Genomic DNA, 144,179 nt, shown 5'->3' on the forward strand with positions numbered 1-144,179 from the left:
ATATAAACCGGAAAATTTTCGACCACAAGGTAATTACCAAAATTCAAATCATTATCAAAGAATGATGGAAGTCACTAAACAAAAAACCGAATATGGCTACCACTAACAGCAACACCCACCACACAATAAAAATAACATTCTGTCAACAAAACCTCCAGAGATGTCAAAATTCCACAGACCATCTACCCAGAAACGCATCAGAATATGACATATTACTACTACAAGAACCATATGTTGGTGCAGCAGGCGTTCTCACAGCTCCAAAAAAATTCAAAATATATCAAACTACAGGTAGCAGTGACAACCCATGCAAAGCCGTTATCGCCACTACCAACTCCAAACTAAAAGTTATATGCCGAAACGACATCTCTGATACACACCACGCCTTCGTCATATTGGCTACTGAAAAATCTACTCATTATCTGATCCATCTACATTTCTCCATCAGCCACACTTTCTCAAACAACAGACAAAATAGTCCAACTTGCCAGCATTGGAACTGAGGTCATCATTAGAGGTGATGTGAATGTAAAAAGTCACTGGTGGGGCAGCTCTATGAAAGAGGAGAAGAGCTACCAACCTGTCTAGCCAGCTGCGGTTGGGATATAATAAATGAGGGACACACACCTACGTACAACACCAGACGGGGGCAAACCCACATCACTTCATTCATCGACATTACAGTTTCAACACCTAAAACAACCGATAAAATCATCAACTGGACAGTGCAACCACAACACAATCCTATATCTGACCACGAACCCATAACCTTCACTTACACGGAAATGTCCCAGCCATACATACACACATTCAGATTCAACGTACAAGTACATCATCAACGAAAACACAAACTGGACTGAAGTGGAAGAGGCATTTAGGTTCCACATGACAGAACTAAACATTAATTTACATTTAATTCACTCCTCTAATCACCCACACAAACTAGACATCACAGACAACATGACAGCTGCCATTAAAAACGCATGCAACTAAACACTTCCTCAAAGAACACAACACTCAAAATAACAAAACCTGCAAAAGACACTAAAGGCACAAACAGCTACAGACCAATAAGACTACTACCAGTATTTGGAATAGTTTTAGAAAAATTACTCATACAACGAACTTTTTGGCACCTTACACAAAACAAAGAAATCAGCGAACATCAATACGGCTTCACAGTACAGATATCGACAGAACACGCGCCACACACGGCCATCAACACAATTAAAGGTCACCTAAATTCAAAAAACTAATCGTGACCACCTCCTTGGACATCCAAGGAGCATTTGACAACGCTTGGTGGCTCCACATCAAACACTCTCTCGCACAAAAATCCACACCACTCAACATTTACAAACTCTTACAAAGCTGCTTACAAGACAGACAAGTTACGCTCAAATATGCATAAGAGGAGGTGGTTAGGAAACAGACTGCAGGCTACATACAAGGCTCAACTTGTGAACCTACCCTCTGGAATATTGCCATAAACGATCTTCTCACAATAAACATTCCAAACAACGCACACATACAAGCATTCGCAGACGACGTACTAATCACGATCGCTGCTGAAGACATACAAACACTTGAAACACCAAGCAACAGCTTACTAAAAAAGACACTAGAATGGGGTAATAACACTAAACTCATATTTTCTGACACAAAAACACACATTATATTCATGTCCAAACGCACCATACAACCACCGAACATTACATGGAAAGGACAAAAGAAAGATCTTGTTGACTCATTCAAAATACTGGGAGTAGTTCTAGATAGACACCTTAACTGGTCAAACACACACCGAATACACATGTAAAAAGGCGACACAAATTGGCAAGCGATTCATGAGGGCTGCAAGAGCAACGTGGGGAGCCTCCCCAGAGGTCCTTAGGATCATATACTTGGGAGCAATCGAGCCTACTATCACTTACGCAGCAACGCCACACACAACAAATCCATACAAAAAAACTAAACACAACTCAACGTCCCTTTGCAATTTCGATCTGCAAAGGGTACAGGACCATATCACTCACATCCGCCCAAGTACTGACAAACACCACCTTTCTAGACCTAAAAATACAGCAACTCGCCGAACTATACCGCATAAAAACGCAACATACTTTACCCAAACACCTTACAACTGACAGAACATATGAAAACAAAATACACTACACAGAATTACTCTACCAGGCACCAGACACCTTGAAAACATAGAACACACACAAACACCGACCACATCGCACTCACTGAACACAACGCAACGGGTTTGGAGATCTACACAGACGGCAGCCGCATCGATGAAAAAGTAAGGGAAGCCTTTGTCGTTTACAAAGGTGGAGCATTTATTACAAAACGAAAGTTAAGGCTTGAAAGCTACTGCTCTGTTTTTTAGGCAGAAATGCTAGCCATCAGAGAATCCCTCGATTGGACACTGGTTTATTCCAGCAAACACCACCCTACCGAGTTGATCATATACTCTGACAGCCAATCCAGTCTTGTAGCTCTCCAAAACCCTTCATCCACACACCCACTCGTAAGAGCCAGCCTGACACTATGCTCACACCTGAAAAACATAAAAATCACCCCCAGGTTCATCTGGATAAGGAGTCACATTGGCATAGCCGGAAATGAAGAGGCAGACAAATACGCAAAACAAGCCGCCACAGACAAAATACCCACCACTTACACAAAATTCCCTCTCACGTTCGCAAAGAGGAAATTAGAAGACTACACCACATACCTATGGAACAAAATATACACTGAATCCACCACCGGATCGACAACAAAAATATTAATACCAGACATAAACTCAGGAAAACACTTCACACCAACATCATACTCAATAGTGAACTAATACAAATGCTGACGAGCCACGGGGCAATGAGAGCCTATCTGAAAAGGTTCAAACTGAGAGCCGACGATCACTTTCCATACGATAGAGTCGTATCTAAGACAGTCAAACACATATTGGCCGATTGTCCTATACTTGAAAAAGAAAGGTGGACCCTCGGGGTACAGTGCCACCAGCAAAACATCACAATAGACTTATCAAAACCAGACAAAATACTCAACAACAAAATAACACGAAAACTATTCACTAAATACCTAACAAAAGATAAGATAGACACCCTCACAGTCTCATATCAATATAATGTATACTAATATTTTCTATGTTATATTAACTAAAATTATTTCTGTAATTTTTATATCATTAATTAACACATTTTTATTATTATTTTTATATTTTGTATATCTCTGTATTTTTCTCTTTACTTTAACACATATTTTTATATATTCTTTTCTTTTATATTTTATATAATATCTCTGTAAGTACTTTTTTTTATCTCTACTCTAACACATATTTTAATATTCTTTATATTTTATATTTTTTTTGTTTACATTATTGTGCTTAACTGTAAATTATGTAAATGAAATATGAACAATGTAATACTTAAGTAGTAACCCTTGTACGAAAAATCAAGGAATTCAATAAACAAATTTTAAAAAAAAAACCTAACCTAACCTAACCAGAACGGATCACGCGTGGTATTGCGGCGTCGTAGAAGTCGGAGTGATGCAACCTTGTACCGAAGTGCAAAGGTAAATGGATTTAATTTACTTATCGGCAACAATCAAAGTGTCTTTAGTTTGACGAGTCGCAAGGGGAGTCGGGGTTTTCCCGCTCTCCGTACGGCCAAACTCCTGTAATTTGGCCGCAAAGTTTCCGTGGCCAGTCTAAAATTGACTGGTCCAGTGGGTCGGCAACAATCTCCTCTTCATATGTCTCGCCGAGACATCCGGAAAGTATAGAAATGTCTGGCGGTCCTTGGCAGAGGCCACCCATCTCGCCTGCCATGACGCGTATCCGTTCTTTTAAACCAGCTCAGTTACAGTATTTCTGTATAAAACGCCCTCAACTCTTAGTGGCGGTGTCAAAGGGACACCGTCCATTGTTGTACTTGAGGAGGACAGCTTCTGTTTTTCCAGGTGCAAAAGTGAGTTTGTTACGTTTACCCCAGTCAAGAAGTCTCGACAGCGCGTCCGAGGACACGCGCTCGAAGGCCGCACGACTCGACTTACCGATTAGCAGAAGAAGGTCGTCGGCGTTCGCCACAAGCACGCATCTCGGAGGCAGTGGCAACGTCAGGACGTCGTCAAACAGTATATCCCAAAACATTGGTTGTTATGTTCAAAATGAACATAACTAACTTTCATACCTCTGGCAACCCCAACGATGATCTATGGTCACGTCGATGGAGCGTACGCGATTTAACAGATGTCGCTGATGGAATTTCCGGCCGCAACGGAGGTTGGTACCAAACTGGAATGATCAGAGGCTTCAAGCACTGCGGCTGCAATCGTGCTCCGTTAAGTGACGTCCATTATAAATTTAGGGTAAAACTAAAGCGGAGCACGACTGTACTAGACGACAATCAGAATCAAAAAGCGCTATTGCTGCATTCGCACCTTGCGACCTCCGTTGCGGCCGGAAATTCCATCAGCGACATCTGTTAAATCGCGTACGCTCCATCGACGTGACAATAGATCATCGTCGGGGTTTCCAGAGGTAAGAAAGTTAGTTATGTTCATTTTGAACATAACATGGTCCAAGCACGGAGCCCTGTGGACACCCCATGGTGGTTACCCCGTTAATCAGTTCTGTTATAGAGTCGTACACAACTTTTCTATTGCTGAAATAGCTTTGCACTAGGACAAAAAGGTCCCTCGGTATTTGTCTCAGCCGGAGCTTGGGCAAAATCAGGGGCCACCATGCGGTGTCAATGGCACCGGCTATGTCCAAGAAGAAACCGGCCATAATGACTCCTTCTGAGTCCTCAACAAATTTCTGAGCCCAGCCGATGGCGTACTCAGTAGACTTACCTGGTCTAAATCCAAACTGCCTTTCTGATATAGGGTATGCACTAGCACTGGTAGGAGAGTGATTGGTCGGTATGCCTTCGGATCACATGGAGGTTGTGCGCAAGATTTAGGTATGATCCTTAGGAGACCCTTCTTCCAACAGTCCGGGAAAATGCAAAACATCGATCCAGTATTTTGGCTACGAAAACTTATCTGCGTTTCCAATGAAAGAAGAGAAGAAGGTGGTAATATTCCGGCATTATTTATCTCGTCAAGAGACCCCCCAAAACCTGCGACTCGAGCAGTCATCGGAAATTGGGTGAATTTAGTACTCTCTGATGCAGGGGTACAGCAATCACCAGGCAGTACTCGATCAGCAGTCGTCTGCCTAAAATGGTTAGAGAATTACCCCATAGATGACATCCTGCAGAGGTAATAATTGGCACCAGGAAACTACTTTTAAAACATTTTACCAGAGACTGATAGACACACAGACTTCTACAGCGGGGGAACAAAATATATTGACCTCTCTGTTCAGCCCGGTGCACTGAGCCTAAAGGCAAGGAATATATTATACCTAATTCTCATGTTAGGTTGCATCCATCCTATCTTGCAGGATCTATCTTGCTTTACCAGGTGATAACAAACAAATATCTCAAGCGACTTCAGAGTCAATAGCGAATAATGAAAGGAGGTTTACCTACCATTAAAACTCTTATTATTCTTGTTGACTCTGAAGTCCAGAGAACATCTACCTGGTTTCCTTGAGACATATCAAAATGAATAAGCAGAGACAAAGGCCGCCACCAACAGAAGCGTCAGTCCTGCCAGCCTGCTAAACAAGATGAGCAACCAGAGAGATACATAGTCGAGAAGAAAAGGGGGTGAAAAGGGGCCAGCACAGAAGAACACAAGGCAAGAAATACGATCAACATTTCAAGGGACTTCAGAGTCAATAGCGAATACCTAATTAGAAATAATATTATCAAGTGTTAGAAATTAAACATTTGAACTAGCATATTTTCCATATGATGGACTTAAGAGTGTTAGAGTTATTCTTATTTATGTTAAATATAATATCATAATTGAGGGGTGTGCAGTTTCAAAAACAACTTATTCCACTTTTACAAGTTGTTGGCAAACACCAAAAAACTGTTTACGGTGTTGATTTTACATATTTTTGTTATTTCTGTTGAAAATTGTAGTTTACACTTTGAAATGGATATCTCAATGCTAAAAACTATGCCAATGTTTTTAAAAGAATGTTTTTTTTAATATTATATTTGGAATAAGTTACTTTTGATTCTGACACTTGGAATAAGTTATATTTGAAACCAACACATTTGGAATAAATTGCGTTTGTAAAAACCACTAAAAAACAGTCATGTTAAATGTTGCAGGAAAAGTCGTGAATATTCGTACCCATCCAAAATAATTATTTTGGGTTACTAATTTTAAAATAATTGAAATTAGGTAAATAAAATTGGTCATTCAAATTATTTCACTGTTTTGTTAAATTTAGGTATAGGTACATCCTATTAAAATGGTTTTGATACAAAATAATATTTTTGAAGTTATACTTCTTTTGGCGCGTTTAGTAGAGCGTACAATAATTGAGAGCTGCGCGCGCACACCGTTACGAAAGTGCGACATGATCACGTGATCGGGGTACCATCACCATACGGAATGAAGCGACAAGATAATTTTAAACCAGCGGTACTCCAATAAGCGGCCCCTTTTCTTGAGTGTCTAATTTAACAAGATAATTAAAAAATTAATAGTAAATGATATTAATAAATACGGAATGAAGAAACAATATAATTTTAAACCAGCGGCACTCCAATAAGTGGCCCGTTTTTTCGAGTGTTTAATTTAACAAGATAATTAAAACCTTCCTAATAAATATATAGACAATAATATGAATAAAAAATTTAATGTCCAAGAGATAATAATTGTACTCTAAAATTAGGGGATTAAAATTAAGGTTTAATTTATAAAGTATACCATGTGTAATTAATGAAGAATATAAACTACTCCAAACTTTCGAAGTGTTTCATTTCAACTTCCTACCAATAAGACAAACAAACAATTTGGATAGTTCGATGAACCAAAGAAAAACTTTTATTTATTTTATGAACCTGATTCTAAGTCACCACACCAGTGCTAGTCGAAGAATTTAGGTAATCACACGTTTTGTTTTGTTACGCCAAAGAAGTATAACTTCTAACGCGCACGCGCGTATATAAGTACACGCACCGATTTTTTATTATTATAACAAAAAATAACAAACGTTAGTTAGAAAATAGTAATCAAACAATAAAATACCTGATAATTTTATTAAGTATACTAATATAAGGAAAGTATAATTTTACAATGAAAATTAGGTAAGTAAATAATAATTGATAATAATGTGGGTGCTTCACGGATCTTCAGACAGAGTGTACTTTTAAGTTAGCATCTTAGGTTTGTTTTAATACCCTAAAGCTATGTTACGTTATAAAACTAATATCTATATATATATATATATAAAAGAAAATCGGGTTAGTTACACCATTTATAACTCAAAAACGGCTGGACCGATTTTTACGATCTTTGATTTGTTGGATTTTTCTCAACCCTGTATAGCATAATAACTATTAAAACATCGGAAAATTTCACGGAAAAAAAATTATGAAGAAAATTAATTTTCTCATACATTTTGTATGGAACGGCTTTTGAATGATTTCGATGAATTTGAACGATGAACTCGCGCATTCGAAAAGTAAGAAAATCACAAGAAAATTAATTCCGTATATAACGCCATCTCTGATACATGACAGAAATAATAAACAAGAAACAAACAAACAAAAGAAAGGCGTTGTGTGCATTATCCTTTGACGGTTGATTTAGTTCAGCCTCAGATAATCCCGAAAGACTTTCGTAGTATATAGTAGTAATTGTAGATCCCGGCGAATTTTGGAGGAAGTAGTCCTGCCTGAATCTCCTTTGCTTCTCCGACTGCGTCTATCAAATAAATCAAACGAATGTAAACATCCCAAAATTTTCTTTCGATTAAATTTAACGCCAGGGATAAAATTACATGATCTCATCGCTGGTATTGCTCATTATTTACCTACCAATTTCAAAACCCATCCTTCGGACTTGATTCGACAATCAATATCCGTGAATAATCATTACCAGCTAGGTGCACAAATAGCTATTTCGATCGTGATTTTCAAACTGTAAGTTGCCTTCGAAGATGTTCACTTTGTGAGGTTTTCAAATGTATGATTGTGCGCGCATCGATAATTGCTTCATTATGTAATTTTGAATTGTGTGATTAATTTTCCAGTGTTATTTACAATGCCGCGAGCCAGAAGATCTAATCTTTCACAACGGAGCTGTAATGCAATTAGACTTTAGAATATTGCTTATCAATCTACTGTAGATGAGCAAGAAATCGCACGAAAAGAGCGCCGCGTTAGTATGGCCCGACTTCGTGATTCACAAACACAAGAACAAAGAGAGGTAGTACGTCAAATGGCTCAGTTGGCAATGAGAAATCGTCGAGATTATTGCACAGATCAACAACGTGATAATCTTCGACGCGCAAGAAGAAATGCTTCAGGTGTTAATTTGAATCGAGTAGCGTTTAAATACGATTGCACAATTGATTATATCTGGCATGCTTTCGTTAGAATTGGCCCAATAGAGGTTGTGTGTGACCACTGCGGTGCATTGAAGTTCGGTGGAGAAACGCCTGGATTGTGCTGTCTCAGTGGCAAGGTGAAATTGCCATTATTGCCTCCGCTACCTGAGCCATTCCATCCATTGCTTCGTGGCGAAACATCAGAATCACGACATTTTCTATCGAACACTCAAAGATACAACGGATTTTTCCAAATGACTTCATTTGGAGCAGACATTATCGAAGAACGCGGATTCAATCTAACATTCATGGTAATTTCTGCTCGAGAGAATAAACTTTCATTTTGCTTTGGTTATCATAAATCAGTAATTCTGACTTCGCCTTCTACTTACAGATCCAAGGCCAAATTCACCATCGAATTGGATCATTGCAACCGCTTGAAGGCGCACATCATAAATTCATCCAAATTTACTTCATGGGAAATATGGAGGAACAACTTGATCGGCGTCAAACGATCAATACGGGAATGAAAACAGCAATTCTTCAAGATCTGCAGCAACTACTTCATGAACATCATGCATTGGTTCGGTTGTTCAAAACTGCGTTGGATCGCATACCAAGACGTGATAACTACAAAGTTGTGATCAGAGCGGATAAACAACCCGCTGGAACACACGAACGCCAAGTCAACGCTCCAACAATAGATGAAGTCGCAATAATTGCGATTGTCGGTGAAAACTTTACTTGGAAACGCACGATATTGTGCTTACACGTCGCGACACTGGACAACTGCAAAGAACATACGAAACACACCATTCATACGATGCATTGCAATACCCGCTGATGTTTTGGCAAGGAGGAGATGGATATCACTTCAATATCAAGATGATAAATCCATTGAGCGGTGAGTATCGATATCATAATTTTCATTTCAACATGACAATAATTTCACTAATTTCACTGATTTCATTTCAGGTGTGGAAACCAAGAAGGTGAGCTCGATGAATTATTACGCATATCGTTTGATGATTCGTCAAAATGCTGACAACTATTTGCTGCGATTTAGTCGATTGCTTCAGCAATATTGCGTCAACATGTACGTCAAAATCGAGCGGAGCGCCTCACTTTCATTCGGTTGAACCAAGCCAAACTGCGTTCGGAGGAGTATATTCATTTACGCGATGCAATCAGCACTGAAAGAGATGCAGCTAATGTTGGTCGATTGTCTATACAGCCACATCTCGAAAGCTTTAAGTCTCCGTGACATCTCTTGGTTTAGCATCCATACTTCCATACAATAGAAAAGAACTGAGAGAACATAACACCGTACCATATGCAGTCTCAGACCTAGGTTAAGATCTCGATTGCTAAGGAGGCGTCTCATTTTGAGAAAGGCGCTCCTTGCGATCTCAATTCTAGTTTTTATTTCCTGAGACTGGTCCCATTTCTCATTGACCCATGTACCTAAATACACACACACGTTCGATTGGTTCGCTGTTAATGACAAAGTTTGTGTTGGTGTCTGGTGTCGCTATTTTTGATTTCTTCAGGTTCATTTTCAAACCATAAGAATTACTGACCTCATTAACCTTTTCTACCAGTTGATGTAAACTCTTTAAACTATCAGCAATCAGCACAGTATCATCGGCATATCGTATATTGTTAATATGTTTTCCATTAACCATAATACACACCGATTCACCTTGTAAGGCTTCCTTGAAAATAGCTTCTGAGTACATGTTAAATAGCAGAGGTGACAATATACACCCCTGTCTTACACCGCGACGAATTTTTACCTCTCCACTGATTTCGTTTTCGATCTTAATATTCGCTGTTTGATTCCAATATAAGTTAGCTATCAGTTGAATGTCTCTTGCATCGATGCCTTTCTCCTGTAAGAGTTCGAGAAGTTTAGGATACCTAACAATATCGAATGCTTTCTCGTAATCGATGAAACACATATAAACATCAACACTAACATCTTCATCACATCAAAGTGCTTCGCAAGTGCTCAAACCACTTCTGAAGCCAAATTGTGTGTTATCCATGTCTTCTTCGCATTTTCGAAAAATCATATTATGGATGATTTTTAATAAAACTTTTAACATGTGGCTCATCAAAGTTATTGTTCTAAACTCGCTGCACTCCTTTGCATTCGCCTTTTTTGGTAGAGTGATGAATGTCGATTTCAACCAATCATCGGGAATTATGCCCGTTTCGTAAATTTTATTAAACAAATCATCGAGAATTTCTAATTGATCTTCTTCTAATAATTTTATCATTTCGTTGTAAATATTATCAGGGCCGATAGCTTTACCATTTTTATAATTTCGTATTGCGTTTATTATTTCTGCCCTATTTATGCGTGGAGCTTGTTTAAGTTCTTTAAAAGTGAACTGGTCATTTCGAAAACCCCATAACTGACACAAAATGGCAAAATGCGTTTATTACGAATTATTGTTTATTATCATTCTCTTCGAAAACAAGTCAATTGTGAATATATGCAACACGATTTTATTTCAAGTCAAAGTTTCAAGTCAGTTCGAAAACAACATAAATGCAGTACCTAGTTATGTTGTTTTCGCACGGATTATACTTAGCTACAGTACATCGACTATATGCAAAATCTTTTACTTCCGAATATTCCTGTGCATAAATTTTTTGATTATCGCCAGCTATGGGTAAACTCTTTTTTTATTCACAATCTTAAGTCAAATAAGGCAGGATTGTATTGCTACCACGAAAGACCAGCAAAAAAGGGCCAAATGAAGTGTGCACATTTTTGATGGACTACATAGATCGAATTGTACTCTCGCATATTACAGATTTTTTTTTCAGACTGTGGTTTTGACTGACACAAAAGATTTCAAAGTATTTTTCATTCTGTATCAATGCGGGGCCACTCACTCTTCCCTGTGATAGGGATGTCGGTACTGCAAAACGCTGAATCCGGCGTCAAGATAGGATCAATACTACGAGTACATAGGTATAGGTATTATGAGTATTCTTCTCTCATAGAAAGATTCAATACAACAAAAATTTAATGACTTAAAAAAACTTCGGCAGCAAATTCCTGAAAAATATATCCCTTTTCATGAAACATTTTTCTAGTGGCAAATCATAGAAACTGACGATTGATTGATTTTTTTGATAAACTTATTATCTGAAATACAAAATTTGCATAATCTATATCAAATATTTTTTTTTAAATTTAAATTAATTATTAATTAACAATTATAATGGTATTCCACATGTTCATTTCGAAAACAACACAATTACAAGAAATGAAAACAGATTTTGCCATTAAATTAGATAAAATTTCCTATTTATTTTGGAACTCAAAAACTCCATTATATTATTATTCTACAGCTTTCGAGGATTTTTTTTTAACGTATGTCACTAAACAAAAAAAAATACACGGTTTTTTATCTCTCCTGAAAAATTTGATTTCTGTCAGTTATGGGGTTTTCGAAATGACCAGTTCAAGTATAGCCAATGGGTCCCCTATCATCATCAAACAGATTTTCAATATTATGTCTTCCAACGAATCAACTTTTTTTCTATATCTAATATAATACGCCCATCTAAAAAATTCAATACTACCTAAGTTAAGTGAGTGAGTAAAATGGTATTCACTTTCCTCCACATTTTTTTTCAATTCTCGGTGATTTCCTTTTCCTTGTCACTACCATCCGAATGCAATTCGTCGCTGCAGGATTGGTTTGTTGAATAGACCAAATGTCAAATGTTCAGGAGACGAAAAACAAATATCATTATCCTATATTTAAATACAAAGAGGTATTTAAATTGTTGGTTTTACAGCATATGAATGCTGTTTTCATTACAAAGCAATTTAAAGAAAAGAATGGTTCTGGTCCATTTAGATTTAGATAGGTACAAATAATCATTTTGCACTGAAAGGTCGATTTCAACAAAAACGGATATTCGACAAACCAATCCTATAGTGACGAATTATCAAGATGTAGGTACATCTGTGACTCTGTTTTTATATTTACTTTAAACCACCTTCATAGTGGAAAACGATGTTTCACGTAAGTAGGATGAACAAAACAATGCCTTCATCTTGAGCGCAATTCGAACTAAAATTCTACAGTTGAGGTAATACTCTTAACTTCAGCGACAAATCACATTGAAATTCTATAAATTCCATTTCTGATGAAGGGCCATATTCTTGAAAATTTTTGACGATACAGCACAGATCGTTATGCCTATTACAACAGCAACTTTCATTGAAACTTAGTTCGAGAAATATTTAATTTCCGAGTCCAATAATGAAATTTGAGAAGCAAATTTATAAATATGATAAAATATCCTACGCGAGCTACCGGTAGCGCGCGAGCGACCGTTTGGCGATCACTGCCCTAGACATACTCTTGTATACTGGGTTCCGATATATAGCTTCAATCTAATAGTTTTTATCATGCCTTTTCGTTTACGTTTGTTTCTTGATGCGATCTCTATAATTTAGTAATAATAAATATTAAATTAATTTTAAATAGATCAGGAAGAGACTGCGTCCCTACTCTCTCCCGCTTAAAAGCCTTACAGTAGATTAAATTCCCCGATTATTTATAAGTTTTCTTGTACATTATAGTGTTTAAATATGGGCAGATATAGGTCTCTGCTTGTCCTAGGCCGGATTTACCGATACACCGATACACCCATACAGCCATACACACACAGTCTTCATCCGATTCAAAACGATTTTCCAACTACGACTATCATTTTGAATTAATAAAAAAAACTTGACTGTAACCAACATCGCCATTTGTAGTTTACTTGGACAAGGTAACCTTCTCTATAGAAATTACTCCCCCAGAACACGAGAAGGTTTCACCCTCTCTTGTAGAAGGCGTACTTGAGGGTTGAAAAGTGGTTTTGGATAGCCGAGACCCTAAAGCTTCAACCAGTGGTTGTCATACTGGCCACCTTTGGCACAGTTCCTTCGAGCAGAGCCCTATATTAATGGTACGAATATAGATAAATCGTGTTATGATTTTGTTACGCTAAGAGAGTAGCCAATGTACATTATAACCTGTATTATTCATTTATAAAAATTTATTCCTGTATTTCTGTCGCCTTGTTGCAATAATAAACAGCCATCGTGGCACTCTCAAACAGAGCGTTTGATTTCCCTTTACCTCAGTATGGATTATATTTTTATGTTACCAGTGATTGTTATAGCGGATAGCTGAAAGTGTATTGGACGGAGATGATGATGAAAATAAAGTACATTATGTAAAACCGAGAGATATTTTTTTATATTACCGATGTTACCTATATCTAATCTTAGACATTTTTGGAAAACTATCGAGCGTTCCTGTTTGTAAAGTTTTCTATTTCAAGCACAGCCAAAGAAAAGTCTCCATGTAGCATTTCCAACAGCGTGCTGTGAAAATACAACAAAATTCATCTGATATCCATCATAAAGTAAACAAGTACCAACTTTACATTACAATAATAACTACTTTATGTCACAACTTTTTCACCGCTGACGGCACAGCTGTTGTACCCTCATTAGTTGGTCGTTCGATATAATTAGCATGTTATTTAAATGTGGTAATTAAATAGTAATTAAATGCTCCACAGTGAAAGGGTTAAGAAGAATCACGATAAGTCCACAATTCTATATTTGTGGTAAATGCATTTATGTGCAACAGGCATGAATGGTTGGTTTGTTTTTTCCATATATATTTTTATTTGCTCCTTTATCGTATTAAGGGCCCACGTGCCCTAATTATTGACCTAAGAACAGGGTAGTATTTTTTTTAAATACGCCATTTCTATTTGCATTTCCCAGTGGTTAAGCTACAACATACGGCCATAGCCATACATTGACAAACGATAAATAAAGTAGTGAGTAAGATCATGTTAACGAGCGTATTTGAACATGTACCTAACCGAAAAAAAAATCTTTTTTTTTAAACGGTACATGTTCATCAAAATCTATATATATAAAACAAAGTCGGGTTAGTTACACCATTTATAACTCAAGAACGGCTGGACCGATTTTTATAATCTTTGATTTGTTGGATTTGTCTTCATCCCGAATAGCAGAATAACTATTAAGGGGGGACATGCTCGTCGAAGGTCAAAATTGAGTTTTTATTGTATATTCAAACCATGATCCTGGACACTCCTTAAACGTTGTAGATGATCTATTTATATAATTTTGAAGCCTTATTATCCTTTATAGTTATTTTAAACATTTCATGACTACATGAAGTATTTTTGTTACATAAAATAGTAGTCTTTTAAACCTCTCGCTCTAATGTTTTAGAATATAGTCATATTTCGGTACATAACTGTGCAGTGGTGTTAAGATTTTTTACATTTATTAATTTTTAAACGCATTTATAAAACCATTAGCATAATTTATTACGAGATAATTTTTGTAAAATATTCACGATAAAAAATTATATTGATAATCTCTGTGATCCCAAATTTGACAAGAATTAGGCATTTTATTATTCAAAAAATCGGCAAGATTAACACATTTCAAGATGATTCTAAAGATATTTTTTATAAGCTATGTCTTTGACCATTCAAGTGTGATAAACATCTTATGAATAATGATTGCTTTATAATAATTATTGACCTAAGAATAAGGTAGTGTTTTTTTGAAATATGCCATTTCTTTTGTCATTCCCTAGTGATTAAGCTACAACATACGGCCGTAGCCATAAATTGACAAACTATAATTGAAGTAGGGAGTAAAATGATATTGACGCGCGTGTTTGAACATGTACCGTTTAAAAAAAAATAAAAAAAAATTCGGTTAGATACATGTTCAAACACGCGCGTTAACATAATTTTACTACCTACTTTAATTATAGTTTGTCATTTTATGGCTACGGCCGTATGTTGTAGCTTAACCACTAGGGAATGACAAAAGAAATGGAGTATTTCAAAAAAACACTACCTTCTTCTTAGGTCAATAATTATTATAAAGCAATCATTATTCATAAGATTTTTATCACACTTGAATGGTCAAAGACATAGCTTATAATAAATATCTTTAGAATCATCTTCAAATGTGTTAATCTTGCCGATTTTTTGAATAATAAAATGCCTAATTCTTGTCAAATTTGGGATCACAGAGATTATCAAAATAATTTTTTATCGTGAATATTTTACAAAAATTATCTCGTAATAAATTATACTAATGGTTTTATAAATGCGTTTAAAAATTAATAAATGTAAAAAATCTTAACACCACTGCACAGTTCTGTACCGAAATATGACTATATTCTAAAACATTAGAGCGAGAGGTTTAAAAGAATACTATTTTATGTAACAAAAATACTTCATGCAGTCATCAAATGTTTAAAATAACTATAAAGGATAATAAGGCTTCAAAATTATATAAATAGATTATCTACAACGTTTAAGCAGTGTCCAGGATCATGGTTTGAAAATACAATAAAAACTCAATTTTGACCTTCGACGAGCATGTCCCCCCTTAAAACATTGGATAAATCACGGAAAAAATAAATTATGAAGAAAATTCATTTTCTCATACATTTTGAACAATGAACCTCGCCATTCGAAAATAAAAGAAAATCACAAAAAAATTAAATCCGTATACAACGCCATCTCTAATACATGACAGAAACAATAAACAAGAAACAAACAAACAAAAGAATGTATGAACATGGCGTTTTTGACAGTTGATTCAGTTCAGCCTCAGATAATACCGAAAGACTTTGTTGTAGACAAATAGCGATTTTGATGGTGATTTTCAAACTATAAGTTGCCTTCTAAAATGTTCACTTTGTGAGGTTATCAAATTTGTGAATGTGCGCGTATCAATAATTGCTTTATTATGTAATTTTGAATTGTGTGATTAATTTTCCAGTGTTATTTACAATGCCGCGAGCCAGAAGATCTAATCTATCTATCTATATAAAACAAAGTTGGGTTAATTACACCATTTATTTTATAACTCAAAAACGGCTGGACCGATTTTTATGATCTTTAATTTGTTGGATTTGTCTCCGCCCTGAATAGCAAAATAACTATTAAAACATCAGAAAAATTCACGGAAAAAGAAATTATGAAGAACATTCATTTTCTTATAAATTTTTGTATGGAACGGCTTTTTTGATGATGTCTATTGATGATATAGAACTGATTGACTGGTTTCGATGAATTTTTTTTATTCGTCTCGGCCTCGAGAAGCTTCCTCGCGCATTGGAAAAGTAAGGAAATCACAAAAAAATCCGTATACACCGCCATCTCTGAGATATGAGTATTGCAATTCAGTAAAGTACATCAAATACATCTGCAAATATGTCACACAAAGGCAGCGATATTGTGGTTTTTGGCGTTCAAACTCAAGTTTGTCGATATGTGAGCTGCAATGAAGCAATTTGGTGTATTTTCTCATTCCCCATTCATGAACGTCATCCCACTGCTGTACATTTGGCGGTGCATCTGGAGAATGGTCAACGAGTTTATTTTAATGCATCGAATGTTGCTCAACGTGCTGTAACACCTCCAGCGACAACATTGACCAGTTTCTTTTCAATTTGTCAAAGCGATCCGTTTGCACAAACGTTGTTGTACTCTGAGATGCCACGTTATTACACTTGGAACGCTTCATCCAAGAAATTTCAACGTCGGAAGCAAGGCGATGCGGTTCCTGATCATCCGGATGTGCATTCTAATGATGCTCTTGGTCGCATTTACACAGTCCGAAGAATGACGAATGCTTCTACTTGCGGTTGTTGATGGTAAATGTTCGTGACATGAAAATCGCTGTAGCAATTGTTTCTGCATCTCCAAGTCAGATACGCACATTATTTGCTATCATTATTTCGACATGCTTCCCATCAAATCCACCTGAACCGTGGAACAAGTACAAGGATGAAATGTCAGATGACATTTTACATCGAATTCGTGTCAGTTCAGAGAATCCCGATCTCGAAGTGAATGAGGAGATACATAACCAGGCTTTGCTTTTGATCGAAGACATGTGTTATCTCATGTGCAGTTTGTTATTTTTCCTCGATGCGCCTGGTGGAACTGGGAAGACATTTCTCATGTCATTGATTTTGGCCACTGTTCGTGCGAGATCCAAAATTTCTGTAGCAGTTGCTTCTTCTGGGATAGCGGCCACGTTGTTATAAGGATGCCGAACGGCTCATTCAGCGTTGAAATTGCCGTTAAACCTTCAAACGACTGAAACACCGGCAAGCAGTATTGCGAAACACTCAGCAATGGCCAAAGTTTTGGTAGCAAGTAAAATCATCACCTGGGATGAATGCACAATAGCGCACAAATGCGTATTGGCAGCACTCAATCGAACTATGAAAGATCTGCGCAATTACTCAAGATGTTTTGGTGGCGCAATGATTCTATCTGGCAATTTCCGCCAAACACTACCAGTCATTCCAAGATCGACCGCTGCCAATGAAATGAACGCTTGCCTCAAATCATAGACTCTGTGGCGCTATGTGAAGAAACTTCAGCTTACGACAAACATGCGAGTTGCATTGCTAAACGATCCATCTGCCGAAAATTTCTCCACGCAATTGCTGACTATCGGTAACGGCCATGTTCCTGTCGACGAATCGAATGGATTGATTTCGTTTCCGCTGAATTTTTGAAATTTCGTCTCAGCGAAGGACGACCTCATCAACAAAGTGTTCCCGAACGTCATTGCTAACCACAAAAATCACAATTGGTTGAGTGAACGAGCAATTTTTGCGGCAAAGAACAAAGATGTGGATCACTTAAACTTCACAATTCAAAATCAAATCGTTGGTCCAATGCATTCCTTCAAATCTATCGACTGTGTAATAAATGAAGACGAAGCAACCAACTATCCAACTGAATTTTTAAACTTATTGGATCTGCCTGGCTTGCCACCGCACAATTTACAAATGAAGATTGACTTGGTAGTTATCATGCTTCGAAATCTGAACCAACCAAAACTATGTAATCTATTTCATTTTGATTTGATTTGTGCACATTTATTGAACTTAATTCATTTTGAGTATTTTAATTTAGCTAATAAGTTAACACAAGATTATTGATTCTGAGGCGGTACGAAGTTCGCCGGCTCGGCTAGTGTTTAAAATAAATATAAAGGATAATAAGGCTTCAAAATTATATAAATAGATTATCTACAAAGTTAAAGGAATGTCCAGGGTTATGTTTTGAAAATACCATAAAAACTCCATTTTGACCTACATTGCGCATGTGGGCCGTTAACTATAAACAAAATATAATTGAATATATCGGCATTCAGCAGTTAGCCACCTGCTGTGAAATGATGTCCAAAAAAAGTATTACATCGGCTAATAAATTTAAGAGATAAACATAGCGAGACAAAAATTATACCATTATAATATTATGGATCCTCACTCTGTGGACCATTTTATGATTGTCTTAGGATGCAATGTAATGTGTGCAGACAAAGGAACTCGCTGATGATAAATATTAGGTATAAAAATCTGTCAGGTGGGGGAAACAAGCCTCAATAACCATGTTCTGGCAGTCATTTTATGTGCATAACTATGTGGGAGTTCAACCGGGCCAATCTTTTACGTTGAACTTTGTAAACCATTCATAATTGAAAAACAGATTAAAAAATTATGTCTTTCACTAATTTTACCCAGCCCGATGTCTGTTCCATTTAGGGATTTTGGACATTGACACCTCACTTACAATATTAATATAAACTGCCTCATGGCCCCCACATCCTGAAGCGGGCACCCAGGCTAGGATTTTTGGCGGCCCCCATACCTATTGCTAAGGATAAAGGCAATGTGACGCTCTACGGTAGCGTTTTCCAAATGGTGTATGCGGTAAAATTAATATATTTAGTGTTTTTTTTTGTATATTTTAATACATCCATTTGAATTATGGAGTTGTCGGGTATCAATACAAAATTAAAAATTGCATTGTCCAACCACATAATTTTAAATAATAATATTATTGAAGGAAAATAGCGCCGCAGGCGACCTTTTTTTATTATTAGAGCACATTTGTGATGTGTGTTTATCTCACTTATTTGGTCGACTTGCCACACCGGGCCCCTCCTGAGCCCGGGCCCCCAGGCTAGAACCCTGTCAGCCCCCCCCCCCCCTTGTGGGGGCCATGAACTGCATACTGAAAAATAAAATGGGAGGCTAGTAAAAAAAAATTATAGATTTTTGAAATTGTTTATTCTACAAAACATTCTTCATAAATAATTTATAATAATACATAAGGCTTTTGCAATGAGAATGCAAAGTAATACTTTTTTTGTTGTTGTATATATTTAGTTTTACCATATTAAATTGAATCTTAGGAGAGTGATAAGAATGATTGCAGAAAAGATTATCACTAAAATATTAATTGGAGATAGCGCTTTACAATTATTTTTGTTTAATATATACATAACATATTATAATCTCAAAGGAATATAGGGTATATTTTTTTTTTTTAATTGATAAAATTTCCTTAGTAATCGACGAGCATATCGTAAAATACAATTAAACGTTGAGACAATTTTTATATACAGACATTCCTCGACTTGTGACAGATTCCGTAGACCTTTTTATAATATATATATAATACAGTCATAAGCCAGACAAAACTGTGTCGAGGAGAGAGCGAGAGCTTTTATCAAAAAGATATATGGCGATAAAGGAAGTCGGATCGCCTCAGTGCCAGTCATTCACGAGTGACATTTTAAATTTAACAAAGATTTGATTTGATTTGATGATACGAGAAACTCCACTCCGCAACGAAAGACTGGATAAATCATAAGTCAAGGTAATAGTAATAGTATAGTATATCCGAATAACCCGAAATATACTGCATATATATACATACACCCTTACAAGGATGTATGACAGAGTATATTGTATTGTATTGCAAATATATACTTATTGCTTGATTTTTGAAAGAAATTTGTCTTAGCGTTTAATAATAACGTTGAAAAAATACCCTGTGAATACAGTGTTTCAAAATGGAGGGCTTTGAAACTGGTTAGAGAATATGTAAATTGTTTTACATTAACACACAAAAATGTGTGAATGAAATCATGTACATAATATTAACTGGATATTTTCAATGAATGACATTAATTTAATCGACTGGTCTACAATCAAAACTCACCAAATAGTAAATATTATATGAGGTGAAATCAACATTTTAAATAGGTAAGTTAAAAAAATGATTTGATCGGCCGCACTGTAGGAATTGACCACAAAAATTTATAATATAAACAATCACATTATATAAGATATAACTTCCAATTAAAAAATAAATTAGTCAAAAATCTTCAGCGCGGTCGATCACTGTATCGTTTATGTTACGCTATTTTTTATTAAGTTATAGTCCTTTTAAAAAATCTTATATACAGGGTGACCGATGCACGACATGTCACACTCAGAAACACAATCGAGTTCCGGATAGTCTGTATATAGATTTTTTTTATGTTTTAATTTAAATTCGGTGAGAATCTCATCGTAACTGGGTATTTTAGAAATAATATGGGACGAAATACAGCGCAGACAAAAATGACTAAAATTCATTTTTACAATACTTTTCAATCAGACAAAGCATGTAAAAGAACGACGTAGCGCTGTTCATTTTCAATAAATAGATGATTACATTACGTGAAACGAAAAAGACGATGGAATAAATAAAACAAAAAAAAATTCATTCTATTTACGATAATATGTTCGGTGTGGACTTTCAAACATAGTATAAAAACAATTTCACTAATTTAATAGAGTATCTATCTAGAAATCGGCACGACTGAAACCGGAAGCAAGATCATGTAACTGTAAGATGAAATTACGCCGAATTGTAACGACGTATTTCATAAAATTACGCAGTACATTAGCATCATGCAGAGAGTAGCTTTGGTAAATGACAGATTGGAAGCCAGCGACATTGTCCCCCCCCCTTCCGGCGTCAGTCACGGCGATCGCATAACACTTAACGAGCGCGACCAACTTAAAAAAATAAATAATGTGCCGAACGATTCAACATGTCTATTGATATTTGGGTATTTCGAATTTGACATCGAGGTGCGCCTTCTTGGCCAACGTGATGATGTCTGAGAGCTGAACGGCGAGGGTGGCTGCCTCGTCGAGGTCGTCTCTGGGCAGGATGCGGAGACCGGAGTCGGCGATAAGTTTCTTGGCTTCGTTGACCATTGTGCCCTGGAAGAGGATGTAAAGAAATCAGATTAGATTAAAAAAAATACCTATTTTAAATATCATACATTTTTGTCAATATTGTTTTCTCAATTTGCATGTTTTTATTGGGTCAACGGTCATTCCATCACACATCACGAATTTATAAAAGCATGAAGAGGAGCGGTCCTTTTAGAGAGGATTATTATTGGACATGGGAGTTAGATGGCCGGCCTTTCACGAATAAATTGATCCTGTATTGTTGCTAACATAGATAGAAATGTAAAATTTTAGGTCTACGAGTCAAAGAAAGACAGAGATGTCGCTGTTAAATTAATCAACTAAATTATGTGGTACCACCACCAAATAATAGCAGGATCGAAAATGGATTTGGTTCCGTTAAAAGACGTGCATATTGCACCATATATAGTATATAGAATTGTATTTTGTTTATTTAAAAATCGAAAAGACCCGTTTGAGCTCAACACTCTATCCCCATATATCATCGCCGACATCCGGTAACAGATATGACACAGAAAGAAGAGAAGTCTCACCTGTAGTCTGCAGATGATGGGGATCTTGAGATTGAGTTCCTTGGTGGCCTGGATGATTCCCTCGGCGATGACATCGCAGCGCATAATACCTCCAAAGATATTCACGAGGATAGCTTGCACCTTCGGGTCGGAGCTGATGATCTTGAAAGCTTCCTGCCATTGAAAAAAAATGTATCAAATTCCGTTTAAAGTATTTTTGCTGAAATTTCCCAATGAATAATGAATTGAACGAGAAGAGAGCAAACAAGGGACTCACATAGACGGCCTTGGTCGACGCGCCGCCGCCGACGTCCAAGAAGTTGGCAGGCTTTCCTCCGTGGAGGGAGATGATATCCATGGTGGCCATCGCCAGACCGGCGCCGTTCACCATGCATCCGATGCTTCCTGAAATTAACAGGCCAATAATAAAAACAATGTGTTTTTGACATAAATTTCTGCATTTACCTTTACTAGAAGAAAGAAAATTGCTCTTTGAAATCTCCTGTTTAGTTGAGATCGTTATTGCTGACGAGCTATTACATTGCTTATACAATTATTATTAACAAATACATGTACGTTTTCATAATTACGGCTAAAAATGCTAACAATGATCGTTGTTGACGTCATAATGCTTGACATGGTAAATTATATAAGAGTACAGTTGTTACATTATGAATTATATTGTTATAAAATATACAACAAAAATGGCGGTGGCAGTACCGCATAAATCGAAACTCGATGTGGTCTCGCAAAATATTTCTGTCGCCGATAGAAGATTTTTGCTGGACGTGTAAATACATGAGTATCTTGGTATCAAAGTGGGACATAAGCCATTTACAAAATTTTACAGGAGACTGACAAACAAGTGTGAAAAGTGACCGTTTTTCATATAACATACCAACTTTAAACTCAAAAATCTCTGTGAAAACTACCGTTTTTGATACTTTTAGTGGATTTTTTGAAAAGAGCATCACTTTCACTACCATAATCAATTAAAACATGAATTTAGTGGGAGGTGGCTATGTCCCACTTTGATACCAGGGTACTCACATCCCCTTGTGCTTTTTGCACATGTGCGAGAAACGCAGCTCCAACGGGCAGGGATGCAAAAAAAAGGTGAGGACGCATGAAAATTACCAATAGGAATTTATATAAGTAAATTATTTGAAGACTGAAGAATTTCTACATTTTTGGCTTGATAATAATTATGACTATGTAAGGATATTAATACTGGCTGTTAATTAAAAATGATAAGTATTAATTATTTTATCTAAGGCTAAGCTTTAGGCTTATGCTGATGAACCATTTTTTTACGCATATAATATACATACAAATTTATGTATATTATGTGAAAATGGTTAACAAAAATCCCTCACCGTCCAATGCAATGTAATTGAGGTCAAACTTGGCGGCGTCCACCTCCTTGGGATCCTCCTGCGAGACATCGCGGAGGGCGAACAACTCCTTCTGTCTGAACTCTGCGTTGTCGTCGAAACGGAATTTGGCATCCAAACTGAAGACTGGAAAATTAAATAAAGAGATTATTCAATTTTAATTAAGAGAAAATTATAGCCCGCTTATACGTGCATGGATTTACTGCTGGCAGTAACATGCACCAATAACAAGAAAATGTAGTTGTAAACACGTATTATCGTGCAAGTTATAAGATTGCATGCATGGATCAGAAAAGTTCAGCAGTTTCTAAATTTTCACGCAATAGTTGGAACTTGTGCAATATCTGCGCCGGCGCAATATAACGATGTTGGGAAACCTGCCGGAAAAAATATGAACCACACCGCACCAGAGCATTTTTAAGTTTACCAATTTTCACAACATACAATGACAACAACACGTCTTCCCTACACTTGAAGTATTAGATTGGCGAGACAGTCAGCACTTTTGTGTGCAAACAGTTATGATCGTGATTGTTTAATTTACACACTATCGGTGCCAGTAAATCCATGCACGTGTACGGGTGCTATTAGGCTAATTCTCAGTGCACAACCAACCAAAGGTGAAACAAAATAACATACACTCTCCGGTCTTGGCATCCTCGGCGTACGGGTTGATTTCGACCAGCAGAGCATCTTTCTTGACGAAGAGGTCGTACATCTTGATCAGCATCTCGGCTGTCTGCTCCTTCCGTTCTCCGAGACCGACCTGAAAACGAGGACACGTGACAATAGTAAGTCACAATATTTATTGATACATAAGTTGGAACAACCTCTCCTAACAACTCGCGAGTGGAGAACTACAAGGTTCTAAGTGTTTGTCCTTGGCGAAACAAAAGTAACAATGAGGCAGCTTAGAATAGTACTTCACTGTTGGGTCTGTTTTCTCAAGGACGAACACTTAGAACCTTGTAGTATTAGCCTCGCGAACTGAGAAACTCTAGCCTCTAGCTTTTATTCAAGTTTCTTTTTACTACCGTATTTTATTTTCAAATTAGAACAATATGCCTGTTTCTATTAGCTATTAGCCATTAACCATTAGCCAGCACATCTTCCAATAAATAGTTACACGTAAATTGTACGTATTATATTTTGCCATATCACAGTTCACCGTGAGCTGTCATACCGGAAAGAGATTACGCATTGTTTGTGGAGCATAGCAAACAGTAATGTTACAATTTTAATAGATTCAATAATAACATTAATTTGATATTGATTAGTATCAAATATCACTGATAATAACGCTGTCGTTTGGATCAGATATGTATATAGGTACGACTAGTTACTTATGAACAACCACTTGTTAATCTACTTTTGAATCATTCAGAATTTTATATACATAAACCAGTGGACATGAATTTGATCTATATGCTATACGGCCATCGGTTTCCAATACAACAGCTCACGGTGAGTTGTGATACGACCAACTGCATGTGTAGAATTTTTCAGATGCGGCAATAAATAATATATAAAAATAAAATAAGGCATTAAACATTTATTTATACCCACTTTAAATAATCGGTTTCCATAAGCTGCCAGTTTTTGATAGTTTTTGTAATTAGATGACTCATGTAAAGAAAAATCAAAAAAATATTTTGTCTCAAACTCAATTTTCCGAAACACATGATTTTGAAAGTGCATAATTTTTTGCAAAATAATATTATTAATAGCGTATGTAACGGAGATATCTGGGTCAATTGCAGGCCACCAAGGGTAAGGACTCGTGTGTAAGCTCGACTGAGTGCGAGACTTTCTTCTGTTGCCAAGTAATGTCAGCGGGAATGCGTGTCATGGCCAACTCAATACCGATCGAGATCAGAACTTTAGATCAGAAGTTCAAATACAGATATAAATAATTACACCATTGTCACTTTGACAATAGCTCAATAAATTTTAATAACGACAAATCAATTACATTTAAATATCTATTTAGAAATTACAAATTTATAAAAGTAGGAAATATCATGGAGATTTGAAGCCTTCGAGATGATGGTATTGTGGTGACATCTGCCCTGAGATGAGTAATTGAAGACGATGTTCAACACAGTAATGGTAAATTTAAATCCATTCAAAAGACCCAAGGTGTCCCATCCCCGCTCCACTCTTTTCCGACTCCAAATGCCAAATGCCTGTCATTGACATTAAATATGTCAGATAGGGTAAGAAAATAACATATTGGCAGAAAAAAAAACTAAATCTTCTTACAATTAAAAACAATATCTAGAAAGTAATACTTCAAAATAATAAGTCATAATTTTGAACATTGTTTTGCGAGAACCGATTAGGTGTTTTTTGAAGTTATACTTCTATAGGTGTGTTTGGAAAATCAGATCAGATTTGGCGTGTGACATGTAACACATAATTTATTTTTTCAAACAAATATAAACGCACTCGATTGCATTCGAACCACCGATTGTTCGGTTATCAACCGAACGCACTACCATTGCGCCACAGTATGATACTTCAATCGTGACAATTATACAGTATAATTTAGAATTTTTCCGTTGCCTAGGCAGCGAATTTATTATTGTCAGCCATTTGCAATTCCTTACGTAAACAAACTATTAAACGCCATAGTGGCAGTTGTTACTTTAACCACTCTATCGCCGAGCGCCCGCCGGTGGGCACTTTGTGATGTCATTCACACGCCACGCGCCCACCCATGGGCGCTTTGTTTTAAAATCGTAATGAACGTGTCTAATTATTTTTTTTAAATGAAAGATACCTCCGAATATCCCAATGAACCATACACCACACAGAAATATTCATAAATCAAAGTAGTTATCAAGACAATACGATCTTTGTATCTAGGGCTGACACATATGCCGGCGTAAATTGACATGACATCACTGTTGGACAATTTTTATTATTTGTTTATGTAAGTCTTTTCTAAGTGTCTAGAAACGAAAACGGCAATAATTGATGAAGAAACGCCTATTCCACTTGTGAACAATGTTGTTTTTGTTTCTATAATTTTTAATAGCCATAATAATTTTACGACAGGCGCCTCATTATTCATATCCATAAGTTGAGTGAATAGCTTTATTTTTACAACTTCCATAATATAAAATTAAAAATAATTTACCCGATAAAAGTGACAAGTGACATGGGTAGCTTTGTAATGCGCTGTCCAAATGAAGCAATACTTTGCCACATTTTCGAGCGAGGCGAGACGCGCCAGACGGAAATCACCACGAGTGCAGCTTGTGTGCACATCGCGAGACTCAAATCGTATCATGTGGGCAAAACTTTATATCTATGTATTGCAGTAGTGTTTTATTATGATTTCCGATAGAATAATATTAGATGCATGGTTATATTTGCCACTTATTTATCAAGTAATATTATATTTTTAGTTTCATGTTGAGCGCGTTTCAGTGTATATTTCATAATTTTTCTCCTAAGTTTGTAATATTATTTCGTAAATTTTCGGTGAATTTTATTATTCCTAAAATAGAGTACCTAGGTACCTATAAACATTGATAGTGTGTAATAGATATATTTGTGTGTTTGTGTTTTGTCACCCTTCAAAATGGAAGATGATCATAATAATCCTGAGCAAGAAGCCGATGATATTTTATTTTCGACACAAGAATCCGAAGATGAGAAAATTATTGAAATAAAATAAAAAATCTGAAAAACACTATTATAGAATTTATGATGAGATGACCCTGAAAATGATGACCGTGAATAGTGATGACCCTGAATAGTGAAGACTGAATTCTAAGTGAAAAAATACATCAATAATAATAAAAGTGAAAAAAATACTTATATATAATATAATAATATAAAAAATAATATAAAAAATAAATAAATATTGTTGGGTGACAGCCCTGAGTGAAAAATATATCGTAGTTTTCCATGAAAAATTAATACAATCTATGTTACCATACATAATATGTGAGTATTATATTACTATACATTATATATTTATTTCAACTTTTTCTATTTTTTTTATTTTTTTAAAAATGTGTGGCATATAGGTGTTAATTTGATTTTAACTCTTGGCGATCAACTGGTTAAATAAAAACAACGATAAATAATTATATAATTTAGTAATATAAGTTAAAGTGTATAGTAATAAACCAACGGCGTTCCAAAAAGCGGTCCTTTTTCTTGAGTGTGTAATTTAACAAGATAATTGAAAGCTAGTCGAAGAATCTAGGTAATCACAAGTTTTGTTTTTGTTTTTTTACGCCTAACTTCTAACGCGCGTACATAAGTACACACACCGATTTTTTTATTTTTTTTTACCACGTCCGATCCTAATAAGATCATATATGGGCCTCCACAGCGTGGAGGTTTGTATTAACAGATTTTATTTTTACAAGAAATGAATGTCAGTCACTTGCTCAACCTATTAGGTCCATACTCTGACTCATAAACAAATTGAAAAACAATATGTGTACTTGCCAGACCCAGGATTTGAACCTGGGACCCACAACGCTAAAATCCGACGGTTAAGCCGCGTGGCCGAAGGTAAAAATGAAAATAAATTGATTTTATTACTTACTTTTACTAACAAATCCCTAAGTCGTACAACCAAAAAATAATTAAGTATGAAATTTGGTCACCATTGAAATATCATAAATGTTAGGTATACATTTAATTTATTAGTAAAATATTATAAGGTACAAGAGGCCAGCATAGCAAATTGGTGTAAAAATAATCTATCCTTTTTGTGAGAAACTTTATGCTGCTTCCGGTGAAGAGATGCGTATTTTGCTAGCCATATGCAAGCTCAGTTTACATCTTTCAGATGAACCGCATTCTACCACACTTTACGTTGAGATTAATTAAAACCATAATGGAAAACAATACAGTGTATGACGTCAAATAGAAATAGACATCGCCGTTGACGGTTACAATTTGTGTAGCACTGAATAAATTGCTGTCAATTTACGTATCGCCGGTAATTTAATTAGAACCCACTCTTTAATTTAATCTAGGACACTGTGAACAAACGTTGCATATAAAAAAATTCTCATGCAGTTTCATATAGTACCGTGTACCACTCGATACCGCTGGGTTGCAAAATATTAATTTAAAAATGCACAGCAAACGCAATATAGCTAATGATTTTCAGCATACCGAGACGCTATCCATAGATTGAAACCGCATTCGGTTTTGAACCGTGCGTCATACTAAACATGATTTCTGTTCATGGAAATACAATTTCACCGAGTATACGAGTGTACATGTACCTACAGTAGGTATACGGTATATATGTTACGCCGAATGTGCGAAATTGAATATTACATGAAATGGGCAAAATTTTGCCTAAATCATGAAAAATGCAAGCCCGTTGCCTTATTCATGAATTAGACAAAATATCTGGAGAGTGCGTGAAATCGGCAGTAATTTTTCTGCCTACTTCATGTCTTGGACAAATTAGATAGTAGCGCTACGGTGGTATTTTTTGCAACTAAACTAAATGTATCAAATGCTCATGGATTGGTCAAAATGTACATTTATATTATCTATGGTCAAAATAGATGATCGCGCTCCGTGGTGTTTTTTGCAACTAAACAAATGTGTCAAATGTCATTGATTTGAATGACGTTCATATCCATTTACTATGCGCAAAAAAATTCTAGAACTATAATATGATAACGGAAGAATTTTATTGAAAAGTATTTTCGCGATTTGATTCGTGCTTGGGTATCAATTGTGCAATGGTCGATTGAATGTTTGTGATAGTTTGTTGACACTTGACAGCTAACCTCAAAATGGACATTCAGTTGAATAATTTAATTCTGAATTACAAAACCTAACCTAACCTAACCTAATAATAATAATATTATATTATGTCCAATTATAACTAATAAAACCATCTGTATTAAATTTACTTTTTCTTCTGTCATGTTGACAGTTCTAGAATTCCATACCGTGGCGAATTCATGTACTCAGCAGAAAAATTACCTAATTCATGAATAAGGCAACAGGCTTGACTATTACATGAATTAGCCAAAATTTTGCCCATTTCATGTAATAGTCAATTTCGCACATTTGGTGTAACATATATACGGATACAGTCAGACGCTTATTTATTTAATGAGTTTTAGTGTGGCATACAAAATATGTACAGTGCCACGTACGGTATCCGTCTACATATGGCCTCTGAGAGAGGAAAACTATCCAAATGAAAGCAGCTAGAGCAACTTTCAATAAGCCTAAATATTGTTTAACCCATCGGTGACTGACTTTATTTTTGTATATAGAAGAATGAGATTGGCTTTCAACAATCAAATATTGATAACTCAAAAAGTATGCGCTTAAATCACTTGATTATTTGATTTTTTGAACAAAAATACGCATGGCACACCTATTTTCATGTGAGACATGCCCACTCGACTACAATTTCTACGGTATCTTGCAAGCTGAGGAAAATAGCATTGCCTTTGACAACTTCTCGCATCTGACTCAAAATGGCATTTGTTGCGGCCCAAAATAACAAGTACTTTATCACCAAAATGTATTTTATTATTATAAATTTATCAGCTACTCCGATCACTCTCCGCTCTGCATTACGTACATAATATGTATTTGCACGATAGAACTTAGAATATAGAAAATTATGAAATTAATTAGATAATTTTGTCATATTCAATGAAAAATTTGGTGATGAAGTAGGTACTTGATATTTTGGGCATCACTACTCTAGAGCGACACCCTGATTGAAGAACCGATGTGATAAAAAAAAGTGTAATTTCATTATTTTTGTGTTAGGTATTTTAGAGATGTTTTTGTAATTTTAATTACAATCAAATGCATAAAAAAGTGTGACTGTCGTAATACTGATGATTTCTATTTGATTACGTTGCAGGAAAGAAATTATTTCAACGGTTTACCTTCTCGGCTACGGTCAAGGCTTGCGCCTTTGTTATTCCCTGGACGACATCGATCGGCTCGTAGAGGATGGCATCGGGATTGTCCCGGGCCACATCTTCAATGTTGACTCCGCCCTGCGACGAAGCGATGATGACAGGACCCTACGAAACACGGAACATATCAATCAGCAGTTAAAAATATAAAACATACATCTGCCCCCGGCGGTTCGGAACACGGTAACAACAGTATATTGGAAAACTGTTATGTTCATATCGCAACAGTTTTCAATCGAAAATTTGTGATCTTTTATATTATAATTTTATAAATTTTGTTCTACCCGTTTCCACACCATAATAACGCCTGTGCATTGATTTACTAGCACCACTAGTGTGTAGTTTAAACTATCATGATAATAATTATTTACGCGTAAAAGTACCGACTGTCTCGCCAATCTCATTCTTCAAGAGTGCTGTCATTGTATAGTGCTATTTGACAGTTTGTGAAAATCAGTAAACGTCAAAATGAGTCTGCACGGTGTAGTTTGTTTTTTTTCAAGTAAGTTTGCCACTATTGTTATACTGCGCAGGCACAGATATCGCAATCCAATTGTCGCGTGAAAATTCAGAAGCTTCCGAACATTTTTGAAACATGCATGCAATTTTGCAATTTGCACAATAATACGTGTTTACAGGTACGTACGTTACGTACTGTCAGCAGTAAATCCATGCACGTGTACAGGCAGGCGCTATAAGGTTAAGTGCGCATGAACGATTAATCAATCGGCCAATATGCCAAAGGAAGCATGATGTCCAACTTCAAGTACTATCCTATCCTATCATATCCCATGCAGTATAAGTAGGAGTAGGTAATCTACCACATCTTCTATCAAACACAATTGTCATTCTTCAACAAATAAACGTATTATATTCGGCTGAAGACAACAGTACTAATTTATTGTCTTTCACCATGACATGAGGAAAACTCCATTTCCCATTCACCGTTTCTTTTGGGCACGCACTAGGCGCATCGTCAAACTATTCTTCTACTTTGTAAAGAGTCTAACACGCGACGGTAAAAGGAAACTTTGTCTCAGTTTAAAGCACAGGATTCGCATCTTCTCTTTCTCTTACTCCTGCGGCAGACCAAGAGTGATGCAATGCAGATCAAGTGACCCGATAAGGTAATGCAAGAGTGATGCAATGCAGATCAAGTGACCCGACAAGGTAATGCGTGCTTCCTCATGGTAAATTTGAAAACGACTTCTACGTAAGCCGGTCAAGGAAATAAAAATAGGAACAGCTTCCCTCTCAAAATCACAATGATATCATAATCGGTCTCAATTCTTATGGACCCGGTGCAGTCGACGCGTCGGGCACGCCTTCCATATAAGAATTGTAGAGTTGAACGGTACTCACGGCGAACGCTCTCTCCATCATGATGGCAAAGTAGAATTCCCTGCGGGGGAACTTCCTCTCGGTTACCATGACCTTGTTGCAGATGCGGCCCGCCTCTCCGGTCTGCTTCGTGATTAACAGCTCGCCAATCATCTGCTGCGCCAATTCACCGGCTTCCTGAGGACTGAAGACAACATGCCGCCATTAACCAAATGAAAAATGCCCAAAGTGAGAAAAGTAATGGTACAACGGCTCGGCTGACGCAAAACTTTGCTCGAGCAGGTTAATAAGTACGTCTATCTCAGGCAACAATAATTAATCTCTGTTGATAGACATGTATAATCAAAATATTTGCAAAATCAAACTAGCATGGAGCATGAACCACATTCAGACACCTGATTAGCATCATCAAATACTCCATTCTATTGTTCTGAATTTAAATATTTTAAATTAATCCTTTGCGCGAAAGGAGAGCCGCCTCCGGGGATCCAGATCACGGATCTACGGGCCGACTCGGGGATCAACTCGAAGAGTTGTCATACGTGCTCTGGCTTATGACACCGCGTCGAGTGTACAGCAAGAGGGGGGACTTCATATTCCGAGGGCAGACATGGATAACCAGATTGACTCCAGACTAGGGAATCCAATCCCGGGATCCCGAGCTATTTTCGATACCTATGAATCCCGGGATTGATAAACATAATCCCGGGATTTCGGGATTGATTTTTTTATCAATTTTTATGGAAAATATAACAGAAAAAATACTTTTAATACAAAATAACTACATTAGAAATAAACTGAGTTTGAATGAAGTTTGATGTGTAGGTTGCCGATTCATTTTATTTTTTCACATAGATTATTAAAAATGAGAAAGATTGGTAAAAAAACAATGCTTCGCACTTTTAACAAAGTAATTCCACCATGATATCATACGTTTTACGGCAGTTTCATATTTGGCTGACATGGCTTCATATTTATGAAGCGGAAAGGCCATAAGTACGCCATGATTATTTGCTTTACTATTTTAAATCTCGCTGATCTATTCATTATGTCTTTACTATCAGAAATAGCAATCTCATATTAAATTCACATTATTATTTATATTACAATATTATTTACTCCATTAAACTTGTGTATTTCCAAGATTTAACGTATACAATATTAACAATAAATGTCTTAAATAGTATAAATTATACTAGATTTATTTTTGACCGATTTTATCAATGTTATTTGTAAATATAAAAATTTTATATTAACAATGGAAAAAAATCCCAATCCCGGGACCAGTCCCGGGATCCCGGGATTGTCAAATTGTAATCCCGAAATCCCGGGATCAGAATTTTGGCTCGGGATTGGATTCCCTACTCCAGACCATTCGACTTCTCAGTTTTAACTTGGTTTTAAGGTTTAAGGTGGGCTCGCCTACGGCTCGGTTATGTGGCGAATTACAGGATGCCGATCACGGGAGTGTCTCTATATGTCAGTTGAAAGGGAAGAAAATCTCAAGACTGTGGGTCGGATTGGTCGGCCATTGTGACTTGGTATCTACGATGGAAAAATTTTCTTTCAAGAAGTTCTCGGCATAATAAGGCGAGCGAGAAGGTCTTTTCTCATCAAGTATTGACCACCATATATTATATCAGAAATCACAAACACTAGTGGACGTCAACTGAGGTCTTGGGAAGTTGCTCCCGGAACACTCAGCACAACTTTGAACAGTGCCGAACATTTGTTACACCATCGTATACACCCACGTAACGGGTCTGGAGACGTGGCAGGTGATGTGCGCAGGTGGCAATGTGCGAAAGGAAAAGAGAGATAAGTGTACAAAATCACTATTTTTTATTACAGCCAAAAGATCATTCGAGGTTTGGATAACTTTTTATTGGAACTTTGATCTTTCCGTGTGAAACTTACTAATCCGATGGCATCAATTTGACTCATTCCTTTTCTTCTTTACACCATACTTTCATGTAGTATGATTAATTTGCCATGTAAACTAATCAGAAATATCTCAATTTTCCTTACGCACACAAAATTAACCCTAATCTACTCCACACTTGGAACGACTCATTCAAAGAAGGATAATGACTTGAGCTGCACACCTAATGATGAATCGAACAATGAAACATTTCCTGTACTACCAAGTAAACAATGATAAAAATGATTATAGAGCACAAGAAACAAGTTTATTGTTTGACATGTAAATAAAATACCTGTATTTCGTGTTTGATATAAAAATAATATCACTTTGACCGTGTTATGCATCTACATAAAATTATATATATCGGTTGATAAAGACGTTCGCGGTCCGATGCATAAGGCATTAGGCTCTTACCCAGGGGCTCCAGGTTCGATTAACGGTGAGGTCACAATATATTAACACGGTTTTATTTTCATGTGATTGTTTAACTTCTACTACTGCACTACTGTTTCACTTACCTACGCTATTGTCATCGGGCATCATTGCCTGTTGTAGTGTTAAAAAGAATATATATGAATACAAATTCTGATTGATTTAAGTTTTGCACTATTCTATTTGATTCTGGAATCATTCGATCGAATCGGAAATGGAATAGTACAAAACATAAATCAATTTAAATTCAGATTCCATCAAGCACCCTTTAATACATACGTGTATTAATTTTCTTAATATATTATACATATTAAATATATATATATATATATTACAATGCTTGAGACTTTCAGGGTCGTTTTTATCACAATAGATTTTTGAGTTGTTATCGGCTTAGAGTGTTCTTCCTTATTCTTTCCTGGACATTTCGGGCTCATTGCAGAAGCCAATCTCAAGAGATAATGTGTTGATGAATTGTACTGTAGGTGTATGAATGCGAACGCCAATCAGCCACCGTCGTGGGCGTAAAAGGTTAGACATTTAAAAAAACAACGCATATTTTTGACCAGCCATGGAATCGAACCTTCGGTAGAGGAAAAGACAGATTCTTCCGGCATCACTTAGAAACGGACTCATTGTCATTAGAAAATAACGATACCGACACCTAAATGAGTCGCCTGCACTGCCGCAAGAATCTGACATCAATCATTCTGCATTCATTTCTATGCTCATAAAGCAGTTTTTTTCTCTCCTCTTTTTTTCATATCGGAAGCTTTAACCAGAGCTGAAAATGAAGCCGGAATCCACTATAACTAGGTAGGTGGGTATAAGTATGTAAGTATACTGGTTTTTTAAAGAACAGGAACCGAACCTCGGAATCGGGGTTCTGATTTTTCATATGACAAAACTGAACCCCGTTTGATTTTTCCGCCGGACCCGAACCTTCAACCTTGAAAATGACTCGAGGGTTAAACAGCTCCGGATTTAATATTTCAATTACAATAAATTAAGAAGTTATTTGTGTTTGATTTGTCTTTTTACTTATCAAGTCATTACGAGGGGTCAATGTTTACTACGCAACATGACAACTTCGATAGATGACAATCATTTATTACAAACAGCGGAGATTAAAAAAAGGTCATCGAAATGAAATGAATTACATTGAAATGATAAATAATAAACATTGCGAACGAATAACTCACTCGTAGACCATCCGTACACCGCCCTTCAGCCCGTTTTTGAAGTGACCCTTGCCTCGTCCGCCGGCGAGCACCTGAAGAAGTAGAGAAGATATTATATCAAGACTGGAAGCACCGAAATCGGACATCGGTGTTAACTCAGCGTGGATTATGATTATTATGATTACACTAAAGGGAAGTGGCAAAGAATTAACTCATAAAACAAAATAAATACGACTTACAAGACAATCGTCACGAATAGGGTGAATTGATTTATTATTCCATCCATAACTGATGAAATTTCAACGTGAAAAACTAGCGACACCTTTAAATGTTGTGAAATTATTGGGTTTGTATTCGTAACTGACATTTGAAGGAACATAAAATTATTTGAAATAAACTGAAGACGATTGCCGTGCATTATATGGTGTTACCATATTCTGCAGGTATATTATAACACATTATCACTGTCTAAGTCTGTATTGTTATTCTTTTTATTTGTTATATTCATTTACCTAATGAGCAGCCTTTGATAATGCTAGAGATTTTACTATTACAGCACTCGAGAACATCTCTGGAACATTCTACATGTGGTAGGGCTGGCAACCATAAAATATAGGTTGACGAGCTGTGAAAAATGGCAGTTTATATTTTCCATCGTATTAACATACACAAAGCGATAAAATATTTCACAACGCAAAATGGTCACTGGCAATTTGCGACAATATCACGTCACTAAACGAGACATCAAAATATTTGAAATCTGTCAAATAAAGTAGGTATGACATTACGTAGAAATTGTCCCCGTATCAATAAAATCGAATATAACATTATTACTGCATCTTATTTTACCATTTGACATTATTCATATAATAAGTTAAGTATGACTGACAAAGTTTAGTGTGCATTACTATAATGCTGATGTTAAATTAATTCAACTGCAAAGAAAAGCAAAATGTATTTTCCGTCAATGCATCTATTCATTATTGAATATTACAATAATCTATTGATACGACTATTTCTCTCCTGTAATAAAGGGAAAATCTACCATTCGACAGTGAAGTTGTCGGCACTAAATCTGTTCTATTGTGTGAATATAATGTATTCCCCATTTTTTTCATATACTTTGGGCCGGTTTTGAAAATTATAGATCATTCATTATACATAATTTTTGTTAGATTTTCGGCATTTTTTGCCGACGGCAACAGTTTTTGGAAATAGACGCCTCAATTTTCTTGTTATTCCTTTTAGCAAACGTTACCTTCCGCTTCCGCAAAATAAATAACAGTAAGGAAAATTAACAAAACAATTACATACCTGAGCTTTGAGAACGATATCCTTGCTGTTGAGGTCTTTGGCAAACTGCACGGCGTCGCTCTTGGTTCCGGCAACGTTGAACTTGGGCACGGGGATGCCCGCATCATTGAGGAGTGTATAGCTGACGTGCTCGTGGACATTCAGGTTTCTCGCCTGTTGCTTATTCGACCAGTTAGCGCCGCAGAGGACCTGACAATTAATACAATCTTAATATTAAAAATAATTCATAACTGATGATCGATTGTAGTGTATGTTGTAAACGACTGTAAGTCGGGATCGGGGGTGTATACATGTACGTGAGTGACCAAGTGATTTTCAGAGATATCCGCACCCATTATCATGGTTTTCATCGAACCAAGAATAAAATTTGCAGATGGTGTCGATTAGTTTTTAAAATTCAATTAAACCTCGCCTAGACAAAACCATAATAGTTTAGGTATACTATGGACAATCCGACAAAAAAAGTGCAATCTTTTTCCGTCGTACTTATTTGATTTCGTTGAATTAAGAATACGAACGGTGTTGGTTAGTTCTTTCTTAATTCATTAAACCCTGTTTAACCGAACCATAATCAATAAAAAATATTCTGCAATCTATAAAATATCTAAAATTATCTGTTTTAATGGCAAAAAATATTTACTGACTATTATCTTCTATGGCTTCGATTAGGCAGGGTTTAATTGAATTTAAAATCTAACAAATACTATACGCATTATAGTCTTATTTCAATGAAAACAAATACGTTTGATTGACAAAATTTAGTGTGCACTATTTATGTCAGATCTTAACAGCCCATCTCCACTCTTCGCCATTGGTAACAACGCACTACAAATTTCGGGCTCCATGCTACCTTAGGATACTATGGTATTAAAAGATGATTATAATTCCTAAATTTGAAGCAGGTTTGAGAATGGAATGATTGTTTGGGTCGCACATCAGTTAAGCCTTACGGTGAAAAGAGTGCAAAAACAATCTTTGGCTGAATTGATACTATCCGTGGCTCCAACCGACTGATTTGCTGTTAGGTTTGCTTACATACTGCAGTTTAAAGCTTAGAAGAGATCTATGTTTAGCTACATATTTTATCCGACTTATACGGAGTGTAAATAAGAACTCTCCTATTCTCGGTAATATTGACTTGTGTCCCCCTGATAATTATGTTAGAAATCAGTACCATCAGTTGTTTGTTTTTCCACGGTGTAGAACTAATTTACGATTGGCAATGCCGATTACCAGTGGCGAAGGCTCCATACTAAGCGATTATTTAAAGCCTACCTTCTAAGAAAACTATATCTTCAAGTATTTATTTCAAATTTAAATACATATGGAATATTTTAAAATATTAAGAGTCATCTATGATGTGAATTTGAATGTAGATTGGCCCGACTGTTTAAATTAGTCAAGTTTAGAATCAAACAATAAATTACAAGCCAGTAGCGACATCTGTTTTTGTTCTTTGAATGACGATTATTGACAACATAATCGAAAAATGTTTTCTATACTTATGATGACTCATCTCTTTAAGCAAGTCTACAAATTTTGTCGCGTTTCGGAAGCGCTCGAGAGACCCGCTTCTAACTCTTTTTGCAAAGTTTATTGTCTATGCCTGCCGCTTTAAGCAAATAATAAATAAATAAGATGATTTTAAGAAATAATGTCTATTGGGTTCAATCAGATATAATTATTAATTGTTTTTAAAAATAACAAATAATTGTATCTCGTGATAATTATTTAGATTAGTTCAGTCATAGACAAACATAATTTATATCGTTTTAATTCAGTCAGATTGTTGTTCAATACATGGTGGTATAGTTTTATTTTGTGAGACAATTCAGTGATTTATTGTGTTCTGAATGTGGATAGATTATATTGTTTTGTACCCTAAGTCATTCGTCAGTGCTTTAATTACAAATTATTTGTAAAAATGTCTACTTTTCCAATTGAAATTGGTCATTGATTGTTGTAGTACGGATCAAATTTTAAAAATATCGTTTTCGAGTTTGACGTTTATGTGTCCACACATATTGTCAAAATACTCAAAATCAAACTAGATTATCGAATCTTTCAATTATAGCTATTGAAAAAGAATTATTAATTAAATTAAAACGTGGGCAAACATTTTATGATGTTTTAAAAAAAATTCTGCAGAAAAACAGACGAATCGACTTAGAGTACAAATGATCATAATTATAGTAAGCCTTTATATTAATTACCAACTGAAATATCTTGAAGTGTTTTGAATGGCAAAATGACAACAACGGCTTTTTTCAAAGCCACCAATGATATATTTTTGGGCATATGTTACGTGTATGAATGTTTATGAAAATACATAATTTAAACTCATCGCTCAACTTTATACCGTCAGTGAGCTATTGAAATTTCAACAATTCAGTATGTCGTTGCCATTAGTGTGCACATATTATTATTCATCAGTACTAATATCGTAAGTATTATCTTCTTATTTCCTGTAAGTATACCTTACAAGTGTGCTATTTTTCTCTGATCTCTACAGCCTACCTCTTCCCAAAAGTCACCCTTCGCCACTGCCGATTACTATGTTCAATCGAATCGCTCCGGATATTGATATATTCCACGTGCGTGAGAATAAATTTAAGTGAATGTTTTTTTATAAATACTTAAAATAGGGTCTACTTAGCTCGTACGGCGTACTTTCATTTACCTACATTATAATTTGTAATCCATAACAGATTGAAGTTATCTCAGAAATACAATGAAACGGTGTAAAACTGTTACTTAGTTGAAAAAGATCTGCCAATATATATATACCTATATTAATTTATAAGCGCAGGATAAGTGAGACAGTAATTCTCCAGTCTGGGAGGAGTCAATGAAGTAAAGATCGCCCCGAAGACGGTGGTCGACATCCAATAGGGGATGACTGAAGAAGACGATAATATATTTACAGCAGAATAGATATACGAGTAGGAAAGAAAAATATGGCAACGCCTACTGAAGGCCAAAACCGATCACATTAATCTAATAGCAATTTTATTCAGAAGGGTCATTTTTGACAAATTATAAATCCATCAGTATATTTTATGAATTGTCAACAGATAGTCGACAGATTGTCATTAGAATGTCAATCCATCATTATTTTGTCACTATATAGTCCATGGAACAGCTGTTAAGTGCGTTTTCATTAAAGATTCACATCGAAGAAATTATTAATGAAAAATAACATTGGCCGAATCATAACATGGGGGCAGTTTCAAGCTCTTTTCAGGTGCAATATTTTTTTCACAATAAACGTCAAACTGACAATAAAACTGAATATCTAATAATTAAAACACCTTCATTTGTTTATATACTGTTACATTATGTTATCATTTCATTTTCCCCTTATGAATGAGTCCCGCATAACATAACGCAATTACGTCATTTAGCTAATGTGGTAAAATTTTGGCAATCGGAGCGCCGTGAAATATTTGAAGGTTATTCGCAATGTTATTTGACAGATGTGGAGCAATCGATCGCTGAATGAAACGCGTCCATTTAAAACATAACAATACGCCAAAAAATATTATTATATAATAACTGCTTGACACAATTTCGAAAACCCTCAACTGGGGCAATAGAATCTGTCAATAAACAGCTGACCCTGGAAATTATTTCGGTATTGCACAAAAAAGTAAATCAACTGTCAGACATCTGCGGGTTTGGCGATGGGCGTTTTAATATTTTTTTACATTTCTAGCGTTCTGTTTTATGTCATAATCGGGTGGTTCACTTACTTTTGGGCCATTTTTTAGCACTAATGCCTCAGCTAATCCAATTCCGCGGTGCAGGATGGTCGCCATTTTTTCTTTTTTCTAAATCTGACGGAACTCGGTCAGTAGTCGCGCCCGTCAACCGAAGATCTAAATAAAACTATCGCACAGATAATAATGTAAGCTTAAAACGCGTACTATATTGTTCAAGATTATATTACGAAATCAATTACTGAACTTACGTCCACGTTTGATTTGTGGACTTTGTATCTCTGCGTTATCTTTATTTTGATTCACGTATGACTTGAAGTTCGGTCTGGATTTTTGGCGGGAAAATAGCAGCTGTTTCAAACACTCTAAAAATGAGGATACAATAAATTATTATTTTATTATCATTAACGGGGATACATATATATATTGACTCGTATGAATACAGTTAAGTTAACCGTATGTTTATCACAAGGAAGTATCCCTTTATTAATAATAATAATAATAATAATAATATGTAGTATAATCACTTATATAACTTATATTAGGTACTTACAGTTATATGGTCGTATGCATGAGATTCCCAAATACTTTATAGGTTAAATACTACTCGTTTGCATGCATGAGTACAAACGTAATCCGTTGTTTAGTGACGTCACGAATGTGATGTCATTATGTGTCATGGCGTCCATATAATGGCAAACTTATAAAATTTCATTCCCCGATCAATAATTCAAAATTTTGAAATTGTAGATGTGTCTGAAAGTGTGCGAACGGTACCATATAAATTTTATAATTATAAATGAATAAATATTATGAACTTTAAATAATTTATCACATTTATTTTATAATTCTACTGTACGAAAGGATAGAGTATTCCAAGTAAACATTTCCATATGGCAATACATTCAGTTTTTGCCGGTAACGCTTCTTGACATTTCGAATTGATCCGATTGATCGCTTAACGTTATCTCATAATATTAATGAATCCATCAATGGTATCTCGACAACGCGCAGTTAACTATACCGGTGACGAGAGGGATTTGTTGACCAACTGCGAGTTCACGTGTGACAAATGGATTTTCAAATGGTCGCAAGCGAGCCGCCTGCACCGCGATTTCCTAACTATCGACTCGTGTGGCACCAGACGACATGACGTAATTGTGACGTCAGCCAATACACGCTCGAAGCATGCCGCCCGCCCGCAGTGCCCACCGTAGATATTAAAAGTATATTAGTCTATGGTAGATATTATTACGATGAAACACCTATATGTGTATGGTGACAATGAATAGCGCCGCTGTCGGAGTAGCGTTATATTCTCTTAACTTGCACTCGCAAGTTCTAACATCGGGTCCCTGGATACGAATCATTGCAGAATTTAACAGCCGAAGCCAAGGAACTACGGTAGGTACCTAAGTAATTATATTATATACTCTAGATTGGGCTTTATATCAATAGAAGGTCATGTCACGGTAGTTTTGTTCTGGTGTTGTGGTTGCCGGAGTGTCATAATTGAATCTCCATGAATTGGTTATAAACTGCTTTGTTCATTAGATTGTCTGTTTTTAGAACCATATAATAAATCAATGAACACATATTTATTCTAGCGAACTACCACGATGCTCAAATCATGCTGGAATAGCATGAGAGCCCTCCAGAGGAAGGCTGATACGGCAGAAGGAGCCAGCATATTGAGAACTAGCGGTGGTCCACCCTTGGCTTCCAGATCAGCCAATAACCCCGCTGTGTTTTCATCAGTAGCGGATCATTTGCGAGTAGAGCGGTCTAATAACGCAGATTATGATGGGGCGCATTTGCAAACAATACATTCTACACCACTCCACTCGACAGCCATACACCATCACAAGTTCACATACTTCAAACAGACACATATAGAGAATCACCACTCCAAATACATTCACTGCGCGCATTGAGCGAGCTTCCACATGGCTCCCAAATGTAAATAATTTTAAAACCACTTGACACCTCTGACACATCTAGACCAGCATCTCCGCACGCATATTCCTCCATACAATACAATACAACACAGCACACACCGAGGGAGATACAACATTATAGTAACCATTTATAGTAACAATCATAATATCATAACCAATGAGACCCAACTCCCATAAAAATATTGTTTTATTTTTTATAAAAATAAAGAAAATACAATAACATTAAAATAATATTGATTAATTCATATTTCATTAGGTCATCGAATTCAACATCAGGTTTATATAATTAAAAACATACGTTTGATATCGGGGCTTCGAGCCGTTATTTTTTTCGTTTCGGTTTTCGTTTCGGTTCGAGTAAAAAAATATAATATCGGTTCGATTCCGGTTTTTGCAGACAAAAATAACGGTTTTCGGTTCAGACCCGAGTGATTAATTTTTAAATGTTGTATTTGTATTAAAAATTTTATCAAAACATTTTATGATACTCGTATAATAGCCCGGTGCTACGCTCCGAAACCGATGGTCACGCTGAAGCGCAGGGCTGTAGTCATATTTTTTGTTTTAAATAATTGTTAGTAATTATAAATTATGAGAATTGTGTCGAGATTTCTTTGCGTCTTGAACTTGATACACATATTATATCAAAATGAAAAATAGCAGCATATTTTTTATTTTGTACACCTACGTAATAATATGTATTCTGCTCGTCGAATTGGTATTTCCGTCAATGACTAACTGTGGGCATAACTAGGGAGTAAAATCATGACACGCGTGTTTGAATATGTGCCGAACCGAAAAGAACTGTCATTTTTTTCAATTCGGTTCCGGTTTTCAGTTCCGGCTCGAAGCCCTGTTCGATACTTACATAGAAAGTTTATAATACGCATAAAAATAGAAATTACTTACATCAATGTTTGAAATTTACATTTTTCGTTCCAACATTGATGTGTGTGATCAAAAAACATTTTATCAGGAACTGCCTCATTTGAAAGCAACGTAGTTTTAGCTGATTGAAAAGCGATCGACATGCAAGTTTGCTCGTTCATTCCTTGAAGCATTCCTGCTATAAATCCAGCAGCTAAGCAATCTCCAGCGCCGGACACGTTTACAACATTGTCGACTTCTTGAATTCTATAAAGTCTCGCTTGCAACTTTTTAGAATGTTTCTCATAAACAAACTTACCGTTTCGCATTGAATAAAATAATTGATCAGGGTCAGCTTTTCTTATGACAATAACTCCCACTTTACCTATTGTTAATATTAATGTATCTACATAATCAGCGACGTAACTAGCAATACTTAGAATACCATTAATATCATTTTGATTAGGCTTATCGATATTTTTAAATCCTAAAAACACAGCTATAGAAAAAAGCTCGTTCAAATTAGGCGACGCGAAATTCACGAATTTTCCATTATTTATCTTGAATGGCTTCGTTGCTTTCCGCAAATCTGTAGGTTCGAAGAAAACTGAAAATAAAAGAAAAGGGTATTTTTAATAAATTACAAAATGATAGGTATTGTTACAAAGAGATTGGACTCCTCCCACAGAGGGAGCACACAATGTCAGTGCGTACTCGTTTTGTGAACCAAAGTTATATCTCTCTGAAATTAGGTATACTTTGCTGCAAATGGGTCGTGCTCGGAGATAAAAACGCCCCACTGAGTATTTTTGTTTATCTATACTTCAGCTTACAACCAATTTGATACACGTATTTTCATTATAAAAAGTTCCCGCAATAAAAACTTTATTGGGATTCAGGGTAAGAAAGAATAATGCGAATGGAAGTAAGTATTTTATTTTTAATAACAATACAAAAAACAAAATTGCAACACAGTCATATTGTAATATTAATGTTGTCCAAGTAAACTGAAAATATTATTCTAGTTGTTTATGGTAAGTAAATTAATTTATTTACTATTATTGTCTATTGAGCGACGACTTGCAACATTGAATGTGTCATCAGGGCGAGCGTACACAAGAATTTGACGAAACATCACCTCAAAAATGGGAAAATCAAAAACAGGGCTATTCGCTCTAGGCTTTTTTGTGATAGCTTTTCTGTTCGTGTTCATCTCGTTCGTGTCTCCGTGCTGGCTGGAGACCGACGGGAAGCTCGTTAACCCAAAATTCATAAGACTAGGTATGTAAACATGCCTTATTAGTGTATCAAAACAAGTAGGTGTGGCACCATTTGTTATCCTAAATAACCGTTTGAACGGATGTAATTTGCACAGATTATTTACTATACATGTTAAACAATAACGATATTTTAGGATCGATAATATTACATGGCTCAATTCTTTTATGAAAAACCATTTTATGGTGGAATTTCTCATGAGAAATTATCTGTTGAACAGTCAGGCATACAATATAATTATGTTTTCATAAATAACTCGTGCTTATTCGTATGTAGTAGTAGACGATCTATTCGATTATGATTCTCTATTATACTTGCTCAAATATTGGACATATTGAAACATTAACTTCTTACATTTATGTAAGCTAAAATGATATGAATGTTGTTAAAAACCGGATTCAGGAAGATGTATTACCCGCTTGCTCAATCTTGCTCTGGATCCAAACATACATATAACTACAGCATGAATTTGCCAGATGCAATATTCGAACCTGTGACCTGCGGCTTTATAAGTGGACACTTTACAACTTATCCATCGCGGGCGCTTTCAAAAATGCCATAAGTGCTATTACAAATACAATAATACATCGCCAGGCTATGTGAGACAATATATTTCGTAGACGAACAAAACGGACCGCTTGATTTTCAATATCAAATGTCCCGTCATTTTGGGAGAGAGATTCAAAAAAATGTCAATAGATGCCACCCATAAGCTCAGAATATTGGGATTATAGTGCTTTAACTAACTACACATAATCCAGTATATCGGCTATTTTGAAAATGTGTTAGCCCATAACCGACTTGTACCAGTCTACATGTGCTTCATCTTGTCATAATCAAACTTTATTATATTCTGAATTTTCTTTCAGGTCTATGGCAAGTGTGCTTCCAGAACTTTGACGATCCGAGGCATTGGTACAATGACGTAAAATTCAATGCCTGTTGGTGGATCTTCGAAGAGGAGTATTACATCATCCACGACCTGCTTCTCCCAGGTTTCTTCGTGGCGACACAGTTCTTTTTCACTGTTACATTTACCCTCTGCCTCATCGCTGTGATCTTGCTCGTTCTGTATTCCGGCTGCAGCAGGGACCATGACCGATTTATACTGCTTCTCCTCACCCTTGGGGCGGACCTAGTTATAGCAGGTAAATATTATGGATATTGAGCAGAAACCAAATTTCCTAGGCCATTTAGAAGCCCTACAATAAAACCATGTTAATACGAATTCGAAATTCACCGTAAATCAAAGTGTTCACTAAAATTCACAAAATCTATTTATGGCATTTCCACTAATTCGATGAATGAACCATAATAGTCACCACTGATATTAATATGAAAGAAATTGTATTGGAAATGAAACCAATGTTAGAAATTTCCAGCATTTTTGCCATACGTTGTGTATTTCATAATTCGATTTTTTTTCCGATTTTCGGTCATGTCGATTTAGAATTAACGGGTTTTTATTGAATAAAAAATGTTGGAGAGAAACCCTCCATGAACGTGAGACGTGCTTTTATATATGAAAGTAAAGCTGGTAATTAGGTCATCAGTATGCATAACAGTCGTCAGAGACACAACGACACCCCACCTGTGGTATTCATATATTGCTTCCTGCTGATTTTTGCCAAGTAATTTTAATGAAAATGCTAATGATTGAAATTGACCTCAAGCCATTTATGACAGGCTGCTCATCAGTGATATGAGATATATTTTCGGCAACCGCACTGTATCTTTTGATATATGAATTATTATTTCCTTATTCTAGGTCTGAGCGGCTTAATAGCGGTGATAACATTCGGCGCGAGGGGCGACGGCAGAGACTGGATGCCGAACTGGGAGCACAACGACATCGGTTGGGCGTATGCCATCGGCGTGATCGGAGTCCTCCTTCTCTTCCCAGCCGGCATCATGTTCCTGGTCGAAGCCAGAGTACACCGATACAAGAAACTTAACGAAATCCAGAGCAGAGACCAATCCTCGTACGGATTGGAAGAACGGAAGGTGTCGTACGTCGGCGGTCATACCGATATCTAGGTTTATGATGTGTTAATATGTGAAAACAACGTACAATTCACAAGCGGAGTCTACAGCATAATGGTGGTGATTGATATCGATATAAATTCAAACAAGTGGACAGCATATATCTATTACGAGTAGCTCATGGGTATTTACTAAATGATTTGAAAGGTATTTTCGAATATGATGAGACATCATCATAAGTCCGGAATGAATTCTGGTTTCGTCAACTGTTTTCCAATTCGGTGCAAGTACACAAGACCTAGCTGATGCAGTTTTTTAATCTTACCGGATTGAATTGCTCTGCAATATTTGTACAGACCATAGAGCTCAACATCATATCTTCTCTTCTAATTATTACTGTCTTATGAATGACCCATCAATACGATTGAGAATTTTTCTTGCATAAATTTTCATTTCGTAGTGGAAATGTCCAGGTTTCCAAGGTGTAGATAAGTACATTAATTTTTTTTGTCATCAGTGTATTTTTTTCATTGTCATGTGACTCTTACGCAGTGATTTTGTAACCAGGTTTCGCGAACTTGTATTTGGGAATTTGAAAACACAAATAGCGTAGTTGTTAATAATTATTTGTAAAAAAGAAACTCAGGTCCTTAGCTTAACTGTTCATTCATCTATCAAATGAAAGAAGTGTGTTAAAATCCCATGATAATGTAATAAAATGTATGTATCAGAATTGTTGCTAATATCACATTGGAGTTGATTTAGATTCTAGAAGTGTCTATCTGCCAGTTAAAATTTGACTCAGTAACTGCCAAACGAGTTGTGTATCCGCCTTAGTTAAGTTTCAAATCATCTCTGATAATATTAACCGACCGAAAACCATTGTTTATTTATGTACCTACAGCTTATTAATTTAGTAATTTGTCAATTTTGACATGGCACTTGTCATCTTTTTATTTTTACACAGAAGTCATTATAATACTTGTTAGTTAGGGTTGATGACTTAGTATTATAAGTATGTATGAATGCTGAGTTGAAAACTTAATTCACTGCAATTGGACGTACGTATTTATGCAGAAAAACAACCAACCCACATGACCGATGAATTGAGATAGATCGACTTTTGCAATACTGTTTCGTCATGTCATACTAAACCAATATGTATTAATATATTAAGTACCGCCCTAGCGTGCAAAGAAATTATTGTAATTATACAGTTAAACCCCTATCGGACATCTGTAGATGACGCGATGATAAAAATGTATAATAAGTGAACACTAAATGTGCCGACAATTTTAACATGCATGTGCAATATGCGTAAAGTTAGAAGGCTTCCAACTTTTTCAATGCATATTTAAAGTACCCAGTGTGAGAAAACAGTGACATCTACAAAATTTCAATGGAATCTATGGATTGTTACAATCATAATTCACGCGTTTAATATGTATAAAAACTGGTGGTGGCGTGTAGTTCTACAATATAAATATATTCACAATTCCTTCGAGAATTGCAACAGGTTAATTTGTGATTTGGGGTTGATTTTCAATTGTTGCCGAATGTCGATGAGGGCTGTTTGCTATTCTGCATAGATTCGTCCGATTTAGAAGAGACTCGTGGAACCCACAAAAAGTTGAGGATAAATGAATCTCAAACATTCAACATGTTTAAATAATTTTAAATATTGTTTTTAAAATATTACACATAACAAAATTGACTGCAATATATATATATATGCACATATTTGTCATTACATAATGTACCTATATTGAAGAGTGCCTTCATTATTATATCATTTTTAAATGATATTTATAATTATTTTTTGGTGGTCATAATATCATTGCTACTGTATAGTCAGACGGAATCGTATAACAATATTGACGTTATGTTGTTCCATCAAAATTAAGTCTATTTATTTCGGCGTGCCTAAAAGGTAAAGTTTTTGTATTTTCTTATTATATTACAGCACTAGATAGAAGTGCCATTGCATTGGCAGCCATTGCAGATAGTGATGGTTTGTTTTTTAAATTCAATTAAACCTTGCGAAAACCGAGCCATAATAGTCTGGTTTACACAGGGGTAACTTATACTATTACTTCAATTAAGTATGACTGACAAAGTGCACAATATTTTTGTCAGATCTGCACAGCTCACCTCCACTATGATGGTTTAATTGAATTTTAAAAACCAACCAATATAACTGACAAAGTTTAGTATGCACTATTTATGTCAGATTTTATCAGACTATCTCCACTCTTTGCCACTGGTGTCCGGGCTGATATTAAAAGTTACCCATTTCTCGTTACACAACTAAGCTTGTGGTCGAGTGAATTCGGTGTGAAAATTTTGTTTTCTGTGAATAACAGTTCATTGTTTGTAAAATATTATATATGAATATTAAATGTGATACGTCCGTGTTACGATTTTTCAAGATGAGTCTTGCCAATAAACGTAACTTACTTTATAATAATATTCTATGCCATGGCAGCATTGAAACACGCTGACGTACACGGACTATTTCATTATACTGTACGTACGGTTTAGTGGTATTTGCAATGTTACAATAATACAAGGCATTTTTTTTTATCTCAATGCAGCCCTTACAAATATAACTCGGAGCACACAAGTGTGATAGTTTGATATTTGCTACTATGAATCTGTAATGTAAAATGATTTATAGATAATGAAATAATTAGTATCCTTTCAGCTTCATTTTAATAATCGAGGATTTTTTTCATTAGCAATGTGAATATGTAATAATATATATTTTAATTAAAAATGTGTCTTATCTATCAAAACATACTCAATATTATAGTATGTATGTATTATGCACCATTGTCCTGTGTGATTTTTTTTTTTTATTATACATAGTGCCTTTAACTATATATGTATGTATATTAGAATTTTGAAACTCTATTTAAAAATATATATATTAACGGTTGTTAATTTGGTAACATTAAGGACCAAATAGATTAGACACGTCATGTCTAATTATTAATTTTAAAACGTGTTATGCATTTACAAAATAAGTGACATATCAACAAAATGAATGAATTAATGATGATATTTGTTGATTCTTTTGTAAACAGACAAATATAAACTCTGGCTAAAGAGTTAACTCTACCTACATTGCGATGAGGGCTTACAGGTAAACATATCCAAGAGAAGTCATTTATCATAATTATTATAAATATTATAATATTACTATGCCGCAACCCAGTCTGGTACCGAAAAACATAGAAGTGGACAGCAAATATGTCTATTGAGTAGTGTATTTTTGACAGAGGTGGAAGTATGTCAAAGCTGTGACCAATTTGGAAGAGCAAAGATGTTATTAAAATTACTAAAATGCGTCTAATAGGATTGACGACAGCCAAATCATCTGGGTCATGATCATCAGACATGGGGTCCCGAGGGAGAAGTAAAATGTATTGCAAATGTATTTTTAACCTATTCTGCTGACGTGTCCACTTTAATTTATAGATTTTTCTATATGGTGGTGTATCCTAGACCGATCAATAACTTGACTTTATTAACCATGAAAATTTACTATTATAAACGCTGCATACTTTGGCCATAATTACCGCAATGAAAGATTGAAGGTAGATGGAAACTGGCTTGGCTATGCAGCTTCCATAAGTGGATCAATGGCGTCAGTGATCTGATACAAGTCCCCGGGAGACATGCTGCAATTTGGTCGCAAACCTTCAATAGAAGTCAAAAATGTCACACAATTTATAAATGCATGGCACTATCCTTTTTCCAGGAAACTCTTATCGTGGTTAGTTGAATCACAAATTACTACATATTTTACGAAATATAATATGATATTATTTTCGACTTGTGACATATATATACAATCATTGTATTTTTTATTAATGAATGACTCCAATGAGGAATGAATCACTAGACTATCAGAACAATTATTATCATGATGAATCTTTTACGTGACTGTCAATTAAATGATTTGAATCATAATCGAATGACTCGGAATGCAATTAGTTTAAAAATTATACATACATTATTTTTTCTATAAAATATTCTACATATTCCGTCCAGAAAAAACTGTATTATTATTATTAATTAATTATATATTATTATTTTTTACATTATACTATTTTGTTATTAATTTGTCGTACTGTTATTATTGTAAAAATGAAATGTAAAATAAATCAAACTAAGATTATTCCATAATAAATATTTTTTTTACTACATTCCTACTCTTTTTTTTGTTAACTCCCATTTTTTGTTAATCCAGCATTTCACCGCTCAGTGTTAGGGGCAGGGTCAAAAATGAACACGCTGATATAAACTCCTAACTGATGTGTATGATTTTTAATAAAAAGTTTCAATACACCTTTATTTGTCAGTTACCTTCATAAATGTAAAATCTACATAAATCACTTGAAATAGATTCTTTTGTAAGCTACTTCTTTATTGATTATATTCTTAAATACAATAATTACTATTCCCCATGAAAAAGTCTAAAGATAATCTCTGTGGAGTACGCCCTTTTGCCCTTATGCTATGCTTTTAAATAAAAATTTAAACTTTATGACTTCATGTGACTTTTAAATTAAATTGAAATCATGAAATCCAGGTCTTTTTGCTAGTTAGTTTACCTCTCAAACGAGATATTGATCAAAAATTTTACAAAAAAAAACAATTTTCCGATTATTGTTTTTCTCTTCAGTTTCTCTGCAAATTGAAATAGACACGAGAAAATGTTCTCATAGTATGAAAGACCTTGCATTATTGCAATGAAAGTTAGTTCCCAGACATTTAAATATTAACAATAAATAATAATTATAGTATGACTAAGCAGCATTGGATTAAAATAAACATAAAGCACAGTGCACATAAATATTTAACCCTTTCGACACCAAAATTTTAAGGCGTCTATATTAGAATCTAACCATTTTGTAAAATTAAGTTTACTCAAAGAAAGGACGAATCAGTAAACTTCATGGCGACTATTCCGAAGATTAATGGGTAAATCATAATAAATTGATGACGTACGATTTTCCGTATTTTTCACCACCTCCCCTCTCTGGTTGCTCATCTTGTTTAGCAGGCTGGTAGGACTGATGCTTCCGTTGGTGACGTCCATTATTTTTTTCCTTTGTTCGCAAGCGGAAAAATTGAGTCTTACGAAAGTACAGTAAAATTTTGAATTTGTCCATTAAAATGAAGTGCAACGAAGACAGCAACGTCGCGGAAGGACTGGCGATGGAAACCGACTCGAACGATTCGGAATTACTGATGGAGGAACCTGTGAATGTCAGTGAACTGAGGGCGTCAGTAATGTCACTGGACAATAAGGTAACGCAAATCTTTTCAATGTTGACCCAACAGGGTCTACCTGCAGTGGTACCTACTCCGCAGAAGCCGACGGTGAGCATCGACTCTCCGGTAAGTTTTTTACGGCCGCCCGCAAGGCCCGAACCAGCGGAAAAACCCAAGAGGATTCCGTTGCCTGTATTTAGTGTTATAGTACAGGAGCCTGCTTTTCCGACGCCAGACAAAACTCGGGTAGCGGAACTTACCAGGCTCCAGCTTTTTGACACGGATAATTGGGCGGGGGTTCGCTATGCTGAAACCGAAAAACAGTATTTGGCGGCCCCGACCTTCGTTGAGGTGGGACTCAACGATGAATTACGCCCCTTCGATCGTTAATCGCAAACCATTCATCTGATGGAGGGTACGATCGCCGGCTTCCAAAATGCGATGCTCGCACAAAAGGAGTGCATTCGGGACTCGTTACAGCGAGTGGTCGACTCTGTCAGCGACCACACCATTGGTACGGCTCATTTTGAGACGGACGTAAAGGAGTTCGGGAACTCGTCAGCACTCAACAGTGTCTGAGGACGTCACCCGAATCCTTTGTGGAAAACGGGCAAAGTTGATTCAGACGAGGCGACAGAAAATCATCTCGGTAATAAAAGACACCTTTACGCGAGAGGCTCTTACAAAGATTCCACCTAGCACCGAACACATCTTCAACAAAGATCAACTGGCGGTTTTTTTAGAGAGGTGGGGGTCGCGAGGAGGTCTTCGATCAGTGGTTGACCAGGACAGGGTGGAGAGTCAACCTAGCACTTCGACAGGTGGACACAAGGACACCTTTCGGAGGCAGGGATACACGAGGAGGATGTCAGACCAGGTTAGGGGTGGCTTGCCGAGAGGCCCACGCCCATCCAACCGAGATTTTCCCAGAGGTAACCGAGGTGGTGCGAGGGGCACTTACCCTAGACGCAGGTGACCGGGTCTCACTCACCACGTTCACAGGGGTACGCCTCCAGTATTTCCAGGAAATCTGGCAGCCCAAGGGTGCACCACCAATATTATTAAAAATAATAATGGGAACCCGTATTCCGTTTATCAAGAAACCCACTCTAATAATACCTTCCGTACAATTCTAGAAAAATTTCCAAACGGACAATCGCCGGAGATCACTTCACAAATCGCGGAATTGAAGAAATCGGGAGTATTAGAATCGGCAGAGCCATCTCCGAGCTTCCTATCAACCCTGTTCCTAGTAAGGCAGCAAGACGGCAGTCAACGACCCGTCTTCAACCTAAAACGCCTAAACGGTTTACTACAACCAAGGCCGTTCAAACTGTTCCACCATTTCAAGGTCCCAACATTCCTGCAAAGGGAAGACTGGTTAGTAAGAATAGACATAAGCCAAGCGTACCTACAGCTATACAACATCACCGATTCCTTCGGCTAGTTAACCAAGGAGAACTCCTGCAATTCACATGCCTGCCGTTCAGACTGTCGGCAGCACCAATACTGTTTGCCTCATTAACAAACTGGGTGGCCGAACACCTACGAGGAAAAGGTATGAGAATCGTCACTTACTTAGACGACTTTCTGATGGCAAATCAGTCCAGAGAGATTCTTCTGTCGCAACTGACAAATATCATAGATTTCATGCAGGCACTAGGCTGAATAATCAACAAGCAAAAATCTTGTCTAATCCCGAGCCAACAACGGAAGTTCTTGGGTATCACATGGAATACTCACAACAATCGGAAATATCTATCAACAGAGAAGTGCACATCACTTCGTCACCACCTGCAATTGCAGATCCAAAAAGGCAGTTGGTCACTCAAGCAGGCCCAACGCCTCCTCGGGCGACTCAACTTTGCAACCTTCGTCACTCCACAGGGGAGGTTGCATTGCCGACGTCCACAACGTACGAGCGCAAAATTGTGAAGGAACCACCCTCACCGAACAACATCGATTTCACCACAAGCTCGAGAGGACATCATGTGGTGGGCTCCTCAGGAAAGATTCACAGGGCAACCTACAATTACTTCCTCGCCACAGACGCAGCCGATTCAGGCTGGGGAGCGCAGTTAGACGAGTACCACCTATCAGGTACATGGACGCAAGGCCAATCCACGTGGAACTCCAACCGAAAGGAGCTGTATGCAGTACTCTCAGCCATAAAACTCCGGGAGCAAACGCTCAGTGGATCAGAATAACTCCTACAAACCGACAACAAAACAGTGGTGGCCTACATCAACAACGAAGGGGGCACAAAGTCCGCAACCCTACTACGTCTTTGCCGACAGATTCTGGAAATCACCAACCAGGCCAGTATATCATTGACTGCACAGTACCTTCCAGGCAAATACAACTGCGTGGCAGACCATTTCTCACGCAGAAAAATTATCCCAGAATGGCATTAGTTATGGCGGCTACAACTCCCATATTTCAAAGATGGGGACTCCCAGACGTAGACCTGTTCGCGTCCAACACAGCCCATGTTGTGACAACGTATGTCTCACGAAATCCGAACGATGCCCTTGCACTGTTCCACGATGCCTTCAGTCGTCAGTGGGACTTCAAACTAGCCTGGATATTCACGCCACCGAATCTAATTCCAGAGGTATTGGCACACCTGAACACGGCAAGGGCAAAATATTTACTAGTGGCCCCATGGTGGAAGAAGTGTTTTTGGAGCGCAGACCTATAGCAGAGATCACTGGAACCACCCAACCCGATCCCGCACTTCCACAAGTCCGGGACCTATCACTCCAGTTATGGATAATTTCGGGTGGGCAGAGTTGGTTTCTAGTTGGTCGGTAGAGGACAGATCACTTCTCACTTGCGGCTGGCGACCATCCACTTTGAAGACCTATAAACCTGCATGGGACAAATGGAAGATATGGTGCCTTGCCAAATCGATAAGCTATAATACCCCCGAACCGATTGAAGTGGCTAGATACCTGGGTCATTTGTACAATAAGGAAGGTCTTTTATATAACACTATCCTTGTACATAAGTCAGCCATAGCTACCTTTTGCAAACCTATGATTAGTAAAGACAACAGCAGTAACATAGTAGTGCGTCATAAAATATGTTAAAAGCCATATCCACCCGCAAGACTAAACCTACAAAACCACCGATTTGGCATCCAAGAATAGTCGTAGACTACCTCAAGAAAACAACACCACTAGTATACAACGCATATGAAGTTTCACGCAGAACAGCTATATTATTAACTCGCATCGGGACGACGGGTTCATGACCTTACCCTACTCAGTGTAGCGGATAACGGCCTAGTCGACAATGGCGACCATATTATTCTATGGCCAGTGTTTGGTTCCAAGACGGACACATCAAGGCACCGCCAATCTGGGTGGAAATTAAACGCTTCCAGTTGCCAAAACATCGATCCAGTATTTTGGCTACGAAAACTTATCTGCGTTTCCAATGAGAGAAGAGAAGAGGTGGTAACATTTTGGCATTATTTATCTCGTTAAGAGGCCCCCCAAAACCTGCGACTCGAGCAGTCATCGGAAATTGGGTGAAGTCAGTACTCGCTGATGCAGGGGTACAGGAGTCACCAGGCAGTACTCGACCAGCAGGCTTGCGTGGCGCTCGTACATTTTCTATGTGAATCATCGAAAATACAACGTAATCAAATACGCCAGCACACACTGGATTTGGCGCCTCATGAGTCACCGTTGTGTGGCTTTTCAGCCGGACGAATTAACGAAAATACAACGTAGTCCATTCATTGAACACGGCGAGCAAAATCACGCTCTGGAAGCGTCGACGATAGACGGGCGAGAAGCCATTATTTAATAACAGAGAACTCATTGTTTAGTTATTGCGTAATAACAAACCCCGAGAAATTAATAATATAATATTTTTATTGCTTTGTTATGAGAGACAGCTGATAATAATAATTATTGTGTGCTTCTTGGTCCCCTTATAACATTGGTGAAGGGTAATGCGCGGGTGGGAGGGGGCCTACTCAGTAGTGAGCGCAACGAGCGCTTTTTTGGTGGGCTTTATGCCTTACGAAAACTAGAACAATATGAAACATAATATGTACCTACCTATAAATATTGTTTACGAAAATAAAATTTCGCAAAAATACTAAAATTTTGCTGAAAAATTTAAAGATGGATGTATATTTTCATTAATTTAAAATATTTTGAAATTATATGCTATTATAGTAGACTACGGTAAGTATTTTAGTTTCGGGTGAATTTATTGTGCAGCAACTGGAATTATCACATCACTGTGTTGGTACGTTCAAGTATAACGTAATTATTTTGGCGACTATCATTTTATTTATTACAAGTTGGCAGCAGCGCGTCATTACATTATTTTGTTTTTGTGTATACAGACAGGTTTGTGTTTGTGGACAGGTAGGCGTGGGCCAACAAGAAAACATTAAAAGTGGTAATGCATAATACGAGCGGACTCATAACTGGGCGTGACACCAACCGTTTGTGCGTTCATTACATTAGTTTACAATTAATATAAAGTTTTAACTATTCATTAGCGAATCGCAAACATCCATTTTCCGGCTGACTACATTACTTTACTGTTTACGGGAGAAGTTTGTATTTCGTGTGTTGTTGGCAGTCGGAGCACCTGTTAGTCATAATTAAACGGTATTTATGTCATAAATTTTGCTTTATACACAAAAACAACACGCCGTTCTGCCGCTTTAAACGTTGTGCTTAATTAATCTCTAGTTCTCATCGCCATAAACACTTCAATTTCACTTTAAAATATCATTTTAATCAAATAAACCTACGGTGTTTTGTTTGGGACGAGGGTTTTTTTTAGCCCTCTCCTTTGACCCAGTTTTTGTTATCAAGGAAGGAAATGTCAGTGTAAATTATCTTTTAATAGTAGAGTTCGTGTAAATTCTACTTTATATTTCCGTTTCTTCAGCTATATTTTGTTGTCTGGATTGTAAATAATTGAAAACAAAATATCGGAAATACTTCTAAATTTTTATCTCGGTTTAGAGGTGTTCCTGCGGCGTTTTAACTAACAAAATAAATATAATTCTCTATTAACTAATTTAACTATTAATCCTATTAATAACGTATGCTTATTGTTTCAAAATAACTTGTCAGACTAACAAATTCCTAGCTCCTACCTATCAATATAAAAATAGTTAGGTATATCCACCACTTTAAATATGAATTTCGCGTAAGGCTTATAACTACTTCTCGTGAAAATGCTATTAACATTTCTTTCGGAGTCCTGTCCGAAAACTGATGTAAATAGATGAACCATCTTTTCCACTCCCGAGACTTGAGTATCAGTCAGTGGCGAAGATTGCCTGTTGGACACAAATAAACGATTATAACATATCAAATGAAAAGAATCATAATACAGACTCAACAATGATCAATGTCTGATAATATACCGTATGCGTATATAGTAACTTCAAGTAATATGCGGCAATATTTAATTTAACTCAGAACATTCAAAATATTTAATGGTATCGTTAGTATTTTTATGTTATGATGACGTGTTTACTTATGTGACAATTGCCTTGTAGATAATATTATCTCGAGCAAATTCTTGTTTTTCAATTATTTAGTCAAGTAAACGTTATAAAATCGCTCAGTACTGAGTCTTCGCCGATGCGGAGTATAATTTGTGAATTTAGTATAATTGAAACAAGTGGCATTACTCACCTGATGGAATTTTCACTCCAAGCTCCACTCGTCGGAGGTAAAACCACTGAAGATGCAATTATTATACTAAGTATGCCCATAGTAAGAGTGAAATGTATTTTACTGCAACTTTTCGTGCAAGTGTGGTTTGCATAGCAGCAATGGTTTTTTTAAAGGGCCTTCCGGGTTAACAGCTAGTGTCATTTGTGGAATTTTATGATGCAGGTGTCTTATGACTTATTATTCTCCATCTGTGCTAGATATTTCCAATTTTATCTCAATTCAATCCGTTATCTCTCGCAAATGCACTTGATGATAAAGCACGGAACCGGGCGAGTGTTTGGTGGTCAGCTTTCTCTTGTGTCCTGTTAAGTTGATTTTTTGAACTAACATAATAAATGTTTCTTTGTCACAACGGTCAATTGTACTGAGTTAGACAAATTAGGATTCTGCTTGATATGTTTCTTCATAATGGTTCTGGTATTAGGCTTTCGATGGAGAATTTAGGCATACATTTCTGGGTATAAATTGGGTATCAATACATATCGATAAAAAATTGGCTGCCTTTATTAGAAAGCCTGTCGTAGTGAAAGACACATAACGAGTGACCATATAGTGAGGTACAAAGCGTATTCACATATTTTGACTTTATAGCAGTGACAAGGACTGTACTAGGCGATTATTTAAAGCCTACCTTAAGAAAAATAATTTTTAATTGCATATTAACTTAGTCAACCAGACGACATGTAGAAATTCCACTAATGCGTATATGTATAAAAGCCTGACATCTTTACAATATATAGGTTTTTGCAGTCGCGCACTGCAAAACGGTCCCTTCGACACACCGAGAAAGTAGAATTTTCCAGCCTGAGTTGGAATCATGATTGAGCATTTCTTTTTTATATCTATTTTAGTGCCTGTTGTCTTTTTTCGTATAATATTTTTTGTTCAGTAAAATACTGAAGATGAACAAAATTGAAATTCAAGTTCTGTTAATATGGTTGTCGTAGAACATTTTTTCAGTTACCTACCGCAGCCTACCTACCTTGAACAGGCACCCTTGGCCACTGCTTTACAGGCATTTGATTTGAACATGTGATAACACTACTTAGCCATATACAAAAGTACCTACTCAATCATATTTGATTGAAAACAATCCCCCATTAAAACATATTTGCGTTGTGTTCCCAGGCAAAAATTCTAACTTACATATACCATTGTTTAATGTCCTCGAAGAGACATTGCTTCATTGTGTGCATATATGGTTTTTTTTTTCATATTTTTTTAAAATAAATAAGTATGCAATGAATGACAAAAATGACTTAGCTATTGCGTCTAACAAAAACCGATAAGTCACTGGTCAAATTATAACATAAAATACTTACATATTCTATTTATGTACAATTTTACATTATCTCTAACTTCTAAAAAATCATTGGGAAAAATGTGTAAATAATTAATAATTTGAAGGAACAGATATTTAAAGTGATTATTTGAAAATAAAATATGGAAAAAAAAATGGGTACTCTTCGGTTAAAGCGGATACAGCAGAAAACGCATTTTGAAAATAGCCGATAAACTGGATTATTTGTTAGTTTGGGTTAGGTTAGGTTTGGTTAGGTTTGGTTAGGTTAACCTAACAAATAATCCAGTTTATCGGCTATTTTCAAAATGCGTTTTCCGCTGTATCCGCTTTAACCGAACAGTACCAAAAAATGTTCTGTAAGTAGGATGGTCCGGTAAAGTTTTGTTAAGAATATCGGTCGGGACGAAAATGGTCTTAGATTTATATTCGTATATCATCATCAACGGGGATCGATCCACTGCTCGATGTAGGTTTCCCCTAACTCCTTCCTCTATTCTCGGTCTTTATTTTGTCATTGCCACGCACATTCACCGAACTTCCGGTGGGTATCAGGGCATCCCTGTAGAAGTTTAGTGCCCTTGGGTACCATTGTATGATGGCATTTGTCCAGCGGTTGTCCATTCGCTGGGTGACATGCCAGCTCAGTGCCATTTCATTTGCTTAGCGACCTCTATCACATTGCATACTCTTGCTTGCGTGCTTCCTAATCAATTGGTTTCTTTTGTTATCTTGCCACGTAATTTTTGGATCTAACATTAAGAGTCCATGTTTCACACGCATATGTGAGCATTGGTAGCACAAATCGGTTGAACACTCGTGGGAGGTCACTTTTAAAGAGACTATTCAGGACCCCAAATGCACTCCATGTCAGTTGAGTTCTGCAAGCAATCTTGTCAAATATAGTTATATACCTATATATTGTCAGAGATAGATGCAGTTGCTGACCTGCTCGATTTGAGGACCATTAGTTGCGAAGAGTGGAGGTAGGCTGTTGAGATCTGACATAAATAGTGCACACTAAACCGTCAGTCATACTTATTTGTTTTAATTGAACTAAGAATACATATTGCCGATGGTATTAGTTAGTTTTTAAAATTCAATTAAACAAAGTTAGGTGTGCACTATTTATATCAGATCCGAACGGCCTACCACCACCCTTCGCCACTGTGATATTCTAGAATATTCCACCATTTTGCAAATTCGCAATGATCTCTTCTCGTCTATCTCTATAACAGAGCTCATAGAAAAACATTGTTTTCAAACAATACAAAGAAATTTATATTTATCATATTTCACCATACATTTTATTTCAGATGTAGATGGCTGTGTTATGGGAAAGTTTGAAAATCGCTGGTCCGTACGAAAACATCTGTTGGCAGTACGCGGCATAATCACAAATATTAATTTTTCCCAATTCTTCTCTGTGTGGTCGGGATCTAATTGTATTTTCTGTTGCCTAATTTGGGAAACATTAAAAATCCAAATATGAAATAATTTCAATGTCACATATTCTTAATTATTATTGTTTGTGAGAGACAGAATGCCTTGCGACATAACATATTTGGACCTAAAAATAATTAACAAAACATACTGACCAAGATTTTGTTTTATGTTTGTTTTTCCTTTTTGTTTAGTTTCAATGGTAAATAGTAATAATTATTGTGAATGTATAGTACACAAGGAAAATTGGATTGTTGACATGAAATGTCATTACACCTTCTAATTTTTTAAACACAGGGCGGTTAAAAATTATCCATTACTTACGTCGAGTATGGAAACAATCAAACTAGCATAGCAATCCGGAACATTCCGGTATTCAAGAATATTAAATCCTTTTAGGAGTGATTAATACTTGCTCTATAAGTATATCTGTAATGCAAATTGTCAGTTTGTGTATGTATTTGTTGATGCCATATCTTAAGTTTATTCTATATTTCTCCGTGCTCAGGAATTGTACTTTCTCGTAGCTACATCCAAGAGTAAACCCAAACTATTAATTTTTAACTACCATCTTTGGCCTGTAATGACATTTCGTTATGTAGGTACGTTTGAAAAATACAATTTTTTGAGATCGTTCTAAATATTCTAAATAATGATGGTTATGACTTTCTGATAGTCTTCTTGCAAATGCTAGTCGTATTTATCAGTGGCGAAGACTCCATACTAGGCGATTATTTAAAGCACATTGACATATTTATATAACTTAATTATTTCATATTCTATAAAAATAATTTAATTTGCCAACGACAGATGTCGTACATGTAGGAATGTATTATACAGATTACAAAACAATCTGCAAAGGTTTAAAAAAATATACCACAGCGCGCCATCTGTCTTGACGTAAATAAAGGTCGGATTATTTGTGAATGAATTGTGATCTTTTTTCGTATGAACTTTACATCACGTAACCTCAATCAGGCTATTGAATTGTATGAAATATGGTAGGTTCCTATCGCAGAGCCTAACACTTTGTCCACTTTCTCGAAAATAATTAATAATTACATAATTTAAAAAAAATATTTTCTACAGCATTTAATCGCATATAAATAGGTATAGGTTGTTTTTCAAAATAAAAATGAATTTAGCTGATGATTCTTGATGTGTATAAATGTTTTGAAAAATATGTAATTTAAAATCATCGCTCAATTTTATGTCGTCAGTGAGTTTTTGATTTTTCATTGAATCAGTGTGTCGTTGTCATTAGTGTATAATATCGTATTATCTTCTTATTTCTCGTAAGTATGCCCGAAAAGTGTGCTCTTTTTCTCAGATCTCCACAGCCTACCTTTTTCCAAAAGTCACCCTTTGCCACTGGTAGATACATACATTTAAATTTGACGCGTACATACTTGACGAAAAAGTGGCACCACCGGTTGGCGCTGACACGTGACATTTCTAAAGAACGCAAATGTGTAAAGAAACTTTTAGCTGAATTTGTGCGTAACTCGGTCCGATTAGTTAGTTATAAATTAATATTTGTGTGATGAATCATCTTACAGCTGTCTGTGGTAGCCACGCCACGTCGCCTTCTCAAACATCCTGTGGTGCTCTGGTCATAAGACAATTATTACCGTCCTATGATAATAATGAATAGGTCCGTTGAGCAGTTCACGTTGTGACATTCTCGGCTATGGAATAATAGCCAAGGTTAGGTAATTGCATGGAACATAAGAATGTAATTATTGTCAGTATGACAAACTAATGTGAACCATTATTGTGCAAGAGAATATGGGTATCTGTAAAAACCTGCTAACTGCCTATTATGTATGCGTCGAAAATTGCGTAATTTTCTGTTTTTTTATTATTTAAAGAAATACGCGTTATTTATCGTACTTTAAAAATTTAAATATTCATTGTTCATTGAATGGAAATAAGTGATTTTGTTGACAAATTATATTCTGACGGTAAACGAATACTTGTTTATGTCTCTAATATTCTTACTTTTTAGACATTTGTCCTAGCTGCATATCGTAACTTGGTTTAAGACAGTTTGACACAACAGTAAGTTATAGTAAACCACAACTGAATACCACGGGTCGTGGGCTCTAATCCCGGTCTGGTTAATTTTTTTAACTTTGCACATTAGTTAGCACATTTGACATAATACACATTAATCGTAAACTACGGTGGACTAGTGGCAGAGCATTTGTCTCTAAAGCTGAAATTTGGTTCATGGAAAATTGACTTGAAGATGATACTAATTTTAATTCTAGAATATTTTTCACTGCCATTTCTTTATTTACTTTATGGTGACTGCATTATTGAGGAATGGATAATGCAACAAAAAGAAAAATAAAATAGTCCACATTGCATTAGTGTTACAAGTTTTTTTATATAGTGAAACATTATTATTCAAATGAACAATTGCGTAAAATCGAAAATAACAGGACGCGAGTAGGCAACCAAAGCAAGACGTCGACAGCAGTCAGCTATTTCCTTTTTTTATTTATAAACAATGTATTCAATGCTGCCAACACAAAATATTAATCAATTCAACTATAACTAAAAATGTTACTCCTCTGTTATAGTAGTTCAATCTCGATGTAATTAACCTTTGTGTCATCATCAACCTGGATGAATCCACTGCAGGATGAAGGCGTCCAATCTGATTCCATTCATCTCGGTCATGTCATTGAGTTACCACATTTTTTCGCAGAACTTAACGATTTCTTCGATCTAACACTTTCTAAGTCTATCTTTCGGATGTTATCCTACCTCTTAGATACCATTTGACGACTAGATATTATATTCAGCGACTCTTCTTCGAGCTATGTACCCTGCCCATTTCCATTATGAGTTTTTAGCTAACTATTACATCGTATACACTAGTTTGTTCCCTTATCCTATTATTCTGGTTTCGGTTCATATGTGTTATGCCCAGCATGCACGTCTCCACATCAAGCTATGTTTGGTTATTATAAAGTTATTTATTAGCTATGTAGGTACTGAAACTAGAAAATTGTGTAAACTCTAAAAACACTACAGGAGAGACAAAAAACATTGTAGTTTTTTATACAAATCTATGGCTATGGAGTTGAATCATCCGTGGTTTAACAATGCTACAATTTTTTTGGAATTACGCTATTTTCATGAGGGGTAAATGTTAACAACCACCACTAGATGGCATTCAAAGTCAATTTTCGATTAAAACGGAGTTACACATTTTAACAACGATATGCGTGTGTCAAAGCCACCTATATTCAGGCTGCGGTACTAAATTGTGAGTTTCTATGGTAGTGCTATCTATTGCTTAACTTTGAAAGCAATGTGGTAACCTGTTCGCAGACAATGAAGATTTTTGATTGCATATTTCATTCATATTAATTAATGTATTATCATTTGTTCAATATGAAACAATCTATCATTTTCTACAAACAGTTTAAGTATCATATTTCATTCGAAGAATAAACAACAATTGGCACTGCAAACAAAATTCAGTTTTGTGCCGTGACCTGAATATAGTGGGCCTTAGTGTGAGTAGGAAGTATTAACTGCAAAGAACGTATCAAAATTTGGGTTTGTGTAATTCAGAGACAAATCGATTTCAATGGCTTTGTCATCAGAAACAGTTGTCCATGTCCCGTGGCACTTTTAATACTAAAATCGATATCTTGTTGCTTTCAGACCACCTGATGTTAAGATGAAGCGTCGCAGCTTAGCGGGAAACTGTGCCATCGGAGTGTTTGTGATCGCCGTCGTGTGTGTTGCCGTGGCCTTCGCCACTCCCAGTTGGTTGGTCAGCGACTACCGGATCACTGGGGCGAAATTGAACAAGTGAGCACCTCATTATCACTTCCACCTTATTCCGAGAACTTTTCGTAGTTCCACCGAATACGACTTTTAAATAGCAGTCTTTCAAGATGCTGGAATCCGGCCAGTTTGAAGGAATGCCTACAAAATTGTCCCCCAGATGTCTGTATCCTGAGTTTTCACCTTTCCTCTACCATTATGAACATCGTCGGACTGTCTCTTACACGGATGGTCCATGGGTCGAGTGACTATCAGAGTTCCCATGTGGATCCTCTGAAGAGCTCTGTCTTTGTGGACTTATAAAATATATTACGCTTACAGTTTACTGTGCCAATTTACAGAACTGGATGAATAAGTTATCATTGTGGATTGTGTTTCAGGCTTGGATTATGGACGCATTGCTTCAGATCGCTGCCAGATCCTCAGGATGTGTCTCAGAGGCGCTATTTTGTCGGTTGCCGCTGGATTTACGATCCCTTCACCGCCGGTTATGACCAGATACGAGGGTTCCTTTTGCCGTGTATGTTCAATGTTGATTAAAATAATAGAGACAATTAAAACTACTAGTATAGTCAGACATTGGAAAATTATCTCTCTACATAGATCAAAACTATATGAAAATGAAGCTGAAATACAGTTACTAAAACTATTGATTAAATTAGCTATAAGTCATTTTGCATTACCGATCTATTTGTGGCTTTGATAAAAACTTGATTTGTAACAGAATTTAGGCATTTGTGTTATAACTAGTGGGCCTCAGCCTTATGGCCGGTTTTGTCCCTTCGACCTATTAGTAAAGGTTTCAGATCTATTGGGTCATTAGTAAAAAAGTTATTTAGATAAATAATTCCCCATGTAGTGATGAAACATGCAAACGGTGGCTATAAACACTCTACAATCACTGCTAACCTTTTAATTACCACATTTAAATAACACGTTAATTATATCTAATGGCCAACGACTCCAAACGCGCCAGTCGCGGTGTTAGCACTAAATGTGTCAGCTTACAGAATATAATTTTTCTATCGCTACCGATTCAAAGACACTTGAAAATGATTTTGATGTGATAATGTTAATGTGCACTCAAAATCTCAACAAAATGTTGCTGGATTTCTGCTATTGTTTTCACTAATTTTAATACTGAAATCTGTTAATGGAGACGTGACGGGCATCTTAACTAACATGTGTTACTCGTCTTACAGCGTTCATGATAGCAACGCAGTTTTTCTATACGCTATGTCTCCTGGGAGTGGTGGTCGCCACTATACTGGTGCTTCTCTTCTTCTTGTGCTGTGAGCCCGATCAAGAGAAGTTCATACTCCTCATCAAGGGCATCGGATTCCTGCTGCTGGGATCAGGTCATTATTTTGCACATTTTATTAATTGTAGACTTAATATAGTCTATTATATTAGTTAAAAATTAACAAAAACCACTGGATTTGATAAAAATGATTCTTCATCTTCTACAGTTCACATATTGATTGATATATGCCCCAACCACAAGGTGCAGCAGTGTTATCCCACATGGGTTGTTTGTTTAGCTATATAAAGCACTGCTTGACCTTCAGTTATCATTGAGTCCAGCTCAGTCTAGTATCTAGTTTGCTTAGTTCAGTATGCCTTGCCGACTTCTGAAAATGGAAAGTTCAGTTGTCCTATCAGACCAGTGTTGCCAACCGTACTATAATTAATGTCCGCGTACTATGTACGATATAAAACAGGTATAGTACGCCCAAAATACTATAATTTTGAATATCAGAAAAAAATATGTAAAGTACTAAAATTTCGATATTTTCGTTCGATAAATTGGTGTAAAGTACTATAATTTCGCAATATAAGAAGAATTGGAGAACTTGGAAAAAAAATTGCTCGAAAATGTAAAAAAATCCCTTTATTTTAAAATGAAATTTCTTGAATTCTTCGGTCGGTAAGCATTTTTGGTCGGAAGAGGTGCCTAAATAAAAAGGGGTCTCGGAGTTTCTCAAATTCTCAGTTATTTTTTTCTGAGAAACAAAAAAACTATACATTTTCAAATGATGACAACGCGTACTATATTTTTTCCCCAAATCGTCGATGCACATCAAATATGGTCTATGTGACGATTTTACGAAAATGAGCTAAATATACAGTTTTTTTTCTTTTTTTTTTCTTTACCTTGTAAAATTTGAACCATGTGATAATAACAAAAATTAAGGGAGATAGAAAACAAACTATGTGCCAACATTCAAAACTTTGCATTTAAATATGAACCATGTGATCTTACTGCACATGCGTCATATTGATTACGTGGCTAGTACCGGGTTTATGGTCACATGGTCCGTATTTTACATCATGATTTCACTTGTACGTGTCCTAGTTGTTTTTGGAGTGTAAAACTATATAAACCACACCTAATATCACTGTTTTAGTACCTGTGATCATTTGGTTTATAAATTAGCGGTAAGTTATTACATTTTATTAAATAAATTTGATGTATTTTCATGTAAATATGCTGTGCGAATCAACTGGAGAGTGGATCCCACAAAGTGATATGGATATTTCTTTACCAATGGATTCTGATATTTCACTAGTTCAGAAAATTAAAAAAAGGAGAGTCTTGGGGAAAGGGTATGTCGGCTATAAAAAACATTGCGGAAAATATCAACAAAGCCAATCAAAGCAAGCAAAGTCTATGGGAATAAGATGTTCACACAAATTACCCAAGGTGGCATATAAAAATTCTTTAAGTTGTCAGAAAATAACAGAAGAGGATCGCCTGCACATATTTCACAATTTTTGGATGTTGAAAACTTGGTCAGAGAAAAAAGCATATTTCCTGGGCTTTGTAGCAACACGTGCTGTAAGAAAGCGTTGCAGTGAAAGTACAGCTATCACGAAGAAGAATCAAGAGCACGGTATATATCTTTTTACCAAGGACGGGGATAAACATAAAGTGTGCCGCAAAATGTTCATAAATACTTTGAGCATCACACAAAGCACCAACATAAGATGGAGTTATCAGCAACACATTATTATTAATGACGGCGAAAATGTTCCCCTCAACAATACAAATAAATGAGTGGCCAAGCAAACTGAAACTGTGGAGAATGTAAAAAAGTGGCTAAATCTTCTGCCAGTTGTTCCAAGTCATTATTCTCGGTCTCAAACAAAACGACTATATGTCGAATCGTCTTTTTTATCAACCCAAAACATGCTATCAGTCTTCAATATGTGGTGCACAGAGAACAATGTGCTAACTGTGAACAAAAACTTTTCCAGCAACGTTTTAAAGGCTAAAAAAGTTTCTATTCACCATCCACGCAAAGGTCAATGTGATATTTGTGTAGGATTTAAATGTGAAACTCTTGGGAAAGAAATTTACGACCAACACATAACATGAAAGGAGCAAGCTAAAAATGCCAAGGACACTGCTAAAGAATCTACCAGCGAGACTACATTAGTTTTAACAATGGACTGGCGGAGTGTGATGTTCATAACACGAAAGGAGCAAGCTAAAAAGGCCAAGAACACTGCCAAAGAATCTACCAGCGAGACTACATTAGTTTTAATAATGGACTTGCGGAGTGTGATGTTCATAACACGAAAAGAGCAAGCTTAAAAGGCCAAGAACACTGCCAAAGAATCTACCAGCGAGACTACATTAGTTTTAACAATGGACTTGCGGAGTGTGATGTTATGCACTAAATTGCTGGCATCTGCTGTTTACTACAAACAGAAACTACAACTACATAATTTCATCTTATATGTCCTAAATAATGCGGACGTGACTCCCTACGTGTGGCACGAAACAGGTGGAGGTGTGACCTCTAACGAGTTCACAAGTTATATTATCAACTATTTAGGGACCAAGCCACGTAACTATAATAAGATCATCCTAATTTCTAATGGTTGTAATTACCAAAATCGGAATCGAATACTGGCAAGAGCTTTAAGTGACTACTCAAAAATGACATAAGTCACTGTAGAACAGATATTTTTGACCATACTATGATGGAAGCCGATAATGTCCATTCTGTGCTGGAGCATTACTTCAAGCCCCCAATATATTATCCAAGTGATTATTTATCACGCATGCAAATGGCTCGACCCAAACAGCTGTATAATATTAAAAATGTTCATTTTAATTACTTTTTAATTTACGAAACTTTAAATACGAATTTAACTTCTTTAAGACCAGGAAAGAAAGTAGGGGATCCTGTTGTCACAGATTTGAGGGCTCTGGAATATGGCAAGAGTTGCTTCAACGCCGCAAGACTGGCTATGTTCTCCCATTGCCACTGTATAACAGACCCCTTGCCTTGCCCGACTCCAAATTTAGGCATTTGCAAGAATTAAAACTTGTGATAGACAAAGTTCATCACCCTTTTTATGATTCCCTAATGTCCATGTAGGAATTGGAGCAAAAACGTTAATTTAGTTTTTGTGTGTTGTGAATTATGTTCAAATTAATAATGTCAATGTTGTATAAAAACACTTCGTTTTGTTGGTCTTATTTATAGTTATTATTTTGTTTGATGTAGTATGTACGATTTGAAATAAAAATAACATTAAAATGAAGTTGTGTTTATTTTTTCAATAAAGAATGATTAATATTCATGCTTTCAATATTGTTAAAGAATAACAATTTATTCTTAAAGAAAGAGGGAAAATTTAAATGAAGGCCTCGACTTTGAGTTGAAGGTTACGGGTTTGATTCCCGCTACACCGCCAACATGTTTTACATGGATGTTTTTACTGTGTAAATATGGGTGCTGGTGCTGTAAGCCTGGGTGTTGTGATGACCCAATAATAAGTGTTAAACTTCATGGGAAGATGGAAAAAACATTATCAGTCGAAGTCAAATAAATGTTTGCCAAAACAGAAAATTAATTAATTATTTTGTAATAAAAAATTCATATCCTCTGCATATCACTACACAATTCCATTGCATAGTATATCCATAACATTCACATAAATTTTGTGATAATAGAATCTCATATTTTAATTCTGTTAACTAGACACTAGACTAGTGCCTAGTTATCAAATTTGAATAATTTTGAATGATATATTTTGATAGCTAGTATTAAAAATGGTTCATGTGACGAAAACTGTGCATAGAATATGAACCATGTGCAAAAAACGCAGTAAAATGCCATTTTCTTGTTCAAAATAGTAAATATTTGCAATAAAATGTATTCTCACATTGAATAAATATTTTTTCCCTAATTTGTCCATTAATAGAAGTGTTATTTTCCATTCCGTTTTTTTTTTAAACAGTTTTTATCGATTTTCTTAGAATGTACTCAGAGTCACATAGACCATATTTGATGTGCATCGACGAAATACTATAATTTTGGAGGCTCTGTACTATAATTCCATTTTGAAAAGATGGCAACACTGTATCAGACTCAAGCTAGTTTGTAAGTACATGATCCGACTTGCTGAACGAATTATACTGAATTGTAGTTATTTTTCATTGTAAATTTTAATATATCATAATATAAACTTCGATCAGAACCCACAACTTCTCAATATGAACAAGAGATGGACGAATGAATAAATCTACCGTCTCCTTTGTTTGAGTTTCAAATTTGAAATGTTAAGTTGTTTGACAATGACTGCAGCGCGTCGACGCAACTCATACTTGATTCCAAGTGCATCTGATTAGAATCTCCAATTGGATAATATCAAGACTTGCATCGACGCACGCAAACTGCAGTGTTGTGTGTCTGAGCCCTAACTTGGCGACGTAGAAAGATCTTGAAATAATTCACCATTTCAAGCAAAATGAGGTCAACAATGATCGTTGTTAGCATTTCTCGTTATTGTGAACAACAATAAATCGTTGTTTAGCACTCAAAGGGTTTTAATGGTTCTTAAATTGACAGCCATCGATTTTGGTCTTTTCAATCAACAAACGAATCTGATGTGTTCAATCAAATAGCTAGCAAAGATTTCCTGTAAGCATAAATGGTAATTTACCATATTTTCATTGTAGGATTCTGTGGGACCCTCGCAGTGATTGTGTTCGGCTCGCTGGGAAACGCAGACGGTTGGATGCCGGATCACTCGAATAATTATCTAGGTAAGTCATTGCAATATTATCATCGGCAGATACTGGTTGAAAGATATCCCCTAGTCCTTTCAATACTTCTTGGCTCTATGGCTTATGCGGTTCATAGGACTAATACAGATTAGAGATGTGATGAGCTACCTTTCTTTTCGCTAGGGCCGAATTAAATACTGACATTTTTTTACGTGCCGCATTTATATACATCATCATCAGCCGAGGTCGATCCACTGCTGGCCTCTCGTAGCTCCTTTCACTCTTTTCGGTCCCTAGTTCTTCGCTGCCACGGACATCTACTGAAGCTTAAGAATTTGTCTATCCAGCGATGGATTAATATTTCTAACTTTATAATTTTCAATATTTCGAATGATGGATGCAACAAGGTAGATTTAATCTGCCGATGATGCCAATTGGTATTCAAACAATCGGCTTTGTTTAGGTATCGCTATATTCCACTTACGTGTGAGGAGTTTATAACGGTTTTTTTTTATTTATTCATTCCGTCAGGTTGGTCGTACGGAGTGGCCGTGATCGGTGCGGCAGCGTGCATAATCTCGGCGGTGCTATTCCTCACGGAGGCAAACATACAGCGGAAGAAACGACAGCGCCTCAAGGAATCCCAGGCCAGGTTTGAGTTGGAGCAAGAGACCAAGGCATAGTGGCGGAGTTAGCGCGTCCGCCTTGACTCGTGCCTTATTGAATAGTCATTCCGAATACTAGTAATAATGACTCTTTGCTAATTGTTATAGCATTCTTATCAACGTACTGTTTTGTATTATAATGAGGGAAGAGTGCTCTGGACCCATTATTCATTTTATAAACATCTCCCTTCTCTGTTAACGATAAAATTATGATCCGTTCTACTATAACTTTACATTGTTTTTATTTAAGCTTTGTATAAAAGGCTGATCACAATAAATTATTTTTAAGATGCGTCATTATTACGGGTGCAATAAAATTATAAATGAAAGTTAACCTTAATCGATGACGCAATATTTTATTTTTATAATTTTACACTTGCGTATTTTTTATGTTGTCACTTTTATGTTTATCGTCTTGGGTTCAGTTGCATAGAATGTCGACTTTACTTGAAATCTAAATAACAACGAAGCCATATGTGAAAATTTTATAAAAGAAGTCGGATGGCTAAATCGGACATGCTGTCCCTGTCCTTTGATGTACCTATGTAATTATTGTATCCACATAGTTTTGACATGTGTAACATAAATCTGTTCATCACGCAGCTTAAATATGAATTCACGACACTGTCCTTTAATAACTTGCTTTTTATTAATTGTTGTCATCAGAACGCAGCACAAGAACATTACAAATCAAAAATATTATCTGTAAAATGAAGTTTGAAAAATGTTGATATTAGGATACCACATGGTATGTTAATGTTTAAGGTGACGCATCAGTGAAACGCCAATTAATTTCCAACTGTAGGCGCGACGAAATTTTGGGCTCGCTGCCATTCACTGAGAGAATCTCGAGCCAGAAGCACGTCACTTTGCTGCGTGATGGCGACGGGTCAATTAATTCTAAAATCGTGTAAAGATGACTAAAAACGTTACCCATTTACTTTAAAAAGAAAACATGTCAATGAATATATTATTATTGTTACTAATAGAACAATAAACAGAACATAAAATGAACGTATGTTGGATTTATATGAAAAATAATATTTCGTTTGACAGATGTCATTTGCACCCGCGACCCGCAGTCCGCGCATCGCCTAGCAACGATCTTTTTAGACCGTGCCTCAACTAATGCATGGCCTTAAGGGTTCATCATGTTTTTGTGTTTTTTTTTATTGACATGGCAATTAAATTATATATATTATTAGATGGTGTCTGTTGACATAATAGATGCTGACCTAATGTCACAGTTTGAATAATATAATAAGACTTATTTAACACTGCTAGTCTTTCATGTTTGCATTGATAATCGGTACCCAAAATTATTCTGCTTTGTCGGAGATAAGTAAACGACATTATAAATTGTAATTATTTGATATCTGGTTAAAATATGCAATTATTTTGACAATTTCCAGATTTGTTTTACTTGCTGTAAATTAATTTAATTACGATGTTTCGTGTTAAGTAATTACTGGTATTATATGCATCTGGGCCTTATTTTATGTACTACTCCGCTGTGAATTATCGCCAGATACATAAATACATATATTTCAAAATACTTTTTTTGAATCTCAACTGTCCTTAAAAGTTTATATTCTTCTCATTCCATATCGTATTTTAAGCGTGTTTTACTAGTATCTAAATGTGTATTTTTGTCGTTAGATAATAAGTTTAAACATGTAATTTACATAATTTGTATGTATGTATGTATTGTTATCAAAAGATATATTGTTAAGTTTAAGGTAAACCTTTTATGTCCAAAATGTGTATCAAACATGTCTTCGAAGGTTTTCATTGTTGTCATCTGGAAAGTAATTTATTACCCTTAAACTCTGGAGTTTTGCGTCTGATGAATTAAAATAAAATCATGCATTTAAGTCATTTTGGCCAAAATAACACGGACTTAGTGGGTCTGTCCATTAAGCTGATGATAATAAATTAAGAATGTATTGTTTAGTTTTAGGTTTTGATCCGTACTACAACGATGTATGTGCCTTTTTATTGTTACGAGACGGACATTACATATAAGTGTATTACAACTATTTGGATATTATCCTGTTTATACAATATGTATACCCAAAGATATTGAAGAAAACCTTCTTCTATAGGTAGTGATGAAGCAGAAATGTATTAAATTGTTACAATAAAAGGACGTCTGGTCTATTGATTAGTTTAACTACATTACATGAGTGACTATGCATTACCAGCTCATTTAAAGAGTACTACACACATTTACTATGACATTCCATTACAGTTTCAGATTTACGCAATTAGTTAATTACATACGTGATTATATGTGTAGATGTCCAGATATTGCCAAAATAAACCCTGAATACTTAAATTCACCTGATTGGATAATATGTAATTAAATTCGACTTCAATTTGACATGTACCGCATATTGCTGCATCAAAGCAGACATTTGAATATAAAATTTCGCTACAATAATTACTTGTCAATTTTTTGTAGGCAGGTAAAATGTACCATTGTTTTTAAGATGAACAATTACATAAACACTGAGAAATGCAGGTTGTAGGTGCAAAAGTAGGTTGCGTAAACCAGAAAGTGAGCCACCATTTTGTTTTTGGGACTGCCAATAGAAGAAGAAAATAATATACTTGTTAGGTACATACTGATACAATCACATTTTTACAATCGTTTGATTTGAAAATCGAATTGCTTTAAAATTCCTAATACGAATCCATATAAAACTCCTTCTATCTAGTGTCGATCTATAGTTGGGTGAAGGCTTCCCCTAGCTCCGTCCGCTCCGAACCCCGGTACTACGTACAGAGTATACTATATAAAAAACACCTTAGGGTACTTTTTCAATGTATATACCTATATAATGTTATGTCTCGTAATGAATAATAGGTAGGTAATTGTAATGTAAAAAAAATAAGAACCAATATATTAACTATACATTGTCATATTACAGAACATTTTGTGCCTTTTTGTATTTAGGTGTATGCAAATTTTGACAAAGTAACACTACCTGATTAATTATTACTGTACAGTAATGACATAAATGAAACATAGTGTTTATTGTTACATATTATATCTCCCGTGTGTTTAATACTTCTCGTATTTTTCCGAGACTTCTAGAGTAATTTTTTCTCTTGTGTGCATGCAATGTTTTATCACAATTAATGTTAGATAAGGTCTATTCACACATTTCAGTACTGTTGCAGTTCAGTATCAGTGTTCTAATTAAGCTTGTAAATGAACAGCAGTTATCACGTGATATTGCTGAATTTTGACACTGTCAATGACCAGGTTTATTGGAAAACAAATAGAATTGATTGTTTTTTTTTTTAATTGGCTTTACAATCTGTTGTTTACTCGTTGACTCTGTAAAATACTGTATTTAACATACTAATGTATCTTTCTGTACATTAAACCTAAAATATACAAATAGAGTCTGTATTCTATAAGCTGGCGTTCACGTCACAAGGAAAGCATTGTGCCATCGCGTTCGACTGTTGCAAGTTTTCAATGGGAGGGAACGAGATGGAATGCAGTGCTTGAATGCTGAAGCATGGGAAATCGTACGCCAGCTTATAGAAGACACTCTACATGACTGTATTATGATGTAATACTGATCTGGTACTGAAATGCATAATATGTACCTTTACGAATTGAGTATTATATGATAGAATAGGTGTAAAAGAATCTTATGGAATATGCATGCATGAGTTAAAGGTCGTAACCACATAGGTAATATGTGTGTTTTATATAAAATGTTATCCGTTAAATCAATCCGTCCAATGTATGTATAGTATTTTGGACGAATCTGTCAAAATTAATATGTATAGCTACATACCTACTAGTCTATTTAAAATAATCACCGAATTAATAACACTTCGTTTACTATTAATTGCACACCATTATATATTTGTAAGTTAAGCGACATTTAAAAAAAATTATTGACTTTATGAATGACAACTGCTTAGGAACTAATAAAAATATAGATTTGTTAATTTGTGGGTGTTTTGAATGAACCGCCGATTGCATACATAATACATAAGACAAAATTTTAGAATCAATCATCTCATTTTTATGATTACTTTGCTCAGTCTACAAACCCTTATTGTTACAGTTCAATCATCGTATGTCCGTCCACGTAAAAGAAATAATATTTTTAACAATTATTAATGTCACTCAAAGAATATTATATTATTTTAGTTGATAAATTTTCTAGTGTACAAATAATTCTGTTTCATGAAAACGGAGACAAGTTAAAACACAATGACAATGAGATACTTCAGTACAGTATCATATTTCTTGAGTGGTAAGTGGCACAAATGTTTAATCGAATTTGAAAGATTCGACATTTTGAATGTGATAATAATATATTCTCAAACATCCAATTTAGATATTCAATATTATCATTACAGCATAAAATGGTATATAATATGTATGATGCAGACCAACTCTGGTCCGCTAATTAAGTTAGCTACAAGTGACTTTGTAAATTTGCAAGGTGTATAAATGGACAAAAATGACAGCCGTTGCGTTGTTAACTAATTTAACCATGCTTCATGCTTTTGCTGAATAATTTCAAATGTCATAACAGAAATAACATATAAGGCTTCTCCTATTACAATTTTTATTCCAAATTCATTGATTTACTCAATTTCGGTAAAAACTGGACATACGGTATAATTATGTGCACTAGCCCAATGATATTAAGAAAGGATATTTACCCAATGATATTAAGAAAGGATATTTAACTTTTGTTGCTTTGACTTTTCTCCTTTTTCCTATACATCACAGAATTTTATATCATATGTTATATTGTCAATGTCGCTCTGTGTCCATGTTATTTTGAAGCGGCCTTGAACATAAATCTCAACTAAAAACTAGTTTCAGACACGTCGGATCAGTGGCTGAACCATGTAACATCTAATTTTCCGTTTCTGACGAAGTCATACCATTGCAACCTCACCCGGTAACCGCTCAGCATGCAGTTGATCTGAGTGTTAAGTGCCATAGTATTGTAAAGCAGCATCGCTAGAATGCAGGTGGCATTTTATTCTGACAGAGTACAAATGGGTGTCGCAGACGTTTAGGACGCTCCTAGGTATCTAAAGCTGTTTACACTATCGATATTCTGTCCGTCTGGTGCTGTTGTACAGCACGACTACTCAATTGTTTGATGGATACTTTCGATAGTAATTCCGAACGAGACAACATTATCGTTTCACTCCAGGTTGCATAGTTTCGCCGCGAGTCGCATTACTGGCCATGACCGGGTTGTATTAAACAAAAAAATTTATCTGTCAATTTAATTGTTTTCGTGTACCTCACTGTTGAGGTTAGGTTAGGTTAGACTCCTTTCGAATATCCTAGTTTTCCTCCGTAGTGTCCTTCACTAGGTCACCCATCATACAGTCCACCGTCCCTAGCTATACAGCTGATATTCCAAAATATTACATGACCCAAAAAACTGCAACTCTTGGCAGGCATGTTTTAGACTTTTAGAGAGCCAGAAATTAAATTGACGAGTTATTATGTTGAGTTACTGTGTTGCGAGGCCACTAACGTCTTGGCTTTTCATATTATAGACTTATTGACAATACACATTTTTTTATATTATTATTTTAATCTGCGTTAAATTAATAATGCCTATGCTCTATTTTTTTGATATTATTCCATTCCGTCCATTTTTGAAATTTTTCATTAATAAATTTTATTATTAGACTTATGTACTTTTATTTCGTACTTTGTTTGTCCGTTCTAAAAGGACTCTATGGCTGCCGTGTGTAAGATACAAAGTTCAGCGTGCAATTGATAATTTTATTGTTCAAGAGACAAAATGTAATTATACAATTATAACAAAATAGAAATAAAGATCTTTTATACACTGAAATTTTTCTTTCATTCACCCGATGTTAATAATTCCAATTCTATTTCCAAAATCAGATGTCCACTTCAGGGCTTCGAACCGTTATTTTTTCATTTTGATATTTGTTCCGGTTCAAGTAAGATATATATCGGATCGGTTCCGATTTTCGTTCCGCAAAAAATAACAGTTTTCTGGTTTTCGGTTCAGCTCTGAGTGATTAATTTTTAAATGTTTTTATTTGTATTAAAAAATTATTTTTTACCATAATTTATATTTTATACTTTTTTTCTTCTTTTTTTTGTTAACTGTCAATTCATGGTGGAACTGCATTGTATTGTTTAATTTAATAAAACGCAGTTTTTTTTGTAGTACTTAATCCACTTTGAATCAATAAATTGGGACCGGTTTCGTCTGCCTCAATTGAAAATGTGCCTCTGAGGCAGACGAAACCGGCCCTAATTTATTGATTAAAAGTGGAATAAGTACTACAAAAAAAAATTGTGTTTTATTAAATTAAACAACATTTCATACTACTTATAATAGTTCCAAAACCAATGGTTATGCTGCACCACCCATGAATTTTTAAAATTATAATAAATTATGAGTATGTAGAGATGCGTCTCGACAACTGAAGTGAGTATAATCATGTTAGTGCACGTGTTTGAACATGTACTGAATTGAAAACACTGATATTTTTTTCAGTTTTCCGTTCTGACAAAAATAACGGTTTTCGGTTCAGTTCCAGTTTGAAGCCCTGCTACTTATTGCCAAATTCTATTAAAACATACATACGTATTTTAAAAGTAATTTTACACAATATGTAATTCTCTATAACCTCCAAAAATCCGTCAAAAGAATGCAAATAAAAGTTTAAAAACTCAATGACATACACGAAGGATAGAAACAAATACCGGTTTGTCCAATTTTATTTTACTTATATTAATTGCGATTATGGTATATCATTGATTTAAAATACAATAAAACTAATGTTGAAACCAACCATTGCTGTCTTGAACACTTAACAAGCAAACATCTTTTAGCATGAATATTGAATTGTGGATATAGACTGTTAATTGGGACAAATTAGGCACTCTTGAGGGTCTTGAACAGGTAAGGCTAGTAGAGCATCTCCCTGCTAAGCTGGTATCGAGTATTGAACATGTAAAGCCTTCAACAGAATGTAAATTATAGTAGGGCGCACTCGAGACGGATCAATCGATAGTACAATGGGGAACGAGTCTGTGAGAGTGGTGAAATACAAAGCATGTAACACCTGTTTTTGTTAAAATATAATTGAGATCATATAAGCTAAAAAAAACGGTGTTACCTTTGGCATCTGCTGGAGAGACACTTTGAAGCCATTGATGATACGTTACAGCAGAAAAGATAGAAAGAGAAGAAGTATAATAATTAAAATATGTAAGGGGAGAAGATTTCCTGTACCTAACAGTTCATGGAGAGAAGAAACCGATCAGAAAATAGGATAAAAAGCTATTGTGGCATAGTCAGATGTTGCGTCATCAGGAATAACCCTTCTTAACACTACAGTTATGTTACAAAACCAATCTATGCACTGCTGACCTGATTTAAATTGTTCAATCAGTAAGTTAGAATATAACGTTATAATGTAAGAACATCGAAATACAGCAATAATACTAGCAAAGACAGAAATAAATGGACCCCATTTTAAGAAATTATAAAAAATGTCACGTAAGTGGAATACATCAATATCCAAAGCAATTTGGTTGCTGGTGTGGTATGGTACTGAGGGAAATAGTTTACGCACTGAGGCTCAAGCAATACAGGGTGACAGTAAGCATGGTAAAGAATAATCATGGTAAATAATCATGATGGGTAAAGCACTAGTACAAAGAAACTTTGGGTGATGCTAGTGAGGTCAGGCAGGTCATAGGGGCGGCGAATGAAGGAACGAATACAAATATTACAACTTTTAAGAGCAGTAACGGTTTCCAATGATGCAGATGATGCGGTCGCTGTATTAGAAATTATTGACATTTCAGTTTAAAAACTAATCGAAGAATAAAAAATCATAACTATTGTTGTATTGAAATATAGGTACATATTGTAATGGCTGTTAATCACACAGGCAACATTTTCGTAGGGGTGCCTCCAAACCTGTCAGCGCCACAGGCCTCCACTTACCTAAAGCCACCACCGTTTGAAAGTAGAAATGCTCTAATTTGCAGTGAAGATCTTTTGTATATATGTCTATTTAAGATAGCCGAAAATAAATAGTAAAATAATAAGTTAGTAAGTAGACCTAACAAAATGGCAGATAATTTTGTAACTTAAGGGGCCGCTGAAGAGCTCGACATTCAAATATATTTTAGTATAAAAAGGACTTCGGCGTCGTAAGTACGTTAATTTAAATCGACCTTTTCGCAAAAATCACTAATCATCAGAGATTTTATTTCAAGAAACATTATTATTATTTTTGATATTGTCTGCCGCTTAACATTATTATTATTTTATAAACACCTGCAAGATATACGCCGATCAGAAAACAGGGCTGTCAAAATAATATTATGTAATATAATATTTTTAAAATGTTAATTTCATCATAGTTTTTAATCAAACCTGTGCAAGTACGTACTGATAACTTGGGTGGATTTTGTAGCAAACATACTATTGATATATATACGGGTATATTATTATTATAACCCAATTCAAATTGAACATAGGTTGATACTCAAATACTATTATAGTATGTTTATGATTTCGAGAAAATAATACGATGATATAATTAATCCATATCAATTATTTGAAAACATTACATTCGCACTTTGCAAGATAACATCAAAATGTGTATATACTTATCTAAATGACGAATGACATTCATGAGTGAGCACGGCTGAAAGCTTGGAAATGTGTTTTTTTCTATTTCAAAATCTTTTAATTGTGTATTATTTTATTACAGATTCATATAACTAATAAAAAATACTGTTTGTTTCTACGAATAAAAAAAGACAGGAAGGAAAATGTGTACAAATCACGGCAATCAGAAAGGCCGGCAAATATGGCCGACAATGCGTGATACACAAACATAAAATACACAAAATTACAAACACATTCGAAGTTTGACGCACACGTACAGACCACGTGATATTTGTTTACGCAAAATCGTCGCTTTTCAAAATGGCGAATTTGATTGCCAGATTTTACTGCGATGAATCAGTATGTTCCTTCTTGTCTTTTTTTATTCGTAGGTTTGTTTACTATTTACACCGAGGAATTTCCATTTATAAAATCGGACACGATTTTTACAGAAGTGTTTTGGAATATAATGCAACCAAAACTGGAAAAAATTCTATCATGTGTGTTGACTTCCTGAATTAGTTAACCCCAGGTCCATGCCACTACGTGAACCACAGTGGACATTAAGCCATTTCCACACTGGCAACCTCATTAAATTTTACGATACTTACCATAATTGCTTAAGAAATTTTACGATAATTATCATAATTATCGTAAAATCTAACGAGGTTGCCAGCAACATGTTGCCAGTGTGGACACGGCATTAGATGCACAAAACTTAAATAATATATAATATAAATAAAAATTTAAAATTATGACAGACAGCCCTGATGAAATAAATATGAAATATGAGTCGATCGAGTCGTCGAGCAAGTTTGATGACACAAACAACTTGGACGCGACCTTTTTATATTAATTAGTAGACCAGATATTATGGACCACACGTTAAAAAACCATATTTTCAATTCTCAAGGCCAATTCGGTAGAACGTCCCCTTAAAATGAAAGCGGATGTTGTTTTAAGAGCGGCACTGGGTGATGCTTTGCTTTGACGATTAGTCGTTGAATGATATTCGCAACTTATAATAATATGTAGCTTGTAAAAAAATGAATCTAGGGTAAGCCGCCCAGTGAATGAACAAAACTCGATTATTTTAAAATCATAAGAATTGGGTGATATTTTTCTGAAGTAGGGATTTTTTTACGTTGGGAACACTTATATTCATATGAAAACAACTTTAAAAACCCCCTCCTGCCTCACTTGCCAGGAGGTGGGCTGATATTCGGTCAACTTTTTTGGTCATGAAGTTTTGTTCGTAGCTGTACTAAGGAGTGCGCGTGGTCCGAAATTTTAATTGTGACTTTTTAACCCTTTTCCCTGCATGTACCTATTACCCAATTATTGATTTTGCTGAAGTAACTGAAGATTGTAAAGGTAAGATATCCTTTTATTTGTATGTGCCGTAACGTTAAATATGAGTGTTAATTAAGTGGTCTTTCTAATAGAGGTTAATCCAATTAATAAACGGTGTGTTTATTCTCTAGAATAGTCATAAATTATTTATTTATTATTATAGCCTGTAATGATTATAATATATAGTTGCAATGTCGATATGTATGTATTTAAATATTTTAGGAAGCTTATAGCTAGTATTTGAACACTTTTTTTGAACACTGCGGTACCAATTCATTAAATAGCATTTTTAATCTAATGAAAGGACTGAAGAATTTATTAATGTATTATGGTTGAAAAGTAGAACTTAACTTTTTTTAACTATGATTACTTCACAAAAAGGAATATTTACAGTACAATAAAAGTTTTTTTGATGTGGCGGCAGATAAATGAGCAACTTTAATGTTTAAAAAAATTTCAAAACTTTCCTATTTTTTAAGAAAAATCATTTTCAATGCCATAAAATTAGTATTAACATAGCTATACACAATTTATTATAAGTACTTACATATTGTTATAATTGTAAAATAATAAATGCTACGATTATTTCATTTACTGGTTTTTTTTCAGGTTCATTCTTTAGATTCTGTGTTCAATTACTGGGCTTTTCTGTGTTAATTTATATATTGTTATTTTTAAAACTGAGATGTGTTGCACATTATATCTATTAAATTCATTTAAGTCTACACAAGTTATAGATGAGTACAATAGTTTTTAAAAGAACCTATAAGAATACCTTACTTTTTTAAAATTTTTACCATAATTATTGTCCAAAGTCCTTAAGAGTGGGTATAACAGGAGGCAGTGTGATTCATACTTCAGTCTTGGAGAATCTACAGAGCGAGTACCACGTAATTTTAAATCAAATTTAGAGCAAAATCCCTGGTCATCGAAGATTTTATTTTAAAAATACAATAATAATATTATTGTTGCTAGAGCAATTCTTTGCATTGATTTATTAGGTGCCTTAAACGCTCTCGCCAGGCGGCGGAATGGAAACAATGTGAAAAATAATAACAGTATATGGGGTGCCTATACGATAATATTATTATTTTTAGGCGTTATAAATTATTTCGTGCATTGGCTTTACTCAACCAACAAAATACAATAATGGTACCTACCTATTGTTTCACTAGTACATATTATATTATAAAAGTAATTGCGTTACTAGTTTGTAAAAGTGTCTCTAAACTCGGGTACATCACTAGAAATATTGTACGTTTTTTTAAATATGCATTAGAATTAAACAATACTTACCTATTTTTTTTTTTTAAATAATTATGTAGGTCTTACACATTAAAAATAAATACTATTCATTAATTATGTTTTTTGGATAGCACATGAAATAAAAATGTAGGTAGATAATGTGTTTCAAAATCCTTCGTATGTTTAGTTCTCGTACAATTTCAGGTTAAAAAGTTATTAATCTATTACTAAGTTTCTAAACTACTAAATTAAACTCTAAGTTTAAAAACGTCACAATATCCACCATATTGGTTGTAATACTTCCCACCAAAAAGCTGATTAACATATTGAATTTAGTAACATTTAAGTATATTAAAAGATATTATTTTTTGGTCACCTCATACTCACTAAGCTGAAGCGAGTTTGTTTGTTTTAAATTTAATTTATTGACCATTACTTTTGACTCACGTATCGGCGGCGACTTTTTAATATTACCAGTAGACCAGCTATTTCGGACCACATATAAAAATATCATATTTTAAATTCTCAAGGGCATTTCTGTAGAGCGTCCCCTTAAGTGTGCATTCACTGGGCGGCTTACTCTATAATTTTTAATTTTACAGCTACACTGTTTTCATTAAAATAATATAGGTACCTAGTCAACATGAGGAATTCAATTTTGTATTATTCGCTATTGACTCTGAATTCCCTTGAGATGTTTTTTTGCCTGGTGTTCTTCTGTGCTGGCCCTTTTCACCCCTAAGCCGACAGTAAGTTTTTTACGGCCACCCGTAAGGCCCGATCCAGCGGAAAAACCCAACAGGATTACGTTGCCTGTATTTAGTGTCATAGTAAAGGAGCCTGCTTTCCGACGCCAGAAAAAGCTCGGGTAGCGGAACTTACCAGGCTCCAGCTTTTTGACAAGGATAATTGGACGGAGATTCGCTATGCTGAAACCCAAAAACAGTATTTGGCGGCCCCATCCTTCGTTGAGTTGGGACTCAACGATGAATTACGCCCCTACTATCGTTCATCGCAAACCATTCATCTGTGGAACGTACCTCCAAAATGCGATGCTCGCACATAAGGAGTGCATTCGGGACTCGTTACAGCGAGTGGTCAATTCTGTCAGCGACCACACCATTGGTACGGCTCTTTTTGAGACGGTCATAAAGGAGTTCGGGAACTCGTCAGCACTCAACAAAGAGTCTGAGGACGTCATCCGAAACCTTTGTGGAAAACGGGCAGAGTTGATTCAGACGAGGCGGCAGAAAATCATCTCGGTAATAAAAGACACCTTTACGCGAGAGGCTCTTACAAAGATTCCACCTAGCGCCGAACATATCGTCAACAAAGATCAACTTTTTCTTGAGAGAGGTGGGGGTCGCGAGAAGGTCTTTGATCTGACACCCAAAGTGGTTGACCAGGATAGGGTGGAGAGTCAACCTAGCACTTCGACAGGTGGATACAAGGACACCTTGGCCACCTGGCACCCCCCAAAAATGAAAATTAACAGAATGATTTTAAACATTGAAATTGAAAGCCAATAAACTATACCTTTAGGCTTAGACAAATAAAAACACGGCAAAAAAATGATTTGTAATAATTCTCCAGCACCCTTTTTAGCAAAATTTCTTAGATTTTAATTTCTAACACAAAAATTTCGAAACACTAATGTCAGGTTTTTTTAGAAACCGAATCCCTAATGGAACTGTCGAAAAATTCTCGGTGTCCACCCGAATTCCGGAGTTGTGTAGGTCATGGCTGGGGAGGGCTCTAGCCTGGGGGCCTGGGCTGTGGGGGGCCCGGCGTTTCGGGTTGACCAGATAAGTGAGATAAACACACATCATAAATTAGCTTTAATAGTAAAAAAAGTCGCCTGCGGCGCTATTATACTTTATGGCCACGGACATTTTCAATTACTTATATAATTGTGCAACATATTTTTTGATTATTATGTGTCGATACTCGACAGCTCCATTATTGAAGTAGATGTATTAAAAATCGCCAATAATTCACTGTGTAAGTACCCTTAATTTGAACTAAAACACAATTTGAAAAACGTTAATGTAGTGTTTCACACTGCCTTTAATCTTAGCGGTAGGTAGGGGGCCCGCCAAATATCGTAGCCTGACGGCCCGTTTCAGGATGTGGGGACCATGGTGTAGGTACACCGAGTGCAATAGACAAAAGACTGATAAACGCGAGTTTGGCTGTGAAAAAGAAAAAGAGCCTATAGGACTAATTTACATTCTCCTCCTTGCCCCCCCCAATATTAAATCCTGGGTGCGCCACTGCACAGGGCAACCTACAATCACTTCCTCACCACAGATGCAGCCGATTCTGGCTGGGGAGCGCAGTTAGACGAGTACCACCTATCAGGTACATGGACACAAGGCCAATCCACGTGGCACTCCAACCGAAAAGAGCTGTATGCGGTACTCTCAGCCATAAAACTCCGGGAGCAAATGCTCATGTGATCAGAATTACTCCTACGAACCGACAACAAAACAGTGGTGGCCTACATTAACAACGAAGGGGGCACAAAGTCCGCAACCCTACTAAGTCTTTGCCGACAGATTCTGAAAATCACCAACCAGGCCAGTATAACATTGACTGCACAGTACCTTCCAGGCAAATACAGCTGCGTGGCAGACCATCTCTCACGCAGCAAAATTATCCCAGAATGGCACCTAGTTATGGCGGCTACAACTCCCTTATTTCAAAGATGGGGACTCCCAGACGTAGACCTGTTCGAGATTAGACGTGTCCAACACAGCCCATGTTGTCACAACGTATGTCTCACGAAATCCGAACGATGCCCTTGCACTGTTCCACGATGCCTTCAGTCGACAGTGGGACTTCAAACTAGCCTGGATATTCCCGCCACCGAATCTAATTCCAGAGGTATTGGCACACCTGAACACGGCAAGGTGATACACCCCTGTTACAGGCGGGCTTCTCCCGGTGTAAAATAATCATTTAGTAGCTATAAGTCGAAACGTAACCCTGACCTCTAGAAACGGCTTCATAAAACATCTAATCTGATTCCTTGCTCAACCACGTAAGTATTTTTTATTCATAGGTAAAGGCCTTCGTCCGGTGTGTGAAAATCGCATATTGGGCGGAGGTGTAATTAAGATAAATTTAATTTAATTTAAAAGGTAAAAATGATGATGGATGAAAGAGATATCGGCAACGTCCAAATTTCGACGCGCCTGCGCCAGGGTGGTCCTCGTGATTCGTGAAATCAAAAAACATCACGCGATAAAATTTGGCCAATCACGAGAGTCCTTTTTGTGGAATGGCGTGGGTACGCGAAGTTTGAAAAAGAAAAAAAAGTAAGTGAGCGTCCTTTTTCCAACATGTACGGACCTGCGAAACTTATTGTTAAAACAAAATATGTAAACGTTTAAAGAAAATGTAAAATATAAGAAGACCACGTTACGAGCACGAAAGACCGTGTTTTATTTACACTCCAATCGTTTATATCTTTTTTTTTGTGAATCCGGGGTTCGATGGACTTCCTGAGCTAGCCGCTGGAACCCCGGGTATCTCAAAGGGGAAAATATTTACTAGTGGCGGAAGAAATGGTGAAAGAAGTGTTTTTGGAGCGCAGACCAACAGCAGAGATCACTGGAACCACCCTACCCGATCCCGCACTTAGAGTCATTTCTAGTGGACACGGTGACAAACCATCCACCTCCACAAGTCCGGGACCTATCACTCCAGTTATGGATAATTTTGGGTGGGCAGTTAGTTTCTAGCTGGTCGGTTGAGGACATATCACTTAATATACACGGAATATGGCCACCCACGGTGGCCGCGCGGCATAAGCGTTGGACTATCACGCCGTGGGTCCCAGGTTCGAATCTTGGGTCTGGCAAATACACATATTGTTTTTCAATCTGTGCGTGAGTCAGGGTATGGACCTAATAGGTTGAGCAAGTGGCTGACATCCATTTGTCGTAAACTACAAAATCTGTTAATACTAACCTCTACCCTGTGGAGGCCCATATGATCCTATTAGGATCGGACATGGTCGGAAAAAAAAATTATGGAATAGCTTTCCGAGCTCATATTCGAGTCTAAATAATAATATGTATGTGAACAATCATTTTCAAAGATGGACAATATAAATAGCATTTAGAGAAGCCAAATAACCGATGAGAATTTTTTGGTGTCACGCCTGAAATTAAAAACTGCAAGTTACATTACATACCAAACATACACACTCTCCAAAGAAATGCAAAGAAGGTCATTGTTCACATTAGTTTTAAGGAATGCGTAAAAATTGTATGTAATTTATATTCTGTAAAAATTATATTTATAATGTCAACAATAAAAACATATAATATTAAGTATTTACGTTAGTTTTATTCGGGAAATCTTCTTAATCTCTAAATAAACAATTATAAAATGTAATTAATTCATTTAAATAAATCATATTTATAAAAATATACGTATGGCTGTCGAATTTTTTTTTAACCATTGTGTTACTCATATTTGGCTCTTTTGGTTCAAGAGTTTGCCGACCCCTGGCCTAGTCGATAATGGCGACCATATAATTATATGGCCAGTGTTTGGTTCCAAGACGTACACATCAAGGCACAGCCAATCTGGATGGAAATTAAACGCTTCCAGTTGCCAAAACATCGATCCAGTATTTTGGCTACGAAAACTTATCTGCGTTTCCAATGAGAGAAGAGAAGGTGGTAACATTCTGGCATTATTTATCTCGTCAAGAGACCCCCCAAAGCCTGCGACTCGAGCAGTCATCGGAAAATGGGTAAAGTCAGTACTCGCTGATGCAGGGGTACAGGAATCACCAGGCAGTAATCGATCAGCAGTCGCTAACTTAAATTGGTTAGAGAATTACCCCATAGATGACATCCTGCAGAGAGGTAATTGGCGCCAGGAGGCTACCTTTAAAACATTTTACCAGAGACCGATAGACACACAGACTTCTACAGCGGGGGAAAGAAATATATTGACCGCTCTGTTCAGCCCGGTGCACTGAGTCTAAAAGCAAGGAATATATCATCACTGTTCTGGCAGAAGACACTAATTCGAAAAATGACATATTGAGTTAGTTATACCAAAATGTTCCTTATTTCAAACTTAACCGTCTGGAAACCTTCTTAATAAATAAACAGTCTTTATTTTAAAGTCATCATTTTTACGATTACTTAATAAACTCACATGATAGACTATTTCAAACATTTTAACAACTTCAAAGTCAAATTACTCAAAACTAGTATTCTCCAGTTAGTGTGTTCTGCCAGAACAGAGACGATATTATAAGTAGGTACTTACCTAATTCCCATGTTAGGTTTCATCCATCCTATCTTGCAGGATCTATCTTGCTTTACCAGGTGATAACAAACAGATATGAGGGACTTCAGAGTCAATAGTGAATAATGAAGAGTTTTACCTACCATTAAAACTCTTATTATTCTTGTTGACTCTGAGGTCCAGAGAACACGTACCTGGTTTCCTTGAGACATATCAAAATGAATAGCAGAGACAAAAAGGACGCCATCAACGGAAGCATCTGTCCTGCCAGCCTGCTAAACAGGATGATCAACCAGAGAGATAAATAATCAAGAAGAAAAGGGGGTAAAAAGGGCCAGTACAGAAGAACACAAGGCAAAAAATACGATCAACATCTCAAGGGACTTCAGATTCAACAAGAATAATAATAGTTGTAATGGTAGGTAAAATTCCTTTCATTACGAAGGTGGCTGTGAATTATGCTACACCGGTAATGGGTATAGAATTTTTACATTTTAGAAAATGTGCTCGGCAAGGTGTAGAATTGTTTTTCAGTTGCAGCAACACCAATATAAACATAGACAAGTGGAAGTAGGTGTGTCAAAAATTTTGTTTGGCATGGCGAGATTATGAGTAACGGATCTGTCACATTATTGCAAGTTAGTTTTTTTTATCAACATCTGCAGTGAATATTAATTAAAACAACAAAGGCAAACGGACAATCATTAAAATGGTTCTCGATACAGATAACGAGTACCCAAAAGCGACGAGTAAGTAATAAATTACGTTAATTTCAGTATGTAAACAATATTATTATTTGTATGGCTCATTAGGACAATGACACGCCTTCTTGGGATTTTGTTATTGTATTGTAGAATTGGTTCCTGATGCTTTATTTGATGTCCGATTGGAGAATTACCATTTGAACCTTCAAAATAACTGCTCTTTGCTTTTTAGTCGGGCGAATTGCCATGGCAAGTGCTCTCGGCTAAAATGTCATGTGTGCAGTTTTGCAGGTACCTGATTTCTTTTTGTATATCGACATGCTCGATAGGATTTACTGAATAAGTGGTTAGTGAAGGATTAAAGAAGTACGAGTGAAATAAATGTAAAATGTGTTTGGGACAGCTTTCTGTTTCATGCAAATAGGTACCTATTTATGCATGATCAGAATTCAAACAATTATTATCATAGCAACTTATCTATTTCAAATATTTTGACCTGACTTGCCATATTTCAATCACCAAGGTAGTAATAAGCAATAGAGCAATATCAATATTTGATAAAGATCAGACCCAAACCATTTTTTATTGTTGTGGTTTTTACGAGATCTAAAAACAAACCAAAACCTACTGTATTCCAGGAGTAAGAATGTTATATTAGGTTTTGGTTTGTTTTAAGTTGTGCTCCGTGCCGCGAATTTTTTAGCAAAAATAAACTTTTTTTTTTTTTAATATGAAAGTTTATCATAGACACTTACCAATCATATTATGCTAAATGTCTCATTATTGGACTAGTATTCTTCCAAATTTTAAATTATTCAAAACAAACGCCTGAGACTGGCATTCTGTCTTCAAAGACAGGTGAATAAGTTTGCGTTTTTTGTATGGCCGGCACTGTTGTACGCCCGGCCATATCCGCGAACATGTTCGCTTCGGCACAGAACCGGTGATGAAACTAATGATTACAAACCATTCTCCCATTATTATTCTTCAATTTGAACAATTGTAATACATTTGGGTGTCCTAGGACACTGAGGCGTTAACAAAATTAAACAACACTCATCTTACACTATCACAACAAAATACTCAATTTCCTATTCGTCTAAAGTGAAACTAAGCCTCAGTTTAAAGTGCGGGGATTCACATCTCTACCTTTCACTCCCGAGGCGTGCCATGAGTGATGCAATAAGCTACTAATTTGAAAACGACTCATGTAAGCTGGTTAAGGAAATATAATTAGGTATATTACAACTGCATGTACAGAATTTACACCCTTTTTACATGTTCATGACTCAATTCCTATGGGCCTATGGTGCAATCGATCAAAATCCATCCCACGATTGACATGTTGAACGCCTGCCGTAGAAGAAGGTTTTCTTCAATACGTTCGTTCAAAACACATTTTATACATCGATATCGCTTAATCTATAAACTTGGATTACAATATTGGAGTGATCCGTGACGTCGGTTGGTAATTAAAGTAACAAATACTTTAATTTAGAATTCAAAAACCGATCGCCTACCGTAACTCAATTTGGAGAGCGCTTATGAGCAGCGGTATTCAAAAGGCCAATAGTTAAAATTTGTCGCAATTAAGCATGGCAGTCGTAGCATAGTGGTAATGCACAGGGCGCGATACCCAAGAGACGCAGGTTCGATTCCTGCCTTACTTTTTTCAAAAAAGATTTTTTCTATTGGCTATATTTGTGTGTTTTCAAAATTATGTATGTTCAATAATCTATAAACGTGTAAAGCAGTTGATTTGTGAAACTAGCAATGAGATATGAAAACATCAATGGAATAAATATAATTCTTGATCTGAAGGTTACTGTCTTCTCACACAGATTTTACGATAGTATATAAAACTCTATTTTTCCACCATCAGATGCAACAGTTGTGGCGTCAATTCTGTCGTACGTCGCTGGCTTATTTCTGCTGATGTCGTTTGCCAGCCCGTATTGGATCGAATCATACCCGGAGATGTTCTCGAATTTCAAGCACATGGGCATGTGGGAGTACTGCTTCGAGAACTTCCGCTATCCGTTCTACCAGTTTCCAAAACTCTTCTCCGGATGCCATTACATTTTCAGTCAGGTGAGAGCGCCAAAATGAGAAAACTTATATTCTTATAATATAGTGGAAAAATCTACATTGTAAATCTAACTTGGTTACGATCACGGAAATAGCGAGATCTCGGATGTAATGAGGAAACATTCGTTGACATTTTAGTTTATGGTTTTCTCCATACATTTTTCACTTTTATAACGAGCTACTTCTCGGGTATACCGAGCAAAACTGTTAATGTGTCGATCGTTTAAAAACAACATTTTCCACCTAAAGAAATAAAAACCGAACGGGCAGTTAATTAGACCGATGCCGCCGGGATCGGATTACATTTATGATACGTGGCTAAGTACCTAATTGGTGTTTTCGCCGACAACATTGAAAAAGTATCCACGCATATGGTTGAAATTGCATGTAAAAAATTGAAGCTTTGTGAAGTCAGTTGGTATCCACCAGCGCCGGCGGCTCAGCACTTCATTACAATAAACAGTTTTTTTTGTAGTTTATGAATGCCATGCTTGTTTCGGGGATTTTTACGATGGTTTTCAGATTTTTTATGTTCTATGCTTAAGTAAATAGAACGTGGCGCGAAAAATATTATAAACGATATAACGAGTAATGTTTATTATGAGCAAATTCAGTCGGCTCCATCTTCCTCGTAATAACCAAGTTCGACTGTATTTATAAAATATTTGATATTTCATGAATCTCACATATTGCTTTATCAAAGCAGGTATTTGAATATAAATTTAAATAAAATCACTTGACGCTAACTTTACGGGCCATTGTATTATCGTGTTACTTTGTTACAGGAGTACTACGTGATCCGCGAGTGGTTACTGCCTGGCTGGCTGATGATGGTGCAGGCGCTAGTGACATTGGCTCTGATGGTCTCTATGATGGCACAGGTAGTCCTAGCTTTGGTGTGCATCCGTCTCCCACTGCAGACAATCCTCCGCTACGAGTGGTTCTGGCTCTCCGTCAGCTTTATCTGCACGACCGCTGCTAGTGAGTCTATTCATCTTTTTAATCTCTGTTGCACATATATTTTATTAACCAATCGGGGACGACAAGAATTGGTGGACAAGGTACAATGCTATGCTCTGTGGTCTGTAAAATATTGATAGATGCTTACGTAGGTACACAAAGTAACAGGTTTCAAACCAAAATGCGTCATTTTGTTTGAGTGCGCCTATAGAAGAAGAAATGCAGCCACACGTATGATCATTTGATTCATGAACAATATTTTCTTGATATATGTCACATAATCTACAAATGAGTTTGTAATGAAAATTTTTTTTTTTCTATTGAGGAATAATTTTTCTCGTTTTCTCTTATAGGTGTATTCCTGTTTCTGGCAGTAGCCATATTCGGCGGGAACTGCTATCGCCGAGATTGGCTCATGTATCCGTCCTTCAATGTGCTGTCATGGTCGTACGCCTTCGCCGTGGTAGCGTTCATGATTTTCGGTAAGCGAATAACTTATTTTGCCGCCTGACAGAATGGTAATAGTAGTATTATACATATTATGGTATTGGCTTTCAAGTGTAAACGTCCTATTAAGAATCCTATTTATATTTGTTCATTCCGTACGCATAGCTGAAGGTATTGAGAGGTCCGTAGCGTACTTCACTTGAAATTTTTCACTGTGCTCAACACACGAAATTCAGTTTGGCTTATCTGCACCTTACATAGTGATATAAAACCTCATTGGCTGCATTACCCCTAATACCAACTGGCATATCAACAGTTATGTATTCTGTAAACCCATGCAAAATTAGCTGATCTTATCTTATATAGTAAATCAATGGCGCCAGTGAACGGAATACTTATTCAATTGTTCTAGGGCAACCGGCATGCTTTAGTTATCGTAATAGATTTTCATTGAAAACCAACACCAATCTAAGTGTGTGGAAAAGCGGTCTGTTTAGCTAAGAGCAAACTTTGCTCAGAGTAGTGATCAAGATCAGATATTGGATTTTGCTAAAAGTGCCATGACGTTTGTAAATGTAACACATCGTCTCTATTAATATTGTCAGGGTTACTGTGAATGTCGATAGCCCCTTTTTTACTGTGAAAACTATCTCTTATTCTAGCCCAATACCATCGTCTCAAAGTCAAATCTGTGGTTTGTGTCCATCGAGTGTTCGGCAATCGTTGATAATGCATAGCGTTTTCATCGATATGCCATCGTATTCTCTCCACGAGGGTTGTTTAATGTACTTCTTCAGACAGCTTATCTGATACCCGCGCAATCCAAAGGCTTATTGGTCTATAAATATTCCGGACCTCCGTCGATGTTGAAAATACCGTTTCAACTTTGTGTTGTATCCTTATGGCATTGGTAGTAATTTTGATGTATAAATCCACAGGCTTTGTGAATGTTTTTTAAAGCGCGCTTTTAGTATGGTAAAGTAGTAAGAATGATTCTCTTGTTAATTTCCTCATGATATATCATTTGATATTATGTCGGTTCACGAGAGACTCAAGTTAGATGAAACTGTTGACTTTATAAAAATAGCGTGTCTGAAAAACTAAAAATCAATGCCATTTACAAAGATGGCGGCCGTACACACATGCACGTATTTGTGTTTTTTTTTTGGTATTTTATTATTTGGCGCTAGCACTATGTCTACACAAAGATGTCCAGCCTATTGCCAATTTTTATCACATGGTGTACTTTTGTCTGCTCCTTATCGATTGATTTCTTTTGCAGTCTCCATGTTATGGATGACATTCACCTTTCCATGTCACTTTGCGCTACTCGTAATTTTACGATTTTTGGTTAATTATTTCCAGGAAAAACCATAATCTGACTGAACTATTATTCTCATTGTCATTATGTTTACATTGCAGGTCTCGCATCCCTGCTGCTGTACAGGGAATCCAAGCTATCGTATGACAGCCGGCGTGAATCGAAGAACCTGGTGATGCAGATGCAGGAACCGCATCACACGGCCGCCTCCAGCGACCACTATCCTCACCACAGATCCGGTTACATATAAAACTGCACATGCAATGCACACACGGATAAGGTTATGGTCGCGCTAAAGTGGTGACGTGACGAGCTACGTGTTGTTCATTTTTATATTAGGCTATTCACACACGTACTAACGATCTGCCCATGTTATATAAATTTACTTTTAAAAACATCCAATTGAGATATGTGAGCTGACCACCACCGTTTGATTTTTTAATATATATTATTATTTTGTTTAATTTTATCATGAGCATGACTATCTCGGGATGGCTCCTGGCTTCCTTCAACAATAGTCCGATTTTCCCTATTCAGATTGGCTGCTGCTTAATTCATATTTCGGCGAACCTCTACCTGGCCAACGCATATGTATTTTTAGAAAGTGCATGCCCCTTTAAAACTAAAATTTTGTAGAAATCCTGACGCTATAAATTAAGATTAGTGGGTTGATTAAAAATTATAAAAAATGGTCACCAATATTAACGGAATTTGAAATAACACCTCAGTTGCATACGATTAGGTAAAAAAATATGTCAAAGCTCTTTATATTACGTTTGGCTTAATTGGTTACATGTAAATTGTACGTAGAACATTTCATCATGGCACAGTTCGCCGTGAGCTTTCTTATCAGAACGAGATGACCGTATATACTATACGGTCTCCAATTTTATTAGATTAATTATGAACATTATTTCAATTTTCATAGGTGATTGTGGCAAAATTCATGAATTCTAGAATGAAAATATAGTCTAACAAATGATCCAGTATATCGGCTATTTTCAAAATTTGTTCACTGCTGACTTCCTGTAAAGTGTAAACTGACAAGAACCGTGTTTTATTTACACATGAATTTTATGTCAGTACTATACGACCTAAAGTGGTTGAATGGTCTTTAATATACGGCCATTATATTTCCGATACAACATTTCACTGTGAAGGGTGATACGGCGAACTGCATACGTACAAGTTTCTGGACACGGGCCTAATTGTGTTATAAACGTTTTTGATTGATTTTGTGATAATTATTAGTACAATGCATTTCCACCATGAAATGACAGTTGACACAATTAAAGATAATATTTTTTTTATGAAGTTTGACAGACCCCCACGGTGGAGTAGGTAATAGTTAATCCGTGGGTGCGGGTTTGAATTCCGTGTATGGCAAAAGTTATGTTGTTTTTTCAGTGTGTGTTTGACCCAGAGAAAAAAATCCAAGTAAGCGAATGCCTAACAACATTTGACATAAAAATAAGTCTGTTGATATTACCTCCTTTCCGTTTACGAGTGAAAATGGTCATTCACAGTTCCAATCCAGTTTCATTCATGACCATGCAAACGGCTGCAAATGATTCAACCAGGATAGTCTTCTGATTTTGATTCTTTGATTATTCGTCGTATATTATAGATCGTAGTTCACAGCGTCGTATTGTTCCTCTAATATTTGCCACATTTGTCCGGCCCATAGATATTGGCTACCAGATGGGTTATTGGTGGAAGTAGATAATCAGAGTCCGTCCATTTTGCAAAGTTAACTTGCGTCTAATTGAGGACTTGCTTTCTAAAACTAATCAGTGGTGACTTATCTCCCTTTTCCTTTTATTTGGGGTCCTGGCATACATCTCAGTTTCATGTTTTTATATTGACTTATACCACCTTTCCTTGACACTGCATATTTTAAACAAGTGATCGATTTGCAGATTAGCACATAATATTGTCTTTTGCTATGTAACTACTGCAGAATAGTGTATAACTGTGGAGAAATGATATATTTCTTTTTAAGCATATTATAATATACACTACCTTGATACATACATGAATCTCTTAAATTTTATATCATGATATAATATTCAATTTGACTAGTTTTATTATTATTTATTTATGGAATATCTCAAACAAACGTTTAAAGAAATAAAATTTTGTCAGTTTTTTTTGTACATATTTTGGTAATTGGTTTTTGCAAGCCGGTCCTGATTTTCGCCAATCAGTTCTTTAATTGACAGTTTAAAAATATATTTTTTTTGGTTATAGCCTCGAGCGATTGATTGAAAGTAAAAAATGATGAATGTAGCAGTGGAGTGGTTGGGTTGGGTCCAATTAATAAATAAATCATTCCAAACAATGTTGCCTTACTGTAAAATGAATAGCGACATGTGCCTATGTAGTTAGGGTCAGGACACAACGAATGGGTTATAAACGCCATTCGATTCTGAATTAAACTTCTGTTTTTTGACCCATAAATGCATTACAATATCTGACTGAGATGGCAGATATTTTTTATGTATTTCAAATAGACATGCCTTATTAATATTAATTTGACTGTATTATAAGATGAATACATCTATTTTTTTGACTGTTTTTATAGAATAAGTTTCAAGCACACTTTTATGATATTATAATATTAACTGTGGCAACTTAGGCAAGTATATATTTGAAATGTAAAAATCATCAAATTTGTATTATGGGAGGTTTGTTCTATTTAGCGTTTTGAATAATGTTGAATAAAGCTAAAAGTTGACACATTACGCATTTCCATCTGCGGCTATAGTCACAGTGGTTTAAATTCGGTTCTAACAGTCCCAAACGCTGGTCAATCCCAGACCAAACAGTTAAGAACGATTTTGGTCTATTCTTGCAAGTTTGAAGTTCATAGCATACATAACATCACGTGTTACGTATGTATTCACATCGCAAGGTGCTTATCCAGAAGAAGAGGTGTCATGGCGTTTTCAAAGTTATTTTGACTTTATAACTTGGTCACTGGTGCAATTGTATTCGTTCAATCATCAGTACCTCAATTCTACCTTGTCCAATCGACGGTTATTAAATGTTTTTGAATGTCGTTAATTACACGCTAGATGTAGTCTAATTTTGAAATGATTTACAATCTGAATTTGCGCATGTGACAATTTCAAACTACTAGCTCAAATCGGCTTGCGATTTACAACAAGAACAAACCTTATCTAATTTAAATGTTGCCACATTGATATTTTAGGCCATTAAGCGACATTTGTGTGACAAATGACAAGTGTGTTGCCGTGGTGTAATATTTAATATAGTGTCTTATTAATCTTTTTAAACCGTCCAAGCACATGTATTTTAAAAAGTGTTCATATCATATTTTTATTATTGTTACAAAGACTTATTTTAAAACGATGCTTTTGCAAACTGTGCTAACTCCGTACTTTTAATTACAAAGGTATTCACATAGTATTTATAATTGTATTACTGTAGATGTAGATAATTCGATTTGTTACATATTTCTGAATGTGCCTTAGTGTCTGAGCTCACAGTAGCAGCAAAAATATCACTTTTACTTTCAAGTCCATTTTGGACCGAAATTCATTTAAAGTGTAATATACCTTGTATGTCCACTTTTTCGACAAAACTACTTTAGTTTACAAGTTTAATTTACATCTAAATAAGACTATGATATAATCATATTATTAAATTACTTATTAATAAAAAATACATTTACTCTCTGATTGATTGATTCCCACGGCATGATCAAATTCACGGGTTGAGCGAATGGCTAACAACCAATTGTTTCAAAAATACAAACATAGTTTTGTATTGTTTATGCAAGGTATATGGACATAGAAGGTTTCCAAATTTAACAGATATTTTCGTTTGTTTCTGTGACCTCATACGAAAGTAATAATTCTTTCGATCTATTATCCTTAACAACCACATATTTAAATTAATTTTGACATTTATTGAATCTCGTTAGTTAGTCAATATATTTTTCAAGCAATGGATTCAGATATAGATATATAATAATATCCCTGTACCTAGTTATTTTATTATTATATAAAAAATATTTAATACAATCCGTCCAGGCAATAAAAGATTGATTTTCATATAGTTTTAAGGTTTATTTTTTAATGTTATATTTTTATGTTTTCCGCTTGTCTATATCATTCTCATATGTCGGTTTTGTTTAATGTATGTACTTTTCTTATTTATTATTAAGGAAATGATTTTTTTATTTGATAATAAAATGTTGAAATAAACATAGTTTTTTATTTAAAATTTCTTTCATGTTTTTATCAGGTTGTGACCTCAGAGTAATGATATATTATAAGAGAGCACCTATTTTTCGGCAAAATCAAGCCGTGTTTCTTGTGTATAACGCACAGTAGAACCTTGAGTTTATTATTATCAACTTAACTATGAAACATTATACCATCGTGTTGCTTCTCAGTATGGCTACCAAATTTAAACACAACATGGTTAACCATACCATGTTCTATTAAAATATCTAAAAATAATTTCCACTAACATTATATTTTACACAAAAACAATAAATTTCCACAGCACATGCTCGCAGTTTTTAAATGTAATCAGTAAAATCCATATTTACCGGCTACGTTTACAAAAAATATTTAATTCATCCGTATAAATTCTATCTTACTCTTAAAGTCTAACGCATAGTGCAGAGATATAAGTGTGCCGAATGCAGCACTCACTTGCACTTATGGTTCGTTTTTGTTCAGGCCTAACCCAAATTCTGCTTATCGACGTGCCCTAGAAAAACCATGATAAGTCTGAAAATAGCGTTTTAAGTTTTATTAGCTTTTTATAATACGAGGGTGGGTCAATAAGTCCTTAGAAAAGCCGACAGGTGGCGTGACTAGTACTGTAAGCGGTTTGTTTTCATGCAGCGGCACTACCGATTCAGTATGCTGCGAAGTTTCAATCAGATTGGTCGGGTTGTTGTGTGTTTCTCGTACATTTAAAAAAAAAATTTGCTTGTGGAAAATGGAAAAATGGAAAATGGAGAAAATTGAGTTTAGGGCTGTTATTAAACATTTTAATATAAAAGGGTTAACAGCAAAGGAAATAAAAAATGAGTTGGATTTAGTTCACGGCATATCTGCTCCTTCACTTGCAACTATTTATAACTGGTTAAATGAATTTAAACGTGGTCGTACATCAACAAAGGATGAACCACGCTCAGGACGTCCTGTAGAGGTGACTACACCAGAAATGATCAATAAAATCCATGATATGGTGTTAAGTGACCGAAGATTAAAGTTGAGTGAGATAATTGAGGTTACAGGGATCTCAAAAGGTAGCGTCATTTCTATTTTACATGACAAATTGGGCATGAAAAATATTTCTGCAAGATGGGTGCCGCGTTTGCTCACAGTCGACAATAAACGCAATAGGGTGGTGGCCTCTAAAGCCCTGTTGTCGCTCATGCAACGCAATCCGGATGAATTTTTTCGTCGCTTTGTGACTGTAGATGAAACATGGATACACCACTATACTCCCGAGACGAAAGAACAGTCAAAGCAGTGGATTGCGAAGGCAAACCATGTCCAAAGAAGGCGAAAACCGTAAAATCAGCTGGTAAGGTTATGGCTACTGTATTTTGGGATGCACGTGAAATTATTTTCGTTGACTATTTGGAAAAAGGAAAAAAAATAACAGGGGATTATTATGCATCTTTATTGGACCAGCTAAAAAACAAAATTGAAGAAAAACGGCCTCATTTAATCAGGAAAAAAATCCTCTTTCATCAGGACAATGCCCGTGTTCACACATGTTTACGATCAATGGCTAAAATTGAAGAATTGAAGTTCGAATTGGTCGACCACCCACCGTATTCGCCAGATTTAGCCCCCAGTGACTTTTTCCTTTTCCCAAACTTAAAAAAATGGCTAAGTGGACAACGTTTTTTTTCAAATGAAGAAGTCATCGATCGGACAAATGCTTATTTTGAGGACTTTCCGAAAACTTATTTTTCTGACGGTTTAAAAAATATTGAGAAACGTCTAACCAAGTGTATTGAGCTCCAAGGAGATTATGTTGAGAAATAAATAAAAAATACAAAAATTAAAACTGTTTTAATGCTTTTTTCTAAGGAATTATTGACCCACCCTCGTATCATATTTTTTGTGCATGTCCTGTAAAAATTTCAGGTCTCTAGCATAAAAATTGACAAAGTTAGGTTTTCGACAATGGTGCTCTATATCTACATATCGCATCGACCAAATTTGTGTTCACATAAATATCCGAGGAGTATAGTCATATATCAATAAAAAAAGTGTACTGCGTTTTATTTTATGAGTAAGAAGGTTGTTATACTTGCTATAACAGTCTTTAACGGAGATTCTAATATACGGCATGGTTTATATTGACGTATCACATTAGTTTCGAAAAATATATTGGTTTATCTTCAGAAAATATTGGAATTTGCAGTAGGTAAATGCATTTTTAGTTAAAAAGCTACTAGTATTACACTAGTACTAGTGTTTGAATATGAAAATATTATATTATTGAATATAAAACAAACAAAATAGAAAAGAATTATTTTGTACTAATATAGGTAGGTACTTAAAAAAACTACTTAGTAATAGTGTTTAAATATTAATTTTGATTCATCAGCCAATTTCAATCCACCGCAAAATAAAGACTTCCACAAGCTTTCTTCGACTATTTTCGATTAATTACTCTTCTACTTAGATCTCTTACTCGACCAAAAAACAAATGTTGTAGGTAATGTTTAAGTTTGAAATTATTATATTATTTGATATAAAACAAATATCCAATAGAAAACGATATGGATAGGTATATCATTATAATAATTCACTGTTTCAATTATTTAGATGAGTAAAAACTAGTATGTAATTATAAATAAACTTAATTTAAATAAATACCCAACAGAAAACGACATATTTTAATTAAATATTATTACCTATCACTAGAAAACATTTTTTTTGCAATTAAAAACGTACCCACTTAAAATATCCCCCGCAGATTGGAGGTTTATATAAACATGTTTTGTTCTTTCGAGAAATGGATGTCAGCCACTTGCTTAACCTATTAGGTTTATTAGTGGCGAAGGGTGGAGGTAGACTATTAAAATCGGCCATAAATAGTTCACACTAAACTTTGTCAGTCATATATATTTGTCTTCATTTAACTAAGACTACACTTTACAAATGGTGTTGGTTAGTTTTTAAAATTCAATTAAACCCTGCGAAACCAAACCATAATAGATAATAGTCAAAAAATATTTGTATATCTATAAAATATCTAAAATTATGCCATTAAATCATACATAATTTTGGATATTTTATAGATAGAATAATATTTATTATCTACTAGCTGAAGTACCCGGCTTCGCACAGGGTCGCTTCGTGGGTATATTTATTTTAGATATTTAAAAAATAATAAGAGGTAATTGTTTTTTTGATATTAAAATATCTGTGTTATACAATATGGCAATATGAAAATAATTCTAATAGGAGTAAATGTCAAACAAAAGACCACTAAATTAAAATCGAATCCAAAATATGCAAACGTTATTAATATGTAGTAAAAAAAATCAAAATTGCATTGAACAAACAAACAATAAACGTTGTATTTTATATAATACTAATTTAGAAACCTTTGCGGGCGTGCGCACAACAACTGGTCAAAGTTTCATCGCAATCGGATGAATGGTATAAGAACGCATACAAATAGAAGAAGAAAAAGATGGTTGTACTAATTCAAAAACCTTCGCGGGCGTGCGCACAACAACTGGTCAAAATTTCATCACAATCGGATGAATGGCATAAGAACGCATACGAATAGAAGAAGAAAAAGATGATTGTACTGATTCAGAAACCTTTGCGGGCAACACTTGATCAAAATTTCATTGCAATCGGATGAATGGTATAGGAACGCATAAGAATAGAAGAAGAAGATGATTTTCTAATTCAGAAATCTTCGTGGGCATGCGCACAACAACTCACCAAAGTTTCATTGCAATCGGATGAATGGTGTAGGTACGCATTCGAATAGAAGAAGAAAATGATGGTTGTACTAATTCAGAAACCTTCGCAGGCGTGCGCACGACAACTCACCAAAGTTTCATTGCAATCGGATGAATGGTATAGGAACGCATACGAATAGAAGAAGAAGAAGATGGTTGTACTAATTCAGAAACCTTTGCGGTCTTGCGCACAACAACTGGTCAAAATTTCATCGCAATTGGATGAATGGTATAAGAACGCATACGAATAGAAGAAGATAGAATAGAAGAAAAAGAAGAAGAAAATGGTTGTATCAATTTGAAACCTTTGCGGGCGTGAACACAACACTTGATCAAATTTTCATTGCAATCGGATGAATGGTATAGGAACGCATACGTATAGAAGGAGAAGCAGATGGTTGTACTAATTCAGAACCCTTCGCGGGCGTGCTCACAACAACTTGTCAAAATTTCATTGCAATCGGATGAATGGTATAGGAACGCATATAAATAGAAGAAGATAGAATATAAGAAGAAGATGGTTGTACTAATTCAGAAACCTTCGCGGGTGTTGGCACAATTACTGACGAAAATTTTATTGCAATCGGATGAATGGAATAGGAACGCATACGAATAGAAGAATATAGAATAGAAGAAGGAGAAGAAGAAGAAAATGGTTTTACTAATTCAAAAACCTTTGCGAGTGTTACCACAACAACTGACGAAGGTTTCATCGCAATCGGATGAATGGTATAAGGACCATACGAATAAAAGAAGATAGAATGAAGAAGAAGAAGAAGATGGTTGTACTATTTCAGAAACCTTTGCGGATGTTAACACAACAACTGACGAAGGTTTCATCGCAATAGGATGACTGGTATAGGAACCATACGAATAAAAGAAGATAGAATGAAGAAGAAGAAGAAAATGATGATTTTTCTAATTCAGAAACCTTCATGGGTGTACATACAACCACTTACCAAAATTTTATTGCAATCGGATGAATGGTATAGGAACCATACGAATAAAAAAAGATAGAATGAAAAAGAAGAAGAAGATGATGATTTTTCTAATTCAGAAACCTTTATGGGTGTGCATACAACTACTTACCAAAATTTCATTGCAATCGGATGAATGGTATAGGAACCATACGAATAAAAGAAAATAGAATGAAGAAGAAGAAGAAGCTGATGATTTTTCTAATTCAGAAACCTTCATGGGTGTGCATGCAACCACTTACCAAAATTTCATCGCAATCGGATGAATGGTATAGGAACGCATACGGGACAGACAGACAGACAGACAGACATTCATTTTTATATATTAGTATAGCCTATACTCTTCGCGAAAGTGCAAGCAATAAGTTGACAAAGTTTTATCGCAATCGGATGATTTGTTCTGATGAGCTCTGTGGATTTTAAATTATTATTACATGTCGGGTACCTAAAAGAAAAGATTAGCCGGGTTTTTTTTAAAATTTATTTTATCTATTATTTTCAAAAGAATTTTACCGAAAACCGTATATGATAATAGTCAGTTTATGAAGCATTTATTGTTGTCTAGAATCTAGGTAATGTATATAAGATGAGATTAAAATTTGGTATCTGGTAGGTACCTATACTATTGAACAAAATATCAATTGGTTTTTAAATCTAGTACCTACTCTCATATACATACCTCGTATTAATTTATTGAATATGATTGTTTTAAAATATGAAAACTAGCAAAAATAGTAATTATTATTTTATCTAAGTTAAATCGGTCGGAGTTATACAATTTTTAGATCGATCAAAATAAGTTAAATAAAGTGATATGAATGACAACGGATATTAAACGATGTTTTGTTGATAAATAAAAAAACTCTACGTAATCAATTGGATTAGATAACATAATGTATCATTTAAAGAAAATAGTAGTTGAAAGCCAACCGTTTAGAAAAATGCAGATTTGTACCACGATTATTTAAATTTTAAACTAAATATTACAATGTTGGGGAGGTACATACTTATTTCAACTTTCCAATTATATTAATGCAATCATGACACCTCATATTAATTAACATAACTGAGTTCAGTTAAGACGTACTTATACTGATGTTTCATGATTTATGTTGACAATTAAATATAATCCATCTATGTTTACTAATCGGTAATTAAACTCATATCAACAATAAACATTAGAAAAACACAACGATAGTTAATATAATCACTGGATCAGTATTTATAAGCTTATAATTACAATTTTACAAGATCAATTACCTACAGAAAGATATTATGTTGCAAAAATTGAATTGAAAAAAGAGAATAGAAGGTAGGTACTGAAAAGGTTATCTTATCACTATTGTTACATAAGAACTACATAATGTTGTATCAATGTTATTTTAGATAGGTAATTACCTAATCGTGATTATAGAATGTGTATGTAATACAAGCCTAGTATACATTTTATATGAATTTAACTGCTGCTGATGAACATTTTAATAATGCGATCTCATTTGATAACGAAAGTGAATTCAGCTGTCTTTAAATAATAATTATTAGGTTATAAATAACACTTTCCTTAGGTTTATTAGTATTAAAATTTTTGAAACTAATAAACCTACTTAAATATATTTTTTCCAACATTTCGATGCTTTGGTAGGTACATTTGTGCCAAATTGTTATGTATAATATTATATTCCACTAGTTATTTAATATTTTTGTATTGAACAATAATAATTATGTGTGTTCTAAAGTGATAATTACTAATTTAATTCACTCAGTATATCCTTTATGTAAACTTTTAACGAACTTACAATGATTTATTTAATGAAATATATTATTATCTCTCTGGTTTCGATAATTGTACTGAATATTAATTAAATTAAAATTTTATTGTTCTAGCGATATACATGACCATTAACATTATATTGTTTTTTTCTATCTATTCTATATTTTTAATGAAAAATTTGTTACGAAGTAGGTATAAAAAATAGATATTTTATTGATGGTGTAGTAAGTAGTGTTATGTACTAATTTCCTCATTACTTCTTTATTATTCCATTATAAACATTTTTCCTGAATGTTTATTATTTCGTAATGTACATATTCTGATTATTTATAAAAATATCAATAATAATTTGCAAAAAAACATAAAAAGTCATACTTAAATACATTTAAATTATAAAAACTCCGTATAAAAATATATATATATCAATATGTCCCTATATCCCTTGTTAAGATTTTATAGACACGCTGTACTATTTCGAGTTAAATATTGCGCAATGTCAATATTTCCGTAAAAGAGCGTTATAACTATAGTTGTAATTAATAAAATCGTATAGAGTAAGAAAAATGCGACGTAAAATAAGGTTTCTATCTCAGAATATGAATGTGTTATGCGGAGTCAGTAATCTATTTCGTCCGCGCAAAAGCATGTTGAATCGAGTCAAAATATAAAGTGCGTAATATTATTCCAAATAAAAACGATTTTTGGACATTATCTCAGCTGTTAATTAATTAATCACCATTAAATTTTGATAGGAATATAGACCATAAAATGGTCTATCTGATTTACTTAAATAAGATAAGAAAAAACTTACTCATTTTATATGATGAATTTGATAGCGTAAATATTTTAGTTTTTTCGCTCTCCTGAACATTTATGATTTTAGACTTATCATGGTTTTTCCTGGGGCCGTCGTTATGCAGTCCTAAGATGTTGAATAAAACTATTCTGAAGATGGAGTCTAAATATAATATGAAAATGAAGCTTGAAAATGGTTACTAAGGGTTGTGTCCAGAAAATCAAACATAATTACAGTTAGTTGCATCGCAGTTCACCGTGAGATATTGTAAACCGATGGCCGTATAGCATTGAGACCAAATCGATGCCTAAATACACATAAATATATGCAATAAAAACCACTGGAATACAAGGAAAGACAGAAGAAAATAGGTTGGGTAAATTAAAATTAGAATAATTGTAAGTTATTTATATAAAATTCTGACTGATTCAAAAGTAGGTTAGCAAGTAAGTAGGTATTACGTCGTACGTACCTATTGAATAGTGATGACAGTTTTATTATCATTAATTTGATATCAAATTAATGTTCTTATTGAATCTAGTTAAATTGGAATATTACTATCTGTCCACGACCAACATGTCATTTTTGACCTCAATGCTATACGGCTATCTCTTTCCGGATACTACTGGACTTTTCCTGGACTGTAATACGGCAAAATTTAATATACACAATTAACATATTACCACTAAGGCCAATTGTCAAATTAGCTACAAGTTATTTCGCATTGCAGATTAATTTACTTAAGGAGGGACATGCTCAGCGTAGGTCAAAATGGAACTTTTATTGCATTTTCAAAGCATGATCCTGGCCATTCCTTAAATGTTGTAGATAATCTTTTTATATAATTTTGAAGCCTTATTATCCTTTATATTTATTTTAAACATTTGATGACTGCATAAAGTATTTTTATTACATAAAATAGTATTCTTTTAAACCTCTCGCTCTAATGTTTTAGAAAATAGTCATATTTCAGTACATGCATGTACAGTGGTGTTAAGATTTTGTACATTTATTAATTTTTAAACGCATTTATAAAACCATTAGTAGATATAATTTATGTCGACATTATTATAGTGAAATATTTACGATAAAAAATTGTATTGATAATCTCTGTGATCCCAAATTTGACAAGAATTAGGCATTTTATTATTCAAAAAATGGGCAAGATTAACACATAATGACACATAATTAACACTAAAGATAATAATTATAAGCTATGTCTTTGACCATTCAAGTGTAATAAACATCCTACGAATAATCATTGCTTTATAATAATTATTGACCTAAGAATAAGGTAGTGTTTTTTTAAAATACGCCATTTCTTTTGGCATTCCCCAGTGGTTAAGTTACAACATACGGCCGTACCCATAAATTGACATACTAAAACTGAAGTAGGGAGTAAGATCATGTTAACGCGCGTATTTGAACATGTACCTAACCGAAAAAAAAATCTTTTTTTTAAACGGTACATGTTCAAACACGAGAGATATAGTAAAAGAGACGTAATAAAAAGGATGTCAAGTTAATATAAAAATCATTAATTCTATGAATCTGGTTGGGCCCATTATGCTAGCCCTCATTCCTTTCCCCCCACCTACTTCCAAATCCCTTATTTATCCCCATTATTGTCACAAAAGACCATACGAGCAATTACGGGTCATCAGGCGACCGTGACTGAATAACATTCAGTTAGCTCGCGTGACTCAAAACGCATAGTTTGACATTCGTTCGCTAAATCTGATATGTTTTGAGCGAACGTCGCGTTTATCATCCATCCTGAACTTTTCATCATCATTCATCCCAAAACCAAGTGAAACCTTGAGAGTGACATTCCGAACCGTCCGTTTACCAACCAGTGCGTGAGTGCATGAACACCGAACCGACTGCACTGCGCGTCAGTCCTCTCAACATAAAAAGGTCGTGTCTGGCATCCTGGTTAAACCCCCCCCCCCCTAGATCCGTAATCCACCCACTATCGCCTTTAAATTACAGTCCACTGCTAAAAGCGCCACCAGAATCAATCAAAAATATTTTCTATAAATAATTAGAGAAAACTTAAACCAACTAAAAGTGTTTGTCATTGAATTAATTAATTTTTAATTTTACAAATTCACATTTTCCCGTTAGTATCTTTAGTAGGCAGAGAATTCGGTTTAGGCAGCGCATGACCCGCCTACCCCCACGAGACGCCAATGCATCCAACAATGAATAATTGATCCAGGCTGATAATAATAAAATAAAAGTTTATTATTATTGCATGCAATTTGTTAGTTGTTTCACAAAAGAAAATGACTGCCATAGCATAGGTTAACAGACCGAGTTAAATACAGTTCAAAAGGCCAACTTATAATTGGCTCGATTAAGCAGATTTTTCATAGATAATGACTCATTTGTAGGGTTGTCACAAAACTATTTAATTAAACACAATAGAAAAAATGTTAAAAGTATTAATCTTAATGTAACTCCTCAATGGTACATTTACCCATATAGACCGCTGCTTCCCAACCTTTTTATACTTTCAGACAGCTGAAAATAGATAAATATATCGCGGGCCGCTAACAAATAAATAAAAACTGTTTGGTTGCGCTTTTTATAGTGGACTGTAATTTTATGACGGAATGATTATGATGGTGGATGTGGATGATGAGGGGGGGGGTTTCATTAAGATGCCAGGCACTGACCTTTTTGATGTTGAGGCTGACTTCGTGGTCTGGTTGAACTCGCGCGGTATTGTATGTTAGGTTACCCGGTACGCGGCACTTGACAATGGTTCCATGACAAAACAGAACAGTGACAAAACAGAACATGACAAAACAGAACATGACAAAACAGAACATGGCAAAACAGAACAGTGACAAAACAGAACAACGATAAATATAACTATGACCTTTCAGAAAAAATATAAATTTAATATTTAAATTGTCCTATTTCTATTATGTTGATAGATTTTTGAAGATTTTCAATACGCCATAATAAATCAAATTATATACCTAATTTCTGCATTCCTAATCGCAAGAAAGCCTCAAATAAACGGGACTTAACTTGGTGTTGCCGGCAAGCTTATGATATCTCATCGTCATCAATATAATATGTTCAAAATGATTGGGTGACTAGGTACTACGAAATAATGACCTAACCTAACTTAACCTAACCTAAATACATTTCACAAAAATTAATGTTTCATTAAATTTTTCCCCTGGCTGTTCTGTTTTGTCATATACTGTTTTGTCATGTTCTGTTTTGTCATGTTCTGTTTTGTCATGTTCCGTTTTGTCCGGTTACCGATTAAAGGAAGAGTTCAGAAAATTAAAAAGAATCTCGACTTTCTCTGCTGTCATATTGTCATCAGTTCTGTATCCGTCTAAAATACCGAAAATCATTCTTTCAAAGTCTCAATAGTGTGGGTCAGATTTATAGCATAATACGTCATAAACTTTACCTAATTCTATGTACGACAAAGGCTGCTAGAAATAGTACATGATTTCAAGAACACATTGTTTTTCAAATAAGTTTGTTTCATGGACAGTTGATACCTAAATATTTTTGTTTTATTAATTCAGGTTTTGTGGTTCATTGACTAACATCATCATCACTAGGGATTCCAATCCCGGGATCCCGAACTATTTTCGATACCTATGAATCCCGGGATTGGTAAATATAATCCCGAAACTTTCGGGATTGAATTTTTTATCAATTTTTATGGAAAATAAAATATAACAGAAAAAATACTTTTAATAACATATAACTACATTAGAAATAAACTGAGTTTGAATGAAGTTTGATTTATACCCATGTGTTGCCAATTCATTTTATGTCTTCACATAAAATAATTAAATGACGAAATAGGTACTTGATACTTTGGTATTACTTCGGGCATATTATTCAGAATAATGTTTTAATTAGGTACTTAAATCTTAAATTTTTTATATTGTATTTATTTTGTCAACACAATAGGTTATTTTTTATTTTATGTATTTGTAATTAATTGTTGTTTTTATTTAATAAAACGCCATTTTTTTTTGTTGAGTTGAAAATGTCCCACTGCGGCGGACGAAACAGGTCCTAATATATTAATTAAAGTGGTATAAGTACTATAAAAAAATTGCGTTTTATTAAATAAAAACAACAATACAATGCAGTTCCACCATGAATTGACAGTTAACAAAATAAAAGTATTTGTATTTGTTATCTTTTCAAAATAAATAAAACTGTTTTACTTTCACATTATTATTTATATTACAATATTATTTACTCCATTAAACCCATGTACTTCCAAGATTGAACGCACACAGTATTAATTTAATGTCTTAAATAGTATAAATTATACTTACTTACTAGATTTATTTTTGACCGATTTTATCAACGTTTTTGGTATATAAAAAAAAATTATATTAACTATTGAAAAAAAGCCGATTCCGGGACCAGTCCCGGGATCGTCAAATTGTAATCCCGAAATCCCGGGATCAAGATTTTGGCTCGGGATTGGATTCCCTAATCATCACTATGTATCGAATGTTTTAAGTCGCTTCACGTTTAAATCCAGAATGTTATATTATAATATTTAACAGGTAAAATGTGTCATAAAATTTCTGTTACAGTATGATTAATAAAATAATTATTTCAACTTTGTTATGATATGATTCATAGTTCTACTATTTTTTATCTGGGGCGCGGCAAGTCCGAGCCGGCACCCAACCGGCAGCCATTCTTGGCGCGGCCCAAGTTAAGTCTTTGTATAATTGTATATTATTGAAGTATTCCTCGTTTTATTTTCCTTTTTTGATACAGTTAAGTATATCGAATTGGTGTTCCGTTTTTTATTTCCTACCACGAGAGCATTTCATAAATATATTTGACCGTAAATTTTACTGTTTTTCTGGTCTTATCTGAACAAGAAAAGGCCAAAATAATGATAATAAAAAATATATGTACGGACATAAAAAAACACATGGACGAAAAATCAATATACCTTTTTGATAACCCTGCACTAAAAACAGCCTACGTTTTATCGTGGAGTACAGGTGGAGATAATCTATAATGTAGTTCTTTAATGCAGTGGTTCTCAAAGAAACTGGGCAACGAACGGTATCAATAGATATCACTTAAATTATTTTGTATTCAAGATTGAATTTTAAATTCCTTCAACCCTCATACTACAAATGCATGGATTGTTAGTAAATATATGCATGTATAGTCATTCGCGTTAGTAATTTAATTGATAAAGCTCCCGCTCACAGGTAATGGGGGGGGGGGGGGTTTCGGGTCCGAACCTCCCCCCCAGAACCGGGAAAAATACAAATAATTTACGTGAATTGAATATTTCTTCTTCTTTGTAAGAATCGTATGAGTGAGAATGGTGACCCGGATGATTGGCTGTTGAACAGCCTCCTCCATCGGTTAGTTACACTCATCTCGGCATTCTACGACACTAATACCTGTAGCCACTGGAATACCCGCGGTACTCATAAATTGGTGCAACTATCTGAGTCACCTGATGCGGCATGTCTAAAATACAAGACAGCGCGACACAAACGGTCACTAACAATTCTAATAATTATGACCGTCAAGCAACGCGCATTCGATAACTACTTGTGGGTGAACACCCTTAGTTATACCCGCAGGCCAGGTGTGTATTGTTTGAATCGTGCGTAGTGTTTAGGTATGGAGAATGTACCCGGAAAAGTTCGATATTTCCGCGATTGAAGCGACTGGGTAAATATGGAAGTCAGTGGTACCTGCTAGATCTTGTTAACCCCGCTCCCTCCAGCCGTGTTAAAAATTAATAAAAACATATCACGGTTTTTTTTTCAAAATGGGCCCTCCTACACCGTTTTCTGCGTGCGCACCTGATCGCCTCGTATGCGACAGAAATGGGATTGAATCCCTCTCTGTCCAAGTTGTATTGTACCTATCGCAAATAAATCCCTGGATTTATTCTGAAGGAACCGCGTATGTATGCATAATCATATGCACCAACTGAGGAGAAGTCATTGACGCTGAAGAAGAAGCAGATGTTTTGACTCTATTTCAGGTTACACAAATTTTGGCAAATCAAAATACGGAATATAATATGTTCATTAATTGACAAACAATTAGTTATTGATTTTCAATGAAGTAGTATGTCAACAGCGTTGCAGCAACAGAGTTGCGTAATGCAGTGACCACTGGACGTTTCTTACCGCAAATTGCTCTGGTGATGCAGAAGAGAGCACTTGGATTATTCTTGCAGGCAGCAGATTCCGCATCCCGAATGAGGTCATCCAGGCGTCGTTGCTTATCGCGGCGGGCAGAACGCTTTACCACGCGGTCCATTGTCTGGTATTCCGCGCTGCGCTGTGGGTCGTATGTACCATTGTCTCGCAATTCTTTCAGGAGCTTCCTCTTCTCAATCATCTCCCATGTATGAGGTGAGATCCAGTCCGGTCTGTGCGTATGCCGCTCTCCTAATGCAGTAGTTGCGGAGCTCATTATAGCATCCCGGAATAATATCCATTTTCCTTCCAAGGGATCCGAGTCGATGGAAGACGTGAGAGTTCTAGCATCATATAAGCGCTTCTGCAGCTCCAGCTCATAGGTTGCACGCACACGGGTACTTTTCAGTTTTTCCACATCGAGTCTGACCGTCCTTTTGGGTTTTGGGACTCGTTTGAGGTCTATACGGGATTTCCCGACCAAGAGTTCGTGGTCACTGTGGATGTCTGCACCTCTATATGTCCGCACGTCTAGCAGTTCATGCCGGTATTTCGCTTTGACCAAAATGTGGTCGATCTGGTTTCTTGTATTACCGTCTGGCGATGTCCATGTATATTTGTGGATGGTCTTATGAGGGAAAAGACTACCACCAATCACAAGACCATTCATTGAGGCAAAATCTACCAGACGGGAACCATTATCGTTCATTTGGCCAAGGCCATGTTTTCCCAGCACAAAGGGTCCACGCGAGGGGTCAGATCCTACTTTGGCATTAAGATCACCAAGGATAACTGCATGATCACAGCTGGGGATATTTCCAGCGGCTTCCGCCAAACTTTCGTAGAATGTATCCTTATCTGCATCGCTAGCAGCCTCTGTGGGAGCATAGCACGGCAGAAAAGTGATGGAGCCCGACTTGGTCTTGAAAGTAGCGCGGAGTAGACGTTCGGAGATAGGTTCCCAGCTGGTGAGGCACTTGCAAGCTTCCTTGGACATCAGCAATCCGACTCCACTACGTCGCAATGTGGCGTGTCCGGAGTACAATAGACGAAACCTACGAATAAACTTCTCGCCAATGCCAGTGAGTCGACACTCACTGATCCCGAGAACATCTAACTTGTATTGAGAAAGTATTTCTGTTAGATGCTCGGCCTTTCCAGGGACATTTAGAGTACGGATATTGTAGGTTCCAAAACAAAATCGTTTACCGAATTCAGGCGAGGTCGTCAAGATGGAAACGGGGGTCCGAGGCTTCCCTGTGCTTGGATTAATCTGTTGTTTTAGGGTGTGCAGGTGATCATCCCACAGCACCCGAGTTCACTGGTGGGGCTGCCACCTTAGGGCCCGTGAACATGCCCTGGTTTTCTGTAGGGGTTTTCCTTCCCGTAGCCAGAATGTACCAGTTTTTAGGCGCTGGTGATTCGCCTTGCACCCTCCTCTATCTGCTACAGCATGCTGCATTGCCTAGGGACCCCCACGGAGAGGTTAGAGGTAGGATTTGTTGGCAGAGCTATCATGGATAGTCGACATACTCAGCATTTCAAATGGAAGCACACCTGATCTGGCATCAAGGCATACCCCACTGAAGTCATACCAACCTTACTTACATAATAATTGTGTTTCATTTTAATTAATAATGATTAAATCCCAAGTGACAACATGATTTTGTGTAGTTTTTAATTCAACAATAGGTATGTCTATTTCTGCTATACATATTCAGAAGCATGGTTAAAAAAATGTATGCACAATAATGTACATTGTGTGTGAATATTTGTAAAAAAAAAATATATATTTATAATGCATTGCGAATAAGACATTATGTATTTATTCTAAAGGCCTATTACACCAGCAGACTCGCAGACCCAACCACGCTTGATTTGATTGGTTCATAATTTTCGTACGTTCTCGGTAATCTTCGACATGATCGTGTCCAAAAAATAGGGTCATAACTCCAGGGAATGACTCAAGTGACTTTTAAAAAATGGGGTAGTTCGTGGCAGACGGTCGTGGCAGACAATTGGCCTGAGAATCTGCCAATGTAATTTGAGCTTAGCTAGCAGTGTTGAAAATTGAGGCCCCTAAAATTGTTAGGCTCATGGGTGCTGTCACCCTTGCCCCCCTCCCAACTCTTCCATTGAATATGGCCTGGGTACCGATAAATATATTGTGTATAATATTCAATAATTTAAATAAATGAAATACCTTCTTCAAGTGTTTCACGGATTTTACCGAATGTTGAATCTTCAAAAGATGTACTATGAAACCCAAAAGATTTGAAACATTTATTGATTCTTGCACAATCTTCGTGTGTACCATAGCGTGGCTTTGGATCATTTATAAAATAGTGGTTGAAAATTAAGGCCACAGTTTTCCTGTTGTCATTTAAGTCATAATATAAATCATTATTATTCATATTGAATAAGCCTGGTCGATATCTTCGTATCAATATTAATGAATATGATATTTCATTCCTTATGCAGACGATTTAGGCTTTACATTGATAAATTTTAAACTATGTTATCCTAAAATATGCAGTCAATATTTTGGATTCTGAAATGGTTTTATATAAGTTGGAAACCAAATTTCATTTCAAACTTTTGAAGTTTTTAATGCAATTTTTGACATCTACGACATCCGACGAGTGCTGCCATTAGTCTGCCTCTCTGACGCAACTCTGACGGAGTGACAGTCACCGAACCTGCAAAAATCCAGGAGCTATGGCGCCAACATTTCAGTGATGTCCTGAATCGCCCACCTCCATTGCATCCCTTCGATATTCCGTCGGAGATCACCGCCCTCGGAATCACTACTGCATCGGGATTCTGCGAAGATCCTCCGACAACTGCTGAAGTTAAAGAGGCTGTCAAAAGACTGAAGCGCAGGAAAGCTCCTGGAGATGATGGCATCCATGCAGAATTTCTGCTCTGCGGACTGAGCGCTGTATTGCCGTCCTTGTGTGACCTTCTGCACGAGGTGTGGGAAAGGGAGCAGTGCCCCAAAGCCTGGAGGGATGGTACCGTTGTTACTCTGCACAAAAAGGGTAACCCACAAGACTGTAATAATTACAGAGGAATCACTCTCCTCAGCGTTCCCGGGAAGGTGTTGGCGCAGATTCTCCTGTACAGGATTAGAAGTCCCATGCTGGACGTTTTGCGTGCGCAGCAGAGTGGATTTGTCCCGGGGAAGTCCTGCTCAGAGCATATTTCAACTCTCCGAAGCCTTCTGCAACAGTACCAAGAGATGAATATACCTGTCGCCTGCTGCTTCGTGGACTATGAAAAGGCATTTGACAGTCCTCATCGTGAATCTCTGTGGCAAATTCTGCTAGGATATGGTGTCCCACGGAAACTGGTCACCGTGATAAGTGCTCTCTACACCAATACAGAGTGTCGCGTGAGAGCAGCCGGAACATCCTCTGACCTCTTTGAAATCACGTCAGGAGTCAAGCAAGGATGTGTACTTGCGCCCTTTCTTTTTATCATCATGATGGATTTCATAATGCGTAAGACGGTTTGCCCCGACAGTGGGATACGCCTACATCATGATGACACAAGCGATCTATGCGAAGAAAGACTGTGCGACTTGGAGTATGCAGACGACGCAGTCGTGTTTGACTCGACAATCGAGAGGTTGGAGGTGACCGTGAACAGGCTAGCCGCGAACTCGATGCGTGTGGGTCTTCATCTGAATGCCGCTAAGACCAAATCTATGTGCAGTGCTGCTTGCATCGACGCCGACACTCCTCTGCGGGTTTCTGGTCTGCCCGTCGAGCTGGTGTCCAGATTCAAGTACTTGGGTGCCACGGTTGCCGATGATGGTAGTATTTCTAGTGAGCTTGGAATCCGCATGGGTGTGGCGGGCTCTGCGTTCAACCAACTTGGAGTCGCATGGAGGTCAAGGCTGTATTCTGTGAGGACCAAATGTCGTTTGTTTAACGCGTGCGTGCTACCTGTGCTCCTGTATGGCTGTGAGACATGGCATCTTACTAAGCTTCAAGAGTCACGGCTTTTGAACTTTGAGAATCGATGTCTCCGCAGAATCTTAGGGGTACATTGGTATGACCGCGTTACAAATATCCGAGTTCGTGAGCAGACACAACAGCCTTCGGTGATTGAAGTTATCACGAAGAGACGATTCACGTGGCTGGGACATGTATTCCGGATGCCGCCAAAGAGTGCGGCACTTCGTACCCTTGTGGCACAGCCTCAAGGGTTCCGTCGCCGTGGCCGGCCCTCCCTCACCCTGCAGCGATGCTACAAAAGCGACCTACGTGCTGCAGGTCTGACATGGCGGGAGGCACAGGAGTTGGCGATGGACCGAGGGAAGTGGCGCCAACTTGTGCTTGCCCTATGCCCCAATGTTGGGACGTGACAGGGTGAAAGAAGAAGAAGAAGAGTATGTCACATTCTTATATTATATCGTGTATCAGTCTTTAATTAAAAATAATATAATACAAATTATTAGCAAGTGTAATTACCTCGTATTGTCAAAACTACAATTTTGAGAAATCCTGTCGCCGTTTATAAATCAGACTTGATGAATGACTAATATATGGTTGCCATCTTAAACAGAATTTGAAAATACCCCAAACGCGTAGTTAGGAAATATCTGCATGGTTAGTTTAGCATAGCTCAGTCAGTAACGTCCCGTGGGGGTAGGCAGATTGAGTGTCACTTGGGGGCGGCAGTTACTCGAGGGGCGCCAACTCGAGGAAAATCATTTGGAAAATACCTATAGAAATAGCAACGTAAACTTAGTAATAACGGAAATATCTTTCCATTAAAAAATCAGCTCACTGGTTTTGTCGGGTTCGCGATATATAGTTTACTTTCGTTGCCCTTCGACGTTCTTGGTGACCAGAAACGACACGTGCAGATTTGCGAATAATTAGTCTGATATTTTGTTAGTAATGTATCCATTAACACATATCTTAAATATTGGACTCATGGAAGGATGATAAAAATAATGTAGGTATAAAAAAATGAGGCGGCATTTTGGCGGTGCTTAGGGGCGGCATTTTATCAAGGGGCATCACTGAGCTCAGTATAAAAATTCAAGACCTTTTTCTATAAGGTATGTTGGTGAGGCTATTGTAATTTATGTATTTTAAATGAAGAATGGTACACTCTTAAATATTGTGTCTTGAATAGTAATAATAATACAAAAATATTACAACTGCAAGGACGTCAAAACTTAAAAATGGAGTTAGCAGAACATTAGTTGTTAGAAAATACCTGCTTAGATAGTCACTTGGGCTGACATGCAATAATGCGATGTTCAAATCCCACTCGATACTAGATTATTTGGAGGAATTTTCTAATAGATTAAAATTGTCTGTGAGATTGGCCTGTTATATATATGATTGGTCTGATAGATATACAATATACCTACAACGACTGGCCGTTGCGACGTGGCGAAGACTCCATACTAGGCGATTATTTAAAATTTAAAGCCTACATTTTTAAGAAAAAAATGCATATTGACATATTTATATAATCACTTGATTCCCGCCTTGCAGACGTCACCCGCAAGAAGCCAGGAAGACAGTCGGCGAGTGAAGTTTTTAGGGGTACAGCGGGATCAAGTCGCATCGGACGGACTTTGTAGTGGGCGCGCGATCCCTATTTTCAGGTGAGGTCACGTGAGAATACACCAAAACACTATTAATCCTTTCATTAGATGGAGCATGAATTAATATTTAGACCCGTTGCCTCCTTCAGGACATTCTCCAGTCATTGAAATTATAAATAGAAGGATCCTCGATGAATGCATATTTTTTCACGCTCTTATCTCAGTCAAGGACGTATTGATTCGGCGGGACACCGGGAGAAAATGATAGAGGAAATATTATACTACCTACTCTAAAAGAGAGTAGTAGGATAAAAAGTTTTGGAAACTCCAGTCTAATTGTTCTAAAATATTAATGATGATGGATAATTGATTCGGTCTGTCTGTACAGAATAACACCTTCATGTGTTCATAAACACATTCATGTGTTGAGGTTTATTTAACACAATATTTTAACAAATAGAACTGACTGTTTGAGCGAATCTAAAATTATTATCGTGTTGATATGCTTACAGTTTTGGAAAAATGCGGGAAATATTAGTGTGAAGTTTATGGCCCCCACACAGGGGGGGCTGACAGGGCTCTAGCCTGGGGAGGCTGACAGGGCTCTAGCCTAGGGGCCCAGGCTCAGAGGGGCCCGGCGTCCCTGGTCAACCAGATAAATGAGATAAACATACATCTTAAATTTGCTCTAACAATAAATAGCGGCGCTATTTAACTTCGAAGTTCTTATCATTTTAAAATATATAGTTGTACGATACAATTGTTGGTTGTTGCATGTTGAACATAGATATTTAATTTTATATGTTTTTTATAAAAATAAGTGTGTTCGATTTTTTTTTATATGGCTTATCTAGCTCAGACGGTTGAATAAATTGTTCCACGAGACGGAGAGATAGTTATGGGGATTTTATGAACAGGAACGGCGCTCCGGTCCATTTCGAGCCCTGAGAACACCATTTGGAAAATGCTACTGTAGAGCGTCAGACTGCCTTTAACCTTAGCGATAGCTAGGGGGGCTGCCAAAGATCCTGGCCTGGGGGCCCGCTTCAGGATGTGGGGGCCATGGTGAAGTTACAACAAATTAATCCGTTAGTTGAAATTACATACCTACAGATAATTTTAGTATTTTTGAACCTTCATTTTCATATATTTCTCCGCCTAGTAGAGAACGTTTTTTTACAATGTCATAACTTACAAAACAATTATTAGTCAGCAGTCATGTGAGTCATGTATCCCCCATGGTGACCGCGCGGCTTAAGCGTCGGAATATAACGCCGTGGGTCCCAGGTTCGAATGCTGGGTCTGGCAAGTACACATATTGTTTTTAAATTTGTATGTGAGTCACGGTATGGACCTAATAGGTTGAGCAAGTGGCTGACATCCATTGCTCGTAAAAAATCTGTTAATATAGACCTTTACTCTGTAGAGGCCCATATGATCCTATTAGGATCGGACATAGTCTGGAGTCATGTATGGCTCGGAAACCTAGTCACTTCCCACAAAAAATAATCCAGAGGTGTTAAATCGCACGGCCTCGGAGACCAATTATTATTATTGAGATGTCCATTTGTCGAAATTAACGTATCGCCAAATTTTGATTTCAATAAGTCAATGGTTGCGATCGCCGCATGGCACGTAGTGAAATCCTTTTGAAACCACATCCATATATTAATATTTATATTAATAATAATTATTAATATAAATGTAAACATTAATTTGACCATCTGAGCGAGATATGTCATATAATATAAAAAATTCTAGCACAATCATTTTTTAAATACATATATGTATAGAATTGGATAAGTAACAGTGTTCATATTTTCGTAAAATTATCGAGCGCTCCGGTTCGTAAAATTTTCCATTTCGAGCGCTGTGAGGAGCTACACCCCGAAGGCATCATTCTAGGTCAACTCTTCATTATTCTAGGTTTTCTTCTGTATTCATGTGTGAGACGAGATTATTTTAAAGGTTGTGATAGTTTCAGTGCTTTGAGAAACATGTTTTATGAGTACATAGATAGCGAGGCAGTGTTTTCTAGTGTTACCGTTGTTTATTTGGCGCCACATAAAATGTGCATACGCGGTTTTTGAACTGAATAGTAATAAAAGTGCAGGTCATGCAATTTTCCGATTGAATTTACTTTGTTTTGCGGTGCGAGTCACGCGAAGTCGGAGTACGAAACTATTTTTTTTATCATTTACGGTGATACGTAAAAATATGACTTGGTTGAAAGGATTTGTTTTAACAATAAATTTAATGATATTAAACATATATAATTTTGAAAAACACTTTCTGAGAGAATAATAATATTATAACCAATAGAAAAAATCTTTTTTGAAAAAAAGTAAGCCAATCCGACGGGGAATCGAAACCCGTATCTCCCAGGTTTACGCCCTATCCGTTGCATTACCACTATGCTACGGAGGTGACATACTCATTGCGACAAATTTTAACTATTGGTCAATTTTAATACCTACTCATCAGTGTTCTTCCAAATCAACCTACTTTGGCAATCGATTTTTGTTTCTTAAATCAAAGTAGGTAACTATTTACTATTACTTTGATTACTAACCGACCGCGACGTCGTGGAATTTTTCTAATATTTTTTAGATGTAACTACTTACACTTGCTAATAATTTATAATTAACTATTTCTTTTATTCAACGAATAATTCACAAGATTTAAGAATATATCATTCTGATTATTGAATATATATATTGAACATATCAAAAAAAAATCTTCTATTGCTTATAATATATTCTCTCAGAAAGTGTTTCTGAAAGTTCTTAATATCTAATAAAAGCACTTTTCGAAAAGTCGAGGATTGCGCCCTTTTTCCTAAACACAGACGATATGTAAGAAATCTACGTTCTTGTCGGTTTACAGGAAGCCAACGGCAAACAATTTTTGAAAATAGCCGATATACTGGATTATTTGTTAGGTTTTAATTTTTTGAATGTATGAATTTTGCCAAAATCGGATATGAAAATTAGCGCGGTTCCTGCCTGGCTTCCTGAAAACCGACTTGTACCAAAATGTAAGCAAAGAACGAGAAACTAGCGACATCTATATCATTGGCCGTAAGATTAAGATCAGGAGTATGACGACAAGAAGTTTTGAAAAAAATGAAACATCTCTTCTGCCATCGAAATATAATAATATGTAGGTCTAGATTCTCGAGTCAATGGAGGGTGATCATCAGCTTTATGCAAACTTGCCATAAGTGTTATAAAAATAGTTATATCCGCGATAAATGTTATCTCTATTCAGCCCATGTTCGAATCCGCGAATGCCCTACTATCTTACTGCCAAGCGCGCACACAGAAAAATTGTTTGGGGGGAGGTCTTTGTCCAATTCGAAAAAATATCCATAATAATTAATCATTGCTTGTTAAGGCGGCAAGTAGAGGGGGGAGGGGTTAACAGAATCTAGCAGATGCTGACTTTCACATTTACTTCGCTTACTACTTTTAGCTTTTCGTCACTTCAATCGTGGACCCCGCACTTTTCCGGGTGCACTCCCCATACCCGGATACTCTGCACTTTAAAAATAGCAATAAACATCTGGCCTGCAGGTGTTCATTTGTGAGTTGATGCAAGCAGTTGCATCCACCAATGTTTAAAAAATACTTACGATACCGTACAATCAGTATTATAAAGGTTTTGTTTACAATTACGTAGTTTAGTGTAGTATTGTTCGTTTTATAAATTGACAATGATTTCATAATTTCAAATGTCAACAGGTTTTTATTTATTTATTTAGGTCAGCCAACAGGATCAATCACAGTATAATAATTATAATATAAAATAAAATAATAAGTGATGGTCCCATTAACAGATGGATACAAAAAGCATAATAAATCAAATTAAATTAAATCAAATATTAAAGTTCAAACAAGTTCTTTGATTTTCATACAATAATAGTAAGTAAAAATAAATCGTTTTAATAATAATACAAATAACATTCCTTCTAAGGCTGAAGTGAATACTCAAGAAAGACGATACTGAAACTCCAGTATCTAGCTAATGTATTTCAATGGCGGCTCGCTGATGGCAAGACTGGAATCTCTCAGTTTCAAAACGTCCGCGACCGAAACTGAAGAGACGCGACATGCCAGTCTCCAGTTCTCTCAGTTTCCAGTCACCCATAAAACAGTGGTACCAATATTAGTAGATTCGATGAAAAATCATAATATGATAAAACATATTATGTTCTTACCAAAATTGGTAGCACTGAACTGTACTAAACAAGCAATAACAAGTCAAGACGTCAAAAGTTGAGGATGGGCGAACCGATTTTTAATTTAAAATATGTGGCAGATGTTTAGAAATACTCCTGCCTGTATAATTACAATCTGCCAGAATATTCCCGTAAAAATATTACGGAAAAAGCTTAGAATGAAGTAAGAAAGACAATGGCTTTAACAGTTTGAGGTTATGACATTATTAGGTTTCGGTAGCGCCGTGTGCGAAGCATCAGTCACTGGCCAGTTTATAAGTTCCATAATCAACCAGTTCGTCAGATTTTAGTTTCTTCGTGAGCGGATGGCCTAACTGATATCTTAGGGTGAGACATACGTGGAGATAATAATATCAGAGTAAATCATCAGCTGTCATCTGCAAATTCCTTTTATAATTTGAAGCGAATAGTTAGATAAATTGAATATGCGAGCTCGCGTCGGGTACACTGTATACTATGAAAGTACCGAAGCCAAGAAAAAGCTTGCGCCTTTATTATATTGAACCCACCGCGAGTGGAATGTGTCGTGCCGGGATTGCTGAGATGTTTTTACCCTGATGACTAGGTATATGAAATTTTATTGTCTATAGCTCTATCGTAACCAAGGTAATAACAACTCAATAATTCCGTCGCGCAGGAATGAAAGTGACTGTGGCGTTCAATTTTCTGCGGATCCATTTGTAGCACTTTTGTCCCATATTATTGTAAAGTTGACTAACCTGGTATATTTGAATCCGCAGCCAACTTCAGTACAGTCGCCATTGCTTCGGTGGAAATGTTGCCATCAATTACAATGAGAGGCGCATTTTTAATCGCTTTTCGATTTTCCATTAACTGAAAATGATAAGATTCAATAAAAAACAGAATTCATACACAACAACGACTAATTAGCAGTGGCAAAAGGTGGAGATAGGCTGTGGAGATTCGACAAAAATAGTGTACACTAAAGTTTTCACTCATACTTATTTTAAAATCAATGCATTAGGTTGTTATTTTTATATTAATTTATTTTTTGCTAAATATTGTACGAGCAAATAGCTATAACCAAACTACGATGGGACGCATTTGGTAAAGTATTTAACCAACGTGCGCTATCAGTGCTCGTGTAGTATGACGTGAAAAAGGGATCGTCAATATTATTAGAGAAATAAGTAGCAACGTGGCATAGATCAGTACATGTTGGGGATAACGCGGAAAGTCCACAAAAGGAAGCATTGGATACGGAGGCAGATCAGAGAGTTATATGAGAGACGTCACCCAGCTGATGAAATGGGAGTGCACCGGACATGTAGTTCGGACACATCATCATCATCATCATCATCATCTATATTCTATATGACTGCATTCATTCATCGATTATCTACTCGCCGAATGATCGAGAGGTCACAATTAATATACATGCCTACATATTATATTATATGGGTATAGCCACATTGAAAGTAATACAGGATTGTTAGAATAGTACCTACATAAGTAGTAAGTGGACTCAAAACTCGTCAGGAAAATGAATAAAGAATATTTTAATTACGATTTTCTGAATAAATTCTGAGGCAGAATACTTAGAACGAGGGTTTATTAACTTTTTGATAAGTCTTCCCAATTTATTAAGAAATTCTTTTAAAGACAATTTTCATAAATATCAAAAATATCTTTACTATGGTTTTAAATTAAAATCTAAACTTCTATCTCTTATTATTCATTTAAAATCAGCAGACATCCTAGAAAGTAGGTACAGCGATTTTCTTTTATTTTGTTAACTGTCAATTCATGGTGGAACTGCATTGTATTGTTGTTTAATTTAATAAAACGCATTTTTTTGTAGTACTTGTTCCACTTTTAATCAATAAATTAGGACCGGTTTCGTCCGCCTCAGAGGGACATTTTCAACTGAAAACCTCAACCTCAACTGAAACTTTCAGTTGAAAATGTCCCTCTGAGGCGGACGAAACCGGTCCTAATCTATTGATTAAAAGTGGAATAAGTACTACAAAAAAATTGCGTAAGTATTATTAAATTAAACAACAGTACACCGATTTGTTTCCTGAATCATATGTTGTGGATGTATATCGTTGTTCGTATGGCGGCAAGTTGTCTTGATCATTTTTGGCAGGCTCTATGAGCTCAATCTTGTTATCCGTTCTACATGTACATGTGGCGAAAAAATACTGGATTCAAGCCACATCCTATGGGAATGTTCTAAAACGGAAAGGAAAGAGTCGCCCAAGTCGGTTAAAAAGGCCATTGGACTCATCGGACCGTCCGACCTGGTCGCCACAAATGCAATTTTGTTGCATTTAAAAAAATTGCGGCGTCACACTGTCGAGATGTATTTACTGTCAGATTATTTATTTTATTCTTTAATCTATGCTAAGATTGTTCGGCAGTTTTACGATTTACAAGTATTTACAATTTTTTTATTACCTCTATGTGTTCTTATCTTCCATGGAAACTTTTGACTAATTAAAGTCATGTTAATTCAGTGAAAGTACACTTGAGTGCATGTCGACCGAAGTCTTGTGTAATTGCTCCTGTGACATTCCCTGTCATACATAAATATGTATGCTTTACTTATATCCAAACGTAGGGTCCTGTGATACGCCCGATTAAAGCCGAGTGTGGTTTGGTGAACTTCAATGATCATTTTTGATACCCATGTCTCTGGCACGCGCTGGGCATGCAGAAGGAGTTTTATAAGGTAGACTATTATATATTTATTTTACTTATATGTAATATTTTCACTTCGACTACGTCGTACAGGCTAATGCTCTCGTTTCTGATTCATGGACCGGGTTTTCTGAATCCAAACTTTCGTAATAATTCACGTGGGGGGACATGCTCGTCGAAGGTCAAAATTGAGTTTTTATTGTATATTCAAACCATGATCCTGGACACTCCTTAAACGTTGTAGATGATCTATTTATATAATTTTGAAGCCGTATTATCCTTTATAGTTATTTTAAACATTTGATGACTGCATGAAGTATTTTTGTTACATAAAATAGTATTCTTTTAAACCTCTCGCTCTAATGTTTTAGAATATAGTCATATTTCGGTACATAACTGTGCAGTGGTGTTAAGATTTTTTACATTTATTAATTTTTAAACGCATTTATAAAACCATTAGCATAATTTATTACGAGATAATTTTTGTAAAATATTCACGATAAAAAATTATATTGATAATCTCTGTGATCCCAAATTTGACAAGAATTAGGCATTTTATTATTCAAAAAATCGGCAAGATTAACACATTTCAAGATGATTCTAAAGATATTTATTATAAGCTATGTCTTTGACCATTTAAGTGTGATAAACATCTTATGAATAATGATTGCTTTAAAATAATTATTGACCTAAGAATAAGGTAGTGTTTTTTTGAAATACGCCATTTCTTTTGTCATTCCCCAGTGGTTAAGCTACAACATACGGCCGTAGCCATAAATTGACAAACTATAATTGAAGTAGGGAGTAAAATGATATTGACGCGCGTGTTTGAACATGTACCGTTTAAAAAAAAATAAAAAAAAATTCGGTTAAGTACATGTTCAAACACGCGCGTTAACATAATTTTACTCCCTACTTTAATTATAGTTTGTCATTTTATGTCTACGGCCGTATGTTGTAGCTTAACCACTAGGGAATGACAAAAGAAATAGCGTATTTCAAAAAAACACTACCTTATTCTTAGGTCAATAATTATTATAAAGCAATCATTATTCGTAAGATGTTTATCACACTTGAATGGTCAAAGACATAGCTTATAATAAATATCTTTAGAATCATCTTGAAATGTGTTAATCTTGCCGATTTTTTGAATAATAAAATGCCTAATTCTTGTCAAATTTGGGATCACAGAGATTATCAATATAATTTTTTATCGTGAATATTTTACAAAAATTATCTCGTAATAAATTATGCTAATGGTTTTATAAATGCGTTTAAAAATTAATAAATGTAAAAAATCTTAACACCATTGCACAGTTATGTACCGAAATATGACTATATTCTAAAACATTAGAGCGAGAGGTTTAAAAGAATACTATTTTATGTAACAAAAATACTTCATGCAGTCATCAAATGTTTAAAATAACTATAAAGGATAATAAGGCTTCAAAATTATATAAATAGATTATCTACAACGTTTAAGGAGTGTCCAGAATCATGGTTTGAAAATACAATAAAAACTCATTTTTGACCTTCGACGAGCATGTCCCCCCTTAAGAGAGAAGTCTCTTTCCATCTGGGCTTGATCCAAGTAACACTATGTGAAGTGTAACACTATAGGAATCTTGTAGACTCTAGGTCTAGTGAAAGCCAACCACAACAAGGTTTTGGAAAAGTTCTTCTGTAAGACCTTTGACACAGTTTTGAAGAGTGCTTCACGGTTAAAGAATACATTGAAGTTAATGGCCCCACCAAACCACATCTGCCCCGCATCACACCCGGTCTTAATCTGGTGTATCACGGGACTCTAAGTTTGGTGTGAAGAATATTTTTTTATGACCGGGAATGTCACAGGAGCAGTTACCCAAGACTAAGGTCGCCATGCACTCAAATGTACTTTGAGTGAATTTACATGACTTTAAGGTACCCACGTGAGAGATGAGCAGGTAGAGGCCATATTAAAAATTGTAGTAAGTAGCAGATTAAAGCTATTAGAAAAATGCCGAATATTCTAAGTGAAGAGATCTTCACGTTGGCAGTATGACGCAGCAAATTTTATAAATGCAATAAAATTGGCCTTTGTGGCGACCAGGTCGGACGGTCCGATGGGCCCAACAGCTGCTTGAACCGACTTTAGCAGCTCTTCCGTTTCCGTACACATTTTAGGACATTCCCAGAGGATTGCATCTTGTATTTCTCTGCCACATTGCTATGTTGAACGGGTAACAAGACCAAGCTGAAAGAGCCTGTCAGCGAAGCCAACATGTCCAGTCAAGAATTGACTGGTGTAATGATCTGGCGTCAAAGCGGTTATCTCTATTCACCATTTGATATTTGGAAAAAAGCATATATGTGTGCCTGGCTTTGGTGGAGGCATCCCATTTTTTCTGCTAGGTTTTTAACGCCGCATCCAGCGTCACTAGACGGATAGTTCGTTTCTTCGTGAATAGTTTTTCACCAGCAAAGCGGGAAATAGTATATTAAGTATATAGCTGAATTAGCTCACAAATTCTGGAGTTATCGTGGCATGCGCAGCCATGTCGCCGAACCCAATCTTGCACTCGCCTCTGGAATCCAGCACCGCCAAGTATCTAGCCGAGGCATTCTGTGGAACAGAAACATACAATATTTATTTGACGAAAAAGTATACTGATTTAACTCTTATCAAATAAAGCCACAAACCTATAACATCTTTCATATATCTCATATAAAGTCTTCTTTTTTTGCCGTATGTACCTAATCCAGTATCAGACGTCCATAATGTGGCGGCATTTATGAATACGACGTATGCAAACATTACAACTGGATATAGATAGAAAAAACCCAACGGTCTATCAATATTTAATATTTGGTCTGCTGAATACATTAAATGCCCAGAGAATTTGCAAAGCACCTAATCGAAGATAATCATAGATTTGTTCTTATTTTGGTGTCTATCGGGGGATGAACGTTGTGTTATTTTCACCCGCGATGTTATGTTTAGTCGACGAAGGTTTCTTGATGTGTGTGTGACATGGTATGTTCGGGAAGTGATGAATAATACACGAAGTTGGTGTTTTCTTGGTTTTATATTGTAGTAATAAAGTTTGGATAAACACGGCACAAAGAAATGACTGTCACATTGATTTAAGTTTGAGTTGAAATAATTACATTAATTTGGAATTTAGATACCGTGCGGGACACAGAACAGTGGGGCGTGTCGACTACACTGTAGGAAGGCGGAAAGATAACTCTCTACATTTCCGTTTGCGTTATTGTCTATGGTCTATAAATGACCATAGACAATAGGATGTCCGTTGTAGGGTTATACGAAACCTCTACACTTCTTCTATCAAAGGTCGGAGACAAAATTTCAGTACGCCGCATATTATAGTCGCACTCTTGAGTATTATTGGTCTGAGGCGGAAGCCTTAAAAACAGTTTTTTTAGGCAATAGGCCATAGGATAATACTCACTTTAATAGAATGTGATTCTTTATTATAAATTATGTAATTATGTATAATGCCAGTATAAACAAAAACAAAATTTCAATTGTTGAAGTGATTTAAATTATTATAATAATTAATGTATCTACTCAAGTAATGAATGATGACCTGCATAGGCTGGTACATATTACATTTCAGACATTTGACTGCAAATGAAGTTACGCAGAAGGACTGCACGTCTATTAATACATTACTATAACGGCAAAATACTTCAAACTACTACAATAGCAATATGATTAGCTCATTAGATGTCTATTTATTTTTCATCTCTAGATAAAATCCCTCACCTGATTGGCACTGATGACGCTCATCGAAGACGACTGATCAAGGCCTCCACACGTCAAAAGCAGCGGTTCTCCACCGAGGGCGTGGATGCAGGCGGCCACATTGCGTCCGACGCCACCCTGTGACACCGTTACGTTGGCTGCATGGGTCGAGCCATCCAACTGAAAAAAAAAACAAAAAACGGCTTGTAGGTATTACGATTTTCATATTACATATCTGAAGGCATTAATTGTAGATTAAATCAGTTCAAATCATAAAAAATCATAGGTAAATAAAAAAGTATTGCTATTTCACGCTACCAGCTATAGACGAACATTATTGCTGTCGCAGTCATTCTCATTACAAGGATGATTACTTGAGCGCTCTGGGAACGGGCTCCTGAATGGCGAGGCATTTCGCAAAGCGAAACCACACGAGACGATGCCGGCGCGACGCGTGAACATGAACATTGTATATTATATTAAAAATTTTTTTTCGACCATGTCCGATCCTAATAGGATCATATAGGCCTCCACAGAATAGAGGTTTGTATTAACAGATTTTGTTTTTTACGAGAAATGGATGTCAGCCACTTGCTCAACTTTTTAGGTCCATACCCTGACTCTGTGTACTTGCCAGACCCACGATTCGAGCCTGGGACCCAAGGCATGATAGTCCAATGCTTAAGCCGCGCGGCCACTGTCGGCGTATATTTAAAATAGCCGGTTAAAAACACATACTTATTAGAATTTGTTTTTGTATATGAATTAATGACTACGGTAATAGATCAGAACACTTTTAATAAATCAAATATAAAAGAAATACTTATTAAAAAAAAAAACTTTTTGCATACATTGAGTGGGTGTTCAGCGCTCTAGCGCTTTCAAGGGCGCATCGCCACTGGGAGCTAGGGCAAACCTTCATTCAGCAATTGATTAATCCCAGTTGATGATAATAATGATATAAAAGTTCCATTTGGATGTATAAAGGCTCTCTCAAATATCTTTAGTGTTGTCTTTAATGAATCGATATATTCCAAATTAGTTTCCAAACATAATATTATTAGGTAGATACCTTCATAATATATTTCAGGTTGAAACGAAACAAATAAAGTGGCCCACATTTCCATCGATTACCCCATTCGGAGTTACTTATCCCATATAAAACTAATTTATCTACCCGTGGTCGCGCCATATATCTCTATAAACCGGCAATTTATGCAAACTGCTCGAATTTCCGCTCCACCCCCTATTCCAGAGGTTTTCAAAGAGTGAACCTCGACGCTCTGGCGAGTTATAATTACAGATGATGCGCGGTTACTTTACGTGAGACTGTTCTGGCCAAATAATGTAAACAGGTGAAAATTCCTGAAAAAAGACGACGATTGTTATCTGATGGATAGAAGGAGGTGGTTTTGTGATATTGCACAACGTTGTCTCAAAGACATTCGATGGATGGCGATTAGGTGAAGATAAAATATTTCGATTATCGTCTACACCCTACACCAGTACTTCTCAAACTTTTTCATACCACGGACCTCGAAATCAGAAAAAAGTCCAAGGCTCCCAGAATCCCCAAAAATCTTAGTCTTAAGTGACCAACAGTACTTTAGTTACCATTAAATATTATTATAGGCATATTTTTATTAAAAAATTAAAAACAGTTTAATGAGAGGGGGTGTAATTGCATATTTTTACTTAATACATCAATATCCGGTACAATGTTTGAAATGCTAATTCGCAGGGTTTGCTCCAAAGTCTCCACTGAAAGACATGACCTGTGCTTATTTTTCTTACCAGTAATGATGAAAATGCTGTTTGGCATAGGTATGTTGTCGCAAAAGGAATTATGATTAACAATGCTGCTTTTGCGATTGACGGTTATTCTTGCTGTCGCTTTACCAAAATTCTGCAAGACTTCTTTCATTAAATTCGACTTCAAGGGAATTATGTGATGTATTATCAATCAATTCTTCTTGATCTGTCTACGTTATATAATCATATTTAAAGGATTTAGCAAATGGTGTTCTTATCCAATTGTACTTTGGTATTATAAGTTATTATAATATTAAATATTTATTATAAATATTATCGTCCAGTGACCACGGTGGCCGCGCGGCTTAAGCGTCCCAGGTTCGAATCCTGGGTCTGGCAAGTACACGTCATATTGTTTTTAAATTTGCAAGTGGCTGACATCCATTTCTCGTAAAAAACAAAATCTGTTAATACAAACCTCTACTCTTTGGATGCCCATATTATGATCCTATTAGGATCGGACATGGTCGAAAGAAAGATCACGTTTTTATGTTTTTTTTTCAAATACGAAATATTTCGCGGCGTTCTGGGGCAGGAGCCCCAGGGGCCGCGCCCCCCAGTTTGAGAAGTACTGCTCTACGCGATGACTAGAGCCAAAACCAAGAGATTGAGATTGCATGAAGCAATTTTGAAAAAAAATAACATCTCTTCTGCAATCGAGATAGGTCTGGGCACTCGATGAAGGGCGATCAATGCTACACCATACCCGTACTGGTACGGGGAAGTTAAAGGAACGGGAAATAAAAAGGCTGGAGGTTTTTGAGACGTGGCTGAATCGGCGTATCACAAAGATATCCTGGAATGATCATATTACCGACGAGGAGTTTTGTAACGAGCCAATAAGATATAGGATCGACGGTATAGAAGCGTACGTAGAAGGAGATTCTCTTGGTTACGTAACTTCCGTAAGTGGCTCAAATATCCAAGGCGTCGGGGATCTGATACGACTGGTCCAGGAGATGTTTTGCAATTTGGGCACAAATCTTCGACAGAAGAATGTAAAAATATCACAAAATTTTGTTGCGTTGTTTATTTTTCATAACGACTGCCTCAGGGCTCGAAATGAACCGGAGCGCCGTTCCGGTTCGTGAAATCGGTAAAATTACCTCTCTTTTGGAAAAAATAATTTGAGAGTCTGAGCTAAATAGGCAATATAACAAAAAAAATCTAACACAATTTTTTTTATAATATACACATAACATTAATTTGATATCTATGTAAATATCTTCAGAAAATTGTCGAGCGCTCCGGTTAGTAAAATTTTCCATTTCGAGAGCTGGCACTGACACAGAATCAGGAAGTGTAATTTTTCGTGGAGGAGACGACACGTAAAGAATGAATAAAAAAATGTTCGAAATTAGATACTCGTATATAAAAGATTTGAGAAACTATGTGTAACTATATAAACAAGTTCATTCATTTAATTATTTTTATGGGGAAAAACAACTCAATCCGTATTAGCATATTGATCGGCGATATTAAATAATATCCATTTCCCGTAATGTCCAATTATGGCAAACTCAGCTGATTGCAATGATTGTTTCCGCGATATCGATTTTTCCACAAAGTCAGCTATATCCGATGACGCAAATTCCATGGTAGCTGACTCAATTAATTATAATAATTATTTCCTAAATATTCTTTTCAAGATATTATTTTGATTGTGAGTACATCAATAAATAGCGGATCATAATTCATTGGACATGTCATTCGAATATAAGTTCCCGGTCTGTTATTATCTCAGTCTCTGTATCGCTCCGCACAACATCTCATTCTACCGAGATTCGGACCTCGGAACAGTATCATAAGTATTGTAACATAACTACTGAAACATACTCTTGTACCAACTGTTTAAGCTGAAAATAAAACTCGCTCCATCCATCGGAGCAACCACCAAATCTCGACGTCATCATCCACCATCCATGGTTCCCACAGTGATGACGCCAACATGTTTTAGGGTACCGTATTTTTTTAATACGCGACGAAAGGAAATTGTTGAAATTCACTGCAGTATTGCATTATTTTGTAGTGCTCTCGCGTTATATTTACGAGTGCCAAACTAAACTAAATAATGGTTTATGAACTAAATCCCTTCGCGGTTTCCGCCAGTGCCTATAATCCATCTCAAATTTACACTTTGTTCAAACGTTTGCACTGGCCACAATATAATAACCAAATATTTTCATTTTTACTATAATCAAATAAAATGATATTATCTTTGCCTATACAATCCAGAGTAGATCGTAACCTCATTAAGTAGCCAATAGATGTTCTGAAATTGACATTTCGTATCTGACGTTCAATATTTTCGATAGATGTTATAAAAAATCAAGTAATAAATTAAATAAAACCAAAAATACAGTTACGTTACATTATTTTTGCAATAAGCGTATTTTTGTTTTTATTTTATTTAACATTTACCATTAACACTCCCCCTTCTCAAAAATATTGAATGTCATAATATAGGAGGACCTCCTATACACGTCGTGTCAATGTTAAACCATACGTTTGAGAGTAAACTGACATTTATTAGCCATATAGTTACCATTTGTAACAAGGTGCTTAAAATGTTGGGATTCGTCATGCGTACTTCCCGGGTCTTTTCGGATGTTACGGTATTAAAACTTTTATTTAATTCTTTAGTTCGAAGCAGACTTCTTCTTCAGAGAAATTCTTGAGACTCCTTTACTTGAGGTTGTATGGATACTATCCGTAGCTTTATGCAACTGAATTTCTATTAGGCATGCTTACATACTGCAGTCTGCAATTTAGAAGAAATCTTTATTTAGCTACATATTTTTTTCGACTTATACGAGGTATAAATGAGAACTCTGCCATTCTGGGCAGTATTGACCTGTGTGTCCCTGATAACTATCTTAGAAATAGAGAACATCAGTTGTTTATTCTCCCAAGGTGCAGAAACAACCTGCCACTGGTAATCAGTGATGCCAACCGTACTATAATTTTAGTACAATACTATAATTTTAATTCTGCGAAAAATGTAAAATACTATAATTTTACGACAAATATTACAAAATACTATAATTTGAAAGGATTCAAGACGAAAAATGTTCCTGTACTCTATATTTTTCAGAAATACTATAATTTTTACCCCTTTGTACTATATAATCAGCATAGAAAAAGATGGCAACACTGCTGGTAATGCTAATTGGGAGGGCGATAACTATGTTCAACGAAATTGCTTCGGGTGTTGATATATTCCACCTACGTGAGGATGAGTATAGGTGGACGTTGTTTTATAAATTCTTAAAATAGGGTCTGCTTCACTCATCCGATGTACTTCCTTGTACCTATCTAATATATATTTTTTGTGTATACACATTTCCACTGTTTAATAACTTACTATTTATCTCTATACTGATATATCTCTTTTTTATGTTATACTGTTTTATATTTCTTTGTTTCTAAATGTCATGTTGTAAACGTCTTAAACTTATAATTTGTAATGTCCACAATATGTTAAAAATAAATAAATTAAATTGAATTGAACCATTTCACATTAACACTCCCCCTTCTCAAAAATATTGAATGCCAGATAGGTACTAGCTGTCACTGTTAGAATATCGCAATTAAAAATATGGCGATCTTACATCAAGCACTAATCCTGGCACTATACGGTGCTTTGACTCATTACTTACTTTAGTTGGGTACTAATAGAAAAATGGTTCGAGGGGGGGGGGGTCCATTTTGAAAAAAAATCTACGATATTTCTTTAATAATTTTTAAGGCTGCGGGAGAGGGTGGGGGTAAGATAATCTAGCATAGTTATTCATAGCTTCTCTTCACTTCAACCGCGGAATACCGCACTTTTCCAGGTGAATTCACCAAACCCAGACACTCCGCATTTTAAGTCTAGCGATAAACACCTGACCTGCAGATACAACTAAAGGTTATTGCAAGCTTTCCCTACTTGCTTGCTAGATTTCGTATCCAAAAGTGGTTATAGAATGTGCGTGAGTTATTAGGACAGTTAGTGTCCGTTTGTAATGTCCACACTGTCTTCACGTATGATATTTGCACCACTTTGTGAGTGCCACGGGTTTTCCAGTGACTATTTGTCTTGCGTGTCGTAGAATACCGAGAAGAATGGAGCCAAATCGTTAATGGACTATTTGACAGCGAAATCATCCAGGTCACGATCCTCGGTCGTGAGGTATTGACGAAGAATAAGTAGATGTGATATTTGATATTCCATGTATCTATATAAATAGTATTTTTTCCATTTCTGGAGGGGGGGGGGGATACGGACCCGAAAACCCTAGCCCTTGAGTATCAATAATAAGTGTGTACAGCAAAAACAAAACAAAGATTCTGTCCGTAGATTGTATACGAACACTTCGTTCAATTTTTTGAATAATATTTATTCATTTATTTTAAAATTCATTATTGTTGTCCCTAGACACTTAGTGCAAAAACGATATGCCTGATCAAGTATAAATACAAAACTTTGATGCTAGGTATTGCCATTATTCGTTAATATAAAGTGGGACTAAGACTTGTTTCGTATTTCAATAATGAATGGCATTTGACAAATTAATGAGTTATCTAACAAGCTTAAAGAGGCTTATAATAGAAGGGCAAACAATCTTCCTTCATTTACATTAAGAGGCGCACTCGGAATTGAAATCAAGAAGGGAAGGGGCGCACAAATTATGATAGAAGCAAGTAATTATTATTAAAATTCTATAGCTAAAATACAGCCATATTCATTTTACGATATTAAAGGGTTATCAAATAAGAGATATATATATATTATATACTGAACATTTCTCTCAATAAGTTGATAGTGTTACGAGTAGGCAATCCAATCCCGAGCCAAAATTCTGATCCCGGGATTAAAGTTTGACAATCCCGAGATTGGCATTTTTTTCCATTGTTAATATAAAAATTTTATATTTACAAATAACATTGATAAAATTGGTCAAAAATAAATCTAGTATAATTTATAATATTTAAGACATATATTTTTACTTTTGTATACGCTCAATCTTGGAAGTACACAAGTTTAATGGAGTAAATAATATTGTAATATAAATAATAATGTGAATTTAAAATGAGATTACTGTTTCTGATAGTAAAGACTTAATGAATGGGTGGGTTAGCGAGATTGAAAATAGTAAAGCAAATCATGGTGTACTTATGGCCTTTCCGCCTCATAAATCTAATTAGTCAGCCGAATATTATGAAACTGCCGTAAAACGTATGAGATCATGGTGGAATTTCTTTGTTAAAAGTGCGAAGCATTGTTTTTTCCGATCTTTGTCATTTTTATTAATTTATGTAAAAAAATAAAATAAATCGGCAACTTACACATGGGTATAAATCAAACTTCATTCAAACTCAGTTTATTTCTAATGTAGTTATTTGTTATTAAAAGTATTTTTTCTGTTATATTTTCGTTTTTACTTTATTTTCAATAAAAATTGATATAAAAATCAATCCCGAAAGTTTCGGGATTATGTTTATTAATCCCGGGATTCATAGGTATAGAAAATAGCTCGGGATCCCGGGATTGGAATCCCTAGTCACGAGTTGTATGACATGTTGCACCAACTTGTTGGAACCACATATCGTCCACATCAAAATCATCTAATGCATGCCAGAAAAAACATTGATCATGTTTCTGTAGCGTTCTCCATTGACAGTAACTGCATTGCCATTTTCGTTTTCAAAAAAATACGGTCCAATTACACCTCGATACCAACCACACAAAACTGTAATTTTTGTGGATGTAAAGGTGTTTCAAGAACAGCATGTGGATGCCTTCGTCTAGCAGTAGATTATGGCCCCCACAAGGGGGGGGGGGGTGACTAGGCTCTAGTCTAGGGGCCCGGCGTAGCGGGTTGACCAGATAAATGAGATAAATACATATATTAAATTTGCTCTAATAGAAAAAAAATCGCCTGCGCTAGTTTAGTTCTGAATGTGCCCGCTTCAAGATGTGGGGGCCATGCAGTAGAACGACCATCCCTCTCGGCACTCAGCGGTATGCAGAGTATTTATCAATATACAAGCTGTGGTACTCTTAATTTGGTTTGTCCTTCTAAAGAAATTTCTTCCTCACCCTTTGACTTTTGATCACACACACAGTTTTACAGGTTATCATCTCTATATGACCAAAAGTTCTCGAATTTGGAGTTTTCTGATTATGGAGCAGTTGGTATGTTTAGCCGTTTACGAAATTCTAAGCATCCGTTACCAACACCATATATTACGGTTATTGATTTGCTAATAAACATAATAATCTATTGCCATTTCATAAGCCTGGTGACCTCAATTAGATAGGACACTCTTGTCTACTTTCTTATCATCGGACTCGAAATTTTAGGAGCTTTCTTATATGGAGTATCCATGTTTCAACTTTGTACTGTTATGCATAAAATCAATAAGTAGATAACAGATTCTAATTAGAGAAACCGCAACTTCCCCTAATAACAATAGCATCCTCTCTGATATCAATAATATTGTTAATTTAACTATTGATTCGATTATTCTAATTAATTCCAGAAAACCACAAAACAATAATATAATGTTATTTGTGTTGATAATTAGAAGTATCTAGAACATTATTTCTTTCCATATATCGACCATTGTACCTCTTGTATTGTAAGTTGGCTTTCTATCAATTGTAATATTTGTATTACTGTAATTCTTCTCCGTTTAATAAATCAAACATCTATCAAAAGTTTTTCTCTTTTAATTTGATATTTTTTGTGAACATTTCCGCTCTCTTTTTGCTATTCCTGACTAAACAAAATATACTTTAACAGAATCCTGTTTTCATAGTCCTCTGTATAATAATAAAATAGCAAATAATACCTTTACAAGTATAAAGACTATTTAAATTCGTAATTACGAAACCTAAAATAACTAGTGAAAGTGATAAACTATCTTACTTAAACTACTCCGCTTTTTGGGGACGTAACAGTACGTTTACACTGGGAATACTACACTGATAGTTTAATACATTATGATTGCAATGGAAACATGAGTGAGATATGTGGGATCATATTAAACAAATCAGTGAAAAATCCTCTTAAACAAAGACTTTCCTTGATAACTAGCTTATTACAGTATATAAACAGTGACGACCCGTGGGGGAAGGCAGATTGAGCGTCGTTTGGGGGCGGCGGTTACTCGAAGGGCGGCAAATTGAGGAAAATCATTTGGAATATATAGAAATAGCTACCTAAACTTAATAATAACGAAAATATCTTTCCATTAAAAAATTCAGCTCATTGGTTTTGTCGGGTTTGCGATAACTAGTTTACTTCCGTTGCCCTTCGACGTACTTATTAGTCTGATATTTTGTTAGTAATGTATCCATAAACACATTTCTTAGATATTGGATGGATGGAAGGATGATAGAAATAATGTATAAAACAATGAGGCGGCATTTCGGCGCTGCTTAGGGGCGGCATTTTATCTAGGGACGTCACTGTATATAAATATATTATATTTGTTTTGATTTATCTGTAACACACGAGACAAAGCATATATAAATGTGTAAGAGAGAGAAAGAGACAGGGAGAAGACGTGGTAAATGTGCCGCAGAGGTGGACATGAGATTTTACAACTTTCTTTTTAGACCAAACCAAACCTAATCTAACCTAACATAACCTAACCTAATCTAACCTAGCTCGACCTAATATTACCTCATATAATCTTAGTTTGTGATAATGGTGGATCAAAATGTATGAAAATTTCAAATTTTCAATTAACGATTATTGGATCGAAAAGCCGATGCGCCGACAGAAAAAGGTATTTATTATAATTATTGTTTACATGGAATAAACTGTTTTCGTTTTTTTTTTTTTTATAAAAGCTCGTGTCCACCTCTGCGGCACAATTACCGAAGACGTATTAAATTATGTAAGGCGAAAGAAAAGATACACGTAATCGTACATTTTTAAAAATAAACTGACACTAAAATGAAGGGATTATTTTTATTGGGTTATGAAAGAACACTTATTCTCATAATAAATTGACAGATTATCTAGCATCATCATCATCATCAGCCTGAATCTATCCACTGCTGGATGAAGGCCTCTTCAAGCTGTTTCCACTTATCTTGGTCCTGTGCATTGCGTTGGCACGTACTTCCGCAGAACTTTATCATTTCATCGATCAAGCGGCCTCTAGACCCTGCGGACGTTTTGTACTTCTTAGATACCACTGGATGACTAGATTTGTCCAACAATTGTCTCTTCTTCGAGCTATGTGTCCATTACCATTTAAGGCTTTTAATAAACTCTATTACATCGCAAACCCTTGTCTGCTTCGAGACGAGAGACCTTTGGCTACGGGAAGGATCACCCAGACAGAAAAACCACACAACAACCCGTCTAGACAGCGTGGTGTGTTCTGTCCAAAGTCCTTCAAAAGTGCTAGCATATCGAGTATAATAATATAGAAAGTATAAAACGATATAACAAATTAATTTGTGACAGATTTACGGAAAGGTTTAAATTAATGTAATTTTAATCAAAATATTTTTTATTGCAGAACTAAGCATAATAATCATGTAAAACACCGAGAAATGCGTAGGTCGGTTATATTAATAAACTAACAGTTTGTAAATCAGAACGCGGGCCGCCATTTTGTTTTAGGCGCTGCCAACAGAAGAAGAAAAAATTAACTTCTTTTTAAAAATTAATAAAACCACACGTACGATCATTACTGCCATCAAAATTCCTAGTACGGAAGACGTGCAAGATCATATCTAGATTATCTATCAAAGTTTAATAAGTATAATATTGTGAATTATGTTGTTTATTTGCTTACCGCATTATGCCTTCGAGACAAATAGATTCGCACGTCACTGATTTATATGCCTTGTCATATTAATGCGAAATCTAATATTGAAATCACTACTCTAGTGTTATGTAGTGCTTTGATAACAATAGACAACTATAACAATAGAGATTTCATTTCTTTATCTACACAGATAGCGTCACAGACAATAATTTGACAGAGCTTTGTCATAATAAATTATATTTGACGGACGTAATAGACAAGCCGACACGTCATTATTATCTATAATGTGTTAGATTTTTTCTTTGGATTTAAACTCTTTGGAACATTCTGAAAAAAATCCAAATCCCAGGGAAGCTGGTCGATTTAATAGTGAGGGTATGCACGGAAGGATCCAGAAACAGAATACTAATTCAAATTTATTTATTTTACATATAATGAACATAACAAATTATAAATTTAAAGCGTTCACGACATGAAATGTAATGTTAATAATATTTGAAATATAAATACAGAGCAATGTGAGTTAAAATACAATACCTAAGTAATAAAATAAGAAAAAAAAATAACATAAATAAAAGTAGATGGAAGCACACAGAGTGAACTATTGATAGACCCTATCTTAAAAACTTATAAAACAACGTCCACCTAAATTCACCTCACGTAAGTGGAATATATCATTTTCCGAAGCGATTTCATTAAACATGGCTATTGCCCTCCCAATTGGCATCATTAGTTCTGCACATTGCGAGAACAAACAACGGATGTCCTCGATTCCTAAAATAATTATCAGAGACACACAAACCAACACCACCAAGAATGGAAGAGTTTCCATTTACGCCGCGTATAAATCGGAAAAAATATGTAGCTAAATAAAGATCCCTTCTATATTTTAAGCTACAGTACAGCCACTGATAATATCCATACAGCCGAAAGTAAAGGAGTCTCAAAAATTTCTTCTGGACCCTCTCCACCATAAGGCCGTACTTCGACTGATGCGGGGCCCAAACGAAAGACCCACTCTCAAGTCTGCTTCTAACTAAGGAGTTACAAAGAATTTTGAGTACCTACCGTAACATCCGAAAAGTCCCGGAGAGTACAGAAGACAAAGCCCAACATTTTTAGCGCCTTTTTACAAATGGCATTCATATTATGACTACTAAACGTCAGTTTACTGTCAAACGTAATGCCAAGATCCCTCACAGATGAGGGATCTCCGCCATGCATCGAATACTGTAAAAACAATACTTTTGAGAATTTAGTAAACGATAAAACATTGCATTTATCAATATTGAAGTCCAGTGTGTACAATGTATAGGTCAGGGATGGCGAACCTATGGCACGCAAGATGATTTTGCATGGTACGCGAATGCTTCATTTTAAAAAGAAAAGAAATTACTATTTTGTATATTATACCTGTAAAAAATGTTTTTACAAATAAATATAAACTTACTTATGTACTTACTTATATATAATATTAAAAAATAATGACGACATAGCCATGCGTATTTTCTTCGGTTTTATGTTTTATGTATTATGTTTACCAATCGATGCGCAAATGGAAACGATGAAATTCATGCATACATGACAAATCGCATTGTATAAAAAATAGCAGACAAATTTTTTTCAAGATAATCATTACGTTTAATGTAAATATACAATTGCATAAGACGCTTTTTAGGTTCGGGCAATTAAAAATAAAAATATTCAATCAACAAACTTATGAAATTAATTATCGGCAGTCATTCAAATATATGTAATAACTTACTGGCTGTTGTTTTGACTCAAATATAATATCTAAAAATGGAAAACCGTTCAGTGATGGAGAATATAATATGAAAAAAGAGTGGTGCAAATGCTTCCACGATCTCTTTTGAAATTTTGAATTAGAATTTTGAATTTAGAATTAAAATTAGAATTTTGAAAACAAGACAAAAATATTCAAAGAATAAAAGATATGTCTTTGGCTAGAAATACGGTGAAAGATAGAATATCAAAAACTAGATTGTAATTTTTAAACCTTTAAAAAACTCTAAAAACTGCTTGGCACGTCAGACAGTCGAAAAATATTATTTGGGAAATTTTGGCATGCGTTAGTAAAAAGGTTCGCCATCCCTGGTATAGGTACATGATAATATTATTGTGTCTGAATTGTACAAGGTGACAGCTGTACTGATGAAGCAGGGCCATTCCTTGTCGCATATTCTTGTGAGAGAAGCTCTCAAAGTAGAAGGCGGAACGGATCCCACAAAGTATTAGGCTATACGGGTGATCTGGTGGTCCTTGGGGAAAAATAAACACATATTATACACGATATTTTCATTCCTCTGGAGGATGCGGCGAAATGAATACATCTTGAGTAAAAATGTAGCGTTCTTCGCCAAGTAGATGCATCTGTTGCGAGATGAAATTCCGGGTTTACAACGTGGCTTTGAAACCAATCTATCTGTAAGGGCGTGAAACCTGGAGCCGAACGTAGAGACAAGATAAGGCTTTCAAGTATTCGAAAGCAAATTCTCTTAAAAACTTTGATGGGTAAAAGAAAACCAAAGTTTGTGAATTCGTACGAATGCTGAGCTCTGAGAACAATTTAAGCTCAACATACTTAATGCATTGACGGCGCGAAGGCTCAGATGGTCATTGAAGTTAAATTCCCTCCACCAAAACCCGCCCTGTACCACCCTCGGTCTTCATCGAGAGTATCACGGGACCCATCAATTGGTGATGTGAAGCATCTAAAAATTGGCCTGGACTTAGGTTGCTACGCTCAAAGTGAGCTCTGACTGAGTTTACTCTAATGCAAAGTGCCAGGGAGAGAAAAAGCACATGGAATTTACTTTAAAGAAAAAGAAGCTACTATTTTAATATAACAAAGAACGAAGCTAATCATACAGGCAGCAAAATTTATGTGAAGAGATCTTCACGCCCGTAGTAAGACGCCGCAAATTTTTTGAATGCAAGATAGTTGGCCTTAGTAGCAACCAGGTCGGACGGGCCGATGGGTCCGACAGCTGGTTGGACCGACCTGAGCATTTCCTCCCGTTCGGAGCACATACTCAGACACTCCCATAGGATGTGATTGGCATCCTGTACCTCCCATCCGCATGGACATGTCGGATGGCTTACAAGTCCAAGCTCAAAGAGCCTGCCAGCGAAACCACCATGACCAGTCACAAATTGACTGGTGTAATGGTCTGGAGTCAAATACTTGGTTATCTCCATTCGCCACTGAATGTCTGGAAAAAAGCTGTATGTGTGCCGGCCCTTGGTGGATTCGTCCCACTTTCGCTGCCAGGTCTTAATGGCCGCATCTAGCGACATGAGTCTAATTTTGCGCTTCAGTAGTGCTAATCACTCGCCGGCTCGTCGAGGGGGGGGGACGAGATGATAATCACCAACGTCGGCCTCCTCACCTTTGAGGAGCAACACTGAAGCGCCGCTGACCTGAATGTGCAGGTCAAGTGGGAGAATACCGGCCAGGACCGGGAGCGCGTCGGTTGATGTCGTACGGTAGGCCTTGGTAATGGACAGGAGCGCGCTGCGTTGTCCTCTTAAAAGAGAGATTCTAAGTTTGACACTCTTGGGAATGCGCGGGCACCAGGCACTGGCGCCATAAGCCGCTATTCCCATAAAAATGGCGCCGTAGGCGATCTTGAGCGCCCTTACTTTTAAGCCCCATCCTTCACCAGCCATGCGGCCGATCCTCTGGAAGGCCACCCCAGCCTTGTGGACTTGGGTTTCGGCATGGTGTAGGAAATTTAACATTTTGTCCATTTTGATGCCTAGATAGGTGACGATCTTCGACACTTTCACTCTCGTGTCACCGAATCGGACTGTGGGTAGTCTCGAACAGCTAAGTCGTCTCGGTCCTTTAAGGACAATGGCTTCTGTCTTGGAAGGTGCGAATGATAGTCTAGTTAATCTACCCCAAGCCTCAATTGATGCTAAAGCTTAGCCAACGGTGCTCTCAATCTTCGCCCTGCTGTCGGCCTCAACCAGCAGCAGCGCATCGTCTGCGTAGGCAATGACAGTACAGTCGGTTGGAAGCGGAATTCTAAGGAGATCGTCGAAGAGTACGTTCCAGAGAAGGGGCCCGAGGACTGAGCCCTGGGGACATCCCATGCTGGTTTTCCTCTCTATTGTTGTTGATCCAACACGAAACTCGATCGATCTATTCGTGAAATAACTTTGAATTGACGCGAACAAATTTCCTGGTAGTCTCTTCAGCCGGAGCTTTCGAAGTATAAGAGGCCAGGACGCACTATCAAACGCACCTGCAATGTCCAGGAAAACTCTTAGGACGTATTTACGGCGAGAATTTTCAGCAATAGCAATCACGTTCCTAATGGCGTCGACTGTTGATTTGCCTCTTCTGAATCCAAATTGCTTATCGGAAAGCGTCGAGTGTGTCTCCAGGTGGGCTTCAATCCTGTGGCACAGTAGCTTCTCCAGCACTTTGCCCAGAGCGGGCAGAAGTGTTAGAGGGCGGTAGGCTTTAGGGCTAGACGGCTCTCGGCTGCCAGCTTTGGGGATTACCTTAAGTAAGCCCCTCTTCCAGCAGTCGGGGAACGTGCCGCTTCTGATGCAGTCACTGAAGAGGGCTGTAATCTCTGGCGCGGCGATGGCCCATGTGCGTTTGACAAGTAAATTGTCAATGCAGTCCGGGCCCGGGGCCTTGCCAGCAATCAACGAACGCACGATGTGGTTGATCTCCTGTTCGGAAGGCAACGATGAGTGATCCATGTCGATGGGAAGAGAAGCCTCAAAGCGGGCCATCCTCATGGCGTCATCGTCCCTGGATTCATCATCCAGGAGGATGAGGGCCTCGAGTAGGACCGCAGCCGTTTCAGACTCGGTACTGGTGAATCCGCCACCCGGTTTCTCGATGCCGCACAAGAGGCTCGTCGGTCTGAGTCCCAGCCTCAGTGCGCGATATGGAGGACCCCAGGGGTCCGAACCTCCCTCAATGGTGACGAAATTACGCCAGTAGTCTTTCTTGGCTTGAGTGATCGCTTTCTTGTATTCCGTTCGAGTGGATTTGGCCATGGTTGCAAGGGGATCGATGGAGGCAGGTGGTTGCTTGCGCAGGCGTGCACGTTGATGGGCCTTACGCGCTTTTCTGAAAAGATCACGCAGGCGAGAAACATGCTGCGTTTACCACGGCGACTGGCTTGGTGGTTTGGGCTTGCAGCGTCCGAGTGAAGCTTCGGCTGATCCGGTGATGTCTGCAGTCAGTCGTGAGGCGGCCGAGTGTAGGTCCGGAAATCGGGTTCTGGATGTCCTGTCAAGCTTTTTGGAAAGCGCCTCTTCAAACTTTTCCCAATTCCCGTCGCGCGTTCTAAATCGCGCGGGAGGGGTTGGGGAAACGTCAGAGCCGCCATTGTGCGAGGAGTCAGGGGCCAGCTCAAAAGTGATCAACCGGTGATCACTCATGGAAGCGCTCTCATGGACTCTCCAGCCGCTGATACGTCTCGCGACGGACTCAGTGGCCAGGGTGATGTCGATGTGGGTACTTCCGGAGTTTGCGTGCGACACAAAAGTCGGCACGCTATTAGGGTCGTTGAGGACGACCAGGTTGTGCTGGTGAACCAACTCCTCGATGACATCCGCGTCGCACAGGGGGGTATCCACGGGCGCCCAGAGGGGGGATTGCGCGTTCGCATCCGCACAGATGATGACATCCCTGCCACCAACTGCGCGTAGGATGCCGTCGAGCACTGATGCCACGTGTTACTTTGTACTCTTAAAGCTGAAGTAGGCGAAGATAACCACCACGCTGCCTCCTCCGGGAAAGCTTATGTCTGCACACGCGACTAACTCAGTTGACAGGTGCGAGAGCGACAGCACGCCAAGGTGAGGGTCAAGAGCGAAAACGCAGGCCTTCGGGTCAGCACCCCTGGCGCTGACGACAAGACCCACACACCCGAGTCCCTTTTTAGTGGATTTTGGGCCCCTTTCAGTGGCCCAGTGGTACGGCTCCTGTACCAGCGCCAGAGACAGGCCTTTGGCCCGCATAGTCTCAATTAACTCCGCCGAGCCGGCGTCGCTCAGGTTGACGTTCAACTGAGCGAAGGAGATCATCGCGTGGCAGTGTAGTCCACCATGGCCCTCTCACGCAGTTCAGCGTGGAGCCTTGCTGGGCAGTCAAGACTGCCGGTGGAGTGGTCCGACTGCTGCTTGTGCTTGTGACAGGCTACGCATTTGGGGGGATTTCCTTTGTTGGGGCAGTCCTCGCGGTCATGGCCGGTGATGGCACAGTGGCTGCACGTTGGAGTTTTGCTCGTACATCCTTTGGCCATGTGACCGAAAAGGTGGCAAATATTGCACTTAACTACCCCAACGTAATCCCTAAGGGGGAAGGATTCCCACCGCATGTAGAGTCTGTCCTCTGCAATTAGGGCAGACCAGATAGCCGCCGGGGCGAAGACCACGAAGTGGCATCTGCCGGTTCTTGGCCCGGCTTTGTGGCTCAGTCTGATGTCTTTGTATGCCTTTTCTGGCAGGCCGGTCTGTTCCCTGGTGGAGGTGAATATGGCTTCCCGGAGTTGTGATTCAGTAAGGGTCGATGGAAGGTTGAAAATTATGACGCGAGGTTGTTTTTTCCCGGCGAGTTCGGCTCGCAGGGCAGCCTCCGAGGTCTCCAGGGCTTTCATGAGAGCCTTGGCCTCGACTTCAGAACGGGGGTGAACAATGACACCTCCGTTCCTTATGTTACGGATACCCGTAATTTGTACTCCAAGAGACCTGGGGTCGAAGGCCTTTTTGAGTATTTCCTTCGTGGTATCCGACTTCTTCTCCCCAGAACCGG

The 144,179-nt window shown here is 36.3% G+C and overlaps 7 protein-coding genes across 9 annotated transcripts; 4 read left to right on the forward strand and 3 right to left on the reverse strand.

Annotated features, from left to right (window-relative positions):
- The first annotated feature begins 8,328 nt into the window (after positions 1-8,328).
- Positions 8,329-9,630, forward strand: LOC147068857 (uncharacterized). The gene is made up of 3 exons (XM_085951554.1): positions 8,329-8,802; positions 8,886-9,222; positions 9,467-9,630. The coding sequence occupies exons 1-3, from the start codon at positions 8,329-8,331 to the stop codon at positions 9,628-9,630; spliced, it is 975 nt and encodes a 324-aa protein (XP_085807680.1).
- A 10,034-nt stretch (positions 9,631-19,664) lies between these two features.
- Positions 19,665-40,549, reverse strand: ScsbetaA (Succinyl-coenzyme A synthetase beta subunit, ADP-forming). Its single transcript, XM_085951653.1, has 10 exons — positions 40,464-40,549; positions 36,712-36,900; positions 35,419-35,489; positions 31,882-32,044; positions 30,487-30,627; positions 24,218-24,344; positions 23,561-23,704; positions 22,462-22,589; positions 22,206-22,358; positions 19,665-21,678 (listed from the first exon to the last, which is right to left on the reverse strand). The coding sequence occupies exons 1-10, from the start codon at positions 40,527-40,529 to the stop codon at positions 21,508-21,510; spliced, it is 1,353 nt and encodes a 450-aa protein (XP_085807779.1). The 5' UTR covers positions 40,530-40,549; the 3' UTR covers positions 19,665-21,507.
- Positions 40,550-44,322: 3,773 nt separating this feature from the next.
- kune (claudin) lies at positions 44,323-49,244 on the forward strand. The gene is made up of 3 exons (XM_085951400.1): positions 44,323-44,536; positions 45,403-45,681; positions 46,302-49,244. Exons 1-3 carry the CDS (start codon positions 44,401-44,403, stop codon positions 46,568-46,570), a joined length of 684 nt encoding a protein of 227 aa, XP_085807526.1. The 5' UTR covers positions 44,323-44,400; the 3' UTR covers positions 46,571-49,244.
- A 6,892-nt stretch (positions 49,245-56,136) lies between these two features.
- sinu (claudin family member sinuous) lies at positions 56,137-74,666 on the forward strand. 3 transcript variants are annotated; one of them, XR_015071257.1, is made up of 8 exons: positions 56,160-56,436; positions 63,950-64,099; positions 64,456-64,595; positions 65,278-65,433; positions 70,053-70,139; positions 70,632-71,530; positions 71,909-72,870; positions 72,913-74,666. XR_015071257.1 is itself a non-coding variant. In XM_085951397.1 (6 exons), the coding sequence occupies exons 1-6, from the start codon at positions 56,225-56,227 to the stop codon at positions 70,781-70,783; spliced, it is 732 nt and encodes a 243-aa protein (XP_085807523.1). In that variant the 5' UTR covers positions 56,137-56,224; the 3' UTR covers positions 70,784-73,650. The 3 variants fall into 3 exon arrangements, 2 of the variants coding, with proteins under 2 accessions (XP_085807523.1, XP_085807524.1); XM_085951397.1 differs by having other exon boundaries at positions 56,137-56,271; positions 70,632-73,650; XM_085951398.1 differs by lacking the exons at positions 71,909-72,870; positions 72,913-74,666 and having other exon boundaries at positions 56,158-56,436; positions 70,632-71,709.
- A 13,181-nt stretch (positions 74,667-87,847) lies between these two features.
- Positions 87,848-95,060, forward strand: pck (Claudin superfamily protein pickel). The gene is made up of 5 exons (XM_085951399.1): positions 87,848-88,064; positions 89,902-90,110; positions 90,893-91,088; positions 91,421-91,549; positions 92,937-95,060. The coding sequence occupies exons 1-5, from the start codon at positions 88,025-88,027 to the stop codon at positions 93,083-93,085; spliced, it is 723 nt and encodes a 240-aa protein (XP_085807525.1). The 5' UTR covers positions 87,848-88,024; the 3' UTR covers positions 93,086-95,060.
- A 15,402-nt stretch (positions 95,061-110,462) lies between these two features.
- Positions 110,463-111,554, reverse strand: LOC147068862 (uncharacterized). Its single transcript, XM_085951555.1, has one exon. It carries the CDS (start codon positions 111,552-111,554, stop codon positions 110,463-110,465), a length of 1,092 nt encoding a protein of 363 aa, XP_085807681.1.
- Positions 111,555-121,073: 9,519 nt separating this feature from the next.
- LOC147068863 (uncharacterized) lies at positions 121,074-142,417 on the reverse strand. The gene is made up of 4 exons (XM_085951556.1): positions 142,070-142,417; positions 126,806-126,964; positions 125,540-125,638; positions 121,074-121,203 (listed from the first exon to the last, which is right to left on the reverse strand). Exons 1-4 carry the CDS (start codon positions 142,415-142,417, stop codon positions 121,084-121,086), a joined length of 726 nt encoding a protein of 241 aa, XP_085807682.1. The 3' UTR covers positions 121,074-121,083.
- Between the last annotated feature and the right edge of the window lie 1,762 nt (positions 142,418-144,179).

This window comes from Rhyacophila brunnea, unplaced genomic scaffold (genome assembly GCF_057557595.1).
Source record: "Rhyacophila brunnea isolate RB1 unplaced genomic scaffold, BYU_Rbru_1.0 scaffold_24, whole genome shotgun sequence".
NCBI classification, from domain to species: domain Eukaryota; kingdom Metazoa; phylum Arthropoda; class Insecta; order Trichoptera; family Rhyacophilidae; genus Rhyacophila; species Rhyacophila brunnea.

Bases quoted from the DNA above. Each gene is read 5' to 3' on its own strand.
- LOC147068857 (XM_085951554.1), top strand. From the start codon at position 8,329: ATGGCCCGACTTCGTGATTCACAAACACAAGAACAAAGAGAGGTAGTA. The intron at 8,803-8,885 runs GTAATTTCTGCT...TTCTACTTACAG, and splicing joins GATTCAATCTAACATTCATG to ATCCAAGGCCAAATTCACCA. The intron at 9,223-9,466 runs GTGAAAACTTTA...ATTTCATTTCAG, and splicing joins CGCAATAATTGCGATTGTCG to GTGTGGAAACCAAGAAGGTG.
- ScsbetaA (XM_085951653.1), bottom strand. From the start codon at position 40,529: ATGGCGACCATCCTGCACCGCGGAATTGGATTAGCTGAGGCATTAGTG. The intron at 35,490-36,711 runs GTATGTAATTGT...CTACTTCTTCAG, and splicing joins ATATCGTTCTCAAAGCTCAG to GTGCTCGCCGGCGGACGAGG. The intron at 21,679-22,205 runs GTGAGACTTCTC...ATCCTCTTCCAG, and splicing joins CCATCATCTGCAGACTACAG to GGCACAATGGTCAACGAAGC.
- kune (XM_085951400.1), top strand. From the start codon at position 44,401: ATGGGAAAATCAAAAACAGGGCTATTCGCTCTAGGCTTTTTTGTGATA. The intron at 44,537-45,402 runs GTATGTAAACAT...ATTTTCTTTCAG, and splicing joins CCCAAAATTCATAAGACTAG to GTCTATGGCAAGTGTGCTTC. The intron at 45,682-46,301 runs GTAAATATTATG...TCCTTATTCTAG, and splicing joins GGCGGACCTAGTTATAGCAG to GTCTGAGCGGCTTAATAGCG.
- sinu (XM_085951397.1), top strand. From the start codon at position 56,225: ATGCATAATACGAGCGGACTCATAACTGGGCGTGACACCAACCGTTT. The intron at 64,596-65,277 runs GTATGTTCAATG...CTCGTCTTACAG, and splicing joins ACGAGGGTTCCTTTTGCCGT to CGTTCATGATAGCAACGCAG. The intron at 70,140-70,631 runs GTAAGTCATTGC...TCATTCCGTCAG, and splicing joins TCACTCGAATAATTATCTAG to GTTGGTCGTACGGAGTGGCC.
- pck (XM_085951399.1), top strand. From the start codon at position 88,025: ATGGTTCTCGATACAGATAACGAGTACCCAAAAGCGACGA. The intron at 88,065-89,901 runs GTAAGTAATAAA...TTCCACCATCAG, and splicing joins CGAGTACCCAAAAGCGACGA to ATGCAACAGTTGTGGCGTCA. The intron at 91,089-91,420 runs GTGAGTCTATTC...TTTCTCTTATAG, and splicing joins TATCTGCACGACCGCTGCTA to GTGTATTCCTGTTTCTGGCA.
- LOC147068862 (XM_085951555.1), bottom strand. From the start codon at position 111,554: ATGTCCAAGGAAGCTTGCAAGTGCCTCACCAGCTGGGAACCTATCTCC.
- LOC147068863 (XM_085951556.1), bottom strand. From the start codon at position 142,417: ATGGCCAAATCCACTCGAACGGAATACAAGAAAGCGATCACTCAAGCC. The intron at 125,639-126,805 runs GTGAGGGATTTT...TCTGTTCCACAG, and splicing joins GCGTCATCAGTGCCAATCAG to AATGCCTCGGCTAGATACTT. The intron at 121,204-125,539 runs GTGAGCTAATTC...TATCATTTTCAG, and splicing joins CCACGATAACTCCAGAATTT to TTAATGGAAAATCGAAAAGC.